Raw genomic sequence first — 144,179 nt, 5'->3', positions numbered from 1 at the left:
CATGTGAGCTGAGTGTGGCCAGGGAGATTTTCCTGCCTGAGGCTTTGCCCACAAAGGCACAAGGACAGTTAGTGATTTTCAAGACTGTCATGTTGGCAGTGGAGCCTAGATTCCAGTGACATACAGGCAAGTGTCTGGTGCAACAGAGCTGCCTCCCTGACCTAGACAACTCAGCTTGGAACTGATATATATGAGAGAAATAAACTTTTATTCATTAAGGCCACTCTAAGTTGGGCTTTTTTTTTTTTTAATTATTATTATAGCAGCTTAGCTTATCCTAGTTACGGTGACTTTAGAATATGGTCACATTCCTTCCATTGACAAGGAGAGTCTATATCTCCTCCTCTCAAATCAGGGCAGGATTGTGAGCACTTAGATCAAGAGACTACAGTGAAAGTGACTCCCAAGGCTAGGTCATGAAAGGCCACACAGCTTTCTCCCTGCTCAGTAGAACACTAGCTCCTGAGCCACCCTGTAAGAAGTCAGACTACCCAGAGGCTGCCACACTGTGAGGAAGCCAAGCCATACAGAGAGGCCATGTATAGGCCCTCTGGACAAGAGTTCTAGCTCAGCCCAGGATTCAAGTCATCCCAGCCAAAGCTCCAAACATGTGAATGAAGAAGCTTCCAGATGATTCCATTACCCTCCCCCTTCACCAGCTTTTCATCTCACTCCTAGTTTGAATTTTCCCAGCTGAGGTCCCAGACATTGTGACGTCATCCCTGCTGTATCCTGTTAGAATTCCTGACCCACAGACTATATGAGCATATTAAAGTGGCAATTGCTTTATTCCACTAAGTTGTATGAATTGCTATACTACAATAGCAAATAGAACACTAAACTAACATGTAATAGATTCTGTGGACTATTATACACCCTTACAAAAAATTCCTCTTTTATTGATTCAGTTAGCCAGATTTGGTTGCTGTTGTTGCAATCAAGAATCTTCATGGTGGACTGGGACAGGGGGAGGTGTGGGCGGTGCACCTGTGTGGCTCAGTCAGTTAAGCATACAACTTCAGCTCAGGTCATAATCTCACAGTTTGTGGGTTCGAGCCCCACATCAGGCTCCACACTATCAGTGCCTGGGGTTCCCTCTCTCCCTCTCTCTCTGCCCCTCCTCACCCCTCTCTCCCTCAAAATAAACAAATAAACAAACAAAAAAAGAACCTTTATTGGTGGATATACAATGAAACACTCCACAAAGCTTAAACTGATGTAGCTCTATGTTAACTGTCCCAGAAAGATGTTCACACTGTAGTTTTAATGAAAATGGTAGGTTCTAAAACAGGTACAGACTAGTTCTATTTTTGTAAAATAAAACTATTTTTGCATAGAATTCTAGGATGCTATGTACTAAAATTATACAGTATTGTGTTTAGGTATTGGAAATACAGGGAGTATTTTCTTGTGCTTATCTGTATATTCTAATTTCTTACTAATGAATATAATTACACAGTTACTTGCATAATTTTTTTAATTAAAAAACATTTTAAAAAATAAAGCCAACATTATAGATCAAGGAATTTGAGAGTGGTTGGCACACCTCTCCACCTCTCGGGATTTTGTACATTTTCCAGTGAGAAACCCAAAAGTACAATCTTTAGGGAGTGTGATAGCCCCTAATAATTCCTCCTCTCCCTATAAACATATGCTGTTTCTCACATCAAGAAGTAGTGTTTGGGCATTTGACTGGCTCAGTAGAGCATGCAACTCTTGAACTCAGAGTCATGAGTTCAAGCCCCATGTTGGGCATAGAGATTACTTAAAAAAAAAAAAAAATAGGGGCACCTGGGTGGCTCAGTCGGTTAAGCATCCAACTTCTGCTCAGGTCATGATCTCTCGGTTGGTGAGTTCAAGCCCCGCATCAGGCTCTGTGCTCCAGAGCCTGGAGCCTGCTTTGGATTCTGTGTCTTCCTCTCTTTCTGCCCCTTACTGCTCACTCTCTCTCTCTCTCTCTCTCTCTCAAAAATACACATTAAAAGATTAAAAAATATATTTTTAAGTAGTGTTTAGTTCCCCTTTTCTTAAGTCTAGGCTGTTCTTGTGACTCCTTTGGCCAATAGAATACAGCATGTTTGAGGATATCTGATCTCAAGCATTAGGAGGACTGGTAGCTTCCGTTTCCTTCCTCTCACATACTTGTTCTTGGGACATTCTCTTAGAACCTAGCCCAAGCCCTGTGGAGGAGAACCAAGACTCTCCTGTTGGTAGCCTCAGCTGAGCCCCTAGCTAATAGCCAGCACCAACTGCCAGCCGTGTGAATGAGTCATTTGGAAATCTAGCCCAACTAAGCCCCAGGTGACTTCAGCTCCAACCAACAACCTATGGGACAGAAGAACCACCCAGCTGAGCCCTGTTAATCCACAGACTCATAAGAGGTACTAAAATGGTGATTGCTTTAAGCCACTGACTTTTGGGGTAATGTAATAGCTAGTTTCCAAGATGGCTCCAATGATCCCCACCCTCTGATATTCACACCCTTGTATAGTCACTTTGTACATTGTACCAGGGCTTGTCTGTGTGACAAACAGAATATAGCAGAAGTGATGTGTGTTATGTTACTTCCAAGATTAGATTATAAAAGATCTTGTTGTTTCTGTCTTAGTCACTCTCTCAGATCACTCTTCATGTTGTGAGCAGCCCCAGGGAAAGAAATCTACATAAGGTGACCAACTTGTCACCAGGTTGCCCAGGACTTTCCTGGTTTTAGACTGAGAGTCTCATTCTGAAACCCCCTCAGTCCTGAGCAAACCAGGATGGTTGGTCACCCTACACTCCTGATAAGGAACTGAGGCCTTTGGACAACAGTGAGCTAGAAACTGAAGTCTCCTACCACAGCTGTATGTGATGTGCCATCTTGGAAACAGATCGTCCAGCCCCAGTCAAGCCATCAAATGACCACAGCCCCAGCTGACCACTTGACCACAACTTTGTAAAAGACCCTGATCCAGAACCACCAGGCAAGTTGATCCCAAATTCCCGATGCCCCAGAAACTGTATAAGATAATAAGTATTTGTTATTTTAAGGTGCTAAATTTGGGGCAATTTGTTAAACACCAATAGATAATTTAAACAGGTGGCCTATTACACCCAAATAGGTAACAGAAACAGGGAGCATGTTCATATTCTCCACCCTGTTTGAAATAGCCATGATAATCTTTCTGTTTGGGGACTTCCTTTACCTTCCTGAAAATCAACCCAAGGGAATTTTGCTTCTAGAGTTCCTGAAGAGCAGTGCTGCACATGGCCCCTGCTTGCTGTTGGGGAGCTCAGTCCAATTCTAATTATCTTCCAAGCTCTAACAATGAATCTCTTGGGCTCCCAAGGTCCTCCCAACTCTCCGTTTCCAAATGCTCTTGAGGCCATCATGATTCCCCAAAAGGCCTGAGATGCTTACCCAGGCTGCTTAAACAGCCTTCTCTGCTGGAAAGTATCCCCTGATCCCTGACAACATGAATGTCTGCATGCAGAAAACAATGCATGGGATGCATATGTCTGCAGAACATGCAGATGGTTTTATGAGGGTCTGGGAGACTTGACCTAAGTTTTTTTCCAACCAGCACCAAGGTATTTGAGATTTTACCTTTTAACTTACTTAGGAAGGCTAGTTTATTCACAAGCACCTTCTTCTGGACGGGTTTTGAAGACATCACGTTAGTCCAGGGGAGCACAACAGGCGGGTGGGCACCTTAAAAGCCTCTCTTGGCTCCTCCTTCAGTCTAGTATGGTTTACACTGACTCTGTCTACAGGCAGGCTTTGGGCTCCGCACATGCAAGGCACCCAGCGCGTCTGGGCAGGCTACTGTGTGCACCCAGAGACCCAAAGACACCTGGAAAATAGATACAGATACAAGAAACACGTGCAAGCCGTTAGTTTCCTGGAGCTGCCATAACAAAGTACCACAAACTGGGTGGCTTAAAATAACAGAAAACTATTCTTTTAGAGTTCTGGAGACAAAAGTCCAAAATTAACGTGTCAGCAGGTTTGCTCCCTTCTGGGGCTGTGAGGGAGAATCTGTTCCATGCCTCTTTTAGATTGTGGTGGTTCGCTGTCCATCTTTGGCATCACCCCAATTTCCTGTTCACATGGCATGCTCCCTGTGTGTCTCTCTGTGTGTCCAAATTTCCCATCCTAATTGACGTCATCTTAACCTCAGCATCTGTAAAAACCCCACTTCCAAATAAGGTCCTATTCACAGGTACTGGGAGTTAGGACTCCATCTTTGGGGAGAACACAGTTCAAACCATAACACCAAGCATTTAATAAAAACAGGAAATATCCATGAAATGCCAGGCACTTGCTATGATAGGCATTTTATACACACTAATCTTAATCCTCACAAAGATTTCCTAATTTTATAGCTATAGGAACAGGATTGGAAAGATAACAGTGCTTATCTTAACTCATATAGCTAGAAAATGTAGGGTTCTGAAATCAGATAGCCTGGCTTCACCACTTACCTGGGAGGGAGGCCTTGGACAAGTTATTTAACCTCTCTGTACCTGTTTCTTTATTTGTTAAGTGAGGGTGATAATAATCATGCCTCCATCTATGCTGAGTTGTTGCAAAATCTTTAAAAGACAATGCACAGAGTCTGACACATAATAATTACTGAACTCACGTAGCTGTTATTATAAGTAGTAGAGTCAAGATTTAAATCCACATCTCCTTAGCTCTGATACCTTCATTCTCTCTCATCTATGATCCAGCATAATGAGGTGCCAGGCACTTTGGCATCCATGATCTCACTGAATCCTCACGATCCCTGGGAAGTCAATATTTCTGGATATATTTTATGGATGAGGGAACTGAAATACAGAGAGGTGAGGTGACCTGACGAAGGTCACCTAGCAAATAAGACACTCTGATCTAGCTCTGCTGACTGTAGTATTTTTCCACTACGTTACCCATCATCCCATTGCACAGATACAAGGTGGTGGAACACTCTCCTCTACCGTAGTTTGCTAATAATCTCTGGGTCTAAGGTAGTCAACCAAGTTGATGAGGTCAGTCAGTGGCCCACCCCAAGGCTGTAACAGTCAGCTCCTGCCAGTTCAGAAAGCTCAGCGCAGAAGGTATGCTATTTTTTCTTGAGAAAATCCTTCAGAAGGAAGAACTCTTTCTCACACACACACAAGCACACACACCTGCACACGCATGCATGCACACACAAACATACAGAATGCTTACACAAGGACGCACCCCTGGAACAAAGTCACTAACAGTTGAAAGGGAATGGGCCATAGAAGAAGATGTCTCAGTTAGAAAGCCTAAAAAGTAAGAACCAGCTGCTAGGCCCAATCCAAAATTCCCTGGCAAACTAGGGTCGAGAAGATTCCAAAAGGCAAAAATAAAATCCAGGGACGCTTGAGTGGTTCAGTTGATTAAGCGTCCAACTTCAGCGCAGGTCATGATCTTGTAGTTTATATGAGTTCAAGCCCCACGTTGGGCTCTGTGTTGACAGCTCAGAGCCTGGAGCTTGCTTCAGATTCTATGTCTCCCTCTCTCTCTCTGCCCTTCCCCTGCTCATGCTCTGTCTCTCTCTGTCTCTCAAAAATAAATGTTAATTTTTTTTTTTTAGTAAAATGAAATAAAAACCAAAAAACCATGCAAACACCTCAGAGATAAACTCCCTCAGACTTCTCTGCCAGGACGGAAAGAGAGACAAAGCAGCTAGGTTCTCTGGCCTGGACTTTCTCAGATCTTTGTACCACCACCTCTGTCCAGCTGCTCTTGCACACCACAGCTCAGCCCTACAAACACCTAAGGAGAGTGGTCATGGAATAATGGCCACCCGTAGGCCTCCTCTGGCCCATAGACAAGTTTTAGTTAGCCTGCACACAGTTTTTAAGTTAGTTGTTAACATTTCGGGTTTTTTTAATGTCTGTTTATTTTTGAGCGAGAGACAGAGCACGAGCAGGGGAGGGGCAGAGAGAGAGGGAGACACAGAATCTGAAGCAGGCTTCAGGCTCCGAGCTGTCAGCACAGAGCCCAATGCAGGGCTTGAACTCATGAGCTGTGAGATCATGACCTGAGCAGAAGTCAGATGCTTAACCAACTAAGCCACCCAGGCACCCCAGTTGTTAATATTTTAAAAGAGAGACATTTCACATAATAATTCTTGGTTTTTGCGCCTTGGGAAAATCAAAAGTTCTGGCCAAGTGGCTCTGTATCTGAGAGGTAACTGTGAGCCAAAGCTGAGTGGTGGCTGCCTCCAGGTTGATTATTTTTATACCTAGACCACTTGACTCATTTATCTTCCTTGCCTGACCCCTCTAGGAATGTAAGTTTTTCACTCAGGCCAACTGAGACCTCCCGTCTGCTAGCAAATAAAATAGCACCTCACCTGCCCTGGCATTCAAAAGTCCTTCAGAGCATGGCTCATTCAGACTTAACACCTGTGACTATACTTCATTCCAAATGTATCTACTCCTTCATGTCCAAAGGAGTCCCTTGTCTTCCCACACTGGTACCTTTGCTAGTGCTTTTTTATTTCCTCTAAGATGCATTTCATTCCAACCTGGCCAGAACTCTCCCACACTCACTGAGGTCCATATGAAGGCCTTCTCAGAAACTCCCAAGTGGATGTGAGCTTTCTTTCATTTGATGCTCCAAAGCACCTTGTCATTTTGAAGTACTAGCTCCGGACTCTCAGGGCTTCACACATTTGCATATTATAATTTTTCTCCCTGTGATTCATTCCCCCTCAGCCAGTAGTTCCAGTGGAGCCCAGCCTTGCGGTCAACTTCACCATAGCATTAGCATGAATAAGGACACTTCAGACCAACCTGGTCACCAGAAGAATACCACTGAACTAATCCCTCAGTTCATGCCACCTGGAACAGAAGAATTGCCTGACTGAGACCTGCACACATCTTTGACTTTTGTGACAATTGTGAGATAGAGCGAAAGGGTTGTTTAAGCCACTAAGTGTTGGGCCAGTTTGTTACACAGCAGTAGGTAACTGAGACAGTTGGGAATCTTGCTATTGATTTTCTTCACATCTTTTTATGAAACTAAAAATATATACATACACACACAACTTAGAGATGGGGAAGAGAACTAGTATTTATGGAGCTCCTAATTTGATTTCTGTCTGACAATTTTACATGCATTATCTCATCTAATACTCAAGACAACCCAGCTTATATTATTATTTATGCTTAAAAAAAAGAAGAGGGGCGCCTGGGTGGCTCAGCCCTTTCAGCGTCTAACTCTTGATTTCGGCTCAGGTCATGATCCCAGGATTGTGGAATCAGGCCCTGTGTTTGGCTCCATGCTGAGCATGGAATCTACTTAGGATTCTCTCTCTTCCTCTGACCCTCTCCCCCACTCACTCTCTAAAAATAAAAAATAAAAAAAATTAAAAAAAATTAAAATTAAAATTAAAAAAAGGAAGAAGAAACCAACCAAAGCCTAGAGAAGTTCAGTAACTTGCAAATGATCACATAAGTCCTGAGTGGGGGAAATGGGAATTGAATGCCTAGTCTGCTCTATCCAGCTACAAAATCCTTGTTTTTGTCACCACCTCACATCTCCACACCACCTCTCTGGGCTCAGATAGTGGTCTACACTCCTCTTAACCTGACACCACATGTGGTCTCTTCATGCTGCCACAAAGCCTTCAGAACCTTCCTCTTAAACGACCATACATTATTCCAATTATAGTTTACATACCATTCCCCTCCTGTGGAGCATTTACATTCCTTCCAAATCTTTTTGCCATTAAAAGAATTCTGACAGTTGCATTCTGCTACAAAGAATAGGAATTCCGAGGGCGGGGTGAGCCTTTCTTGGGTTTCTTTGGTATTACCAGGAATCTCATCAACGTGACTCTTCCAGCCCTCTTCCCACCCACCCTCTGACCCCTGACTGCCTTAGTGAACCCCCTCACGTCAAGCTGTGGCCTAAGGAGAGTGTCCCAGGTGGAGCAGAGGAGGGGAGAAAAACAATCCCCTTGAAACTCGCACCCATTTGGCCCAGAAGAGTTCATCACCTTTTATCAGTGTTATGCAGACCTCATTAATCTTAAATCGCTTTGACGGCTGGAAAAATGAAGACTGTGTCAGGATTCTTGTTGATTTTGAAAAGATTATACACATCCTGTTATTTCAAAAGGGCCAGGTGAAAGATTTTTAAATCCTGTTAAGAATTTTAGCCTATATCCTGAGAGAGTAGGTAGACATTAAATGGTTTTAAATACAGGAGTGATGACATAATCTGATTTTTTTTTTTTTTAACTAGAAAGAACACCCTGGTTTGGAGGACAATGACAGGATTTAGTGATTGAGAGGACAGAGGGTGGAGGCTAAGGGAGGACTCCAGCAAGACCCTAGGATTCTGCCCAGGACAGCTGGGTGGGTAGGATGAGAAGCAGTAAGGGAATAACAGCACAGTAGTCCCCTTTGGGACCAGGTGAGCTAGGGGCGCCTGAGGGCAGCGCCTGGGACAAGCCTACTTCCGCAGGGACCAGGGACACAGGCCTGGGAGAGAGGGCCCCCTAGGCCAGGAGTGAGAGTGATGTGGAGGGCCACCGGCAGGCCCTGCTGGAGAACTGCGCACCCTGGCGAAGGCCCTGAGGCCTCAGCAACCCATGAGGCTGCTAACCCTTTCCTTCCCAGGAATAGAATCCTGAACTACTCCATCTTAAGGGGCTGTTTGAGCCAGTCACCGTGTCCCTGGAGGTTTTCAGGTCAAAGATTCCCACTGATTTTATGCTTAGGAGAAAGCACTACCCCCCAGGAAGTAGCCCCAGGAAGAAAATCCCCTTGTTTCTGACCTCCCAAAGATCTGCAGTCAGCCAGACACAAATGCCAAGGTGACCTGCACAGTCTTGGATCTGTTCTTTAAGAGGAGCAAAGACAGGCTGCTGGGGAGAGGCAGTTTCACCCCACCTGGGCATCTGGGAGCGTGAAGACGGGATGGGTTTTCCTCCAAGCCATAAAAGAACAGGTTGACTTCCTCAGGTGAGTAGGAGGGGATAGAACGCTCTAGGAAGAGGGACCGGCCATGCAAAGATCCAAAGAGGGGGAAATACAGGACAGGCTGGAGCTGAGGGAGCTTTGCATGACTCTTCTTAGATGCAAGGGGATAAAACTGTTTCTACTACTCAGACTCACAAGTCTGTGACATTCTGGGGCAACAATCTAACCATGGCCCCGAAGGCTTCTTCGTCATTAGTGGCTGAGACAGAAATTTCCTGTGACGTCATCTGGGAAAATTGCTAGGAAGCTCAGTCCCTAACTTGCCCTGGCCTGACCTCTAAAAAGCAACTTTCCAGAGCCTGTGGATGTGCATTTTTTGAACTAGCCTCATCTCTCCCTGCCTCTTCCTTTCCTACCTGTACTTTTCCTTTTGCCTTCTTTCTATTTAAACCTTTAGAGGAAGAGATAAGCTATGTAAAAATAAGCCTATAAAACACTGAACCTACCATCTTTCAAAAGAAAGCCAGTGTCCACCAAATCTACAGAGGGGTCAGTGGTGCGGCAGGTCTCATGGGTGGAGCTAGATGGAGGCCAGGTAGGCAGGGTCCAGGGAGGAAGTACAGGAAGGAGCAGGCCTGGGCAGAGGACTCTGGGGACAGCAACTGAAAGCACAGAAAATCCTGGGGGAACCCGGAAGGTTATTAGTCCAGCTACATACTTAGAGTCAGCTTCAACTGAGGCTGGTCAGGCAAACCCAGGTCATTTTGTCCCAAATGTCATATTCAAGAGTTAAGAGAAGAGGGGTGCCTGGGTGGCTCAGTCAGTTGGTTAAGCATCTGACTTTGGCTCAGGTCATGATCTTAACAGTTTCGAGCCCCGCTTCTCTCTTTCTCCCTCTCTCTGCCCCTCGCTCACTTGTGCCCCCTCTCTCTAAGGAAGAAAAAAAAAAAAGATTGAAGAGAGGGGATTTTCAGGCTTCATATTTTCTACCCCCCGTCCCCCCCCCACCACCAATGAGGTTCCCTTTTGTGTGGGGTATCCTGGGAGATGTGAAGGGCCCAGGGATGTGGAAATCGGGTAGGGAGAGTATGACAAGCACTCTTGAACAACTTCAGATTTGCTGCAGTTTGGCGGGGACAGCAGCGGTAGGTTGGGCTCTGAGCTGCTTTGCCATGGGTGTGGGGGCCAAGAGGAGGAAGAGACACCATACCCCTAGGAGTCTTTAATTAACTTGGCCATTTTTGCTGAGAACTTACAGGTGGAATCCTTCTCCGTGGAGCTGTGTTTGGCAGCAGGCTCAATATATAACATGTAATCGTTACATACATTTATAGTTGTTTACAAATACACGACATGGTATTTGCTCCTCCAGGGCCAAGACCCACAGATGCCGGTAAGGAGATTTGCCAGCAACAAGGGAGAAAGCCCCAGGCAGCCTCACAAAAGTTTTCCAGTTTCTAACCTTCCAGCATTCCTCCGAGGCCGGTGGGGAGGGACTATTGGGGTGGCAGATGGCAGAATCATACCATCTAGGACTAAGTCCGTGCAGGAGGTTGGGTCATCATCATCGAATGCTTTCTTCCTCTGTGTAATCATTTGACAGGAGGCTAATCAGTGCTCACCTGAGGAGACCCCTAGCTCAACCTTCAAACCCCGGACGGGGGAGTCCTAGGCCGGAAAGTCCTGCTCTGCTCGCGCTGAGTGGGAGAGGGACTCCCCAGCTCAAAAGACTGAGTGGGACAGCAGGTAGCAGGACAGCAGATGTGCTCGGTCTGTCACTAGGCAGACAGGGTACTTTGTTATGGCTATTTTGATCCAGACATCTTGAAGGCACAGAGAGTTTAGCGTGAGTAAAAACTATATGATCAGGGGCGCCTGGATGGCTCAGTCAGTTAAACATTCAATTCTCGATTTCGGCTCAGGGCATGATCCCAGGGTCGTGAGATCAAGCCTGCTGTTGGGCTCCACACTGAGCATGCTTGGGATTCTCATTCTCTCCCTCTCTCTCTCTCTCTCTCTCTCTCTCTCTTTCCGGCTCATGCTTGTGCTCATGCTCTCGCAAAATAAATAAATAAACATTTTTTTCAAAAACCTACATAATCATATTTGAGAGAAGATGCCAAAATACTAAGTGATTTCATACATAGTAACTGCAAACATGAAGGATGAAACCTTATTTTTAACAGCCAACAAATGTTCAGTGATTGTCTACTCTGGGGATGGCACTCCGTAGGCATAGCACCGAAGACCCAGTAATGAAGAAGAAGCAGGGTCAAAGAGGACAGATAAAAGGAACAGTCAGCAAACACCCCCATATAACTCTAATTCATGATACATGCCTTAGCAATAACATGAGCACTCTTTTTTTTAATGTTTATTTATTTATGACAGAGAGAGACAGAGAGAGACAGAGCACAAGTAGGGGAGGGGCAGAGAAAGAAGGAGACAGAGAATCGGAAGCAGTCTCCAGACTCCGAGCTGTCAGCCCAGAGCCCAACGTGGGGCTTGAACTCACAAACTGTGACCGTGACCTGAGCCGAAGTCAGATGCTTAACCGACTGAAACACCCAGGCTCCCCAACGCGAACACTCTTAGTAACAACAATACCTAACATTCATTGGGCTGACAATTCCAGGCACTGAGCTGAGTGGTCTTCAATTCATCCCATCATACAGTCCTCACACAACTCCACAGGCAGGTGTATTTATCAGCCCCCTTACAGATGAAAACACCTAAGGTGCAGAGAAGTTAAGAGACTCGCTAGGTAGGAAGAGGCGGAGCTGCTACTTGAACCCAGGTCTGACTCCAGAAAGTAGGCCCTTGACCCTGAAGTAAAGAGCAGGAAGAGGAAGTAAAGATCTTGCCTTCAGCACGGGGGAGATCTCTCTGCACTCCCCGTACCCTCACCCTTTCCTTGCCCTTTTTAGCCCAAGTAGGAATGACAATTCCATTGACCTACTGGCCTAGTAACCAGGGCCAGACAATTTCACATCTACTTGTTGGGTCATGAAATAGGATCAGGAACGGAGTTAGGGTCAGAAATAGGATGATCGTGCCTTGCGAACATAATTATATCCCTTGCACTCTGTGATCAAAATGAGTCAGAAGGTTTTGCTTAATGTCAGAGTCACTTGACTGGCTCTCAAAGAGGTCACCCAGGGTAGTTTTACCTTGATGAATTTTCCACAGAGCTGAACCTGCTTCACAGCCAAGTCGGTGCTTTGAGGTTCAGCTGCCTGGAGAAGCCTGACTCCCAGTAATCCAACACATAGGAGGCTGAAGTATATAACCAGATACTCACGTATTCATTAACAGTTGGTATTAGTCCTTCAAGAGCTGGAATGCTCCTCCCTCAACTGGAGCACCCTTTTCTCAATATCAGCAATCAGAAAGCCAAATCACCCATCAGCTGGCTGGTTACTGAGTGTATCCCAAGAGTTGGCCTAGGCAGATTTCTTTCAAATCAGGGTGGGGCTTAGTGAGTCATCTTTACTTCACAGCAGGGCACATCTGTATGAGCTCCAGTTTCATTTGCTCTTTCCTGGACAGTGGTGGATAATAAGTGTCAGCTCTGGCCTCTGGGCTTTACCCTACTTCTTTTTGCTTTCTCTTCTCCAGCCTTCTCTCTCATTCTTGTTTCATGCTTTCTCCATACAGTACAACTGATTAGGTTGCTGACCATTCAACTGTTATCACGTTCCAGCCCTGCCCCCCTGAGATTACATGAGGGAGATGACCTGATGGGTGGGTTGGTTGATCCAAACTCTCCATTTATTTATGGACTTTTTGTGTATATTCTCAGATATATTAGGTTGAACCATATGAGATTGCTATTTGGGTAGGTCAAAAACAAAGAGCAGCAACTTTATGTGGTATAACTAACAACAGACCAGATTTATTAGGGGTGGGCTTACTGAGTCCAACTCCTTTTTGCAAGCCTTGATGGTAAGCGTGTGTGTATATGGAGGATCATACATGGCAGGCTTTTATGTCTCTCTGGAAACAGGCATCTCTGGCTAGCCATTAGCATCTGGGACTTCATTCCTCTTGCTGTCCATTCACCCTCTGACAAGGGCCTTAATGTCAAGGATGAGCCAAGGAGGGACTTGAGGTTGAGGGAGAAAGTCAAACTCTTTGTTATATGTGACAGAGTATGTGTTCTGAAGCCAACCGAGAACAATTTTAAGGAACACTTTTAGATAGTTCATATTTTGTTTATTCCCCTATTCATGTGAAAAAATTAGGGACTACTGGAGACATTTTACATCCTATAAACATCAAACACCTGTGTGAAATAGGCTCATGCCCGACACCATTCCTACCTTCCACGGTTTTCACTGGTTATAGTTGTATGTACATATACCTGCGTGTCTGTTTCTGGTAGCAGATTACCATATGGTAAGCTCTGTGAGGGTAGGGCTTATCTCTGACTTACTGGTCTTTAATTCCTATCATAGGGCCTGGCATACAGTGGGTGCTCATTAAAAAAAAATGTTTTATATAAATTAATGAGCGAGTGAATGAATGAATGAGGTTAAACAACAAACAAATCATGGAAATACCAAGAAGGCATCAAATACCATACCAAACAAAAGGTCTCTGGACCTTTAAAGGTCAGGAACCAGGCTGCCTGCAGAAGTCAGCAAGGCTCCCCAGGGAAAGTAACCTGAAAACGTTTGCTCCCCAACTGGAAAAGGTTGGTGGAACAGCTCAGGCAGTAGCACAGTCTGCCTCACAGATGTGAGAGAGGAAGCCACAAATGAAAAGAAGCCACAAATGAAAAGTTGTTCCCTATTTCCTGGCAAGCTCTTTGGTCAGCATGAGCCGCATTCCTTTGAGCTGAGCATGTGTGGAATTTCCAGTCTAGGTAGCAGAATGGAACTTGGAACAAATAGCTCAGCAAAAAAGAACCCGGGGACAATGGGACCAGACCCAGCTGCCCTTTGCCAACTCTTGAGCTCACAGAATATTGGCTCAGTGGGCCTTGTTGAGGGAGATAAATGATGTCTTTTGGGCTGTACCACTTCAGAGGACTCAGAGAGACATTTCCATGTTCAGACAGCACTAAAATCCTTAGAAGATATGCTAAATATCTAGGAATGGTCTGAGTCCTCACCATGTTCAACTTTCCATCTAGCAAGGACAAATTAAGGTCTGTTTTGCTTTACAGATGGGGAAGGTCTAAATACTGGAAGGTAGAGGAGAAGAAACCTTCATCAAGAGAAAGCTGGAGGATACTTCAAGGTGAGGACAGGTGATGATAAGGGGGTGATGGCAGGATTCAGGGCCCTATGTGATCAATCTGGAGGAAGGAGTCAGGGGAAGTTTAAGAGGAACTGGTGGGAATATATGCTGTCAGTTTCAGGGCAGAGGATTCAAATAGGAAGGGATCAGCTTCTTGGAGGAGACAGTAACTGCAGACAATAACACAAACACAAAGATACTGGTCTCTCTACTGGCCTGACCTGAATTTCTTACATATGATCATGTTCTAGGAGCATGTCATGAATCACACTGAAAAATGTAGTGGGGATTTCTGCTGTGTCAACCCTCAACTGAGGTTCCTTCTCTGCATTTTCCCAAGGCATTAATTCCTTCAAGACACTGATATATTGATGGAGACCTAAGAAAGGAGAGACTGAACTCCAGTTACTCATATCTCGATCTTCTTGATTATAATGGAGTTGAAGGCAGGAATGACGAATTATTCAACCTAGAATAAGCTACGTAACCTTAAATATAGCTAAATAGGTGCTTCATAGATGAGGGAAAAAAGAACGAAAGGAAGGAAGGGAAGAAGGGAAAGGAAGAAAAATGTTACAAAGATGTTAAGGGAGATGGAGTGGGAGCAATACTTAACTTGGCCTGCATCACAGGAAGATAGGTAGTGTCACAGAAGGAAGTTACCTAGGGCCCATCTTGAGGGTGGGGCAGTTAATGTTTGGGGAATAATATGTAAGCTTGCTGTTGCTCAAGGCTAGGTACCTGATTTACTTTGTTGACATATTTTGGACTTAGTTCTTTTAATAAGTAGTGGAAGTGGGGGAGGGAGGGAAGACACCTTTAAATGGCGAAACTATAAAGGAAAAGACAAAGACGCAGCTCCATTTACTGGCTGTGCTGTATCTACCCCATGAAGCTACTAACATAGTCTGAGTCATTTCCTCAGTGGCTGTTCGCTCCTCTGTCCTTAGAAGGAGGAAGTGGAAAGTCTAATACATTACGGTACCTTTTTCTTTTTCTAAAATTTTTTTAAAAGTTTATTTATTTTGAGAGAGTGAGAGTGGGGGAGGGGGTAAGAGAGAGAGACAGAGAGAGACAGAGACAGAGAGAGAATCTTAAGCAGGCTCCACACTCAGTGCAGAACCCAACGCAGGGCTCGATCTCATGACCATGAGATCATGACCTGAGCCAAAATCAAAAGTGGGTGGCTCCACCAACTGAGCCATCCAGGCACCCCTAGGCCACCTTTTTCATATGAAAGGATTCCTGGAACACCTGGGTAGCTCAGTAAGTTAAGCCTTGGACTTTTGATTTCAGCCCAGGTCATGATCTCTGGGATCAAGTCCCACAACAGGCTCTGAGCTGAGCTTGGAACCTGTTTAAAATTCTCTCTCTCCCGGGGTGCCTGGGTGTCTCCATCCAACTTTGGCTCAGGTCATGATCTCACGGTTTGTGAGTTTGAGCCCCGCATTGGGCTCTGTGCAGCCTGCTTCGGATTCTGTGTCTCCCTCTCTCTGTTCCTCCTCCACTCACACTCTCTCTCTTTCTCAAAAATAAAGATTTTTAAAAATTAAAAAAAAAAATTCTCTCCCTCTCTCTGCCCATCCCCTGCTCACATTCTCTCCCTCTCTCTCTCTCTCTGAATAAACTTAAAAAAAAAGAAAAAAAGGATTCCTTTCATTCTCAAGGCCCACAAAGTACTTAACATAAGACCAGGTTTGACATGGGTGTTTTATCCGCACCCTATGACACATCATTCTCCTCCTTTTATCAGATATAAAAGCTAAGGATAAATTGCAGCCATCATCTAGACTCAAGTCAGGGCAGGGGGCACTATTTAAATGTATTAAAAAGTCACATATTTCGCATCCAATGCGTGTTAATGCTGGGAAGGGAACAGGTCCTCTTTTCCCACATAGCTAATACCCCCATTTCACAAATCAGAAGTTTGAGGATCATATTTCCTTAGCTCGATCTTGATGGACGTATCTAGCAGTAGATGGAGTCCAGACAAAAGTCAATCCGTGTCTATCTACCTACTGGCTTATTAAAGATCTTTTCTTACAGAACCTAAACGTCAAGCCCACTATTTTCCTAATAATTATCTCATCACATGAAAATTAAAACTCGTCAGACCAGAAAGAGTGGAAGTATAAAGTAGAGCGGTGGGAGAGGTACCATCTCTCCCACCACTAGTTTAACACAGTACATTTCCGTTTCGCTAAAAGTTCAAGCCACAAGGCCACAGTTCATTAAAGGCGAGCAGACACGCGTGCACCCTACGCATGCGCTCAGCTGGGACCCACCCGCCCCTTTCACCGGACCTCTTCAGCCAAGTCACCAATTAGCCCTCTAAATGCCCGCCCTCAAGGCTAAACCCTCGGCCAATCGGAAGAAAGGAGCCATCAGGCACATCACTTATGTAGCATACACCCTTCTCGCCTCTTCCCAAGGCCCCGCCCCGTCTGAGGCAGGGATTGTCGCCTAAGTGCTTCGTTCTGGCACCTGATTGGCTCCTTTCCCAGCTCCGCCTCTGTCTCCTCCCACAGCCCTCCCCACCGCAGACCGACAGCGGCGGGCGGAGCTAAGTACGCAGGCGCGGGCACTGCCTCTCTTTTCTAGTGGCCCGCCCTCCCTCCTCCCCCTCCCTCCCCTCCCCACCCCCTCTCCCTTCCTCTCCCGGCCTGCGCGCGCGTGTCTTCCTCCTGCACGCGCCGCCGCAAGCCAGGCACTCTCGCCGGAGCCTCTGGCCCGCGCGTTCCTTTTCCCCTCCGGCTGCGGGGCCGACGGGATCCTGCACCGCCGTCGCGGCAGCAGCTGCAGCCCCGGCAGCCTCGAGCGGCGGGAGCAGCGCGCGATCCCCCCAGGCGGACCGTACCACCGCCTGCCAGCTCGTGGGGGGAACTGCCCGCCCTGCCACACACGCCTCGGCGACCCCGCCGGGCTGAGGCGTCGCCGCGCCCGGGAGCGTGAGCGCAGAGCCGGCCTCGACCCCGAGCTCGGAGTCCCGCGGGCCGCGCCCGCCGCTGGCCCCACCCATCCGGGCCGTGGAGGCTGCGGCCATGGCCGAGACGGAGGAGCGAAGCCTAGATAACTTCTTCGCCAAGAGGGACAAGAAGAAGAAGAAGGAGCGGAGCAGCCGGGCGGCGAACGCCGCGGGAGCGGCGGGCGGCGCCGGCGGGAGCAGCGGAGCCGCGGGCGCGGCGAGCGGCGGGGCGGGAGCGGGGGCCCGGCCGGGCGACGGCGGGACCGCAGGCGCGGGGGCCGCGGGCCCCGGGGCCGCCACCAAGGCCGTGACTAAGGTGAGGGGCCGGGATGAGGGGCCGGGCCGCGCGCTTGCGCCCATGTGCCCGCCCCCGCCGGCCGCCCGCCCGCCCGCCCGGGGAAGCGTCCGGGAGGGGCGGCCGGAGGGCGGACGGGCGCGGGGGCTGGCCATGTGACGGGGGCTTCCCACGCCAGGCCGGCTCCCCTCTTCCCGCGGGACTCTCCCCTCGCCCCCAGCCCGCTCTCGCCCTTCCACCTTGTGTCGCTGGCTGGGACCGAGACCCGGACAGCGGCACCCTCGAGGAGAAATGGGTCTGGGGCCGAAGTGCCTGGCCCAGAGCAGCATTTATCGGGTGACGTCTGCTCTGAGACTCTTGAGTAATTTGGTGTTCCGACTTTAGCCCAGTAGTCTGAGCTGAATTTTCTAACAATCGCATTTGTGGCAGCTCGAACTGGCAGGGCTTGGCCTCTAAGCCTGTAACAGAATAAGTCTCATGACTACATTGAGGTAGACATTTAGTTGTGGGGTTACTATTGACTTTTTCGTTCCACTTTTCCTGGTTGTTTTTAAAGTAACCGCTCTCTTGAAGGAACTGGTGGAGGTAAAAGAAATTTGACTGCTTGGGCACGTTTGTCCTCCAGCCTAGTTTGCCCTCCAGTCCTCCCTCCCTCCGATCCCTCCGGCCTCGGGATCAAGTAAGGGCTTTGGCCAGAAAATGAGTCTATACTTTAGGTTCCAGATATTTGATCCCCTTTTCATAGCCTGATATTTGCCTTTGTTGTATTTTAACAAATAGATTTGCTTGATCCAATGGTGTGTGTTTTACAGGATGAAGATGAGTGGAAAGAATTTGAACAAAAAGAGGTTGATTACAGCGGCCTCAGAGTTCAGGCGATGCAAATAAGGTATGGTCTGTTTACTTCTGTGTTTAGATAACCCTTAGGATAGGTGTTGTATGTTTGGTTTTTCTCTAGCCCCAAAGCAGCTAGACACAGTGACCTCATGCTTTAGATACGCTTATTAGGGCTGTAAGGATTGTGTCTTCCTCTCTCTGATGGCGGTCCTTTCTATATGCTGATCAAATCAGCTGCCAGCTCCAAAATCCTGTGAGAGCTTGCCTACTTATTTGAGACAGCTAAAATGAAATGGATTTTGTGGCCTTTAAAATTTTTACTTTTGATATTGGTGGCTTGAACGGCGTGGTTTTCACATCCTGTCCAATAAGCAAGTTCATATATATTTTTGTAGGTGAAGCATACTTAGAAATACGGATTTTAGGTGTTCACACAATGAAACCAGCCTGTGTAATCAACAGCAAGTTCAAGAAACTAAACATTGCTGCTACAGAAGAAACCTAAGTGCTTTGAGTCACTGCCTTCATTCCCAAGAATAACCGCTATCCTAACACTGTAGATCAATTTTCCTGAGGATTTTATAGGAATGGCATTGGATAGTCCAAGCATGTTAAACTTTTTAAAGTTTAAGAAAACAGGACTTTTTTAAAAATTGGGTTGGTTGCCTTAAAGTATTTGAAATTAACATATTAAGTCCAATCTATGGTATTTTGTTTTAGATTCATGTAAAAAAATGTCATATTTTAATGGGCTCATAAGGTAGAAAAAACAAGTGAATATATGGTTCCACCATTTTGAGATAAAAACTCTTTAATCTCAGTTTAAAGAAATAAATGAGATCCTAATGAACTGCCTCCAGTTTAAAGTTTGCAATTTGTAGACACCAGTGACCACATGGCACACTGATGGAAGTAATTTTCCTTAACCAGAATACAGCCTTTTGACTTCTCTAAATGGTGACATTTACGGCTTTGAGTAACTGACTCAAAAACCAGGACTAATATTTTTGACATTTGTTGCATTCCTTCCATAGCCAGGCATTATATCCTAGGTTCTTCACATTGTTTCATGAGCTTAACCAAAGTGAAACCTGACTGATAGTGGGAGACTTTTTAGGAAATGAGGTTTTTCCACTCTTGAAGTTCTTTTGTAGTAATGTTACGTAGACATGATTAGACTACGGTTTTATTCCCAGCCACTTCTTGAATTTGTGTGTTAGATGTCTTTGAAGAGGTGTGGTTTAGAAAATATCCCTGTTTCGGGCACCTGGGTGGCTCCATTGGTTAAGCAACTAACTAACTCTTGATTTCGGCTCAGGTCATGATCTCAGGGTTGGTTTGTGAGATTGAGCCCCTTCGAGAACCCTGCTTGGGATTCTCTCTCTCTTTCTCTGCCACTCCCCATGTGTGCGCTCCCTCACGCTCTCTAAATAAACTTTGTTTTTTTTAAGAAGAGAGAATATCCCTGTTTTCCCCAGGGCTTGCCCTGTAAAAATGAAGAGGAGGTATTGTGAAGTTCTTAATCACTGGGGGGTTGTAGAACTGCCTGTGTATGTGGTTCCTGTTTGGCTGTAGAATAAGGCTCTAGGTCTGCCTTGCCTGACCACAGGCCCTTGACTGCACGTTCTGTAGATTTGAATGGACAGGAAGGATGACAGTAAGTGAACTTACTGAGCAAGAGTAGCGCTTTCTGAGGGAGAAAGGTTTCAAATTCACTGAATGCAAGAAACTGATTTTGTTTTATTATGGAGGATATTACCTGTTTTTCTGTCGTTGACTCTAAATTCCATACCCATATTCAGAGTTATTTTTGGCTACTCCAGAGGTGATGAAATAGTTCTTAAGTCATTTCTTTCACCTTTGCTAGGGGCACAGGTAAATCTCAGCTAGGCTAGTATGAGTGTTTAAGTTCTGCTTGACCTGAAGCAGGCCAGCTTTTATGTTGTTTTTTCATTATTCTTAGCATGTAGTCATTTCTCCTAAGTGGTCCTCCACAGGTTTTCCCCTAACCTTCTAACATTGAAAAACCTACCTTCAGGAAGCTGTTTTTGTGGATCCTCCTGTCATTGTGGAATCTAGAGTCTATATTTCCATTCTCTTCATAAACCATTCAATAAAGAGGAATCTAACAGCCTTCAGGAAAAACTTGAGTGTGAGAAGTCCTGTCATCTGAGGCTTAATAATAATGACTAATATTTTCACTTTATATATTGAAAAACCTTGTAAACTTTGTATTAAATGTTCTTGACACTGAAACTCAATTGGGTTGGGGTCCCCAGGGAAAGACAGTTTGGTTCATAGGAATGGAAGTAGGTTACTCAGTTAAGTGGGGTGGAGATGATAATGTCTCGAAAACATGGGCTTTGGAGATAGACAAACTCGGGTTTGCATTTTAGCCTGCCGCTTATGTGTGACCTTGGGCAAGCTGGTTGGTTGTTGAATGTTGGTTGTGATCTACAAAATTGAGACATGCTAGGATTGTTGTGAGGATTTTTGAGCAGGGTATTTGTAAAATACCCACTTGGTGACATTAATCATCTCTGTTCAGTAGGTAAATTAGGATGATTCATTGTTGAGAATTTCTGTTATTTAACCATGAGGTACCTGGTTTATAATACCAAGATTTGAGGGAAAGGGTAGTGGAGATGCATAAGATTATCATGTCTGATAGACTTTGGTGAGTCAGTTCACAGTGGACTTAATAGGAGAAAATTACATGTTCGGGTTGGCATTAGTATAACCATACAAACAAAAATCCCTCTCTCAAGAGCCTTAAACACTGCTGTCGACTTCCAGTTATTGTCTTCTATAGCTTGGTCTTACTTGTTAGGCAGAAACCCTTAGAAGGGGGCAGAGAAATGAGATCTCTTTTCTCTGAGAAGTTGGGGTGGGTGGTTCTTTATGCCTTTAATCTGTTACCTTTTTCTGTCTGAGAGGCAGCCTTGCCATCTCAGAATGAGATAAGGGAATATGAAACTTTGGAAATTGACATAAAGTATCTTGAGGGGGCACCTGGGTGGCTCAGTCAGTTAAGCATCTGACTTTCAGCTCAGGTCATGATCTCACAGTTTGTGGTTTTGAGCCCTGCGTCGGGCTGTGTGATGACAGCTTGGAGCCTGCTTTGGATTCTGTGTCTCCTTCTCCAACCCTGCTTGTGCTGTGTCTCTCAAAAATGAATAAACGTTAAAAAAAATTTTTTTTTTAAGTAACTTGAAATTTTCAGACTTATAAATTTTTTCATCTAGCTTTTTGCTTTGAAACATTAGAAACCTCAGAAAAGTTGCAAGAATAGTAAAATAAGTGCCCATTTATTTTTTGCTTAGATCTACTGATCATTTTTGCCTTACTTGCTTTATCTTCAGTCCGCTGCAGGTATGGCATATCACCTTAAAGTTCTTGACACTACTCCTCAGGTAGGTTAGCCTTCATGGACCTTTATTGAAGATAAGTGTGCATTTGAGAGAGGAAATTTTTGAGGGGCACCTGGCTGGCTCAGTTGGTGGAGCATACGACTCTTGATCTCATAAGTTCAAGCCCCACGTTGGGTATCAAGACTACTTAAAATCTTTTTTAAAAAGAAGTTTTCAGTAGCAACAAACATATCATACTAACATCCTGTCTCACATTTACCAACTAGCTCAAGATTTAATTACCAAGAGTATTGTAAGAGCTTGGGGCGCCTGGGTGGCTCAGTCGGTTGAGCATCCGACTTCGGCTCAGGTTATGATCTCACAGTCTGTGAGTTTGAGCCCCACATCGGGCTCTGTACTGACTGCTCAGAGCCTGGAGCCTGCTTTGGCTTCTGTGTCTCCCTCTCTCTCTGCCCCTCCCCCACTCATGCTCCTGTCTCTCTCTCTCAAAAATAAACAAACATTTAAAAAAATTTTTAAAGTATTGTAAGAGCTTGTGTCAAATTTTGTGTCTAAGTTAATAGATGTATTCAAGGTCATCGTTTGTAGACAAGTTCTTTGGAGGGGTGCCATTGGGATGGTGATAAAAAAAGGGACCTAATACTGGAGCTTAGATTGTTGGTTGATGGTAGGACCTGTGGCCTCTCCTCTCTTTAAAATGGATTTTTGGGAGAGAGAAGGATTTCATTTAATATTTGAAGTAAATGTTGAGCATTTGTCATCTTTAAATAAAGAATTGAGTTCTTGGAGCCCAGTGGGTGTTTTTAGGAACCTTCTTAAGAGATGTAGACCTTTAAACCCATTAAGTAGAGCTGATTAAGTTGTTCTTTCAAGAAATCATTCCTGCATCCAAGCTGGATTCAATTGTAGCAAATACTAGTGTGACTGAAGTGTGCCAGACATCAGGGTTGTAGAAATAAGTCCTGCTCAGCAGCACTTTCAACAATAGCCAAATTATGGAAAGAGCCTAAATATCCATCAACTGATGAATGGATAAAGAAGTTGTGGTTTATATATATAAAATGGAATACTACTTGGCAATGCGAAAGAATGAAGTATGGCCTTTTGTAGCAACATGGATGGAACTGGAGAGTGTTATGCTAAGTGAAATAAGTCATACAGAGAAAGATACCATATGTTTTCATTCTTATGTGGATTCTGAGAAACTTGACAGAAGACCATGGGGGAGGGGAGAGGGGAGAGTTAGAGAGGGAGGGAGGCAAACCATAAGAGACTTTTAAAGACTGAGAATAAACAGGGTTGCTGGAGGGTGGGGGGGTGGGGGGGAAGTGGGTGATGGGCATTGAGGAGGGCACCTGTTGGGATGAGCACTGGGTGTTGCATGGAAACCAAATTGACAATAAATTTCATATTTAAAAAAACAATAATACAAAAGAAATAAGTCCTGCTCTACTAAACATCAGTAGATCATTTCAGTGATGTGCAGAGTGCTGTGGAACACAGGAGAGAGACCCTTGGTCTGCCGTGAAGAGGTTGAGAAAGTCTTTGGAGGAGGTGCAGTGCCATTTTAGGCTGCCGGCATAGCTCATCGGGCATGTCCGTCTTCATTTTGCTGTTGTCTAACAGTGGTTCGATAATAGGGTCAAACCAATGGAGGTACCTACCATTCTCATAGAAGCACAGCTACTAAAATCCTAGCATTGGGATGCATAAATTCTCATGTAATGTCCCTTGAGATAAAGAGGTAAGAATGTTCCATTTTTATTAATAAACTGCTGCAGGATGTATAATCCTGATCAACCTTCCTGAAAGTGAATTTCTCAACATAGAGAAAATTTCTGTGTCATATATTAGAGCTCTAAAGAGGATAAAATGAAAGAGGCAACATGAAAGAATAAGGGCTTTGGAGACCCAGGGATTGGCTCCCCTACTTTGTAGCTCTGGGGGAGGGACTTAATGTCCCAAGTGTCAGTTTCCTCCCGTGTCAGTGAGCCTCCTGCCTGCTTTGGTGGTATTGAGAGGTTTAACTTTGCAAAGTGGTAGGACACTTCCTGGCCTCTTAGATGCTCTGTAAATACTCCCTTTGCTAGCATCATCATTCCGCCTTACGACCAACAGTGCCTTATGGACTTTTGCATATTTAAGACTGTATACTTTAAGTTGTGATAATATACTTACAAGTAGCAGAGTAGTGTTTGGAAATGTGAATTTTAGCTGATAAGAAGCTATGTATATTTTATTTGGGTCAAACACAATTTTAGCCTATTGACTTCTGTGGGAATAATTCTTTGCAACATTTGTCTTACTACAGTATTTAGAGATTTGACATTTCCTGGAGTGTGTAAATACAGAAAAGTAATCAGATATTTAAATCATTTCTACCCTGCCCTTAGCACTATGGCATTTTGGCAAGGCTGTTAGCATCTCTGGGCCTTAGTTCCCTCTGTTGGATGAAGGGTCCTGACTAGACAGTTTCCAATGTTTCATTTAACTAATACTTCAGAATGTTAAGAAACCAAAATATTAAGTTGTCTTGTGTTTATTATTACAGATATACAATTCTTTGAATTAAACAAATCACTCTTATTTCTTAGGAATAGTTTATAATTTAACGGGATTTTTAGATTAGTGATTCAGTTCTTCACTTGTCTCTGAGGGTGAACAGGTAATAAACACTAGATAGTAAAGGAACCTTCTTTTACAGTGGACCCTCAGTATTCTATCAGACCAAATTGGGGGTTTTATTTAATGTTTTGTTGTGAATTACAAAAACTATACATTAAGGACATTTGAAAAGTATAACAGCATAAAGAAATGTATTAGAATTATCCATAATCCATTCGGCTTAGGGATTATCAGTGTTAGAATTTTTTGGTTTTTAGTTAATTGTTTACTACAAGCTGATAATTCTGGGGTTTAGATGTATTAATCACCAAATATTAAAGCAGTTTAAAGAAAAGTCTGTCTTAAGAGTCCGGTATATGTATTTGAAAAATAGTGGTTCAGCACATTTTGTTGAGTTAACTGTTTCAAAATGTAGATGACCAACTGAAATGAAAGCTAACATACCTTGGGGTATATATGACAATACAAGTGCCATGAATGTTCTTAAATCTTTGTGGGGATCTTCTTGTCTAGCCTGGATTGGGATGCTGCGACATTACTAACAAGTCTGATGTAACTAGGTATATAACACGTATGTTTTTACTCATGAACCAATATTAAAGTGTAACTGCATTGCTGTGGGTTCAGAAGTGAATTTTAAAAAATGGGGGGTGGTGGACAGTACTAATGATTGGATACCACTGTTAGACTCCTAGATAAATTAGGACCTTACTGTCCTTACCTGGTCATTCATTCCACATATAAACTTTAGAAAACAAGGTTATAGTGTTTGGTTTCTATTTTTAAAAATCCATTTAAGGGGTGCCTGAGTGGCTCGGTTGGTTAAGTCTCCAACTCTTGATTTTGGCTCAAGTCATCATCTCATGTCAGAGCCCCATATCAGGCTCTGCACTGACAGTGTGGACCCTGCTTGGGATTCTGTCTCCGCCCCTCCAGCGCACGCTTGTGCGTTCACGCACTCTCTGTCTCTCTCCCTCTCTCAATAAATAAATAAGCTTAAATCCATTTAAAAAGAACATTTTTTTTTAAAAAAAATGTTCATGTTGTGGATTTTAGAAATTTTGAGTTTTGTTCTATCTTAGTTGTTTCTTAATAAGGCAGTGGCATCTGTGCTGCTTGTTTGAAAGCTCAAATGGATATTAAAAAGCAGGTAATAGTAAACACTTAACTGCTTAGTATATGCCAGGCACTGTTCTCAGTGCTTTGTGTCTGTTAACCCACTTAATCTTACTGTTCTCCCCATTTTACACTTGTGGAAACTGAGGCATACAAAAGTTAAGTGCTGTACTCAGTCTCCTGACTAGTAAGTGGCAGAACCAGGCAGTCTGGCTTTAGAATCTGCTCATAACTACGTGCTGCATGAACAAAAATAAAATCACGATTTCTAGTACCCAGCTACTTCTTTAAACATTAAAAAAAAAAAAAATTATTCAGGGGTCCCTGGGTGGCTCAGTCAGTTTGGCATCTAACCCTTGATTTCAGCTCAGATCATGATCTCAGGGTTTATGAGATGGAGTCCCACATCAGGCTCCAAGCTGACAGTGCTGGGCCTGCTTGGGATTCTTTCCCTTTTTCTCTGCCCCTCTGCTGCACACACACTCTCTCAAAATAAAAAATAAAAAATAAATAAATTTAAAATCATTTTTAAAATACCTTCCTATTTAATATTAGGTATATAGATTTTGTTTTAGTAAGTCCTTGGTTTAATTGACATTGAATTGAATATTACTGTCATGTTAGTATAGGCCTAACATTTTAAACAGCAGCACTAGATTCTATTATATATTAACAAAAAGGGAAACTGAAAGGTGGCTTGGCCATATTCTCTGTTCTTTTTTCCTCTTGAACTATAGTCTCAAGTAAAATTGTGCTACAGATGGAGATTGAAGATGCGTCTGTTCCCCTCACCCCTTCCTGATTGCCACCCTAGACCTCTAAATTTGGTGGACATTGTCTTTGAAATTATTTGTGTGTGTGTGTCTTTAAAGGAGACCATTAGTTATTCAAGAAGGTTGTCTTATAGCCAGGACTTCCCTTGAAATGGAAGGGAAGCACACTTAGATGTCCTTTTGCAGAAGCCAAGAGAGGCCATGATGATCCCAAGGTCACATGGTAGGGTGTACATTGTTAACAGCCATGATCACTGATTAGATATCAAAGGGAGACATGTCTTAAACGTGGAAGGCCAGGGACAGCTTTAGGCAACATCCTGTTTTTTCAATAGGAGAGAAGAGGGAGGTTGATAGGCTGAAGTTCTAGGAAAAACCACCATTGTCATAGAACGTGATTCATGGAAGGGTTGGTAGTCAGCCAGAGGTGGCATCAGCAAGGACAAATAGCTGCAGAAAGGAAGTTAGATTTGACAGTTAACTCACGGATTTCTGACTCCAGCCAGTAAAGAATAAAGAAATAAGAAATTGGCATTAAAACCACTGCAGACAGTCTTAGGATGGTGTGTTGCCATGATGTATGTGTCACATTTATAATCACTAGTAAAGCCGAAGACTGAGTTTTTGTATTCTCTTCTTTTTTAAACAGGTGACATATCTGGTGATCGGGACCAGTTCTAGATATATTCCCTGTGTCACACAGTAGAGACTGGCACTAAAAAGTCTGTAGCAGTGGTGTAAATACTGAACGCAGATTTGTTTTCTCTATTGGAATGTGAATTCTAATTTTGAGAGTTTTTTGTGATATGTACTAAACAATTAGCCAATGACACACAACTTCCAAAAATCATTTCATCCCTGAAAATAATGCTTACCATCAGTGCTAAACAAATGGGGGATTGGGGCTCTGAAGAGGTTAAGCGACTTTTCAAGGGTCACACAGATATCAGCATTGATAGAACTAAGGGTTTGGATTGACACTTTTCCTGGCGGTTTTATAATTGAATTTCCTGGGGCACCTGGGTGGCTCAGTCGGTTGAGCGACTGCAGCTCAGGTCATGATCTCACGGTTTATGAGTTCGAGCCCCGCGTTGGGCTCTGTGCTGACCGCTCAGAGCCTGGAGCCTGCTTTGGCTTCTGTGTCTCCCTCTCTCTCTGCCCCTCCCCCACTCATGCTCTGTTTCTCTCTGTCTCAGAAATAAAACATTTAAAAAAAAATTTATAATTGAATTTCCTCATTTGCTTTTCCAATAGTGAAAAGGAAGAAGAAGATAATGAAAAAAGAGAAGATCCAGGTGATAATTGGGAAGAAGGTGGAGGTGGTGGTGGTGGTGTCGAAAAATCTTCCGGCCCCTGGAATAAAACCGCTCCGGTACAGGCACCTCCTGCTGCAGTAATTGGTAATCTTAATGTTTTATTTTCATGAAGACATCTACGTATGGTTTTACATATGGTTAGCTTTCAACTGAATGAATGCTGTGGTAGAATAAGAGGGGTTCCTTTCTGTTCTTGGGGGAGAGGTTTGTATATGTCTGTTTAAAGATTTTTACATCCTTAGGAAAGGAATTTGGAAGTTAAGATATGTGCTTTTCTGTAGGCTTCTTACATTTATATGTAAACTAACTTGCCAAATTTAAATATTTAAGTCATTTGTTTTACTTTTTGACAGTTGGCTAATGGATGATTGAGTACCTGTGTTTCCACCTGTGTTTCTTTTTTTTCTCCCCATTTTACTGTCTTGAAGCATGAATTCTCACACGGGCAGATTGTATCACTCGTTTTTTATACAGAATAATACAAAGAATAACAAATCTTACTGCCCAGAGATCACAGATAACTACTGTGTGTCAACATTTTTGCATCCTTTTGAGTACTTTGCTGTGTTACCTTTTTCCATTCAACTTTGTGTTTATTTTTGAGGGCATGTGAGGGAGGGGCAGGAAGGGGGGTGAGGGGAGGGACAGTTTCCAAAGCAGGTTCTGTGCTAACAGCAGAGCTCTTAACATGTTTTACTGCATCTGTCACTGATCCCTGATGACCTCAGCATTGCTAAACTCCGTTTCCCAGTCTCTGTCCTCATTCGATGTTCCCCATCCTCAACATTTGCTGTAGCTCATCACCACTTTGAAACACACTCTTCTGTTGACTTCCAGGACACCACGGTCTCCTTGCTTCCTCAATGGTTGGCTCTCAGACTCCCTGGCTGGGGTCTCTTCTTCCTCCCTGCCTCTAAGTGATACTCATCCCCAGCGCTCAGCCCTTGCCACTCTCTTCTCTGTGGCCTTACTCCCCTGGCAATCTCCACATGCCAGCGACTCCAGAATTCACATCCACTCAGATCTCCCCTGACCTCCAAACACGTAGATCTTAACCGCGTACCCAGCACCTCAATATTCACATATCCAAAACTGAACCCTTCACATAGAGTTGACCCCGAAACAACATTGTATGAATTACTGCAGTAACCTGTTAAGTGGTCGGCCTGCTTCCCTACGTACACTGTTCCCAGTGCAGCCAGTGGCCAGTGTAGTGATCATTTCAAATGTGACCTGAAAGTGTCTCAGATGTTGACAAGCCTCCAGTGGTGTCCCCTCTAATCAGAATAGAAGCTGAAGTTCTCAGACTTGCAGCACCTTAGATGCCTGTCTTGGGATCTCTTTTTCTGATTTTGTCTTTTAGTCAGGTCCTTGCTCACTCTGCTCCTTGGACATACCAGGCACATTGCTGCTGCAGGCCCTTGTGCATATGTTTTCAGCCTGAATTCTCTCCTTTATATTGGGAGTCTCTAAGTAAGCTTTTTCTGTAAAGGGCCAGATAGTAGGTAATTTAGGTTTTGAGGGCCATACAGAAGACTATTTTAATTACTCAGTTCTGCTGTTACAGCACAAAAGCAGCCGTAGACCATACGTACACCCATTGAGTGTAGCTGTGTTCCAGTAAAACATTTATAAGATCAGTGTCAGACCTGATTTGGCTTGTTTACCAACTCAATATGTTGGCCTCCTTCTTTCAGGCCTTGTTCACTTTTCACTCGTCACTGAGTCCCTACCCATCATGTGTTCCCTGGACAGACCCTTCCCCCACCTTAATTTTTGGTATGGCACCAATTTTTACATATTTGATTTCCTTACTCTGGGATAACACTGTCCAATAGTACTTTTTTGCAGTGATGGAATAGCACTGTTCACTATAGTAGCCACTAGCCATATGCGGCTATTGAGTCCTTAAAATGCGACTGATACAACCAAGGAACTGAATTTTTAAGTCTTTCATTTTAAATAGCTGCATGTGGCTAGTTGCCAGAATATACAGTTCACGAAAGCCGGTCCTTAACATTTGTATGCCCACTACGAACAGTACCTGACACATAGCAGGTGCTTAGTAACTAATGAATGCATGTTATATTATGGCTTTCCCACGCTTAATTAAAAGCCATATGAGACAATAACCCTTTATGCATTATGCATTATGTTGCAGCTAATAAATGATGTAGGCTTTTCTTTGAAAGGAAGTTTTTGATAAATGGAACAACATGTAAAATACTGAATCCATGTTGAGAATGGGGAGAAAAATGATAACATAGCAAAAAGCCAGAAGGCTCTGTCCCCAAAATGTTAGCCATCATGGAAGACTTTGGGCTGTTCAGCGGTTTAGTTTTTTCTTGCTTTTCCTGTGTTTTATAAAATAAGATCCATTGATGATATGACAGTGAAATTAAGGGTATCGAGTATATTTTTTTTACTAGTCTTTTAGAATTAAAAATATATACGCAAGCATTTTAGTAAGTAAATTCTTTATACTGGCATCTTATTTAACCCATCAACCAGGTAAAGAGGTGATTATCCACATTGCCGATATATATACTGAGGGCTGACCTGGTCATACTCTGAAAGGCAGTCCCTCCTGGGCCTGCCTCCCAGGTCCAGCAGATTTCTTTCCCACTTCCAGTAAGTTGAATTCTAGAAAGAAGTCATTTACATAGGTAATTAAAATTGTACATGGGAGAAAAATTAGACTACCCTAGAAAAATAAGAGTATTTTCGCTTTCAGACTCTCAGGTAACTTTCTGTTTTCCAGAGACTGTCATGTAGGTATTGTTTTTTTCTGTAATTATCAAATGATTGGGAATGTGAGAATAGCTTATTAAAATGCCAGGCGTTTGAATGGTTTCTCTAAACTGTTATGAAATGTCAGTTACAGAAACCCCAGAACCAGCGATGACTAGCGGTGTGTATAGGCCCCCTGGAGCCAGGTTAACCACAACAAGGAAAACACCGCAAGGCCCACCAGAAATCTACAGTGACACACAGTTCCCGTCCCTGCAGTCCACTGCCAAGCATGTAGAAAGCCGGAAGTAAGTACTCCAGCTCTCGCCTTTTTATCTTGGCGTGCTCTGTCCCTTGGCCAGGGAGTGGGATGTAGGAGATGGGAGAACCCACCTGGGCTGGGGGAGGGGGGTCGTTCTCTTGTAGGTAAAGCCCAGGCCACAGCTGACAGGCAGCTGAGAATTAGGGTAGGACTTACCTGCCTTAGGGCTGGAAAGGGGGAGGGCTGGAGGGGGCTGTGGGGAAAGAGCACCAAGAGACCAGGTCTCTTTATCCTTGGTTTATATGTTGTTCTGTAGCTATGACAAGTCATGCCTAGTTTAGAATTCTTTCTAACATGGAAACTAGAAATATAAGAGCGGTATTTTCATTGTATTCCCAGTTGATGTGAATAGATGAAAGATGTTGGCATTTATAAATCTAATATTAAAATAATCTTATTTCAGCAGGTACTTTAAATGAATGCTACCTGGAGTTAAATGACCACATTTGGCACATCCACATCTTTTTTAGGGACATGAATTTTTTAAAGTAAATAAAACGGGAAGAAATGTAAAAGACATTAGATGGAAATACTGTTGGGGGGGGGGGGGAAGTAGCTTTTTTAAAGTAAATCCAAGCCTTTTTTGCCTCTGAGAGCCTAATTTAAGCCTCCACTTTATCTGACCCACTCCCATAAGGAAGAAGTGAGGAGAAATCATTGAATGATGAGAACTTTACTTGAATAAGAAAACCATTGCCCTTATGCATAAAGAAAGAGAGGTATTATTTATTGTTTGCTAAAAATAAAAGTGACTCTTAGAAGGAATCACCGTGTCATTAGATAGCCTTTTGACTTTCCAGTTGTCTTCAGGTTGGTCCCAATATAGATTTGCCACCACAGAAAACAACACCATAGAGCCTCAGTACTCATGTTTTCTGTTCCTTTGAAGCCTAGAAAATGATTTGATGATGATTTTATGTGCAACTTTCCCCTGTCAAAAGCAGAGCATTCCTAAGTCAGAATGGCGTAAAGCAGAGAGGATCCCTCACTTTCTGAAAGTTTGCACTACACTTCACTTTTACAGGAAGACCTATGTTAGTGCGCGTTTTCGCTACCTGAAAGAAATCTGGAGAGATGTTCCCTGTTACGGGAAAAGGCTATTGCCATCCTAATGTACGTCTTCTGTAAAAGCAAGTGGTGTAACAGGAACTTTCAGGAAGCACTGTAGGAAGGGAAGCAGTGTAGGAAGGGAAGCAGTGTAGGAAGGGAAACCTGTACCAGTTTCCCTTCCTATTCCTCCCTCAGGATACTTCTAAGGGGTGACTTGTTTTTTGGGGGGTTTTTTTGTTTTGTTTTTTGTTTTGATTGGTTGGTTTTTTTAATTTGAGGAAGAATTTACACAACAACCCAGTGAAAAAGAAATATTTACTGATTACATTTCTTTTCCCTTAGGGATAAAGAAATGGAGAAGAGCTTTGAAGTAGTAAGACACAAAACTAGAGGTAGGGATGAGGTTTCAAAAAACCAGGCCCTTAAACTTCAGCTAGACAACCAGTATGCTGTGCTTGAAAATCAGAAAAGCAGCCACACACAGTACAATTAAGGAATGGTCTTTGCTAACCCTTCTAAGGTAACTAGACCACAGCTAACCACCAGGAACAGCCATTCATCATCTGATCTCTGCTGGACCCACGGCCGATGCAGACCACTCGATATAAGTGACCGTCCCTATTGCACTATGGAAGCATAAGTGTCACACTGCTCTTTGTGTTGTATTGGATGTAGGGGGATTCTCATTGTTCTATAAATGCGTGAACTAGATTCAGCAGTGTTCTTTCATTATTACTCTGCAAGTACAAAAACAAACTGCAGCCAGTGGTCATTTCAAAATCTTTTTATGTTCAGATACTGAGCCTTCGTAAGGGCTGACTACCTCAGGTTTGCTGCACTCGTCGCGGACTTCTTGTGGATCACAACTTCTGGACACGAAGGTTACAGCTAGTAAGTGTCGGTGTGAAGCTTGAAACCAGCTCTCCTGGATTCCTATCAAATCCTGCAGAAAGTCAGCCATCTCGGTTCTGATCTGCTGTAAAAGATGAAGATTTAAGTGACCTTAATTAACCTGTCCTGTGCCCCACCCTTAAGGAATACTCTGTAGTGGGCTGTGTTAGACTTCCTGGAACGTGCCGCTCTCAAAAGAACTCCTGTGTTCAGATAATCTGTGTAGTAGGGCTGTGATTTTATAATTTAAACTTTGAGTTGTATCCTGGGGTAACCATAAGTTAAATTCAACCAAACTTGGGTCCACCCAGTGGGAAAGGGGGTGGGGGGGAGTGATCTTTCTTCTTTTAGTGATTTCTTATTATTTGGGTAGTGCTTTTTCTGTGTTCCACATTAAGGCCTTTTTTTTTTTTTTTTTTTGGAATAAGTTCTTTGACAGAGCATATTGCTTGGTTGAATAAGTAACCTGAAATATGCGTTAGGATTGTGAAACGTCTCGTGAAATTTGCCAATCCCTAGAGTGGAACCAAATAGCCTTTGATGTAAAGGGCAGTGGATGCAGGGGGCTCTCCTTCAGGTGCTGCTAAAGCCTCCTCTGATCAGGTCTAAACTGTACAGTAAACTGCAGTGGAAAGAGTAAGGGCTCTGCTCAGGCCACGTGATTCACTGACCTGTCCTTATAAATCCAGAGCAACGTGAGCAGAACCTTCACCTAAAACCCACTTGGGTTTTCACGGATCTTGCGTGATCTTTGACAAGATTTCCAGATACACTTGTGCCCAAATTGTTAAGGTATTGGACCTTCCGTAGATGCAGTGACTGTGCCAGCTTAGCTCTGTTCTCAACCTTTTGGTATGTCTGTGTTCGTTTGAAGAGTCAGGGGCGAGAGGGACAGGTGATGTAGCACTTCTGTTTTTAATAATTACAGCTTAAACTATCCAGTAATTTTTAGTCCTTAAAGGGACTTCAGGAAGCTACCCAGGATTACTGAGAAGTCTTTCCATCTAATGAGATAGTCTGGTAATTTACTAGTTTTGTATCTGGTTCAATAGAAATACTTCAAAGTGGTATGTGACTGCTTGATGCAGAGTCTGGGTTTCTCTATAATAAATCCCTTTGCCAAATGCAGGAGTTGCAGACTTGCTACTGGCAAGAGTGAAGCAAACGAGCGAGTAGAGTGAGTAGAACTATTCCTGTGTAGGGGCATCTCCTATGGGAGTTTAGTCTGATGAAAGTGTCAGTGCAGGAATCAGCTCCTGGGAGTTGACAGTATCTCCTGACAGGACCTGCCCACCACACCTGGGCCCTAATGGCGTTGTTGGAGGCGGCAGGCAGGATGCCTGGCCTCTGGTGTATTGGGGCGAGTAGCTGAGCCAGCCAAGGAGAGGTTGGATGATTAAGCAAGAAACAAGGGATTCTTGGTTAAACTGAAGACTTCGTTTGGGAACCAAAAATCTTAACAAATAGTCTCTTGGACCTTGAGCCACATATTTCCCCTGAAAAGTATGCATTTTTTTTCCAGCAAAATTTTGTTGGGAGTTACGTTATTGAGGAATGAACTGAGATGAATATGCACAACTTTTATTTAATGGCATACTACGCTAGAAATCTGAAGACCTGCGGGAGATATAAAGTTCCAACTCTTGTTATAACTTTTTAAAAGATTGTGAAATTATAAAAATGCACATGAATCAAGTTTTAATATACTGTATGATGGGTGGGTGAGGCTGTCCATTGTACCATTTCTTTCTTTGAATTCTCAGGCATGGTTTGGCAGTGCAAGAACTCTGTAACATTAACAAATTCAATAAAAGGTAAATATATGGATTCTGGAGTCTGATAGTCTTTATTCCTTTTCCCCCACCTCCCTCATAATTTTTATTCTTAATCTTTAACCTAGTCTCTGTTTTTGAAAATGGCGAATTGATGTCATGCCTCCATTGCTGTGGGAGGATGATAATCTCATCTCGGGTAAAACTCCCATTTGATAAATGTTTGCAGAGTACTCTGAATGTTAAAAAGACATCTGGAATGGAAGCGGTGGATACTCTTCACCAAAGTTAAAGCGTTGAAATGTACTTTTTTTGTTACCATATTACATTTTGTTGTCCCAAACCATGGCAACAGAATCTACAATCTTTACTGTGTGGAATAAAGATCTGGGGCCTTACCCCTTGAAGCTTACAGATTTCTCAAATGAGCCATTTTAAATTTCGGGATTTAGTCTGCATTATAGTCCCCAAATTTCTAAGCTAGAGAGTGTATTTCAAGTCCCTTTTGGTAATGGAGTTTAAATGTTTAGTGGTAACAATTGCTATTTGGTCATTCTGGCTCCTCGATTGAGTGTTTTGACAGCCCTATTTAATGTACGAGACGCGTGGGTGGCTCAGTCTGATGAGCATCAGGCTTTTGATTTCAGCTCAGGTCATGATCCCAGGGTTGGGGCCAGTGTGGAGCCTGCTTGGGCTTCCCTCTCCCTCTGCTCTCTCTTTGAAAACAAACTTTTTTTTTAAGTGTTTATTTTGGAGAGAGGAGGGGCAGAGAGAGAGAGAGAGAGGGAGACAGAATCAGAAGCAGGCTCCAGGCTCCGAGCTGTCAGCACAGCTAGATGCAGGGCTCGAACTCCCGAATCGTGAGCTCGTGAAAGTGCTTTTAAAAAATAACGTACGGGGTCGCCTGGGTGGCTCAGTCGGTTGAGCGTCCGACTTCACCTCAGGTCACGATCTCGCGGTTCACGAGTTCGAGCCCCACGTCAGGCTCTGGGCTGATGGCTCAGAGCCTGGAGCCTGCTTCGGATTCTGTGTCTCCCTCTCTCTCTGCCCCTCCCCCATTCATGCTCTGTCTCTCTGTCTCAAAAATAAATAAACATTAAAAAAAAAAATTTAAAAAAAACGTACAAAACACCATCCCTGCTTTCAGTTACTCCATAGTGTTTTGTGGGGTTTTTTTTCCTGAGTCGCCTTTTCAAAGTGTACACTTAGTAGTTTTTAGTGCATTCTCAAAAGTTGTGCAACCATCGCCACTATGAATTCTGGAACATACTCCTCCATCTCCCCAAAAAATTCCATACCCATTAGCAATCCTTTACCATTTCCCCAAGAACCCTGCCTTAGGCAACAAATACTCTGTCTCTAGATTTCTCTCTCTGGGCATTTCCTCTAAACAGCGCTATCCGACATGTAGTCTTGACTGGCTTCTTTAACTTGGTGGGTTCTGAGGTTTGTCCCTGTTGCAGTGTGCATCTTGCTTCATTCCTGTTTATTGCCAAACAGTTGGGTACATCACGTTCGTTCATTTCGTCAGTTGAACATTTAGGTTATTTCCACTTCATTCTTACCAATAATGCTGCTATGAGCTTTCGTGTACAAGTTGGATCAACATGTTTTCAATTCTTGGGTATTTATCTGGGGTGGAATTGCTGGGTCACAGAACTTTTTGAGTACCAAATTTGCAAAGTGGCTGCACCACGTTACATTCCCACTAGCCATATCGGAGGATTCAAATTTCTCCACATCTTCATAACTACAGATAGTTAACCTGACTTTTTAATTCTAGTTATCCTAGTTGGTGTGAACTGATATCTTGTAGTTTTGATTTATCTGCATTTCTGTAATGACCAATGATGCTAAACATCTGTGTGCTTATTGGCCATTTGTATATCTCGAGAAAGATCTATTCAAATCCTTTGCTAATTTTTTTAATTCACTTTTATTATTGAGTCATAAGAGTTCTTTATATATTCTGGATACTTGCCTCTCATTATCATAATTTGCAAATATTTTTCTCCCATCTTAGTGTCTTCTGAAGCACGAGTTTTTGTTTTTGTTAAGATTTACTTATTTAAGTAATATCTACACCCAATGTGGGGCTTGAACTCACGACCCCAAGATCAAGGTCGCATGCTTTTCCAACTGACCCAGCTAGAGGACTGGAAGCGGGCTCTGCACTGACAGCAGAAAGTACAATGGGGGGCTCAAATCTACAAACTGAGATCACAACCTGAGCCGAAGTCAGACGCTTAAATGCCCGAAGCCACCCAGATGGCCCCAGCACAAAAATTTTTAATTTTGATGAAGCCCAATGTATCTTTTTCAGTTGTTTGTGCCTTGGGTGTGTCTCAGAATCGACCTAACCAAGATCACAAAGATTTATGCTTATTCTAAGCTTTACAGTTTTAGCTCTTTAATTTAGATTTTTGATCCATTTTGAGTTAATTTTTGAGTATGGTGTGAGGAACGAGTCCAACTTCATTCTTTTACGTGTAGATACCCAGTTATCCAGCATCATTTGTTGAAGACTTTTCCACTATTTGGCACCCTAAATATTTTACTTGTTTATCTGCCTCTACTAGAATGTGAAACTGGTTTGCAGTAGAAACGTAGGAAGGGATGTCGAGTTGGGGAGTGTGGGACAGGAATTGGGAAGAAAAGCCAGGCTGAGTCTGCTGACGAAGCACAGGGGTCAGAATCTGTACAGGCATTCCTCCATGTTACAGGTTCCCATTCCCGCGCACCACAATAAAGCAAATATTGCAATGAAGTGAGTCAAATGAATTTTTTGGTTTCCCAGTGTGTATAAAAGTTATGTTTACACTGTAGTCTAATAAGTGTACAATAGCGTTATTCTAAAAAAACAATTTACATAATTAAAAATATCTTGCTGCTGGGGCATCTGGGTGGCTCAGTCAGTTGAGTGTCTGACTCTTGATTTTGGCTCAGGTTCATGAGATCGAGCCCCGTGTCAGCCTGGACGCTGACAGTGTGGAGACTGCCTGGGATTCTTTCTCTCTCTCTCGGCCCCTCCCCTACTCATTCTCTCTCTCTCTCTCTCTCTCTCAAAATAAATAAACCCTAAAAAATATAAAAATCTCTTATTGCTATCAAATGCTAACCATCATCACAACTTTCTCAGCAAGTTGTAATCTTGCTGGTGGAGGATCATGCCTCTGTCGGTGGCTGCTGACTGACTAGGGTAGTGGTTGCTGAAAGTGAGGTTGACTGGGGCAATTTCTTAAAAAGTGAAGTTTGTCACATCGACTGACTCTTCCTTTCATAAATGACTTCTGTATACCATGTGATACTGTTTGATAGTATTTTACCCACAGCAGAACTTTTTTCAAAAGTGCAGTCAATCCGGGTGCCTGGGTGGCTCGGTCGGTTGAGCATCCGACTTGGGCTCAGGTCATGGTCTCTCAGTCGGTGAGTTCGAGCCTCGCGTCGGGCTCTGTGCTGACAGCTCAGAGCCTGGAGCCTGCTTCGGATTCTGTGTTTCCCTCTCTCTCTGCCCCCCTCCACCACTTGCACTCTGTCTCTCTCTCTCTCTCTCTCTCAAAAATAAACATGAAAAAAAATTTTTTTAAGTGGAGTCTGTCCCCTCAAACCCTGCCGCTGTTTTATCAACTAAGTTTCTGTGATTTTCCAAATCCTTTGTTTTCATTTCAGCAGTCTTCCCGGCATCACCAGGAATAGATTCCGTCTCAAGAAAACACTTTCTTTGCTCATCCATAAGAAGCAAGTCCTCATCCGTTCAAGTTTTATCCTGAGCGCAGCAAGTCAGTCCCATCTTCAGGCTCCACTTCCAGTTCTCTCGCTGTTTGCACCACATCAGCAGTTCCCTCCTCCACTGAAGTCTTGAACCCCTCAACGTCATGCATGAGTGCTGGAACCAACCTCCAAACTCCTCGCTAATACTTACGTTTTGACCTCTTCCCATGAATCACGAAATGTTCTTGATGGCATCTTGGATGGTGAATCCTGCCAGAAGGTTTTCAGTCTACTTTTCTCAGATCCGTCAGAGGAATCTGTGGCAACTAGAGCTTTACCAAATGTATTTCTTAAATAATAAGACTTGGAAGTCAAAAGTATTCCTTGATCCGTGGGCTGCAGAATGAATGTTAGCAGGCATGCAAACATGACTTTTGTCAATCTCCATCAGAGCCCTTGGATGACCAGGTGCCTTGCCAATGAGCAATAATACTTTGCCTTCTCTGAGCAGGTGTCAACAATAGCCTTAAAATATTCAGTAAACTCTGTTGTGAACAGATGTGCTATCATCCAGGCTTTGTTGTTCCATTTACAGAGCACAGGCAGAAGATTTAGCATAATTCTTCAGGATCCTAGGATTTTTGGAATGGTAAATGAGCGCTGGCTTCAACTTAAAGTCACTAGTTGCACTGGTCCCTAACCGACTCCGCCTGTCTTTTGGAGCTCTGAAGCCAGGCATTGACTTCTGTCTATAAAGTCCTAGATGGCCTCGTCTTCCAACATAAAGCTGTTTTGCCTACATTCGAAATCTGTTGCTTAGTGCAGCCACCTTCATTCACGGTCTCAGCCATACCTTCTGGGTTACTGGCTGCAGCTGCTCCATGGGCACCTGCTGCTTCACCTTGTTATGGAGACGGCCGCTTCCTTAAACCTCATGAACCAACCAACCTCTGCTAGTTTCAGACTTTTTTCTTCTGCAGCTTCCTCACCTCTTAGCCCTCATAGAACTAAAGAGCGTCAGGGCCTTGCTCTGGACTAGGCTTTGGGTTAAGGGAATGTTGTGACTGGTTTGATCGCTCCAGATCCTGCAAACCTTCTTTGTATTGGCAATTAGACTGGTTTTTTTTTGTTTGTTTGTTTGTTTGTTTGTTTTTGCTTTCTTATCACTTGTGTGTTGTTTACTGTGGTAGCACTTTTAATTTCCTTCAAGAACTTCTCCTTTGCATTCACTACTTGGCTACCTGGCACAAGAGGTCTCCTTCTGGCCTCCCTAAGCTTTTGACATGTCTTCCTCCCTAAGCTTAATCATTTCTAGCTTTTGATTTTTTTTTTTTTTTTTAATTTTAGAGAGTGAGACCACAAATGGGGGAAAGGGGCAAGAGGAGAGAGAGAGAGAATCCCACGCAGGCTTCATGCTCAGCACAGAGCCTAACGTCGGCTTGACCCCACAACCCTGGGATCATGAGCTAAGCCGAAATGGAATCAGATGTTCAACCAACCGAACCACCCAGGCGCCCCTCGAGCTTTTGATTTAAAATGAGAGACATGTGACTCTTCCTTTCACATGAACACATATGGTTCTACTTTTTTTTATTTAAAAAAAAATTTTTAAGCTTATTTATTTTGAGAAAGACAGAGACAGTGTGAGTAGGGGAGGGGCAGAGAGACAGGGAGAGAGAGAGAGAATCCCAAGCAGTTTCCGCACTGCCAGTGCAGAGCCTGACACAGGGCTCGAACCCACAAAACTGCAAGATCATGACCTGAGCCGAAACCGAGAGTCAGACGCTTCACTGACTGACCCACCCACACACCCCCACATATGATTCGTAATTGCCCTAATTTCAATATTGTTGTGTCTCAGGGAATAGGGAGGCCCAAGGAGGAGAGAGACAGGGAGATGGCCAGTCAGTGGAACAGCAAGAACACACACACCTTTGCTGATTAAGCTCAGTGTCACATAGACACAGTTTGTGATGCCCCAAAACAATTATAGTGACCTCAACTGACTACAGATCATCGTAACATATACAACAATGAAAAGGCTTGAAATATTTCAAAGAATTACTAAAATGCGGCATGGAAACATGAAGTGAGCAAATGCTGTTGGAGAACTGGCGCCAATAGACTTGCTCGATGCAGGGCAGCCACAAACCTGCAGTTTGTAAAAAACACAGAATCTGCAAAGGGCAATAAAGCAGCATGCATAACATGAGGTATGCCTTTATTTACGAAGTGGAGACAGAAGTTAATGCGGTAATCAGCTAGGCAGGAGAGTCAAAATAGAGAATCATAAACAGATACTCTGCTAACTAATCTCCTGATACTGCAGGTTTGTGATATACATATCCTAAATCCTTGATGTGGACATAATTTTGATGTGGACATAAAATTTGACACTGTAGCCCAATGAGACTGGAATTCTAAATGATCATTGGATGTGTAGTAACACAGAAGCTGGGTTGAACTTAAGTTGTCAACTCATTTCATGTGGGAATACCCTCCTCCAGCTGTACTTTCCAGGGATCCTGTCAGAGCATGCAGCAGGACACTTTTGTGAGGGTAAGCTCCTTTGTCTCCAAACATGATGGAAAACGATGTGTTAAGTAGGAAGGACGCAGCACCCAGCACCCGGCCCTGTAGTCTAACTGTTGCTAGGCTGGAGCAGATAGCTTTAGTATCAGGTGAGATGTTGGGTTAACAACCAAGTAGGAGGCAGCCATTTTCTCACCTGAAGAGGTAGTAAATTTAACAGGGAATAACTTTAAAAAGTTTCTTGCAGGGGCACGTGAGTGGCTCAGTCAGTTAAGCATCTGACCTCATGATCTCATGGTCATGATCTCATGGCTTGTGAGTTTAAGCCCCACTTTGGGCTCTATGTTGGCATCGCAGAGTCTGGAGTCTGCTTCGGATTCTGTGTCTCCCTTCTCTCTGCCCCTTCCCCACTTGCACTCTGTCTCTCTTTCTCTCTCTCTCTCAAAAATAAATAAACATTTAAAAAAAGTTTCTTGCAAATACTTAGTGTAATGTTGTATATTTTGCAGTGACATTTTAGGAAATCTGGTCTTCTGTTTTTGTTTTTCATTAAAAACCTGAGCAGTTTTTGACCCCAAGATCTGAAGGTTTAAATCTTAAACCAATGTATTTTGCCTTTTCTTACCTTATTAGGACAAAGTGGCAATAACTTTCTTTGTTTTTTTATTTTTTTAACTTTACTTATTTTGAGAGAGAGAGAGCAGGGGAGGAGCAGAGACAGGGAAGGAGAGAGAGAATCCCAAGCAGGCTCCACACTGTCAGTACCGAGCCTGATGCAGAGCTCAAACTCACAAAACGTGAGGTCATGACCTGAACTGAAACCAAGAGTCGGACACTTAGCTGGCTGAGCCCCCCAGGTGCCCCACAATAATTTTCTATATGGTCTCTTAACACCTATCGGGTGATTTTTACCTTATTCCCAGGAAAACTCAAACTTTGGTTTCTTAATCTTTTTGTGTAGGATGGCAACACATACAAAATAAACTAATAATTATTTTGAATGTTAGCATATGGAAACACAAAACGTTACCTCAGGACAGAGTCTCTGTTCTTCCATTTTAACTTAAGGGGTGCTTGGGTGGTTCAGTCAGTTGAGTGTCTGACTTGGGCTCACGGTCCTGATCTCACAGTTCATGAGTTCGAGCCCCGTGTCAGGCTTTGTGCTGACAGCTCAGAGCCTGGAGCCTGCTTTGAATTTTCTGTCTTCCTCTCTCTCTGCCCCTCCCCCACTTATTCTCTCTCTCTCTCTCTCTCTCTCTCTCTCTTTCTCTCTCTCTCAAAAAGCAAACTTTTTTTAAAAAATAAAAATAAGAAAAAATATATATATATTTTTAAAGTACTGATGATGCCTGGCTCCCACCTCCACCCTCCACCTGGCATTCTGGTTTACTAGGTATGTGGTGCGATTTGCCCATAGGGAATTTTTGTTTTTTTTAAGTTCCCCAGTAAATTCCAACGTGCAGCAAAGTTTGGGACCCACTGGGTTACTTCAAAATAAGGGACAAATGATCTCTCTGTGACTGAGTTGGAAAAGTCACAGAGCTAGATAGAGAAATGTAGAAAAATATTTTCAGTTGGTTCTTAGCCCAGAAGGATTATCATATTTATAAATGCACTTTTGGATACTGTGAAATGGAGGTAAATTGATACTGAAGTGAGGTGGCAGGAGACTTGTAAGCTGAAATACTAAGCTCTTGATTTTTATGTATACCTTTTCATAGTTCATAACTGTCAACACAAATACCCTTTTTAGTGTTTCCCATCATTTCTTAGAAAATGACCTCCCCATTAATAGGATTACTGTAGCTACTTTGCTTTCCTTCTCTATACAGTGATCTGACTCTGTTGGGCGGTGTCTTGGCAGTAAGTCCAACCAGGTCAGAATTCTCTCACTGCAAATGCTAATCTGCCCTCCATACTTGTGGCCACTTTTAATTTGCCCATCCATTAGGTTGCCCAGTTACAACACCTTTGGGGTTCAGGGCTTTCTTTAGAATTGTGCAGTTCTCCCTGATGACTGTGGAACAAACCCTAATTAACTTTGCAAGAGATAAGCATCAGCAACTGCAGAATCCGGGAGCTCACCTACTTAGGAATTAGAACCTCAGATGCTTCGACAACCCACGCTCTTGGCCTGAGGTTTACTTCACTCACCAGCTCCTTCCTTTTAAGGGTCAGGTGGGCTGCACTTTGGCATCTGTTTTAATGGTGTGTAGGCACAGAGAGGCGTTCTCCTAGGCTTGTTTTTTACTTTAACCTGCTCGGATGATTGTGGTTTTCTTCCTGGGTTTCTCTGATTTTACTGTTCAAATTTTATGCTTTTCATTAGAACCCGGATTAAAGTTAGAAATCAGGAATTCCCATCCTCAACGGCACCATAGTAATGGGGGTAAAGGGAAGTGACAAGTTTCCATTATATTTCTTTGTTCTTCCCTGACATTCCCTCCTTCCTTCTCTCTCGTTTTTTTTTAAACTTAGTTCCAGTGGGCAAGAGTGTTAAGTAGCAAATCATTCATTGGGATTTTTTTAAAGTACTCATATAGTATTTAACCTTGGGCCAGGCACCCTTCTAACCAGGAACAAGTGCTGCTCATTTAATCCCTGGCAGTCCCTTCAAGATGGGGAAATAGGTTCTGCGAGTTAAGTAGCTTGCCTAAATCACAAGGCTAGTAAAGAAGGAGCCAGGATCCCGCCCCAGGTGTTTTGCCTCCAGCATGTTCTTAACCATGAGGCTCTGCTCCCACTGCTCTAGCCAGACTTCAGGCTGGAGAAAGGAGAGGGGAAAGAAATGCTTCTTCGAATTTGACTTGAGAGCCCCTTTTGCCCTATTCCTGTCCCAAGGTCAGCATGGGCGCACTAGAGCCTGGCTTCTTCACTCTCTCTCTCTCAGAACAGCAGAATATAGACCTCCTAATGTTGAGGTGAGTTGTACTATCCCTTATTTAATTGCTGGGGATGGGATTTTATTTTTCTTAGGATATTTTATGATGAAAAATTTCAAATACATGCGTACAGAGAGTAATGTAATGGATGTCCTTGAACCTATAACCCACCTTCCATGATTATCAATTTGCATCCATTCTTCTTTCACTTGTGAACACCCTTCCCATTCCCTGGATCTTTTTTTTTTTTTTTAATGTTTATTTATTTTTGAAAGGGAGAGCACTAGCAGGGAAGGAGCAAAGAGAGGGGGAGACAGAGGATCTGAAGTAGGCTCTGTGCTGACAGCAGAGAGCCCAATGTGAGGCTCAAACCCATGAACCATGAGATCATTACCTGAGCAGAAGTCAGATGCTTAGTCGACTGAGCCACTAGGCACCACCACCCCCCCCCACCCCTGCCCAGATCGTTTTTAAGCTAAACCCAGACCTACTTCATCCATAAATATGTCACCTAGGGATAAAGACTCTTAACTATAATACCATCGTCACACCTAAAAAAAAGCTAACATTTTCTTAATATCAAATATCTTGTTGGTGTTCACATTCTCTATGATTTTGCATGGTTCTTTACAGTTGGTTTGTTTGAAACAGAATACAGGCAAGGATGACCTATTTAGTTTTCTAAGCTTCCCAGAATTTCCCCATTTTAGTCTTACCATTCAGTTATTGAAAAAACCTGGTCATTTGGCTTGAAGAATTTTCCACATTCTGAATTCAGTAGGTTGCTTTCCTAGATTTTCTTATGAATGAGTTGAGTGGTGTGCCCGTTACTAATTTATGGCCTCTGTCTTCCAGAGCTGCCCTTCTTTGCCCCGTGTTGTGAGTCAGGAACTCTGTGCCCTGCACATATCTCACCTGTGCCAAATGGCTTTGCCAACAGAGGCTGCTAGAGGAACAGTGTAGAGTGGGCAAGAGCGAAGGCCTTGCTTTTGGTCCTCAGGGCAGCTGGCAGATCAGCAACCCTCAGGGATCAGCCACAACTCACTCCCCGCTCCAGCAAGTTTCTGTGCCCCTGGCAGGCTGGGTGCTGCACTGCGACCATGTCTCTGCTCGTGGCTTTGAGCCTCAGCGTTGAGCAGGACCCCACCTTTAAGTTTCTAATTTCCTTCGGTGTTCACCCCTCCTCAACTGTAGGGGTAGTGCCTGCCTTCTCTGCTTGCTGCTGCTGTACCCCATGTACTCTCTTACCCTTCTTAGTAGTTAACCAAACTTTTTACTAGTTAATCATTCTTTGCATTACATTTTTTCCTATTAAAATTACTGGCTTAATTTGCTTCTTGACTAAATATTGGCTAATGAAATGGTACCAGGAATGGTCTCAGGAGACAAATCTTCAAAGTTTGGTTCTTGGGATTAGTTTGCTGGTGCCTTTGGACTCCAGTGAAATGATAAGGTCCCTGCCGGTGAGAAATGGGGTACTCCTAATCCGTGACACACAGTGGCAATACAATGAGGCTGCCGCCTCTTCTTGTGATGAAGCAAGTGCCGTGGGAGCTGCTAGGACCTGGGTTGCACTTGACCTTCACAGCAGTAATGATATCTGCAAGGACCTGTGAGGGGCTAGTTCTGCATCCACTGTGATCCTATGAGAATAAGTGGCAAGGAGGCTCAGGTCCTTAAGCTCTCAGCTTAAGCCACAGTCCAAGGACCAGAATACCTCCAAGCCAGACCTAATAGAATCATTTCATATAGGTGGGGGACTGATGGATGTTCCTGAAAACCAAACAAAATTGTCCAGATTGCAGAATTACAACATCAGTTGAATTCTCAGCCTTGTCTTCTTGCGTGACATTTAGGATATTGATCAGGAAAGATGGCACCTGACACTTGAAATGGCAACATGGGGTCGGACTCAGAAAATCTTAAAACTTCAAGTCTCAAGGTGCCTGGCTGGTTCAGTCAGTAGAGCATGTGACCCTTAATCTTGGGGTTGTAAGTTCAAGCCCCACGTTGGGCATAGAGCTTACTTTAAAAAAACAAAAAACAAAACAAAACAAAAAAAAAACTGGATAAATAAACCGGACTTAATAAAACTTAAAAAATTAAAAAAAACGCAAAACAAGAAATCTCTCTGAGCTTGCCTTGCCGCTGGACATAGTTTGCCCTTCTGTGCTAAGCTGAGAAGGCTAACCTTTTCTTGAAAATCCTGAGATTCCACACTTGGTACAGATTGCCTTGCAAAGACACGCTCATTTCTCAAGAACTTCTTCGTGGCCACTACACCCATAGCTAGAGTGAGCAAAAAGAAAGAGACTTGCCTAACACGTTATTGTCAGAAATCTGGGGAAAATGCGCAGGAGTGTGTTTGAAGGGAGAGAGCCAGGAGAACAGGATGTAACACTAGATGGAGCTGAATTCATTGATATGGGTGCACTTACTAGAGATTCTGGATTTAAATAGCTCTTAAGACTAACAGCTTGTTTGGTTGGTCACCAAAACTTGGACACAGTGGTAGCCTATGTTGTCTGTTTTTGTTTATATTGATGTCTAATTTACATATCACTTATTAGTTTCAGGCATACAACGTAATTTGATATTTTGTATATATTACAAAATGATCACTACAATAAGTCTAGTTATTATCTGTTAACATAGTTACAAATTTTTTTTCTTGTGATGGGGGCTTTTAAGATTCATTCTCTTAGCATCTTTCAAATACGCAATATAGTATTGACATACTCCCCATGCTGTACATTACATCCCCAGGACATATTTATTTTTAACTGGAAGTCTGCACCTTTCGACCCCCTTCACTCATTTCTCCTACTCCACGCCCCACTGCTGGTAAACACCTATCTGTTGTCTGTATCTATGAGTATGGATTGTTGTTGTTTTTTTGTTTTTTTGTTTAGATTCCACATATAAGTGAGATCATCTGGTATTTGTGTTCCTCTGTCAGACTAATTTCCCTTAGCATAATGTCCTCAAGGTCCATCTAGGTTACCACAAATGGTAAGATTTCCTCCTTTTTTATGGCTGAACAATATTCCTGTGGGGTGTGGGTGTGTATATACATCAGTTTCTTCATCCATTCATCCATCAGTGAACACTTAGGCTGTTTCCTTGTCTTGGCAGTTATAAATAATGCTGCAATGAACATGGGGTACAGATATCTCTTCAAGATACTGATTTCATTCCCTTTGGACAGATACCCACAAGTAAGATTGATGGATCATATAGTAGTAGATCATATAGTATCCTATCATACAGTAGTTCTTTTTTTAGGAACCCCCATACTATTCTCCATAATTGCTGTGCCAATTTACATTCCCACCAACAGTGCACAAGGGGCCCTTTTTTTCCCATGTGCTTGCCAACACTCACTTGTTATTTCTTGTCTTTTTGATTTCAGCCATCCTGACAGGGGTGAAGTGATATCTCATTGTAGTTTTGATTTGCATTTCCCTGATGATTAGCGATGTTGAGCAACTTTTCACATATCTGTGGGCCATCTGTAGGTCTTCTTCATGTCTATGCAGATCCTCTGCCCATTTTTAAATTAGATTGATTTTTTTTTTTTTTGCTTTTGAGTTGTATGGATATTAACACCTTATCAGATAGATGATTTACAAATATTTTCTCCCTTTCTTAGGTTGCCTTTTCCTTTTGTTGATGGTGTCCTTTGCTCTGCAGAAGCTCTTTAGGCTGATGTAGTCCCACTTGTTTATTTTTGCTTTTTGTGTCAAATCCAAAAACTCATTACCAAGACCAATGTCAAAATACTTGCCACCTATGTTTTCTTCTAGGAGTTTTATAGTTTCAGACCTTATGTTCAAATCATTAATTCAATTTCAATTAATTTTTGTGTGTGCTATAAGATAGTGGTCCAGCTTCATTCTTTTGCATGTGGCTGTCCAGTTTTCCCAGCACCATTTATTGAAGAGGCTGTACTTTCCCTATTGTATATTCTTGTCTCCTCTGTCATAAACTAATTGACCATATGTGTGTGGGTTTCTGGGTTCTCTGTTCTGTTCCATTGATCTGTGTGTCTTTTTTTATGCTCACACCATACTGTTTGATTGTTACAGCTTTGTAATATAGTTGGAACATAGAGAGGATGATGTTTCCAGCTTTGTTTTTCTTTCTTGTTTCTTCTTTGTCTAAGCAGTCTTAAGAAAGAAGAAAACAAAGCTACAAGCATCACAATCCCAGATTTCAAGATATGCTTCAAAGCCATAGTAATCAAGTAGACATTTGATTACACATTTTTCCAAAGAAGACCTAAAGAGGGCCAACAGACACATGAAAGGATGCTCAAAATCACTAATTATCAGGGAACTACAAATCAAAACCACAATGAGCTATCACCTCACACCTGTCAGAATAACTAGTATGAAAAAGAAAAGAAATAACAAGTTTTGGTAAAGTTGTGAGAAAAAGGAACCCTTATGTAATGTTGGTGGGAACGTAAATTGTTACAGCCATCATGGAAATCAATATGAAGGTTCCTCAAAAAATTAAAAATAAAAATCTTACCCAGGGTTATGTGGCTGGCTCAGCTGATAGAGTAGCTCCTAAGATTGTGAGTTCAAGCCCCAAACTGGGTGTAAAAATCACTTAAAAATCTTTCAGAAATACCTTCTCCAAGAATTCCACTATTGGGTACTTACCCAAAGAAATGAAAACACTAATTCAAAAAGATATATGCACTCCTATATTTGTTGCAGTATTATTTACAATATCCAAGATATAAAAGCAACACAAGTGTCCATCAATATATGAATGGATAAAGAAGATGTGGTGCATACACACACACACACACACACACACACACACACACACACTGGAATATTATACAGCCATAAAAAAGAATGAAATTTCTGCTATTTGAAACATCATGATTGGACCTAGGGTATATTATGTTAAGCAAAATAAGTCAGAGAAAGACAAATGCCATATGATTTAACTCGTATGTGGAACCTAAAAAACAAAGAAAAAGCAGAAGCAGACCTATAAATACAGAGAACAAACTGATGTTCGCCAGAGGGAAGTGGGGGGAGGGATGAACAAAATGGGTGAAAGAGAGTGAGAGATAGAGTTTTCCAGTTACGGAATGAGTAAGTCACAGGAATAAAAGGCTCAGCATATGGCGTATATTCAATTATACTTTGATAGCATTGTATAATGACAGATGGTAGCTACACTTGTGAACATAGGGTAACATATAAAGAAGCTGAATTGCTATGTTGTGTACCTGAAACTAATATAACATTGTGTGTCAACTATACACAAATAAAAGAAAAAAAATTTTTAAAGATTGTTTTGGCTATTCAGGGTCTCTGTGGCTGCATACAAATTTTAGGATTGTTTGTTGGATTTCTGTGAAAAATGCCGGTGGGATTTGGTAAAGATTACATTGAATCTGTAGATCGCTTTGGGTTTTAACATTTAAGAATGTTAAATTTTTTTTAATGTCTACTTATTTTTGAGAAAGCGTGAGCATGTGCCCGACTGAGGGAGGTTCAAAGAGAGAGAGAGGATCTGAAGCAGACTCTGTGGTAACAGTGCAGAGGCAGGGCTCAAACCCATGAACCTTGAGATCATGATCTAAGCTGAAGTCAGAGGCTTAACCGACAGCCATCCAGGGGCCCCTACCAATGTTAATTCTTGTCTTAACAATGCTAATTCTCCCAATCCGTGAGCGCAGAATATCTTTCCATATATTCCTGTCATCCTCAATTTCTTTTATCATGTCTTCTAGTTTTCAATATACAGGACTTTCATCTCCTTGGTTAAGTTTATTCCTAGATATTTCATTCTTCTGATGCAATCGTAAATGGAATTGTTTCCTTAATTTCTCTTTCTGATAGTTCATTATTAGTGCATAAAAACACAACTGATCGGGCACCTGGGTAGCTCAGTCGGTTGAGCTTGAGCATCTGACTCTTGACTTTAGCTCAAGTCATGATCTAACAGTTTGTGGAATTGAGCCCCATGTCGGGCTCTGGGCTGACAGCAGTGCAGAGCCAGCTTCATATTCCCTGTACCCCCTCTCTCTCTGCCCATCTCCTGCTTGTGCTTCCTCTCAAAAATAAATAAAACTTGAAAAATAAAAATAAAATAAATAAAATAAAATAAAACACAATTGATCTTTGCCTATTGATTTTTGTATCCTGCAACTTTACTGAATTCATTTATTAGTTCTAATAGTTTTTTGGTGGAGGCTTTAGAGTTTTTTATGTATAATATCAGGTCATCTGCAAATAGCAACAGTTTTACTTCTTTCTTACTGATTTAGATGCCTTTTATTTATTTTTCATGTATAATTGCTGTGGCCAGGACTTGTAGCACTCTGTTGAATGAGTGTCGAGAGAGGACATTTCTGTCTTGTTCCTGATGTTAGAGGGAAAGTTATCTGCTTTTCACCATTGAGTATGGTGTAAACTGTGGGTTTGTAACATATGGCCTTTATTATGTTGAGGTATATTCCCTTAATACCTGCTTCGATGAGAGTTTTTACCATGGATGAATGTTGAATTTTGTCCAATGCTTTTTCTGCATTTATTGAAAAGATTATATGAATTTTATCATGCATTCTGTTAATGTGGATGTATCATGTTGATTGATTTACGGATATCGAGTCATCCTTGTATTTTGGGACTAAATCCTACTTGATTATGGTAAATGATCATTCTAATGTATTGTTGAATTCAGTTTGCTAATATGTTGTTGAGGATTTTTTTGTTTATGTTCATCAGGGATATTGGTCTGTAATTTTATTGTAGTGTCTTTGGTTTTTAACACCTCATAGAATGAATTTGGAAGCATTCCTTCCACTGCTATTTTTTTGGAATAGTTTAAGAAGGATCAGTATTAACTCTTGCTTAAATATTTGGTAGAATTCAGCTGTGAAGCCAACTGGTCCTAGACTTTTGTTTATGAGATTTTTGAATTATTATTACTGAATTCAATTTCATTACTAGTAATCTGTTCAACTTGTCTGTTTCTTCCTGACTCAGTCTTAGAAGATTGTATGTTTCTAGGAATTTATTTACTTCTAGGCTGTCCAATTTTTTGGCCCATAATTTTCATAGTATTCTCTTATAATTCTTTATATTACTATGGTGTTAGTCGTGTCTTTGCTTTTATTTTATTCTGGTTTTATTTGAGCCCTCTCTCTTTGGTACTTGATTCATCTGGCCAACGTTTTATCAATTATGTTTATATTTTCAAAGAACCAGCTCATAATTTCATCTTTTTCACTGATTATTTTAGTCTTTATTTTACTTATTTCTACTCTGATCTTTCTTTCTTTCTTTCTTTCTTTCTTTCTTTCTTTCTTTCTACTAACTTTGGGCTTTGTTTGTTGTTGTTCTAGTTCCTTTAAATGTAAAATTAGATTCTTTGAGATGTTTTATTTGTTGAGGTAGAACTGTATTGCTATAAAGTTGCCTTTTAGAACTACTTTCACAGTGTCCCAAAGATTTTTGAAGTCTTCTGTTTCCATTTTCATTTGCTTCAAGGTATTATTTTTTTTCTTTCTTCATTGACTCTTTGGTGTTTTAGTAAAATGTTATTTAGCTTTCATATGTGTGTTTGTGTTTTGTTTTGTTTTTCAGTTTTTAAAAAATGTTTTCTTTTGAGAGAAAGAGAGTGCACACACATGAGCGGGGGGGGCGGGGGTTGGGCAGAGAGAAAGAGAGGGAGGGAGGGAGAATCCCAAGCAGGCTCTGCGCTGTTAGCACAGAGCCCAATGTGGGGCTCCATCTCATGAATTGCAAGATCATGACCTGAGCCAAAATCAAGAGTCGGATGCTTAACCTACTGAACCACCCAGGAACCCCTTTTCAGTTTTTTCTTGTAATTTGATTTCTAGTTTCATAGTCTTGTGGTTGGGAAAGATGCTTAATGTGATTTCAGTCTTCTTAAATGTATTGAGACTTGTTTTATTTCTTAACATGTGATTTGTCCTGTAAAGTGTTGCATGTGCATTTGAAAATAATGCGTATTCTTCTATTGTGGATGAAGTATTCTGTATGTATCTGTTAAGCCCCATCAGCTAATGCACTGTTGCAACACAGTTTCCTTATTGATTTTTCTGTTTGGATGATCCACTGGTGTAAGTGGGATGTTAAATTCCACAACTGTTGTATTATTGTTAATTTCTGCCTTTGTCTCTTAATGTTTGCTGCATAAAAATTGTTTTTTGCTTTATATATTTACATGGCTCCTATGTTGGGTGCGTACATATTTATAATTGTTATATCCTCTTGTTGGACTGATCCCTTTATCATCATGAAATGCCCTTCTTTGTCTCTTGTCACAGTCTTTGTTTTACTGTCTATTTTGAAAAAATACCTATTTTGTCTGATTTAAGTATTGCTATCTCAGCTTTTTTTTTTTTCTTCCATTTGCATGGAATATTCTTTTCCATCCCTTCTCTTTCAGTCTGTGTGTGTCTTTAGGTCTGAAGTCTTTTGTAGGCAGTATATAGATAAGTCTTGAGTTGTTGCTTTTATCCATTCAGCCACCCCATTTAGTCATGTTATACAAGTAATTATTGACGGGTATGGACTTATTGCCATTTTGTTCATTGTTTTCTCATTGTCTTTGTATTTCAACTTTGTTCTTGTTGTTCTCTTCCCTTGTGAATTGAAGAGTTTCTTTAGTGCTATGTTTGGATTCTTTTTACTTTTTGTGTATCTATTATAGGTTTTTGATTTGTGGTTACCATGAGGTTCATATCAAACATCCTATGTATAGAACAGTCTTTTTTAAGTTGATGGCCATTTTAAGTTCAAACATTCTAAAAGCACTACATTTTTACTGCCCATCCTCAAATCAACATTTTATATACAAGACATTATATTTTACATCCTTTTATTTTGTGTATTCCTTAAATTATTGTATATATAATTGATTTTACTACTTTTGTCTTTTAACTTTCATACTAGCTTTTTAAGTGATTATTTTACCTTTAGTATCTGTTTTAACCAGTAAATTTTTTTTCCTCTCAAAACTTTCTTCTATTTATAGCCTTTTCTTTTCCACTTAAAAAAAAAGTCCTTTTAGTATTTCTTATAAGGCTGTTTAGTTGTGATGAGCTTTAACTTTTGTATCTGGGAAACTCTATTTTTCCTTCAATTCCAAATAATAACCTTGTTGGGTAAAGTATTCTTGATTGTAGGCTTTTTTTTTTCCCTTTTAGCACATTGAATATATCCTGTCCCTCCTTTCTGGACTGCAAAGTTTCTTTTGAAAAATTAGCTGATAGCTTTGCAGGGGTTTTCTTGTATATAACTCATTGCTTTTCTCTTGCTGCTTTTAAGACTCCCTTTTTCTTTAATTTTTTAAAGAAATTCTTTGATTTTTAATTTTTAATATTTTAATTACTATGTATCTTGTTTTGGACCTCCATAGGTTTATCTTGTTTGGAGCTTTCTAGGCCTCCTGGACCTGAATGTCCATTTCCTTTCCCAGGTTAGGCCATTTTCAGCTATTCTTTCTTTCTTTTTCTTTTTTTAAGTCATGTCATATATATTTATTTATTTTTTATTCTAGTGTTATATTTGTTTAAGATGTACAATATAGTGATTCAACCATTCCATACATCACCCTGTGCTTGTCATGACAAGTGCACTCCTGAATCCCCATCACCTATTTCACCCATCCTCCCACCCCTGCTCCCCTCAGGTGACCATCAGATTATTCTCTATAGTTAAGAGTCTGTTTCTTGGTTTGTCTCTCTCTCCCTCGCTCTCCTTTGCCTGTTTGTTTTGTTTCTTAAATTCCACATATGAGTGAAATCATACAGTATCTGTATTTCTCTGACTTATTCAATTTACCATTTATGCTTTCTAGCTCTATCCATGTTGTTGCAAATGGCAAGGTGTTATTTATTATGGCTGAATACTGTTCCATTGTGTATATACACCATATTTGCTTTATCCATTCATCTACTGATGAACTGGTTCCATAATTTGGCCATGGTAAATAATGCTGCCATAAACGTAGGGGTGCATGTATCCCTTTGAATTAGTGTTTTTTTGTATTCTGGGGGTAAATACCCAGTAGTACAATTACTGGATTATAAGATTTTTTTCTTAATGTTCATTTATTTTTGAGAGAGACAGACAGAGCAAGCGGGGGAGGTACAGAAAGAGGGGAAGACACAGAATCTGAAGCAGGCTCCAGGCTCAGAGCTTTCAGCACAGAGCCCAATGCGGGGCTCCAACTCATGAATTACAAGATCATGATCTGAGTCAGAGTCAGATGACTCTGACTGAGCCACCCAGCCACCCCAAGGATAGTTCTATTCCAGCCTTGCTTTGCTTTTCAAAATTGCTTTGGCTCTTTGGGGTCTTTTGTGGTTCCATATAAATTCTAGGAATGCTTGTTCTAGTTCTGTAAAAAATGCTGTTGGTGTTTTGTTAGGGATTGCATTAAATATATAGATTACTTTGAGTAGCATAGACATTTTAACAATACTCTTCCAATCCATGAACATGGAATGAATTTACATTTCCTTTTTTTTTTTTTAAGTTCATTTTATTTGTTTTGAGAGAGAGCAAGCAAGCATGAGTGGGGAAAGAGCAGAGAGAGAAGGAGAGAGAGAATCCAAGCAAGCTCCATGCTGTTAACACAGAGGTTGATGCAGGGCTTGATCTCACAAACCATGAGATCATGATCTGAGCTGAAATCAAGAGTCAGCTGCTTCACTGACTGAGCCACCCCTGTCTTTCCATTTCTCTGTGTTGTCTTCAATTTCTTTCATCAATGTTTTATAGTTTTCAGAATACAGATCTTTCACCTCTTTGATTAGGTTTATCCTAGGTATCTTATTATTTTTGGTGTATTTGTAAATGGGATTAATTTCTCTTTCTGGTGCGACATTATTAGTGTATAGAAATGCAACAGATTTCTGCTCATTGATTTTTGTATCCTGCAACTTTACTAAATTCATTCAGGAGTTTTAGTAGGTTTTTGATGAAGTCTTTAGGGTTTTCTAGATAAACTATCATGTCATCTGCAAATAGTGAAAGTTTCACTTCTTCCTTACCACTTTGGATGCTTTTTCTTTGTTTTTTGTTGTCTGATTACTGTGGTTAGGACTTTCAGTACTATGTTGAATAAAAGTGGTGAGAGTGGACATCCTAGTCTTGTTCCTGACCTTAGGGGAAAAGCTCTCAGTTTTTCCCCATTAAGTGTGATGTTTGCTGTGGATTTTTCATATAAAGCCTTCATTATTTTGAAGATTTTTTATCATGAATGGATGATGTACTTTGTCAAATGGTTTTTTCTGTGTCTATTGAAATGATCATATGGTTTTCATCCTTTCTCCTATTAGGGTGTTGTATCATGTTGATTGATTTGCAAATATTGAACCACACTTGCATCCCAGGAATAAATCCCACTTGGATGATTTTTTAAACGTATTGTTGGATTTGGTTTGCTATTATTTTGTTGAAGATTTTTACATCTGTGTTCATCAGAGATAATGGCCTGTAGTTCTCTTTTTTAGTGGTGTCTTTTTCTGGTTTTGGTATCAGGGTAATGATGGCATCATAGAATGAATTCGGATGGTTTCCTTCCTTTTTATTGTTTGGAATGGTTTGAGAAGAATAGGTATTATCTCTTTAAAATGTTTGGTAGAATTCACCTGTAAAGTCATCTGATCCTAGACTTTATTTGGGAATTTTTTGATTACTGATTGAATCCTCTTGTTGGTAATTTGTTTGTTCAAATTTTCTATTTCTTCCTGTTTCAGTTTTGGTAGGTTAAATTTTTTAGGAATTTATCTATTTCTTCTAGATTGTCAAATGTTTTGGCATATAGTTTTTCATAATCTCTTAAAATTGTACTTCTGTGGTATTGGTTGTTTCACCTCTTTCATTTGTGATTTTTTTTTTTTTTTTTTTTTTTTTTTTTTTTTTTTTTTAGTCCTTTGTCTCTGTCTGTCTCTCTTTTTTTCTTTGAGAGAGAGAGAGAGTGCAAGCTGAGGCAGGGGGCAGGGGGAGCAGAGAGAGAATGAATGAATCTTAAGCAGGTTCCATGCTCAGTGCAGAGCCCAATGTGGGGCTCAATCCCATGACCCAGGCATCATGACCTGAGCTGAAATCAAGAGTCAGACGTTCAACTGACTAAGCCACCCAGGCACCCCTCTCTCTTTTTCACAGATCCGGTTAAAAAGGTTTATCAATTTTGTTGATCCTTTCAGAGAACCAGCTCCTGGCTTCATTGATCTGTTCTATTGTTTTTCATAGTTTCTATATCCTTTCTTTCTGCTCTAATCTTTATTATTTCCTTCCTTCCACTGGTTTTGTTTGTTCTTTTTCTGGCTTTAGGTGTAATGTTAGGAGGTTTATTTGAGATTTTTCTTGTTTCTTGAGGTAAGTCTGTATTGCTATAAACTTCCCTCTTAGAACAGCTTTTGCTGCATCTCAAAGGTTTTGGACTGTTTTCATTTTCATTTGTTTCCATGTAGTTTTCTATTTTTTCTTTGATTTCTTGTTTGACTCATTCATTGCTTAGTAACATGTTTTTTAACCTCCATGTATTTGTGGTCTTTCCAGACTTTTTTCTTGTGGTTGATTTCTAGCTTCGTGGCATTGTGGTCAGAAAGGATACATGGTACAACTTTGATTGTTTTGAATTTGTGGATGCTTGTTTTGTGGCCTGATATGTGATCTATTTTGGAGAATGTTCCATGTTCACTTGAAAAGAAGGTGTATTCTACTGTTTTGGATGGCATGTTCTGAATATATCTGTTGAATCCATCTGGTCCAGTGTGTCATTCAAAGCCACTGTTTCCTCAGTGATACTCTGTTAGGATGATCTGTCCATTAATGTAAGTGGTGTGTTAAGGTCCCCTACTATTATTGTTTTACTATCAATTAGTTCCTTTATGTTTGTTATTACCTGTATTATGTATTTGGGCACTTCCATGTTGACATAAACATTTACAATGGCTATATCTTCTTGTTGGAGTATCCCCTTCATTATTATTATTTTATTTATATCTTTCTTTCTTCCCTTCCCTTCTCCCTTTCTTCCTTTTCTTTCCTTTCTTTCCTTTCTTTCTTTTCTTTCCTTCCTCTCCTTCCTTCCTTTCTCTTTCTTTCTATTTTATTTTTAAGTAATCACTACATCCAACATAGGGTTTAAACACATAATAACCCTGAGACTGAAAGTTGCATGCTCCACTGACTGAGTCAGCCAGGTGCTCCACTACTTAGTTTTCTTTTGACGCCCATTTGCATGATAAATATTTCTGCATACCCTCACTTTCAATCTGCAGGTGCCTTTAGGTCTGAAATGAGTCTCTTCTAGGCAGCATATAGACGGATCTTGTTTTTTTCATCCACTCTGTCACTCTGTGTCTTTGGCTTGGAGCATTTGGTCCATTTACATTCAAACTAATAATTTTTTGTTTTTCGTTTTTTTTAATGTTTGTTTATTTTGAGAGAGGGCGTGTGTGCATGTGAGAAGGGGGAAGGACAGAGAGGGAGAGAGAGAATCCCAAGCAGGCTTTATGCTGCCAGTGCAGTGCCCGATGCAGGGATTGATCTCATGAACTGTGAGATCATGACCTGAGCTGAAATCAAAAGCTGGACGCTTAACCAAATGAGCCACCCAGGTGCCCCAAAACTAATTATTGGTAGATATGTATTTGTTCTCATTTTGTTACTTTTGTGGGTTTTGTAGCTTTTCTCTGATCCTTTCTTCTTTTTTTCTCTTTGATGATTTGCTGGTTTTCTTTAGTGATATACTTGGATTCTTTGTTCTTTATTTTTTGCACATCTATTACTGTTTTTTGATTTGTGGTTACCATTTGGTTTATATATAATATCTGCATATAGCAGTACATTAAACTGATGGTCACTTCATTTTGAACTCATTCTATACTCTCCTCCAGGTTTCAATATTTGGTATCATATTTTACATTGTGTTCCTCTCGACTGATTTTTATAGATATACTTAATTTTTTGCTTTTGTGCTTCCTATTCTTACTCTCATGATTTTTGCTTTCCACTCAGAGTTCCCCTTAATATTTCTTATAGGGTTCATTTAGTGATTATGAATTCCTTCAGTTTTTGCTTACCTGGGAAACTATCCTTCCTTCTATTGAATGATAGCCATGAATGATGGCCTTAAATGATAGCCTTACTGGATAGAGTATTTTTGGCTGCAGATTTTTCTCCTTCAGCACTTTGAATACATCATGACACTCCCTTCTGCCCTGCAAAATTTCTGCTGAAATATTAACTGATATCTTTATAGGGTTTCCTTAGTACATAACTGTCTTCTTTTCTCTTGCAACCTTTAAAATTTTTTCATTGTCACCATTTTTTACCGTTTTAATTGCTATGTGTCTTGGAATGGACCTCCTTGGGTTGCATTTGTTGGGGGAAGCTGTAAGCTTCCTGAAAGGGGGTCTGTGTTTCCCTCCCGAGATTTGGGAGGTTTTTATATATTATTTCTTCAAATACATTTTCTTCCCCCCTTTCTCTTTTCTACTTCTGGGACCCCTGTAATAGAATGTTAGTATATTTTATGTTGTCACAGAGGTCCCTTAACCTATCTTCACTTATTTATTTTTTTCTTTAAAAAAATTAACATTTATTCATTTCTGAGAGACAGAGGGTGAGCAGGGGAGGGGCAGAGTGAGAGGGAGACACAATCTGAAGCAGGCTCCAGGCTCTGAGCTGTCAGCACAAAGCTCGATGCAGGGCTCAAACTCATGGACAGCGAGATCATGACCTAAGCTGAAGTCAGAAGCTTAACCGACTGAGCCACCCAGGCACCCCATCCTCATTTTTTAAAAATCTTATATGTATGCTTTTTAAGTAGACTCCATGCCCAGCATGGAGTACAACACAGGGCTTGAACTCACGATCCTGAGACTGAGACCTCAGCTGAGATCAAAAGTCAGACACTGAACCAAGTGGGCCACTCAAGTGCCCGATAACCTATCCTTATTTTTATTGTTTTGTTTTGTTTTAATGTGTATTTTTATTTTTGAGAAAGACAGAGACAGAGCGTGAGCAGGGGAGGGGCAGAGAGAGAGGGAGACACAGAATCTAAAGTGGGCTCCGGGTTCTGAGCTGTCAGCACAGAAGAGCCTGACGCAGGGCTCGAACTCACGAACCACGAGATCGTGACCTGAGCCAAAGTCAGATGCTTACCTATCCTCATTTTTAAAACATTTTTCTTTTTGCTGTTTAATTTGATTGCTTTCTACTACCCTGTTTTCCAGATCACTGATTCATGATGCTGCATCCTTTAATCTATTGTTGACTCCCTCTAGTGTATTTTTCATTTTACTTACTGTATTCAGCTCTGATTGGTTCTTTTTACATTTTTTTATTTCTTTGTTGAAGTTCTCACTGAGTTCATCTACTCTTACTCTTCTCGCAAGTCTGATAAGCAAGCATCTTTATGACCCTTAATTTTGAAAAGTCTTTACCAGGTGGATTGGTTATCGTGGTTTTGTTTTGTTCCCTTTTGAGGTTTTGTCTTTTAATTTGGAACATGGAATGTTCCTCTGTCTCTTCACTTTGACACTTTGTGTTTGTTTCTGTGTATTAGGTAGGCCAGTTACAGTCCTGGTTTTGAAGGTAGTGCCCTTATATAGAACCAGGCTAGAACCAGGCCCTCCAGGTCTTCCCACGTGTGGACTGTGTGTGTCCTCCTGTTGTGACTTGACTGCAACTGGTGCAGACGTGCTGGTGGGTAGGGCTGGCCTCCAGCACAGTTGGCTGAGAGGCCCTGCTGCAGCTGCTGTCCTGTTGGGTGAGGTTAGTCCCCAGAACAGCTCACTGAGAGTCCTTGCCGCAATTCTTGCTGACGTGCCGGTGGGCAAGGCTGCCTCCCCCTCCCTGCTGGTTCTGGCAAGGGCTGTCCAACGTGTCAGGGCAGTAGTCACTTGGGGAGAATGCTGGTCCCATCCAAGGCTGTCAGTTGGGTGTGGCTGGGCAGGAGCTCCTTTGGAGGAGCACCTGCTGGGGTAGGTGGTGTGGGTCTGAAGGGAAATGCTGGGGTAGGGTGAGTGATGCTAACCATTACATGGAGAGTGTCCAAACTGGCTCTCATCAGCATTGGGGCAGTTAGGTTGAAGGAGGGCAAGAAAAATGATATGTGCCAGCACTTCTATCCTGGAGAAAGTTCTTACACATTCTTGCCCCTCTGACACATGCCCTACAGTCCATCAATTTCTTACACATGAAACCCAGGTGCTTTTGAGACTGCTGCCTCTGTGATGGGTCTTGGAGTGAGTGATACTGTGTTTGCCCTTTAAGAGTGGAGTCTCTGTTTTCTGTATCCCTCTGGGTCTCCCAGAATTAAGCCCTGCTGATTTTAAAAGCCAGAAATTATGGGGGCTTGTCTTCCCAGGGCAGTGTGTGTTGGATGTGGGGCTTGATCCCCTCATTCCTCAGGGAGGATCTTTGTACTGTGATAACCCTTGGGTGTGTGGTTCCCTACCTGTGGTTCACCACACTGGGAGTTTTGTTCCGAACCACATCTCTGGCCTCCTTCCTTCTCAATATGGCTTTCTCTTTATGACTTTAGCTGTGGAAGAGCTGTTCTGCCAATCTTCATGTCACTTACAGAGTGAGCTGCACTATATTTAGCTGCAGGCTTGATGTGTCTGTGGGAGGAAATGAGTTCAGGATCCTCTTACTCTGCCATCTTTTTAAGCTCCCCTTGTTGTCTCTAACTTTTGACACTTTAATTATAACATGTCTTGGTGAGGGTCTCTTTGGATTCCTTTTTATTTGGAACTCTATGGGCTTCCTTGGTCTAGATGCCTATTTCCTCCCCCAAATTAGAGAAGTTTTTGACCATTATTTCTTCATACATTTTCTGCCCTCCTCTCTTCTCCTTCTGAGAGCCCTGTAATGCATATAGTGATTTTCTTGATGATGTCCTGTAAGTCCCTTAAGCTATATTCACTTGTTTTCATCTTTTTTCTTTTTGCTGTTCTGATTCATTGATTTCCACAGCCCTGTCTTTGAGTTCACTGATCCTTTCTTTTGCTTCATCTAGCCTCCTTTTGTTTTCGTGTGTGTGTGTGTTTTTAATGCTTATTTTTGAGAGAGAGAAACAGAGAAAAAGAGAGCAAGAAAAAGAGAGAGAGAGAAAGCATGAGTGGGTGAGGGGCCAAGAGAGAGAGGGAGGCACAGAATCTGAAGCAGGCTCCAGGCTGGGAGCTGTCATCACAGAGCTCGATGCAGGGCTCAAACTCAAGAATGGTGAGATCATGACCTGAGCCGAAGTCAGACGCTTCAGTCCGACTGAGCCACCCAGGTGCCCCTATCTAGCTTCCTTTAGTTCAGCTATTGTATTCTTCAGCTCTGTGACTTCTGTTTGGTACTTTGTGATATTTCCTCTCTGTTGAAATTTTTACTTCGTTCATTCATTATTTTGAGTTTGGTGAGCATCTTTCTGACCATTATCTTGAACTCTTTATAAGGTAAATCACTTATCTCCATTTCACTATGATCTTATTTTGAGGTGTTTATTTTTTTAAGTTTTTATTTCTTTATTTTGAGAGAGAGAGAGAAGTGGGAGGGGCAGTGAGAGAGAGTCCCAAGCAGGCTCCGCACTCTCAGTGCGGAGCTGGATGCGGGGCTCGAACTCTCGAACCGCGAGATCACAACCTGAACCGAAGTCAAGAGTCATATGCTTAATGGACCGAGCCACCCAGGTGCCCCTTATTCTGAGGCTTTTATTCTTTCTTTTCCTCTCTGTTGGTTTCTGTGTATTAGAGACAGAGCCACCCCTTTCAATTTTGAAGGAGTGGGCTGGTGTAGGAGACCATCCTTACTGTTCAACCCTGCCCTAGCTCTTGAGTGTCTCATCAACCTTTGTGATTGTACAAGCAGCTTACTTTATTGTTACTGATTTCTGGTAGTTGAAAGTGTGCCAAGACCTGTCCATGTCCCAAAGGGGAGGATCTCAGTCAGTACCCAGATGCAGGCTGGTTGGAAGCCAGACCCTCACACAGAAGCTTTTAAAGTATGCAAATACACCTTTTTCAGGGGAAGAGTGGGAAATGAGCATTTCTGTCTGCCCCCTCTGCACTGAGCCCTGGGGTGATTGCCAGTTAAGAAATGTTTCTTTATTTGCTACTGTCCCATTGAACCTTGAACAGAAGCCCCACCAACCACCAGAGCCAGGCTATCAAGGAACCTTTTGGGTGGTTATAAATGCTGGGGTACCAGATGGTGTTGGGGCACTACATTCCTTTCCCAAAGGCACCAATGACCTGGGTGGGACAGAGGGAGAATGAGAATATGGTGCCCAATGGACCCCCTTCCTGGTCTCTGCAAAAGATGGTAGTTGGCCTCCAGATGTGTATTCAATTAGAAGCCAGCCTCTCAGACCACAGCTATGAGGCTAATCAGCCTCTCACACACCTCCAGGCTCTCTGTTTCAGTCTGCTGGCCCCTGGCGGTGGTAGCCACTTATGAACTGTTTCTTGGACTATCAAGGCCCCGTGGGACCCATGAACATAAGACCTGCTGGCCACCAGACCCAGGTGCTCAAGGGGTGTCTCCTAGGCAGTAGTTGCAAAAAGTGGGGCACCAAATGTGTGCACAAGCTCCTTTTTAGGAGATACTGGTGACCTGGAGCAAGGCAGAGGGAATTTGAGGATAGCATCGCACTCAGGTCTCTGGAGAGAATTGTACTGGCCCTTAGATACATGTTTTAATTAGAAGCCAGCCCCTCAGGCCACATCCATAAAGCTAAGCTGACAGAGCTCTCACAGAAAGACTCTCACAGAAAGTGTGTTTCAGTGGCTGTCCCCAGGCTGTGCCCCAGGAGGCAGCCAGTGAAGCACTCTTTCTGCATTTGTTAAAATACGGGACCTGTGAACTTAAGCCCTGCTGGCCACCAGAGCCAGGTGACCAGGGGTGTTCTCTATACAGAAGCCACACAAACCTGGGCACCAGATATGTGCACCAGCTCCTCCCTGGGAAATGCCAGTGACCCGGAGTGAGGCCGGAGGAGGGGGCAGAAACCGTGCCCTCAGGCCTCTAGATGTGTGACATCTGAAGCCTGCCCTTCAGGCTGAAGGTTAAGATAAGCAACATGGCCTCCTTCACACAAAGTCTGGGCTACGTTTCGATGGCTGGCTCCACACTGTGCCCTGGGAGGCGGTAGCCAGTTAAGAACTGTTGCTGCATTTGTTAGTCCCATGGAACCCACAAATGTAAGCTGCTTGTGCCGGGTGATCAAGAGGTGTCCCCTGGGTGGCAGCTGCTGCAAAAACTGGGGCATCAGACATAAAATCAGAGCACCACATGGGTGCATGAGCTCCTTTCCTAGTGTGTGTGGGGGTGGGGGTTGGGGGGAGGATAGTGGGGGGGGGTGCAGAGGGAGAGGGCAAGGTGGCGCCTGCCAGGTATCAGACTTTGGAGAGTATTTCAGTAGGGCCTATGCGTTTTAAATTGGGTGCCTGACCCTCAGGCTGGAGCTTTAAGATAAGCAACTAGGCCTCTTGTACAAAACGGGCACTTTCTGGTCAGCTGCCTCTGCTCTGGGCCCTGGAGTCCACACCAGTCCTTTAAGAGCTGTTTCTCGGATTGCTGCAGCCTTGTGGGTCTCCTGGATACAAGTCCCTTTGGCTTTCAAAGCTAGTCGTTCTGGGGTCTCATCTCTCAGATGTGGCTCTTAAAAGTTGGGAGTGCCAGATGTGGGATTCAAGCCGTTCAGTTGGGGAGTTCGCTAGGGGTCGTGAGGTCCCTCCTGACTGGGTTGCGAACCAGAAGCGAGGTTTATGCTGAGATTGCAGAAAAACAAAGAGCTGCGTGCTTTGCTTTGTTGACAGATCTAGATTAAAAGTATTTTTAGGATTATAGAGTGGGAGTCAGTGTTCTGTGGTCCACTGCCTATTTTTGTGTAGCTGTGATTTTTTTATGGTTTTAAAAGGTCGGGGAGAAAATGTCACAAAGATCCAGCCCACAAAGCTTAAAATGTTTACTAACTGGACTTCTATAGAAAAGTTTGGCAACCCCTGATAAAGAGCAATGTGTATTAAAGCACCTCTGGGTGAGAGGTGTACCTGTGAAACAGGTTTAGATTAATTACAACAGTGGTTTGTCTATTTCGAGTGGGAAATTATAGATGTGAGTTCTAAAACTAGGAGCTCTGCCCTAAAAGTGTACATATACCAAATTGTTCCTGTGTCCATTCCAGCCATTATGGCCCCCAGGTTAAGAATCTTTGCACTCTAGGGGCACCTGGGTGGCTCAGTCGGTTGAGTGACTTCGAGTCAGGTCATGATCTCACAGTTCATGAGTTCGAGCCCCACGTTGGGCTTTGCATTGACAGTGCACAGCCCGCTTCAGATCCTCTGTCTCCCATCTCTCTGCCCCTCCCCTGCTCATGCTCTCTCAAAAATAAACATTAAGATCTTGTCTAACCTAATTACCTCCTTAAAAGCCCTATCTCCAAGCAGTCACTTTGGGGGTTAGGCTTCAACTTCTGAATTTGAATTGTTTCACACACACAGTCTGTAATACAGATCCTGCCTCTTTAATCTCTGTGAGCAGGCATGCTTTCTAGATGGTTTGCTCCTGAATCCCACATACTACTTACATTCTAAGGAATATTTGGATTAATGAATGCTGGACACCAGGCAGATGTACAAGAAAATGCATGGAGGAATACGAAATGCTAATTTAAGTGTCACATTAAAAATGCGCTTGCAATTCTTTGGAGAAACTAAGAATAACCAAGGAAAGCTTTTGTTTTTCTTCTTAAATGAGAGAATTTCCTGTTTGGCATTATTTGCATGCAAGAAGGCCTATGAAGCAAAGACAAAGCCAAAATTGTTGATATAGAGATTCTGGAGAATCGGGAAGAGTTGACATCTGGACTCTTTATAAACTATGTGTTTTAAGAACTGACTGGCGAAACCGTTCATAATCTTGGCAGAAAAGAATATGGTACATTATATAATTTTATGTGGGATAGAGAGAAATAGGATCTTTTACTGCCAGTGAAAATTCAGATCACACAAAATGGCTGATAAAAAACAGGCCAGTGTGGTTTCTATGTGGGGAGGGTGAAGTTTACATTCGCAGGCTATTTGTATAGGAATTTTTGTCCTAAGCTGTGAATTAGCTCAAAGCTGAAAACTTTGAAAGGCCAATTGTGAGGGCTGTGATAACCCATTATTTCCCTCCATTCAGAGGAAGATCTGATAAAAACTTGAGAGGTTTTGTTCCAGGTTAAGAACTTGGACCCATCACCATTTGAGTTTGCCTTTCAGAAAATCATTAGGAATGGGACCATTTACATAAAAACCATGGTTCTAATTCTGGTTTGTCCCTTCAACAAAATGAGGTAGCTTTACCTGTAGAGGACTGTGGTAACACATGTAGTACTTGGGGTTCAGATTAGATTAATAAAGGCTAATGTAATTGTATAGTTCCAACAAAAGGGTTTTTTTTAAACCCAGTTAATACAGTATTCTAAATAAATGAGAAATAGAGCAATTTGCTTAAGCTAAATTTTACACATCATTTATTGTTTCAACAAGAGAAATGCTTTGCATTTAAAAACTTAATTGAATGGGGGGCACCTGGCCAGCACAGTAGGTAGGTAGAGCGTGTGATGTGATCTCAGGGTCATGAGTCTGAGTCCCATGTTGGGTGTAGAGATTACTTAAACTCAAACTAGTTGCCCAGATAGGTTTTCTTTGGTTTTCTTTCTTTTTTATTCTTTATTTTCCAAGTTTTAGCACCCAAACTTGGCAAATATCATGGAGATTTGTACAAACATGCATGTACATATATATATATATATATACACACTCACACATTTTAGTTTAAAGCCTTGGTTCCTCATTAAACCTTGTGCTCAGGCTCCTGTTAAAAAGCAGGAAAGTAGTGAGGAGAATCAGGGGAAACGTGAATAAATCCCAATTGATAACTTCCTTGTTATGAATTAATGCAGGCATTTTAAGGTAAAATCCATCACCTTGCTAAAACTTCCACTAAACTACAGCCTCAGCTATTTACAAGAAAATAAATAAGTCCCTTACACACTTCAACGTGGTTTAATGACAAGCTAGAGGAGGATTTGTATTTTGTTGTTATTTCAAGTAAGACAGTTAATGGTGCAGTGATTAAAATTTCAGGTGTTAAAAACTAATTTCAAGCAAGGTCATTATTATACGCTGAACCTGAATTCTTCAGACACTTGTCTTTAAATCACTATGCAAATCCATGACCGTAGCATTCAGGTTTTGTAATTTAAAAAGATCAGGTTTGGTCACTAAAGAGTAAACACGATTAGTTTACTCTAGGTCGTTTGAGTTTCTTTTTCTCTGTAGGAGCTTTCCTCTTCTGTGATGATCCAGGCCCAGGTTCCTTATTCTGAAGAAATGAAATAGTTTCTGATAGACAGTAGTTTTCTACTTGAGGAGGGGATTCCTATAAAAGCGGGGAAAAAAAACATTGTTCATTTTTTTTTCAGATTTCGAAGTGTTATTAGGTAATTCTTTACCCAAAATAATTTTGTCTTTTAAGGTGCTACCTAGCCCTTGTCACATTTAGGGAACAGACTGTGTGTGACAAAATCTCACCTTTTATCAGAAAAATTCATAGCTTGGATCTTGATAACGGTTTGATTTGTAAAGTAGGGTTAAGAAGTGACACCTTATACTTAGTGTCAGTTTTTGAAAATCTTTTTTACTTATTTTACAGATAAGATAAAGGTTAAATAATATTATAGAACTAGCAGGTGGCAAAGTCAAAATTCATATACTCTGCTCTACCTGCCTCAAAAACCTTTGCAATTCTCTTATAACCATATCCTGACTGAAAAGGACCTTTCCTCCCTATTACAAGTGTGATAAAACTTGGTTTTCTAGCAAGATGGCATACTGGATAACATGAAAATGAATCTTTTGATTGGACTCTTCCCCTGGATGACAACTTGTGACCCAAATATATTAAAAGCACCTAACACAAGACACAGGAGAGGAAACGAGATCAGGCAAATACTAGAAGGGGTTGACACTTGGGTCAGGGGTGAATTTCTCTTTTTGTCATTTGTTTGTTTTTGGTCTGAGGAGAAGCCCCAGTCTGTGTCATGTGGTCTGGCTAAACCTCAACAGAAAACATGCAGCATTAACGGCCTGAAACCACAGCCACTGGAAAATGAGGTGGGAAATCTCAGGAAGGAGCAGGGAAAGTCCCAAAATCTGTTGTGAACTCTGCCCAAATCTTTCACTTCTCCCCATGGATGTACAGAGGTGGCTCAACGTAAGGCTAAAGATTTAAGCCCCCACGTATTGCAGAAGGTGCCTGCTAAGCAAACAGAATGGCATTCTCCTGAGGAACACAACAGAATCTAGAGTTTCTACAACTTATAATGTCCAGATATATCCAAAATTACTCCACATCTGAAGAACATGACCCATTCTCAAGAAAAAACAATTAGAATCCAAAAGCCCAAAAAAGAAATAGATATAAAACCTAAAACATATACTGAAATTTACAAAATGTTGATGAAAGAAATCAAAGACGACCTAAGTAGACATGCTGTGTTCATGGACCAAAAGGCTTAATATAGTAAAGATGTCAATTTACTCATAGTCTTAATGTGATTCCTATCAAAATGGTAGCAAAATGTTTTCGTAGGCATGTAAATAAGCTTATTTGAAAACTTACACAGAAAGGTGCAGGCCCTAGAACAGCTGAGACTGTCTTGAAAAAGAAGAGTAAAGAGGACTGCTTCACATCAGGGCTTACTACATGTATAATAGGACGCTATTGCAGAGGTAAAGACACCTAGATGAGTAGGAAGGAAAACCCAGAAATAGCCCCCACAACATGCCCAAGTGAATTCTGGCAAAGGTTCAAAGCAACTAAATGGAGGATGGTTTTGATGGTGGAGCAACTGGGCATTCTAAGACCATTTTTTACCTAAATTTCATACCTACATGAACCTCACACCTCATAGGACCTTTATGAAGAGGACAAAAGCATATCACAGTCACTCTGATGAGCCATTATAGAAATACACATTAAAGCCACAGCGAGAGATTACCTACACATCAACTGAATGGCTAAAATAAAAGAGACAGATGCTGATAAGGATATAGAAAAACAACACTGGTAGGAATTTAAAATATGACCACTCTGAAAACACACTCTCAATCATTTATCCCAGTGTAATGAAATCTTTTCTCACAAATGTTGATGGCAGTTTTTTTTTTTTTTAATGTTTGAGAGAACACATGGGAGTTGGGGAGGGGTAGAGAGGGGGTGGAGAGAGAGAATCCCAAGCAAGCTCCACACTCAGTGCAGAGCCCAAAGCAGGGCTCAATCCCATGACTGGGAGATCATGACCTGAGCTGGAATCAAGAGTTGGTTGCTCAAGTGTCTGAGCCACCCAGGTGCCCCAGAGCAGCTTTATTCATAACAGCCCCAAACTAGAAATAACCCAGATATCCTTCAATAGGTTAATGGTTAAAGCTGTAGTACATCTGAACTATTCAGCAAGAAAGATAAAATTGATACAAGTAACAACCTGATTAAAAAAAAAGCCAAAGATTACATACTAATTCCATTTAAGATTTTAAATGACACAATTACAGAAACCGACAATGGATTAGTGGTTGCCAGAAGTAAGACAGCTCAGAGAAGAGAATGAAGGGAAGGAGGTGGGTGTGAGTAAGAAAAGGCAAAATGAAGGATGGCTCTAGTGACAGAGTGTTCTGTATCTTGACTGTGGTGGCAGACACATAAGGAGAAGTGGGGGTACTGGAATACACATAAACTGCATCATGTTAATGCCCTAGCCGTAAAATTTTACTACATTTTTGCAAGACCTTATCTACTGGGGGACACTGCATTATTTCTTTTAACTGCATTTTTAAATCTACACTTAACTCAAAATAAATTGAACATCTTGTCATGACCCAGATGTTGGAGATAGTAAACAGTGATACCAAAGCAGCTATTACACTTGAGTGAAATGAAAAAGCAGAACTAGAAGCCATAGAGATTCCAGATACAAAAAAACTTAACATCACGGTGCCTGAGTGGCCCAGTTGGTTATGTGTTCCATCTCTTGATCTCAGGGTTGTGAGTTCAAGCCCTGCCTTGGGCTCTGTGCTGGGTGTGAAGCCTATTTAAATAAAACAAAATTTAGTATTGAAAAAAAAAAATCTCCTGGAATAGGCTTAAGAGCAGAATGAAAATAACAAAAAAATCAGTAAAGTTGTAGGCAGATAAAGAGGTATTAGTCAATCAGAAAAACACAGAAAAATGACTGCAAGTAAACTAAACACAGCTTTAGGGACCTGTGGAACTATATCAAAAGGTATGAGTGACTAAATTCCTAATGGAGCAGAAATAAGGGCCAAAATTTCTCAAATCTGGTGAAAGTTCCAGACTAACACAGCTCCACAGAAACCAAGCACGATTAATATAAAGAAACACCATCTGGAAATATCATAAATGGTGAAAACCAAAGATGAAAATTGTGAACAGTCAGGAAAAAAAAAAATGACATACTGCATTGCATACAGAAGAATTCAAATTACCACTGACTTCTTATCAGAAACCATGGAGGCCACAAGAAAGTGGAATCTTTAAAGTAGCAGAAGAAGAAAAAAAATATCAACCCCAAATCCTATATCCTACAAAAAGACCCTTCAAGAATAAAGGTAAAATAGACACTTTCAAAAACAGGAAAAAAAAAAAAAACCCACTAGAATTGGTCCCATCAGACTTACACTACAAACCAAAATTTTTCAGGCTGAAGGAAAACTGATACCAGAAAGTTTGCTGGCCCCTGCTTTACATTAAAGAACTAGACATTAAATATTTTAGGCTGTGTAGGACAGATGGTCTCTGTTGCAACTACTCAAGCCGGCTGTAGGAGTGCAAAAGAAGAACAGAGAATATGCAAATGAGTGAATGCAGCTGTGTTCCAGTAAAACTTTATAAAAAAGGCAGGGGATAGGATCTGGCCTGTGAGCTACAGTTTACTGTCCCTGAATTTAAAGGACAGGGGAAGCAAAGGAACCCATATGATTCCAAGTTTTCTGCCTTCTGTGTGAAGTGGCACATGATTCTACCTAGACTATGAAAGGTTAAGGAAGTATATTGTAATCTGTCGAGCAAAACACACCCTGCCACCAAGCAAAAAAAAAAACGCAAGAAAGGAAGAACACAAGAACAAAGGAGAGAAAATGAAAACAAATTGCAAAAAACCATAAACCCAGTCATATCGATAACTACACTAAAGAATTAACAAGCAAGACCCAAAGATACCCTGTTTAAAAGATGACAAGTAAATAGATATCTGTGCTCAAGAACTGGAAGAATTAACATTGTTAAAATGTCCACACTACCCAAAGAAATCTACATATTCAATGCAATCCCTATCAAAATTCCAATGGCATATTTTTACCAGAGATAGGACAAACCTAAAATTTGTATGGCTCACAAAGACTCCAAATAGCCAAAACAATCTTGAGAAAGAACAAAGCTGGAGGCATCATGCTCCCTGATTTTAAACTATATTACAATGCTATGGCAATCAAAACAGTATGGTACTGGCATCCAAAGAGATCAATAGAACAGAATAGAAAACTCAGAATTAAACCCAGGGATTTGTGGTCAATTACAAAAGAGCCAAGAATATCTAATGGGAAGAGGATAGTTTCTTCAATAAATGGTGTTGGAAAAACTAGACAGCCACATGTAAAAGAATGAAATGGGACCGTGATCTTACATCATACTCAAAAATAAACTCAAGATGGATTAAAGATTTGGATGAAAGACCCAAGACATAAAACCATAAAACTAAAAGAAATCTGTAAGGAGCTCCTTAAAAAAAATTTTTTTTTAATTTTTATTTTTGAGAGAGAGAAAGAGAGGTCATGAGCAGGAGAGGGGCAGAGACAGGGAGACACAGAATCCAAAGCAGGCTTCAGGCTCTGAGCTGTCAGCACAGAGCCAAACGTGGAGCTCAAACCCACGAACTATGAGACCATGACCTGAGAGGAAGCTGGACGCTTCACTGACTGAGCTACTCAGGTGCCCCTGTAATGAGTGAGTTCCTTTGACATTTCTCTTGGTAAAAATTTTTTGGACTTCACACCAAAAACAAAGGCAACACAAGCAAAAATTAACAAGTGGGATGACATCAGACTAAAAAGCTTCTGCACAGCAAAGGAAACCATCAACAAAAAGAAAGGCAACTTAACAAAGGGAGAAAATTATTTGCAAATCATGTATCTGATAGGGGTTAATATCCAAAACAATCTGATTAAAAATGTGAAGATCTGAACATTTTCCCAAAGACATATAGACAGTCAACAGGTACATGAAAAGGTGTTCAACGTCACTTATCATCAAAGAAATGCAAATCAAAACCATAACAAAATATTACCAAACACATTAGAATTAAAAAGTGTTGGTGAGGATATGGAGAAGAGAGAACTCTTTGTACTCTTAGTGGGGTATAAATTGGTGCAGCCATTATTTTTTTCCTCAAAAAATTAAAACTTGAACTACCTTAGAGTATACTTCTCTTGATAAGCACTGAACCATGTACAGAATTGTTGAATCATTATATTGTACACCTGAAGCTAATACAACACTGTATATTTCAATTTAAAAAAATGAAAAATAGAACTACCTATGACTCAGCAATTTGACTTGTATGTATTTATCCAAAATGAAAAGAATTTGAAAAGATTTCTGCACCCCTATGTTCATTACAGTATTATTTTCTTTTAAAAAATTTTTTAACGTTTATTTATTTTTGAGATAAAGAGACAGAGTGTGAGGGGGAGAGGAAAGGAGACACAGAATTGGAAGCAGGCTCCAGGCTCTGAGCTGTCAGCACAGAGCCTGACGTGCGTCTCAAACTCATGAACCGTGAGATCATGACTTGAGGTGAAGTCGTACGCTCAACTGACTGAGCCACCCAGGCGCCCCTACAGCATTATTTTCAATAGCCAAGATATGAAAACAACCTGAGTACCTGCCGACAGATGAATAAAAACGTAATATACACACAACAATGGATTAATCAGCCATAAAAAATATTTCAGCCAAGGAACCCTGCCAACTGCAGCAAAATGGATGGACTTTGATGGCCTTAATGCTAAGTGAAATAAGTCGGATAAAAGACAAAATACCAGATGATCTCACTTGTAAGTGGAATCTAAAACAAAAACCAAAATAAAACCCACAAATCCCCCCAAATGTGATAGACACACAGAAGCAAACAGAGGCTGCCAGATGCAGGGCTGGAGGGCTTAGGGAAATGGATAAGGATGACCAAGACGTACAAACTTCCAGTCATAAAATAAGTAAGTCCCGAGGATGTAATGTACAATATGGTGACCACAGTTAATATTGTATGGTATATTTGAAAGTTGCTAAGAGACTCAATCTTGGGAGTTCTCACAAGAAAGAAAACTTGTCAATGTGTGGTGATGGATATTAACTAGACTTATGGTGATCATTTTGTATATATATATTCATTAACACACGCAATTGTTATGTTGGACATCTGAAATTAATGTTATGTCAATTGCATCTCAGGTAAAACAAAAGGTGGCCAGACTCCTCCTTGAGGCAGATTGCAAGACTCCTCGTTGTTTTTCTTCATGTCAATTGTTTATTTAAATTCTACTTAACACGTACGGTAAACTGGTTTCATGTGTATAATTTACATATAACACCCAATGCTCATCATAACAAGTGCCCTCCTTGGTATGCATCACCCATCTAGCCCATCCCCCTACCCACTTCCCTCCATCAACCCTGTTTGTTTTCTGTATTTAAGAATCTTTTATGGTTTGTCTACCTGTTTTTATCTTATTTTTGCTTCCCTTCCCTTATGTTTATCTGGTTTGTATCTTAAATTCCACATATGAGTGAAATCACAGGCTATTTGACTGACTTATTTCACTTAGCATAATACACTCTATCTCCATCCACAGGAAGACTCCTTTTTGAATCAACTGAAACAATTCAAGAAGTACATGAAAGTATGAACCTAGAAGAGAGTCCCCAATAACTAGACCACCCAGACTACTGCATTCAGATCAAAGCTGCCAAGACTTGTGCACTCGGTATTTCCAATCAGCTTTTAATCCTCTACTCTTAACCATGAACAGAAAGCCAAGAATTACCAAATGTCTGATAAATTCCTCTAACGTGGAAGATAAAGACCCAAAGAGGTGAATGCAGCTTAGTGGATGTGGAGAGTATGCAGAAATAAGAGAAGTTTGAAAAATAAACCAGTAAATCCTGACATCTAGTAGAAGGTATCACATCTATGAAGCAAAAAAAGATGTTATTAAAATACTAAAATGTAAATTCAAAAAAACTAAAAAAAGGTCTTGCTTATTAAAAACATGATACCCAAGTGAAGAGCTAACAAAAGGAGAAGAATGAACTGAGGGAACCTCTCAAAAAGTGAAGATTAAAAATACTTGAGAAATAAGAAAATCCAATATGTAAGTAGCAGAAGTACTAGAAGGAATGAACAGAAAATGGAGAGGGAAAATAAAAATCATCACTGAAATAATTCAACATTTCCCAGAACTGAAAGATACAAGTTACCAGACCAGAAGAGGCTTATCATGTATGGCATTAAATAAACAGACCCACATGATAACCTATCATTTTGAAATTTTAGAAAACTAGGGATAAAAAGAGCTTCCTACTAGATTCGTTACATAGATTATGAATCAGGAAGGCTTTAACTACCCAACAGCAATACTAAGAGCAAGGAGACAAGCAATCAAAAGTCCAAGGAGAAAACAGCTTGGGTGGGCGTCAAAGGCTGGGTTGGAACTCATCTATCAGTCAAGTGTGAGCACAGAAGAAAGAACTTTCACACATAGAAAATCTCTGTTTATCTCTCATGTGCTTTCTCAAGTAATTACTATAAGATGACCCTCAACAAAAGGAGAGATCAGGATGACATGGGATTCAGAAACAGGAGATCTGACAAAGAGAAAGGATAGTGAATGGAGGTCCTGGGAGGACAGCAGTGCACAGAAGTAGAGGGTGACCGTCCAGATTGGAGCGACGTGGCTAAAGACAAGCTAAAAGCTATCGTCACCAAGATCCCTGTGGCTACTGCACCCACCTTTATTTTTTTTAATTCATTCATTCGTTCATTCCCCCCAATGCACCTAGCTTTTAACCTGAGGTCAGAACACTGTGGTGAGCCTATCTGAGTTGTACTTGTACCTGGCTTATCTCGACCATGAACTTCAACATGAAGTCGCCACTCCCCCCTCCCTATTCTGCTGCTTTGCTCCATGCAAGTGTTCTGTTTTGAGCTACTTCTGAGAGCTAGGTAGGCAGTGGTGAGCTGAGACACAGAAATACAGAGCACCCTACTACTCCCCCACTGCATTCCTCCAGACATCTAGTACCCAACTCCCAACACAGCCCCAAGAGAGGCAGGGAAAGAAAAAGCTCGATTTTTTAAAAAGTTATTTAGGTGTTTCTAGGAGTTAGTATTGCCTTACTAATTCCTCTTCGGTACACCTCACTGCTTTATGATAAAGGCTTTTAAAAAAAAAAATGTAAGAAAAAAAACGTAAAAAAACATAAATGTGTTTTAGCCATTTTTTCTATAAATCCCGAGCCAACTCCCAAACACAAACAGCAAAACCTACACAGCAAGCTGTTTTGGATTACCTTTATGTAAAGAGCAGTTTTAAAGCTTTTAGAGGTACCTAGATTTTTATACCTGCCTCATTTAACTCCAAGCTCAATGTTTACATATGTGTTATTATAAAAAACAGAATGAAACTGAAAGGAACTGCATAGAGGAGAATAACAGGAGACGAATATTCTATTAATAAATAAGCTAACAAGGGTTTTGTTGTGCGGTCCCCTCCCTATGCATATAAGCCTGTCTCTGGGGATGAGGAGGGCAAGGACAAACTCGTACAAACCTGCGTCAGATAATCAGCAATGTACTCTGTTTTCAGGCAGTACACATTCTGGGCAGCAGCCTCTGCTATGTTAACTCCTGAGTCATCTTGTTTCAGTTTACTGAAGTCAGAGAAGAGATGTGTGGCCTCTTTAAATAAAGGTACAGAATGACCAGGTAGCACCTGAAGAAGAAATAAGCATTACAATCTATCATTGTCCCAAAGTAGTTCAACTGTATAATTTGTGCTTGAGGATTACCATCTCATAAAGTACAGAAAATCATCTGATCACAGCAATCATGGTTAGAAAATAACTTGTGTAAAAAATTTAGTAAGTTGACTCAATACAAACCTTCGCTCCTCCTGACTGAAGAAGGCGTTTGAATCCTGCTTCTCGGGACTGGTCAAGATGTAAGATGACCTTCCACCCACTAAATGCCCCCTACAAATGAAAAAATATCAGTGTTGAAATTATTTGGGAAATAAAATACAAATACATTATTTTATCTGTAAATTTAGTTTTATGTCAACAAATAACCTTTACTTCTGCCACAAGTGGTAACTGTCTTTGGTCAGAATACTTTGAAACACACAGCCAGGGTGTTAGGCACACAGTAGGCCATCAATAAATACTTGAAGATGAAGGAAAATGCTTTACTGATTAGCTAACATGAAAACAAAGCAAATTGACCTTTTTTTAGTCTTTTTTCTTATAATTAATCCAGGGTAGAATTTCATGCACAGCTTCTTTAAAGAAGCTTCCATTATATTTCTCTTGAAAATGTTTGCAAATTGGAAATACAAAATATTTAGCTAGGGAATAACAATCAACAGAAGCCAATGGAATTACCCTAAAGAAGGGAAATTAAGGCTAACAAGGGCTTGGATAAAGGAGAGAACTCAGAATACAACACAAAAGATTATCTAACTTGGGTTCCTAACCTTTTCGTAAGCCAGGACCTCTTTGACAGTTGGGTGAAACCTATGGACCTGTTCTTTAAATAATGATTTTAAAGTAACAGCTTTATTGAAATGTAATTTCCATGCCACATGAACAATGTTTTAAAATAGGGCTCAGTCGGTTAAGCATCCGACTTCAGCTCAGGTCACGATCTCGCGGTCCGTGAGTTCGAGCCCCGTGTCGGGCTCTGGGCTGATGGCTCAGAGCCTGGAGCCTGCTTCTGATTCTGTGTCTCCCTCTCTCTCTGCCCCTCCCCCGTTCATGCTCTGTCTCTGTCTCAAAAATAAATAAACATTAAAAAAAAAAATTTTTTTTTAAAAATTAAAAAAAAAATATTGTTTTGTTTTGTTTTTTTAAAGATTTTTAAAAAATGTTTTGAGAGAGAGGGAGGGAATATATCCCAAGCAGGTTCTGTGCTGTAAGTGCAGAACCTGACATAGGACTCTATCTCACAAACTGAGATCATGACCTGAACAGAAATCAAGAGTCGGATGATTCACCGACTGAGACACACAGGCGCCCCTAAAATATTTTTAATATATAAAGGAATACAAAAAAACCCCACATCTTTTAAAAAATTATCCAAATATTTACAAATTTATAACATAATAGATGTGCTTCTGCACAAAAGACCTAGTGATGGCTGAATAACTACTAAAATTTTAGAGCAGTAAAGACAGATGGTAGCTATACTTGGTGAGCATAGCATAATGTATAGTTGTCTAATCCCTATGTTGCATACCTGAAACTAATGTAATACTGTGCATCAACTACATTTCAATTAAAAAAAACAATCTCACAGTTCGTGGGTTCGAGCCCCATGTCGGGCTCTGTGCTGACAGCTCAGAGCCTGGAGTCTGCTTTGGATTCTGTGTCTCCCTCTGCCCCTCCCCCACTTACATGCTGTCTCTCTCCCTGTCAAAAATAAACATTAACCTAAAAAAAAGTGATGAACACAAACAGTATTTTAAGATACTTGCAATATAATGCAAAGCAAAAATATCTTGATTTTTGTTGGGGTAAAGTCACTGGTACTGTTAATAGCGTTGGGATTTGTTACCCAGACTTCTATAATGAAAGGAAATGCTTTCAATTAGATGTTAATAGAAATAAAGATGTATTCTTCCGCCCCATCCAGAGTGTGTATACAGGCTTCCTGAATTCAATCTACAATTCCTTTGGGAGAGTCTGTGGACCCCATGTGAAGAGATCCTAAAAGTAGAGGGTGAAGATTTCTTTGGAAGAAATACAGTGTGTGTCACATTTTACATATATATTTTTAAAAGAGCCATCCACATTCTATCTTCCTGTCAATCATAATTAGAAGAATTAGAAGTTAATATTAAGCTCAATTTAATGCCCAAACTAAGTATATCAACCAAGGCATAAAAGACAACTAGAATTCCTTTTTCTTTTTTTTTTTTTTCTCTTAAAGTAGGCTCTGTGCCCAACATGGGGCTTGAACTCACGATCCCAAAACTAGTAAGAGTCGCATGCTCTACTGACTAGGCCAACCAGGAGACTCATAACTAGAATCATTATTTTGTTAAGCATATTCTCTTAAATTTAAAATCTGTAAAGTCATAATACTGAATGCCATTCAAATAACCTACATAACTATATATATGTTAATACCTCAACAATGCCCGATTCTTGTCTTTGCTGGATTTTTTTTCTCCATCTCATTGCTGCAAGTGCTAGTCTTCGTTGCTGTACAGTGATTCCAGTCAAAACGTCAAGTATGGAACTACTTCCCCATTCGTAGTCTTCTTCCTAGACAATCAGTACAAGACACTTTGGAGTTGTCCTACAGTATGTCCTTAAGGAGTCCATGATCTAGTAAGAGTTAAAAGCTATACACTCAATTGTTATAAATATAGAGCACAAAATAAGCATCAGTTTTTGAACAGAGAGAAGGAAATGTACATGAATTTCGATTCATATACCGGGATTTTAATTAGAAATCAGAAAAATACTGCATACGTTTCTAAGAGACACAGATAACTATACCTTAGTAACTGATAAACATACATTATTTGGTTTCATCTACTGTAAGATGAACCTCACAGAAGGACATGTTCTCAGTGGACACCTGTATTAACAGCTTGATTACCTGTCGACAGAAATCAGATCCCTAAGGGATGTTGATTGAAAACCTCAAAAAACTACATGGTAGGTATTACTGTGATGGTTAGTTAGGAACCAAAATATCTCACACAATTTAGTATTTAATGGACTGGCAGTAAAGATAAAAGCTTATAACGAGATAATCTTGAAATTTTCTAATGTTGTTCCAATAAGAAAAAAAAAAGGCCCACTTCTGAATTAAAATTGATATCACTAAGAATCTGGGTTTGTGATCTCTATACATTTTTTTGTTTTGTTACTGTGGGCCTTATAAAATTGGTATAATCTAATTTGTCACATTTAGTTATTTCAATTATATGAATGGCCAGTGGAAGTACCGGAATCAACTGTTAAGAAATTTACTTTTAAAGAAACATGATTCTTCACGTTAATTTGAATACACACCGGCACGAAGTGCCCAGCAGTCCGGGATGCTTCCAGGTAGGAGCGATGAAGCACCCACTTCCCAGCTGCCAATGAAGCTAAATACTTCTCGTTTCGAAGTGGATGTCCCACAATAATGTGTGTACAACTGGGATCAAAGCACTGCTTCTCTATTACTAGTCCACCTAAAGTAGAGAAAAATGGATACTTTATTGGAATTCTTAACTTTTCCTAGGAAAAAAACATGTCAACTCTGCACAGAATTTACAAAATGCACCAAATAAAAAAAAACCTTGACTGAAAATTATTTCATTTCACATACATTTTTATAAAGTAATATTTTTTATGAAACTTTAAAATATGAAAGCAAAACAGTAAAATGAACACTCACACACTGGCCACCTGGCTTCTAAAATTATCAAAATCCTGCTATGCCACTTCAGTCTACCTCCTTTCCGGCTTAACTATTTTAAAGTAAATTCCAGACATTGTGTTACCCTATCCCTGTCCAGTCAGTATGCATTTCTAAAGTACATGGCAATTTTCAGGGGTGCCTGGGTGGCTCAGTAAGCGTCAGACCCTGGCTCAGGTCATCATCTCATGGTTCGTGGGTTCGAGCCCCACATTGGACTCTGTACAGACAGCTCAGAGCCTGGAGTCTGCTTCGGATTCTGTGTCTCCCCCTCTGCCCCTCCCCTACACCCACTCACGTGCTCGCTTGCTCTCAAAAATAAACATTAAAAAAAATTTAAAGTACATGGTAATTTTCTTATACAGCCACAATGCCATTATCAGATATAATACAATTAACAAAAGTTCTTTGCTATCTCAATACATTTTCTTGTTCAAACTTTCCAGTTTGTCCACACTTGGTTACAATTAAGATATAAAAAGAAACAGAATATAAACAGAGGCCATATACTACTGCTGGTATCTCAAGTCTCAACCACTTTTGCAGTTTTCAAGCACTGAATATGCATAACCAGGGAGACAGAAGTCAAAAAGGGGCTTCTACAGACTAAAAGCAGAAGAAAATTTTCTGTGAGTGGAAATAAGGTCAGTAGCCCAACCACATAGAAGCTTGGGAGGAAAACACACACAATAGGTAAACAGAGATGAAGCAGCAGGTGGGGGCTGACCCTCTTCTCATACAAATGTATGAAGCCTGACTTAGAGGAAAGAAGGTGGCGTAAGCATATGTAAAGCATGGCTTTTGATTTATACTTCAGAAGTGAGATTACTGGTTAGGCAGAGTTGTTTTAAGGACTTCGTGAGAATTCAACAAAACATTCAAATTCTACTCATGCTTTACAGAGGAGTCTAATAATGGCAGCAATACTGTTTGAGCACTTATTATATGCCAGGGACTATTCAGAGTGCTCCAGATTATTAACTCCTTTAATTCCCACAACTCTATGAAGGTAGGTGACTATTGTTATCTGCAATCTACCCATGATGACACAGACACACAGTAACTCACCCACTATCAGAGTGACAAAAGAACAGTAAGGTGAAAATTCCATATTGTAACAGGATCTAATCCTATATAACAAATTCATGCTGTAACCCAGACAACACAATATACTGACTCATGTGTATCAGCTGGCCATGCTTCATTTATAATATAGTCTCTCTGCATTCTAGTATCAAAAACTTTCTATTCAGACTCAATTCCAGCACAGTCTGTCCTCATCTGCCTCTTTTCTCTGCCCTTTTCTAGAAAATGCTCTGCTAGTTGATACTACTCTTGTCCACAGTTTACAGAGATGGAACAAAATACAGGAGATGGACACCTGAAACAGCTTCTTTCATTTTGGGACCTCTATGTAAAGCTTAACAATTGTGACTTACAACTCTACCTGATTTAGCAGGTAACTGAGAAACTGTTCCACATGAGTCCAGTTTCTAAGAAATACAGCTTTGCAACTGTATGACTGTATTTGACAGAAATTTTAAAAAAAATTTTTAATGTTTATTTTTCAAAGTGGGGGGGAGGGGCAGAGAGATGGGGACAGACGATCCGAAGCGGGCTCTTAGCTGACAGCAGCAGGCCTGATGTGGAGCTTAAATTCACAAATGGTGAGATCCTGACCTGAGCCAAAGTCAGACACTCAACTGACTGGGCCACCCAAGTGCCCCAGTATTTGACAGAAACCTTAAAAAAATCATGGTTTTCCACATTCTCAAAAGGATAGCACTAAATAACATTTAATATTTTCTTGATAACTCAGGGCCATTACTAAAACAACCATTTCTTCTTTTTAAAATTTTTTTTTAATGTTTGTTTATTTTTGAGAGAAGAGAGAAAGAGCAGGAGTGGGGGAGGGGTGGAGAGAGAGGGAGACACAGAATCTGAAGCAGGCTCCAGGCTCTGAGCTATCAGCAGAGCCCGACACAGGGCTCAAACTCCCTAACCACGGTATCATGACCTGAGCTAAGGTTGGATGCCTAACCAACTGAGCCACCCAGGTGCCCCTAAAACAACCATTATATCTTAATGTTTTCTCAATACCAAGCTGTCAGATTAAGTTCTCTTCCTATACTTTCCCTAACCCTGTACAGCTGCTTTGTCCAACACAGTAGGCACCAGCCACATGTGGTTATCAAACACTTGAAGCACAGCCGGTCCAAATTGAGAGGTGCTAGAAGTGTAAAATATACCTCAGATTTCAAGAACTTAGTAAGGCAGATATCATTGGTATTTTATATTGATTATGTATTGAATATAAGATTTTGAGTTCACTAGGTTAAATAAAATATATGTTTAAAATTAATTTCACTTGTTTTTTACTTTTTAAAATGTGGCTACTGGAAAGTTTAAAATTACATATGTGGCTTATGTTCTCTTTAGGTTGGACAGTACTGCTAAAGAGCACCAGGTTACCTTCCTAGTATGCTGCTTCCAGAATGACATCAGGTGGACAGCCTGACATATATAGTAGAATGTTACAGAAGAGGTTGTTCCTCTCTGGGTATTACTCTACCTTCAACCTCAATTAAATGCAGTGTTATTTTAAACCTACAATTGCAATGATTTCACCAATGAACAAAAAGCTCAAAGCAGCACACTCTTAAATCATTTTGATGGTTGGTTTCGATCTAAATAAACTTTAAATATTTACATGCTATAACCCAGTGACTTCAGATTTATTTAGACCTTTATAAAATCAAAGTTCTAATGCTGACTCAATACATACAGCCTTAGACAAGTTACCCATCTTTTTAAATTTTATTTTGCAAGTAGGATCCACACCCAATATGGGGCTTGAACTCACAACCCCGAGATCAAGACTTGTATGCTCTACTGACTGAGCCATCCAGGCACCCCCGCTCCAATGTTTTTAATCTCAATTTCTACACCTTACAAATGATATCAACTACACTAGTTTCCAAATAAGGTTGCGTTTTTTACTTAAGTAAAATACTTGTACCTAGTTTTTCAATCAGATGACAATAATCAATACGTTCTTGAGGATTCAGAGATGACAACTGAAATATGTACTGTTTTTTTAAGTCTTCATGAGTTTCCTCTATTGTTATAGTCTGAAATGGAAGAGTTTTATTTTAGAAAAAAATTAACACTAAAAAGGTTATCATCAGCTATATGATTCTTTTTCAGTGACATTTTACTTAGTCTTCCGGTTTATCAAATACAGAAATAATAATACACTGCAAAGAAATGCAGTTTTCAACATCTGTGAACTCCTGATACTGTTATCAATAAATTTTTAATGCAACACAATAGCAATATCAAAAGGGCATATCATCATACTTAGGATAAACTAACCTTTTCTCTAGGGTGTGGAGCCACCGGTGGGTTGGCCAGGGGGAAGGCAATACTGGGGGCTTGAGGTGTAGGGATCAGGTGGCTGTCTTTAATTGGTGTTTCCAGTTCCTCAGAGATTGGGTGTTTTGGGGCTTCAGTTACACACATGTTTCCGGAATCACAGACAGCTGAGGGCAATAAAATGCTGCAGTGTGATGTTACCCAAATATGACTAAGAACAAATTCAGCCAAATAGTCTCATCTGTCTTAACCAAGATGAAATTAAACACAAACTCTGGAATATACATGTAAAAGTAGCCTACCTCTAGAGCTTATAAATAAGTGCAATTAATTAGCTTTTTAAAAAGGCAAATAGGTTATCTATGGGACTCTCCCAACCCTTTCTTTAAATACCAAGCTTTCATCAGTAAAATGGAACCCAAATTTGTAAAATGACAGCAAAAGCTACAATTGGAGAAAATCTATTTAGTGTAGAGATAGAATCATGTGATATGAGAAAAAGGGGGAGAAAAAATGACCAAAAATGAAAGATAGGAATCATTTTGTCTTCAAGGTGGAGCCCAAGGGAAAAAATAGGAGAATTCAGAAAGAAACACATACAAATTCAAAGAACAGATGTAGGTACCTGCTGGCTCAATTTAGAAGATTTAAATGAAAATAAAGTAACTGGGCAAAGTCCAAACTTTAATGACACAAATGTACAAAGGATGAGAAGGAGAGAAAGAACAATACTGAAAAATTATGTCTGGAAAACACTGCCCAATCTTCAATTTCCAAATTTAAGAACCAAAATATGTTATTCAATTTACTGATAAATTATCTCAATTTATAATTATTTTTTGTCTCTTACTAAAATAAAAAATATCTAGTAAGTTTTTTGTTTGCATGTGTCATTCAGAGAACCACAATGTGCTTATCTATTTTTAAGAAGTCAATGTGTACTTCATGCAAACAAATGAATAGATTTCCTCTCATTACCCTGTTCAGCAGTTTCTGCGTCATGTAAAGGCTCCTGGAAAGGAGAATCCTCCAATTTTTTAATGTCAACCTGAAGCTCAGAATACTGTGTGGGACAACTAGGCCACTGCAGATTGCTGGCAAGCCGTGCTCTCTCCTCCCTGGCTGTTGGGTCATCCCAAATGATCTGTTCATTCTGGGAGGGCTCCGTGTTGACATCAGGTACTGTTTGACGAGACTGCCTAAGGAGTAAAAGTGACAATTTTCATAAACAGATAGGCACGACAAAATCTACACTCAAATTCCGTAAGACTGCAAATTTGAGGCTCACCTTTGTATGCCCACCATCTAGCACACAGTAAGCACCTGAAAATATGGAATAAATGAACTTTGGGAAATTTTTTCTTTTAAAAATATTTCTTTCTAAAACTTACTGTTTTAGTTAGAAAAGAAAATATCTATTTTGACTGAATGTCCATATATTTAAAACTTTAAAAGGGAAAGTTTACTGTCAAGAAATTGTTTTCAAAATTCTAAAATGATCACTACATTTGAAAATGGAATTTTTCTTAATTATACAGGCTTAGGGAAACACGGTAATGTTTAGAAAACCAGTTACTTTGCTTACCAGCAGTTGTATTTTTATCACTTGAAATAATAAGAACTATAATTACACAGGAAAGACCCTATAAAAGCTGCCTTAAAAGAAGGTGCTTTTGGCTCTTGGTAACCGAACCTCCCAGAGTCTTAGATCAGTCATATACTGAACTAGAGTGAAGCATGTTTTATGTCATAATTATAATAATTCCACTAGACGGTAAATATAATTCCAACTGTTTTCCTTCTAAATATCAAATCTTTCAATGTATGTAAATGGAATCTTAACAAAAATAATTTAGCCCAGAGAGTTCATTTGCCTCAAATACAAGGCAGATAGCCTTATTCTGAGTATACTTATTTACTCTGACTTGGCACAAGATTTAGGCTCTCTGTAATGACAAAACATCATCTGAAGTATATTAGACAAAAAGTCACGTTTACTCAGTATGCAGATATAGAAATGGCCTCATGAAATATACAGGTAGCTTAAGACAGATGCATAGTTCAATCAATCAAGTCAAGACAGAAGTCCCCTAACAGTCATCCTACAATTAGAGATCCTTCTATCAGGAAAAAGATGAAGTTATGCAACTGAACTTGTCATATCACACTGAGATCTGTAATCACCTTTTCTAGAAGGTAAATTTGTAAAGAGAATACAAAATGCATGTGGTTCTAAAAGAATTTAAATTTCTCTCTATATATTACAATGTTTAGAACGATTATTATTTAATACTAACATGACAGAACAGAATTATCCACTGAATCCATTTCAAATGAGGCTTTTTGAGAGAGAGAGAGAGAGAGACAGAGAGAGAGAGAGAGAGACAGAGAGAGCGAGCCACAGAGTGCAAGCAGGGGAGGGGTAGAGAGAAGGAGACACAGAATCCAAAGAAGGCTCCAGGCTCTGAGCTGTCAGCACAGAGCCTGATGCAGGGCTTGAACTCATGAGCCGTGAGATCAGGACCTGAGCCAAAGTTGGATGCTTAACTGACTGAGCCACCAGGAGCCCTGGTAATAAAAAATATTAATCATGCCTCAATGTGAAGCAGTTGCTTGGTGTGGAACAAACCTTTGTCTACCTCTTACCCCAAAGTAAGAATTCTACAACTGCTTGGAACAAGAGAGGGAAGGAGGAAAAGCTAGGAAGTAATGGAAGAGAGAAAAGTCTATAACCAGTATAGTATCTGCATATAATATATGTATATAGATTGGGCTAAGTAAGGCCCAGTACTATAACCCTTTTTCCTGTTCTGTTCTTGTTATTCTAAACTTCTGCTTTGCTGGGAAAAAAAAAATGCAGAATGAGGCTTAACTTATGGAACTGAGCAAGTAGGAACCCAAATAAGGAGCTACCTTTCTGTTGAGTCACCTAGTTGCTCCTGTCTGCCACCAGTGACAGGTACATACCTCAGTGCCTCCAGGACTCTACTTCGCCCACTGCGGGCAGAGCGACTGCTATCAGGGGTTGAAGAAGTGCTGTTACAACCACTTCTTGAAAGGGAAGCCCTCTGCCCTTGGGGTTTCACTATTGACGTCGCAGACATGATCTCCTGCAGTTGCTTCTGAAAGTTCTCTCTCATCTCCAATGTCTGTGTCAGAGCTTGAAACACATGCAAATACACCAATTAAGGTAAGTTTCTCTTTTTTATCACATCTCATTCACATTAACTATTTTGTTTATATTTGAACACAGATTTATTAACTTGACATTTATTGCTTACTACAGGCGACAGTAATGAACAAGACTATGAATACTGCAGAACCTTAGGCCGTCCTTACCAGAAGGACCGTATATGAAAAAATCAAAAAAGCCCTTCCAAGACATCCTGCTAAGACCTGCAGTGATTCTCCCTTTTGTAGAGCTCCCTGTCTGCTTCTGACCCTCTTGTGTTATGTACTATGCTCTGAGGTGCATCCATAATTAATGTATGTGATTTCTACCCCTTGGTCCTTAAAAACAGACCACAATATATATATATATATATATATATATATATATATATATATATATATATATATATATATATCTTTGGTTTCCTTGTAAACACAGAAATAGATCCTAAATAAACATTTTTGGAATGAACTGAGTGGGACTAACTAAATAACTAAATAGGTAAGTCATAAGGAAAGCTCCAGTAGGGTAAGATCAGTAAGGAAAATAGAAAATATTAATCCATTAAAAAGAGGACATCTACAGATAGTTATTTGCTGCTGTACTCTTTGTAATAGCAAGAAATTAGAAATAGCCTGCATGCCCATAAAAGGGACTGACTAAATGGTCATTCATATAAATGTGAAAGAAGATTCAAAATGGAAGCATTGCTAAGAGAGTCACTCAAAATAAAGTCAAAGGACAAAGGAAGTAAGGCTATGCAAAGTCTCCTGTTTCAATTCTCAGGAACACTATGAGCTTTTAACTTCTGTCAATTGCAGCTTGTCAACCACAGACTCCACCACCTCTTAGAACATATCCTTCTATTTTGGACTGAAATAAAGGTTATTATCTGTTAGCTAAATAACAATCTTGTATTAGATAGTCAATTTAAACTCTGACAGCCCCAATCATATTTCTTCCAAAGCAAGTTATATAACCTTGCTGTTTCTGCCTTTATAAGCCTGTACTCCCTGCTTGCAATGACGAGTTTCAATGGACTCTATCTCCTGGACTGCAATCCTGAAAATCCCAAATAATTGCTTTTGGTTGCTTTGTAGCCTCTTCTTGGTCAACACAATCAATACTCTACAGTTACAAAAAAAGAAAAAGATACAGAGAGAGACCAAAGAAGCTCCTTATGTACTAATATGAAACACTCCAAAAGTTGAACTATTAAGCAAAAAGATAAAGATGAATGTATAAAATAGCATATATAGTATGTCCACCATTTATACACTTTTTTAAAAGTGCAGAAGGAGTGGGGCACCTGAGTGGCTTATAGTCAGTTGAGTGTCCGACTTTGGCTCAGGTCATGATCTTGCGGTTTGTGAGTTGGAGCCCCACATCGGGATTGCTGCTGTCAGCTTATCAGCACAGAGCCCGCTTTGGATCCTCTGTCCCCCTCTCTCTGCCCCTCCTCCACTTATGCTCTCCCAAAAATTAATATTAAGAAAAAAGTGCAGGAGACAACATATGTATTTATGATTGTATATGCATAACACAGCTCTAGGATACATAAGAAACCAAAAACACTGTGGAAGGCAGGGAGAAACTTCATGCCTCCTTCCATACCTTTAAACCATATGAATATATTAAAATATACCACATATACAATAAAGCTTTTTGGAAGTTACTGAAAACTGAAGAATAAATTTTTACAAAACCACCAATTCCACCTACCTTTGACAGAATAGGGCTGTATCACACTAACTCTAAAATAACTTGTTCCACAGATTTCACAAGTTTGGACACGTATAAATCACTTAAAGCTTTGCAAATTATTACTTAATTATTGGCATATAACCTCAAATCAATCCTCAAACATATGCTTTGCTTGTATTTAGCAACACAGAAAACAAAGGAAGCATTCTGTATGAAAGATAGAGATTTGTTAAAAAATGTTTTTTGTAACTTAAAATATTTTACCTCCTTTAGAGTCATTCCTTCCATCTCCATTTGATGTTACTAATTCTTTATTACTGGTGGTCATATTGTCTATGTCATTTTCTTCTACAGGCAAATGATCTGGCTATTCAAGGAGAAGAATTATAATTTCTCAAAACAAGTCATTAAATTTGGTTTCACAGCACTATAAGATTATGCATTCAGCTTAAGGAGGGGGTAAATGCATCATCCATATCATCTACCTCATCATCCTTTGTTGCTGAATCAGCTGCGAGTAGTTGACTATTACAGAGTCTGCCATCTTGCACTGTACTGATATCCAAGCTCATTTTGGGATTATAAGTATGTGGATAAAGAGATTCAGGAAGATGCTTATACTCTTGGGCACACTGCAATACAATGGCAGGCTTTAAAACAGGGCTGAAAAACATCTTAATGAATAAATAATGTTAAGCAGAATAAGGACAACCAATCCATTATGTTCTAAGATGGCAAAAGTTTACAGAATTAAAGTTTTGAAAAGTAGGTGACACTGAAACATTCCACCATACAAACGAAAAATTATTCTCACCGTTTAATGTCATATACACTAAAGAACAAAACATATTTCATTCCTGTGCTTTTGCCAAAGTATCAATCCTATTCCTGGGAATACCCAGAAACAGAGAAAAATTCTAGAAAACACAGTTCTAAACTGCACTGGTGTGCCAAATTAATTCGCCTTAAATTTTTAGAACATTTTATTTCACATCATTTTTATTAGCGACAAGATTCAGAGAAGTCAGAAAGAGTATCCATTAAAGACTTGTTAAGTATGGGGTCGCCTTGTGGCTCAGTTGGTTAAGCATCTGACTTCACCTCAGTTCACGGGTTCGAGTCCTCCCACATCGGGCTCTGTGCTGACGGCTCAGAGTCTGGAGCCTGCTTCAGATTCTGTGTCTCCCCCTCTTTCTGCCCCTCCCCCGCTCATGCTCTCTCTCAAAAATAAATAAATGCTAAAAAAAAAAAAAAAAAAAAAAAAAAAAAAACTTGTTAAAGTATTTAGGGACCAAAGATCTTAAGTTTTTAATGCCAAAGAAATGAAATGTGCACTGTTAACTAAGGTTATCAAACTTGTTTACATACGTGGAAACTAGCTTATGTCTGGAAATGTTTATATACATTCTCATTTAATAGAAAAGGAAAAAAAAGTATTGCTTACTTCTAAAAGCCAGTGCTCTGAAACAATGTGTACTCCTTTTTCTTTTACAGATTTATATTCTCGGTTAGTGTCATTTGGTCGGCCTTGATAAATGAAATGAGTCACTGTTTCATCAAAACTCCATCTGAAACAACCAAATTTTAACAAATAACTAAAAGAAATATCTAAATTTAAGACGATCATTACTCTCTATGAATATATTTACCTTCAAAAAACTTCTAAGATCTGGAGTAAACATGGACATTAAATGACAGGCGTTTTTTGGGGGGGGGAGGGTCAAATTTTACACACACCAGGTATGTAAATACAGAGAGATACCAGGAAAGATAGTCTTTAAAAGTATTACTTCCTTCTTTATACTTTTCTGAATTGTTTAAATTTTCTTTTTACAATGAGTATCACTTTATAGTAACAATAAAGGTATTTTCAAATCAATAAAATAGGCAAAACATCCAATCTGTCCTCTGGTTGTTGGAGGTCACTGGTCACTGTACATTTGCTCTATGCCCTGTAATAAACTATGTACTTGAAACAACATTATCTCAGCCATTCCTCACAACAATCCTAACACGCTGGTATTATTATATATTATTATATTAAAACTGTACAGATAAGAAAACTAAAGGACACAATTAAGTAACATGTTTTAGGATATTCAGTAAGTGGTAGTTTTGACTTCAAAACCCATATTAACTAATACATAATGCTACAATCTCCTGACTCTTCCCAGGTAACAATTTCCTGATCTAGGAAAGTAATCTAAAAATTGTAAAATACGTGCCACCCTTCAAAAGATCAAGTAAAAGCCAAAGAGAAAGTAAAATTATATTTCTGCATAAAATCACCAAAGTTAAATAGAGTTTTCTCTTTATGGACACTTAACATACTTTCCATTTCCTAACTAAGAAATATCCCTGGTTAAGCATCTGACTCTTGATTTTGGCCCAGGTCATGATCCCACAGTTGTGACAGCTCCATGAACATGCAGCCTGCTTGGGATTCTCGGTCTCTCCCTCCCCTGCTTGCGCCACACTCTCTCTCATGTGCATGCCCTCTCCCAAAGTAAGCAAACATTTAAAAAAAATATATCTTTAGGGTTTTTAAATAGTCAAATTAATTAAGGCATATTTCCTTCTAAATTATATTATAAACATCTCTATTTCTTACTCTATTGTGTTTCCTTAAAAATAATAGTAAAGAACACCTTGCCTAATTTAGTTGTTAGTCTTTCTTTTTTTAAGTAGGCTTTATGCCCAGTGAGAGGCAGAGAGAAAAGAGAGGGAGAGAGAATCCCAAGCAGGCTGTGTGCTGTCAGTGAGATAAAGACCTGAGCTGAGATCAAGAGTTGGGACAATTAACTGACTGAGCCACCCAGGCACTGCGAGTTGTTAGTCTTTCTAATGGTTGTTCCTATTTCTGATGTTAGGGAAAATAATACAAATGTAAATAAATCATAAAAATAATTTTAAAAATAGAAGAATGTTTTTGCCTGATTCATCTTGCTTCATTACTCACTGTGATAATAGAGAAACTATGGGTTATAGTCCTCAGAGATCCTTCAAGGACAGACTCTCAATGGTTATAAATGGTTTAGACCAGCGATTAGAAAACTTTCTTTTCTTTTTTTTTTTTTTTAAAGTAGGCTTAACACCCAGCATGGAGCCCAACACGGGGCTTCAACTCACAACCCTGAGATCAAGACCAGAGCTGAGATCAAGAGTCAGACACAACAGACTGAGCCACCGAGGTGCCCCAAAAAGTTTTTCTTAAAAGGCCAGATGATAATTATTTTAGGCTTTGCAGCGAAAATCTCTTTTTCCAACTACTCAACTCTTGCCTTGTATGAAAGCAGCCACAAATAATAGGTAAACTAATAGGCATGCTGTGATCCACCCTCTGGTCTAGATCAGTGCTTTCAGCAAAATTGTTACTTTACAAGCTATTGTGTAGATTTGTAGGAGTGATTTTGGTTGTTACAATAATGTGTTTATATGATGGAGGGTGCTACTGGCATTCAGTAAAGTCGAGGGATGCTAGAAATCCTGAAGTATAGTTATATATACAATTATCCCATGTCTTACATGATTTTCTAATGTCTTGACACAAATTCACAGATGTAAAAAAAAAAAAAAAGTTTGTTTATAATTAGATGAGTCTAGAAGCCTGTTTTACTTACAAGCCCAAGTGTTTTTTTTTTTGTTTTTGCATTTTTAATATACACTAATATACCAAACATCCAACTAAGTAATTGATGGAGGACTGTACTTTGCTTAATTTGTAACTTTGCCAAACTGTGAACAACTCTTGGTAAAGTCCTGTTACCAACAGAAATGCTGCTCATGGTATCAGAGTCTCTACATCGGTTTCAGCCTTGTGGCTACAGCGTTTGAAGTGATTTTACATATGTATGCAAACATAAGAATACTCTGTTTTCTTCTAGTGTCATCAGGCACAGGCATTTACATATTAAATATATATCCTATGATTACGTGCCTTCTGATGACTTTTAGTTTTTAAAATTACAAAAGTAGTTGGGGCACCTGGCGCTCAGTTGGTTAAGTGTCTGACTTTGGCTCAGGTCATGATCTCACAGTTTGTGGGTTTGAGCCCCATGTTGGGCTCTGTGCTAACAGTTCAGAACCTGGAGCCTGCTTCGGATTCTGTCTCCCTCTCTCTGTGCTCCTCCCCTGTTCACGCTCTATCTCTCTCTCTCAAAAAATAAACATAAAAAAATAAAATTACAAAAGTAGTTAAGTTATATTTGTGAAATCCATTTAGTAGAGGTAATGCTATGACATGCTGAGGAGATCTGGTCTAGACCTACAGTGGTAGGCTGTGTCATGATCTCTTCAGGATGTTCTGTTCTAGCTTATGGATGGGAACTTCTAGGACAGTTTTATTTGAGAATGGATTAAGTATTGTAAACTCTACATGTTAAAGTGTTCTTCCCTCTCTTTTATCACCAAGTCTGAGAAATCTTTCAGGAATAGATTTAATGCAAACTTTAAATCAGTTATATCTTTTTTAGGAATTTCAGAATAGATTCTATTTTTCACACTGAGAGGACTGGCATTTTAAGTCTTATTAAAACACAAGTCCTATAGGTTCCTTTTACATCTTATATCAAGTCCACATCCAAAGAGAATAAAGAAAGCATTCAATTTTGACAAATATATACACCCTCATAGGACTTTTGTGAGAATGAAATGAGACAAAGCTTGGCTCATGCTAAGAACTCAGCAACTGGTAAAAGGGAAGACGAATACTGTAACATGTAATTATACAGTCGATAAGATTATATAGTAACATATGAAACAGGTAATACAAATAATAACAAGTAAAAAGCTTTTCTTTTCTACAACAGATACATTAAATACATTAAGATGCTTATAACTATCCCAGATACTTTTTATTTTTATATTCTCCCAATCTAATCTATCAGAAAACTAAAACAAGACTTACCAAAGGGAAGATGAAGCCAAACATATTTCTCCAACTGTCTATTACTTGAAGAGCCAATCATTATGCTGCCACAAATGGTTGGATACAAGCGATCAAGAAAGCTAGCACTGCAGACAGTGGAGTACGATCAACCCAGGACTGCCTGGCATAGGCCAGGGCCTCTCGATCCCTGACACACGCACCATCTGTGCTAGAGACCTGTCTCTAGCCTGGCTGTCAGGAGGAGGGGCAGATCTGATAACCCAGGTCTCCAAAGTAGTAACAATGAATAGAAATCAAAACATCCTTAAAAAAAGACCACTTTAATTCAGGAGCGTAGCAATACTTTAGCACTACTCACAGGGCTCTACTCTGAAAATCACTACTAAAAATATGCTTAATCTCAGACCTCATCTCATTAACTGTATTATTAGATTATAAACTCCTTAAAGACAAGGATTCTTCTAGACTGTATTCATAATTCATGGAACCCAAGTTTCCAGCATAGTGAGTGGCACAAAATAGGTTCTCAAATATTTGTGCATTACACCCTATGAAATACACATATCAAAGTGAATTGATATGGAAGAGGGTATTTTTCAAGGATGTAGTAAATTAAAAATTAATTGGAGACTGTAGACAATACAATACAGGAAAAGGAAAAATAAATGTTCCTTTGTGGATGCTCACAATAACTTTAGGTTTTCCTATAAGTTCAGACAATAACAGTACCAAACAGAAAGTTGTGTCAACTACCTGTAATCTGCTCCTAGAGAGGCTGCAATCCCATTCAGCTCACTCTGCTTCTTACTGAGTTTCTTACTAACACATACCACTACCTTGTGAAGTGGCTTTGGAGCTTCTTCCTGTTCCTGGAAAGAAAATAAAAGAAACTGATCAACTATTATTATTTGAAATATTTTACATACAACTTGCTTTTACTAAGAAATCTAATTCTACCTTCTTGGATTGGGCATCCTTCAGCTGAGGGCTGGCAGAAAGAGCAACAGCATTTCGGGAGCTGTTTGCCAAAGCAAGTTTCAAGTTTCTGACAATGACTTCTGAAAGTGGTGTACTCAGTTTCCTTTTCTGTTGGCTGGGACCTCCTGGAGTTTCCAAGGCTGCAAGTGCATCCTAGATGTATGGTGAGGGAGACGGAAAGAAAGGTTAAGAGGAAGAGGAGATAAGGAGACAAGGGAAGAGATAAAAGAAGAGGAACGTAAACAGTACAGGGAAAGGGAAACAGGAGAGGTAAAGAGAGGAGAGAGAGGAGAATCCTCAAAATTAACTGGATTACAGCTTTAGCCTCCTCCAGTTTTCCTCCAAACAACAAAAAAAATGAAATATTATCTGCATCTGAACACAATAAAGAAAAATAATTTTGTACTGTCCAACAAATGGGTTCAAAGAGACAAACACATTTTCAGCTGTGCTACCCATGTTCGGCCAAATCTTAGACTAGGAGGTGCAGTTAAAATTAAGGACACCCAAAACCAAAATGAACAAACAAAAAACAGGGAAGGGAACAGATAAACAAAGATGGATATAACCAACATGTGAACTATAAGGTTAATAAGTCAGACTGAGCTGAGAATTGTGAAAAATCCTCAAAGGAACAAAATATATTCCTGTTCCCAAGCCACCCACAGTTCCCTCATGGGAAGGGGCCCATGCTGCTGCCCCTCTTTCCCATCTGTATAGTATTCCATGCAGACAGCTGACTGACTGTATTTAGCACTGCTCTCCTGATGAATATTTAGATTAACAATCTTTTGCCAGTATAATGATGCAATGAACAACCTTGCACACACACCATTTTTCCCATGTAAGAGTAAAGGGAAACATTTAAGCAAAACTTATATAACAATGTTGACATTCTCATGAGCCTTGAAGCATGTTTCCCAACATGCTTGACAGCACAGTGGGTAATCAGATTTTTCTTTTTTGCCCATCTGACAGGTTAAAAAAATTTAATTTCCCACCCTATTATACCAAATGATATTAAACATCTTTATGCATGTATAATATTTCTATTGAAGTTTTTTGTGACAGCTATCTCTTCCTAGCTCTTGCCCATTTTTCCTATTGGTTTGTCTTTTTTTTTTTATTCTCTTGCCTAAATATTTGCATAAATTTATATGTATACATACCCACTGAGATATACATATATTTGTTTCCAATTTGTTGTCAAATTTTTGCCATGGAGAATTTTGAAATACTTTTATTGCACATTTGTAAAATCTGCAGTTGAATGTGGAGAATTTCTTTTAATGCTGTCAGATTCACATGAATTCTTTACTTTAAAAAGAAATTTTTTTTTTTACATTTACGTATTTCTGAGAGACAGAGAGAGACAGAGCACAAGTGGAGGAGGGGCAGAGAGAGGAGACACAGAATCCAAACCAGGCTCCAGTCTCTGAGCTGTCAGCACAGAGCCCCACGTGGGGCTCGAACTCACAAACCGTGAGATCATGACCTCAGCTGAAGTCGGACACTTAACCAAATGAGCCACCCCAGAATCCTTTACTTTCTTAAGGGTATATGTTATAGTTAGAAAAGACTTCCTAATGGTGGGATTACTGAAAAACAAACTGACTCTCTCAAGGTCTGTTCTATAATTTTTATGCCTTCATTTTGTGTATGTAAATAATATCTAATCCTCTGAAATTTATTCTGATATAAGGGGTAAGGGTTAAGTTCTCATCCCAAGTGTATTCTCAGATGTTAACCAGTTGCCTGATTTGAATGCCCCCTTTATCATATAATACATTCTCCTAACTATGGGTGTAATCCTGTGTATTGAGTACTCATGTGATAACACACTCCTTAAATTGCTGCAACTTCATACGATGTATGAATAACTATTAGGGCTAGTGCTTACCCTCAGTTATTCTTTAGATTCTTAATACTCTTTTTGCTTGCATTTTTAATAGGATTTATATTATCTTTATAGATCTTTACAATGTTTAATCTTTTTTGTGAGAACATGGTAAGGCTTTCTATTTGCTAAAAATTTTTAAAGGTTTCTATATAGCATTCAAAGGATTTTTCATAAAAAAAAAAAAAAATCAGAACCTCCCATACCACATCTACCTTCTTTCTGCACCTGTGCCATTAACACTGCTTGCTTTCTGGTACTTCCTAGCACGCACCAGCTCAGAGATGTGGCTTTCGCAATTCTCCCGTTTTGTCTGCATCAACAACTGGATCTACTAGATTGGCCATATTGGCACACAGTTATTTTTTCGATCTTGCAAACAAAACAACCTTCTTTTAACTCTACTCTGCCCTACAGCAACCACCCCATTTCTTGGTTCCCCTTTACAGGGTGAGATTCCCCAAATGCATAGTTTATATCCAATGTCTCCAAACTTCTGCATTCCTGTATGAATCTACACTGGCTTGCACTTATACCACGTCATCAAAACTCTTCCTGTTAAGATCACCACTGACCTCCATAATGCTAAATCCAATGGCCAATTTTTGATTCTTACCTCTCTTGACTTTCAGCAGCATCTGAATAGTTAACCCCTACTTCCTCAAATACTTTCTTATGTGACCTCTAAGACAATCTCCAGGCTTTCTCTCCCCTCACTGGTGGCTCCTTCTCCAGTCGCCCCTGCTGTTTCATCCTCTAAATGTGAACCCCTGAGAGTATTCCTGGACTTTTTTTCTTCTCCTGCTCTCTTGGCATCTAAATTTTATATGGCTTTAAATATTACCTACAAACCTCAACTCCCAAATTTCTTTCTCTAGTCCAGATCATTACCCAAACTTCAAGCTCTACATGTAACTGCCTATTTGACAACAGTACTTGGATATCTAACAGGCATCTCTAACATTATGTGTCCAAAATACAAACTCTTGATCTGATCCCAATCCATTCCATTCAACTCAGCTGACTGGCATCTCCATTCTTCTTATCTCTCAGACCAAACATTTGGAGAAGGATCCAAATTCCAAACATTTAAAAACCTGCTATGTTCTAGGGAAAACTGATGGAGAATGATCAGTATTCTAGACATATCCTTGTAAAAGAAAACTCCACATGGCCTTCAGGCACAAAAGATGGAATAACTTACAAAAAAATGTAGACTGGCATCAGAATTTTCAAAAACAATATACACAAAGAAAAGCAGCAGAGCAGCATTTTCAGGAAACTCACGAAAACAAAAATGCAAACCAAGAACACTACAACCTGTCGAATAATCAAAGCCTTGGTAAAGGTTCTGAATGTGCACAACTCAGGAACTACTACACACATGTGACCTTCCTGAGTATTCTATTAGAGGATGAATTTCATCTTACCAAAAGATGACAGAAAGCCTTTCACGTATTTGATTGTAGGGTTAAGATTAAAACAAGGGTGAGGGCCATGGGTTGAAAAACTATATAAACATTTTATTTCCTCACAAAGTAGAAAAACATAACTAAAAACAGTGGAAGAGAGAAAATGGAGAAACAGAATAAGATCATTGACTGCAACAGATGCAATAAGTAGGGGTCAAAACATAATTTAAAACTGACAAAAGGTTAAGTAAGAAGGGGGCTTAAGGGCCCCATAAGAATAAAACTAACAAATCCTTTCCTAAATATGAAAAGAAAAAAAAAAAAATCCCAAAACAGAGGACACAATATGTGAAGAAACACACAGTATACACACATACGTGATATAAAATAATTACAACATATGACAGAATTGAGACCAAATATAAATCATATTAAATGTGAAAGGGCTTAGGTCCCTCAGTTGAAAGAGAATAATTTTCAAAATGGCTCATAAAGCAAAACTCAGTTCTATGCTTAATTCTACATTTAAAACACAGCAATCCAAAGAGGCCAAAATAAAGGAACGCACAGATTTATAAGGCAAAGAAAATAAAACAGCGGGGACTGAAATCCTGATACCAAAGTAGACTTCACAAGCCAAAAAGTGTTAAATGAGACAAAGGACACATTCCAAGTTACACCAACAGTTACAAATATCTATGTACTAATTAACATAGCAATCACCTATCTAAAACAAAACCACATGTGATGCAAGAAAAAAAAAGAAACACGCCATATTAGGAAACCTGAAAATACCACTTATGAGATGGGTTAAATGAAAAAATTTAGGAGAGACTATAAAGGATCTAACTAAACAACATAATCAGTAAAGTCTGATCTTCAGGGGTGTGTGTTTGTGTATATGTGTGTGTGTGTGTGTGTGTATATATGTATGTGTGTGTATACGTGTATACGTGTGTGTGTGTGTGTGTGTGTGTGTGTAGCAAAAACTATCCCTGATAGAGAATATATCTTCTCACAAAATGTTCTCAAAAATCAAGAAATGTTATTATATACTGATATGACAGGGAATACACATAAAAAATCAGTAAGTTCTATGAAACAGAAATAAACACTCTGATCACAATGTAATAAGAAATTAAAAACAAAGTCTTTCCATTTGGAAAGTAATGAAAACTCCATTTCTGAACAATTGGTATATGAGTATTCCTTCTAGTATTTTCATTTTGCAACTTTTTGTAAGTTAGAAATTATTTCCAAGTGAAAAGTTAGAAAAACCTCAACTTATAATTCCTCGCTGGCAAGGATGGGGAATGCTGGGTGCTTCAAACATTACTAGTAGGAGTATAAACTGGTATACCACTTTGACAGTTTGTCAGTCTCCCCTCAAGTTGAAATATGACCCAGCAATTTCACTTTTAGGCATATATCAAAAAGAAATGCATGCACACATATTCCAAGAGACATGCACAAGAATGTCCACATTATGTAACACCAAAAATCTAGCAGCCACCTAAATGCTCACCAACAGTGGAATGGATATGTAAATTGTGGCATGTCCATATAATGGAATGTTACACACCTATGAAATCAATGAAATGCAGTTACAGGGAAATGGACACAGCTTTCAAGTGAAGGCTCAAGGAAAAAAATTATTCAAAAGAATACATATTATAATTCGACATATTTAAGAGTCAAAAACAAGCATAACAAAGCTACAGTGTTAGAAGTAAGGAGAAAACAGTAAGGAGGAGCAGCATGAGGAAGGCTCTATGGCATTGGCAGTGATCTCTTTCTGAACATATACAGTGGCCTCCCAGCTGTTAACTCTGACTTCGTTTAGCAGCACATTTGTTGTACTTTTCTGATGTATATCAATTAAAAGTTAAGTTTATATAGGAGATTTTTAAAATGTGAGGCCTAACATATGTTCAATTTTGTAATTATTCCATGGGCTCTTCTGTTTTCAGAGCAACAATTTCAATATACCATGTTACGTCAATGTGAAGAACCACTGATTTTAAGATGAAGCACTATTTTATCACCAAAAACCACCAAACCTCCCCCCCGCCCCAAAAAAGAGAAAAACATTGCTAAGTAAACTATGACTCTAAACAATAAAACCTTTGAGTGTGTTTTGTACCTTTCTGAAAGGTATCTAAAGAAGAATCGTCTCAATGACTGGGAATATTTCTTCTATTGTCTTGCCTACTAATAACATTTCATTTACTATTCAAAGAATCTGTGAGCTATAAGACCTGAGAGACCATCTAAATATACCTCATGATTTTATAGATGGGGATGATGGAGCCTAAAGAGGCTGAAAGAAGTAGGAAACAAAGCAGAGGCCTGATTCTAGATCTCAGATATCAAACCAGTGGTTTTCCTCTATTTCTTAAGGCATAACAAGCAGTGCTAATCACAGTACAAAATGTTACTTTAGAAGAGATCTCAGCAAAGGTTTTGCTTGGTGAAAATTGTCCAAATATCAATGCATATTTATTTTCTGAAGATGAACAACCTGTAAACTTTATAAGCCTACTCCAAAACGCACCAGTAAAAATTATTAGAATGTTGTTTCTTAATACCCTATCAGCAAACTCTAATATATGAGTAATAACTATACTTGTGCAAAGGTTCATAGATAAAAAGTAAAAAATCATAAACAACGATTGGAATAGCCACTTGAAAGGCCAACAGCTGTTAAAGGAATAACAAAGAAAATCATCTTTGGGGAATAAAAGGAAACCAATTATTGTCAAATGAGCTCTTGATTTGTGCATGAATTTTTTTTAGAAAGGGTGTCATACTCCAAGTGCTCAGGAGATCAAACCAAGAAGCAGATTTAACTCATCTTTTCAAGGGAAAGGACTGCAAAATAAGGTGGTAATAGACACATTCTCAGAAAGCAAGCACCAAGTGCACTGCTAGAATTGAAACATAAGTAGCAATGTGTTTATAGGATTTATAAAATTATTTCATCACACCATTTCATTTGATCCTATGATAAATCTGTGAGTTTTCAGGGCAAGTGATATTCTCTTTGTACAAAAGAAAAAAACCTATGCTTGGATATGCCAAATGATCTGTCTAGAGTCACACTGTTCATGACAGATCTAGGACTTGAACCCAGTCCTGATTTCACACCATTTTACCTCCAGTTGTTATCTCAACCCTGAGTATACGGTGGGACTCAATAACATGAATCTACCTTCCAATATCTCTACAAAACTTACTACTACAAACTTTAGAGGTGATGCAGAATTTGGAGCTTTAACTTTATACACTATGAAATTGTTAACTCCAGGACCATTTTCTATGAACGTTACCTTCACATCAAAGGAAGGCTTGAAGAGTTTGTCTTTGGACAGAAATTTTGATGGTGTATCCAGATGCAAGGAGGGCTCCTTCTGAAGTGGCTGTCCTACTGGTGGGGACACAGACACTTGTTTGGTGTGTTGGGAGATCACGGCATGGAAAGCTTTACTCTGAAAGCTGTTCATATCTAAAGGTGTAACGGCTGTTTTCCTGTGAGTGTCCAGGTGTGTGACAGGATGCTCTGCAGTATCTGGGCTTACGTTCACCCTGTTTGTTATTTCAGTTTCCAAACCTTGTTCTAGAGATTTAAAACGAAAAGAAACAAATGTAAGCCACTAATGTCATCACCTGTCTCTAAAGAGACACACCTGAAGTGATCTTTTATACCTTGTTAGTTTTCACATGAATTCTCAAGTATACTTTAAACCACAAAGTTATATATACCCACTTTTTAAACGTTTATTTTTAGAGAAAAATAAAGTGTGGGGGGGGGGAAGGGGCAGAGAGACAGGGAGAGAGGGAGGGGCAGAGAGTGCTGAGCCCGACATGGGGCTTGAATGCGCAAACTGTGCGATCATGGCCTGAGCTGAAGCTGGACGCTTAACAGACTGAACCATCCAAGTGACCCCATATGCCCACTTTTCAAAAACAAAACAAAACAAAACAAAATGATGTATTAAAATCTATGTTGAATTAGACAAAGCACATCAGCTGAAACAATTAATGAAATTTTCTATTTCATCTTGTTTAACTTGAAATATTCTCAATAAAGCTCACAATTTGCCAAAAATTATCTAAGTGTCATCTTAAGTCAATGGCAGAGTTAAAAAAAAAAAAAATCCCAATTATGTGTACTCTGAGTTAACAAATAAAGTGGAGTTTTTGGAAAGTCCTTAGTGAAATCTTAATATGTCCTAAACATCACTTTGCCTCAGTTGTAAAATTTCCAGTCTGTATGGGTAAGTAATGGCTCTGAGAGCTAATCCCAAGATACTGATTTGACCCTGAAGTTTGCACAGAGATGCCATCACCTTAGAAGAGAAGCTACTGTGTCTTTCCATCCGCTTATCTTTTTTCAATATTTAACAAAAACAATTAGATGGCTAGGCCATGCCAGCCCAGTGCTAGCCAAGGAAAAATATATAATGCACAAGACATGCATATTTTTTGCCCTTTCAGAGCTTATAATGAGTGGGAAGACACAAAAGCAAACTAGAATTAGGATATTGGGATAAGAAGTATAAAAGGCATAATGAAGGGAGTTTTGGCCAAAGGCTGTACTTGGTGGATTAAGGGAAGTTTCCCAGGGAAAGTGACATTCCAGCTGAGAACTGAAAGATAAGGATGAAGAGGTAAGCACGAAGTAGGCTAGAGAAAAGATGTAAAAGTCCGAAGAGGAGAGGAAGAGAGAGCACATGAATTATAGTCAGTGTGAGCCACAGAAGGAACAGTAAATGGGATCCGAGCCCACATCTTAAGGCTTCAAATGTTGAGACCCTAGATCGCTAGAAGGTTGTTTTGTATCTTCCAGCTTTCAGAAAGTACCTACAGTGGAGAGCAGATACAAATTAAACATCTGTGCTATGAACATGTTTATTTTGCCAACCGATAAGGAATGTTCAACATCATATGCACTACACGCGATGTGAAAAGCAAAACTCAATGAACTTTCCTAAAAACAAGCTTTGGCACATTCATATTCCAGGAACCATCAAATTGTAAAAATACATACAAAAGAACAAAAGTACTAACCTTCTTTAGTTGACTTTTCAATCAGAAAATGGCTTTCACTTGCTCTCTTTCCCGTTCTAGCAGTCTCCAATAGCCATGATATGTTGACTGCCGGTAAATTCCACTTCTTGGCAGCTTCATATTTAGAACCACCTGGTTCCTTCAATACAAGATGTGTACTGGCAAACATGCCTTTCTTTGCATTGGATTTGCGAACAAAGTATTCTTGAACGCTGAAAAGTATATTTAAATAAAAGCAAATGGTCATATATACAACTAGTGTGCAAACTAAGAAGAAAGTTTCTAATACAACTGTTGTTACCGTTCTAAGATCATACTTGCTGATAAAAATTTGATACACTTAAGAATCCTCTTACAAATGCTTACTCTAAGGTAAAAATGCATTGCTACAATAAAACTTTTTATAATAACATTAGCAAATTAAACTAGACTTTCAAGAACTAACCAGGAAAATTACCTCCTTAGTCTCACCTACCCACCTTGGCCTTTCTTCCCAAAAGGAGGCATGGAACTAGGGAGCATAGAAAGGTTATGAATAACAGTTGGATGCTTAACTGACTGCTCATCTTTCTAGCTCACTATGTCTTCCCAAAGCATCTTCACACATAATCTCATTTGATACCCTTTTAAAAAAATGTTTATTTATTTTTGGGCGGGATAGGGCAGAGAGAGAGAGAGGTAAAGAGAGAATCCCAAGCAGGCTCCATGCCCAGCACAGAGACCAATGTGTGCTCACAACTTTTCTGCTTCTAACCTTTTCTAATGAAATTAAGAATGCTTGCTTATTGCCCTCCCTAAAAACTTTGGATGGCACTTTTACTGGGATGTTAAATTTATATATCAATGTAGGGGAAATAGAAACTTTATAATCTTCTTTCCAAGAACATGTGTATCTTTTCTATTGTTCCCTTAATAGAGTTTTCTAAGCTTCTATAAGTCTTCCAAGTTTCATGTTAAATCTGTTGGTATTTTATCTCTCATTGTAACCTTAGCTTTCATTAGCTTTTCTAACTGGTTGTATGAATGTCAATGGTTTCTGTGTATTAGTTTCCTACATAGCCATTTTACTGCATTTTTCTCTGAGTATTGCTTTGGTCTACCCCATGGAGTCTGATCTCATTCTTTTGCTATTGTTACTTTCTAGATTTTCTACAACTTCAGGGTTTTGTTTTTAGTATTTATGCATTTTTGAGAGAGAGAGAGAGAGAGAGAGCGCGTGCACGCGCACAAGTGGAGGAGTGGCAGAGAAAGGAAGACAAAGAATCCAAAGCAGGCTCCAGGTTCATGGCTCTCAGCACAGAGCCCGACGTGGGGCTCGAACCCAGGCACCGTGAGATCATGACCTGAGCCGAAGTTGGATGCTTAACTGACTGAGCCTCCTACGCACCCCATGCAACTTCAGGGTTTTTTTAAACGTTTTTTATTGTTTAGTATAATTCAAATGCAGGACACAACAAAAAAGGAAATATATAATTTAGAGCATTATTATAAGGTGAAAACCCTTGTATCTACCACCTACATCAGATGACAGAATCTTACCAGCCACTCCAGAACCTTTCCAACATGTCCCTTACTCAATTACAACCCCACCATCCCTCCCTTCTTAATAACAGTAGCCACTATTTGGATATTTATGGTAATCACTCTTTACCTTCTAGGTTTTATCACAGAGTGCATCCTTAAACACTACATCTATATAAGTAAAGTTTATTTTTGAGAGAGAGAGGGAGAGAGAGCGAGCGAGTGCGCAAGCAGAGGAGGGGCAGAGAGAGAGAGAATGAGAATCCCAAGCAGGCTCCACACTGTCAGCACAGAGCCCAACATGGGGCTTGACCTCATGAACTGTGAGATCATGACCTGAGCTGAAATCAAAGAGTCTTAATGCTAAATTGACTGAGCCACGCAGGCACCCTACATGTTTGTTTGCTTGTTTTGGTCTTTTAGCTTATAGGATTCGTCCTTTTCCCTATCCTCTTAATGTATATTTGTGAAGACACTGTATTATTTATAACATAAGGTTATCTCCAAGTCTGATTTTGCTGACTGCATTCTATGCTCTAGTTTAACATACTACTCTCCTACTTCCTATGAATCAGTAGTTGAATCTAGAGGCTTCATCAGACTGACGTCACATCACTGTGGTAAGGCCACTTCAAGGTGGCACTATGCTCTACATTAAGAGACATATAATGTCTGTTTTCCTCTTTATTATGTGATTACTGATTTTCAAGGCTCGATGCTATCATATATATCATATATGATATTATGAGTTATAACCCTACCCTTCATTTATTTGTTGGAATACCTCTGAAAGGGAAACTCTCTTATCCGTTATTATGGTACTCTAGATACCGATTACATAGGAAAGACTGGATAAATACTTGATCCTTTCTCTTTATCTAACACTTTCAAAATAATGAGCTGGTCCTGCTTCAGGTGAGCCCAAGCCCCACATCGAGTAACCCTCATTTCTCTCTCTCTCACAAAAAAAAAAGAAAGAAAGAAAGAAAGAAAGAAAGAAAGAAAGAAAGAAAGAAAGAAAGAAAGAAAAAAGAGCTGGTTTCCTAGCATCTTTCAACATGACCAATTAGCTTTCTTTGGTGTCATTATAAAGTCTTCATTTAATATTATTTGAAGTGTTTGCATCCACTGCCATTATGATCTCTGGTGACACATAAATTTTCCTGTCTTTGGCTAGTGGAGGTCCTTTGCACACAACTTCCTTAGTAGTCTTTGCTATCTGGTCTGACCATATTCCAGACTTACTGGCACCTTTTGTGAACTTAATCATTTCTTTACATTTTAATTTCTTTTAGTGGGAAATGGTATTTTTAACATCACAATCTAGGCACTGGAATTACTTATTACCATTCGATTGATAATGATTTCTAGGTATATAAATGGTTTTGAATTCCTCTTGGAACCAAGAGTTATGAAAAACAGTTCTAAAATGTCCAGTTAATAAGATCTTTTCATTTTCTATTTCTACTACTCATTTCTAATCTTTTTGCACTGTGATTAGAGAATATGGTCTGTGCTCTTTCTAGTTTAGGAAATTTACTGAGGTTTTCTTTGTGGCCAATTTCACAGACAATGTTTATAAGTGTTCACAGGCACTGGAAAAGGTATATTCACTTTTTCAGGATAGGGGACTATGCTACTGAAATCTAGATCTTTCCCTGTTTTCTATTTGACCTGTCATGAAGTAAAAGATGAGAGTTAAAGTCTCCTACAAGTCATGTATTCCTGTTGATTCCACCTCCTATCTCCTAAGTTTTGTCTTATGCATGACAGTCATGTTCTTTGTGGTGTGTGTGTGTGTGTGTGTGTGTGTGTGTGTGTGTGTGTAAATAAAACCTTCAGTGTAAATAGCTCTTTACTTACGGTGCTATTCTTTTTCTTATTTAACACCTTTTTAATTGAACCCAAACTTGTCTGACATTAGAACTGCAACCCCTTCTTTCTGTTTGCATTTCTTTGACATACCTTTGCCCATCTTTTTTTTTTTTTCTGAGATGTTCTCAAATCAATTTGTTTTAGGTATGTCTCCTGTTTAAAATCATTTTAAGTGTTGCTTCAAGATCTAACCTAAAAGAACTTTTTTTAAAAAATTTCTTTTTGTTTTTGAGAGACAAAAGAACTTTTAATATAAAAGTTTAGTCCATTTACATTTACCATATATATAACAGTTTGGTACTTCCTTTTAAAACAGCCACCACTTAAAGTTCACTTAGGGGTTGGGCTCATATGGATTTTGGAAGTAACTTTTAAGTTTTTTTTTTTTCCCTTCCTAAGAATTACTGAAAAAGAATCAATCATCCATATGGTACATGGAAGGGAATAATGCTTAGATGTGTAATATTCAATAATGGCCCTTGTATCAGCTTTAGATTTTCCCTTTCCTGGTAGGTAAGCATTAATGCCCGTGATCTTAACATCTGCCAGGAATCCATCTAGTAACCCTGAACCATCACGCAGGTACACTACATAATTCCCATAAATATTATAAAGACACTCAGCCTAATTCCAATTTGAATATTCACCAATTAAGTCAAAAGCATAAAAGGTACACCATGATAGTAGGTGCGTGAAAAATACCTCATACCTTGCTCCAAGGCGTTTTGCTAAGAATATCAACGAATCTTTTTCTGCTCCTGCACACTGGCTGAATGAAATAACACAATCCTCTAAAGGAGTCATTCCTGCCATTACTGAGACTGGCACAAAGAGAGGATTTGACTTCGGATCAATTAAAGTCTGATAGTCTATGCAAGTTACCTTTTAAAAACAAGAGAAACAATAACAGCAACCTGAAATGAGCAACCAGTGGTTAATACTGGGTTAGTTACAGCAGTAATTTTAGTTTAGATGAAAAGCCCTTTTACTTTAATATAACCTTGTGTATGCTCATTCTCAATATATTCCAAATTATAATTAAAAAAAATCAAATTATATAGGATATTAAGATCAGTCAGGTTTATCATCAAAATTAGGAAATATTGCTTTAAATTTAATGTCTTCCGAAGTATTAGTTTATAAATTTTTTAAATTCTTGTAAACTTAAAAAAAATTGGTGAAGTTACCAGTGTTCAGCCAGTAACAAGCAACAATACAAAAGTGCCTGTCATGCTTTGGTTGTGAGAAAACAGGGAAGACTGAACCAGTACAAGATGACCTGGAATAACTTTCTTAGAAGGAAAGCTGCTCTTGTGGCCCCAAGGAAACAATAAGCTCTACTGTACCAGGACCAGGACCAAGAAGCTTGCACATTTTCAGATCTTAGAATTTCTTTTGCTAAAAGCAAAATCTAAACTGTTCAAACATAAATACCAATATACCTAAACTGCACTGCACTGCCTAGGAAATACACATGAACACTTCCGGCATCTGACATCCTTCGCATCTGACATCCTTCCACACATTTCAACTACTCCAGGGTTTTCTTACCAGCCACGTATTTGTAACGACTTCTCCTACAGTTGCTTCTACTTCACACCCCAGCAGAGGAACCACAGCATAATCAGCAACAATTCTGCTCTGAAGGGAGACAATTTTTCCAGCATTTTCTCTTATGACGTTTGCAATATTAGATTCATTTTCACTACTAAAACCCACAACAAGGAAACTCTTTTGGCTAAATAAACCTTCCTCAGTAATTGTAGAAGTGTCAGGATGGCAATGAGTGACAGAAGACTGGTTTTCTTCTTGCAGGGAAATATGAGTAGAGTCATTAAAGGGCTCAACTTCAGACTTGGCAGCTTCAACTGAAAGAGACAAAGAAATGTATTCTACCAGATATAAAGGTAACAGGGAGCCTGAGAATTGTGACCACACTTCAAAAATTAAGGCTTGGTAAGTACACAATGAAGAAAAGATATGAACCCATCCTCTTGGTTACCAAGAGTATTGTCACTATTTCCACCTTCGGAATGATAACAGCAATCATGTTACTGTTCTAAATGTTCCTACTATACTAGAAACTCCCAATTAGTTGAAAATTTTGAAGCTCCAGTAACTGGGCCTATCTCAGTTCCAAAACTTGTTTTAATAATTCACAACAGAATTGAGAAAATATCATTAAGGAAAAAACAGAAGTAAACTCCTAAAATTTCCATATTAAAATTGCAGCTACTTAGCTACTATATGGATTTAAGAGAACTGATTAAGAACCCAAGCAAATGGTCTCAACTATTTCATTTTAGAGTCAAGTTTGCTTATAGATGGGTAGGAAAAAAAACAACAGGTGTATAAAAACATAAATGTCAGAAACTAAAATATGTAATACCTAATACACAATAAACATTGTCAAATCAAGGCTAAAAGTTTATTTTTATTTTTATTTTTTTTTAATTTTTTTTTTCAACGTTTCTTATTTATTTTTGGGACAGAGAGAGACAGAGCATGAACGGGGGAGGGGCAGAGAGAGAGGGAGACACAGAATCGGAAACAGGCTCCAGGCTCCGAGCCATCAGCCCAGAGCCTGACGCGGGGCTCGAACTCACGGACCGCGAGATCGTGACCTGGCTGAAGTCGGACGCTTAACCGACTGCGCCACCCAGGCGCCCCAAGGCTAAAAGTTTAAAAGGGCAAAACTCGGTAAGGTGTTTAGAAACCCTAGTGGTGCTATGTACAGGGATTGGCAAACTACAGGTTAGGGGTCAAACTGGGCTCACAGCCTGTGAGTTAAAAATGGTTTTTAGGGGCACCTGGGTGGCTCAGGCGGTTAAGCATCTGACTTCGGCTCAGGTAATGATCTCACGGTTCGCAGGTTCAAGCCCCGTGTCAGGCTCTGTGCCGACAGCTCAGAGCCTGGAAACTGCTTCAAATTCTGTGTCTCCCTCTCTCTCTGCCCTTTCCCTGCTCATGCTCTCTCTCTCTCTCAAAAATAAACATTAAAAAAAAAAAAAGAATGGTTTTTGCATTTTTAAATGGTTGTAAAAACATAATCAAAACAAAATAAAATACATACAGAGACAGAATGTGACTGACAAAGCCTATAGTATTTACCATCCTGTCCTTTACAAGACAAGCTTGCCACTGCTTTATGGGATCTCAACAAGCCTGGAAGCTATTCACGGATTCTTCATTTATTCATGTACATGTAAAGCACATACATGTTATTAGTGCTCGTGACACTATGAGGTTGATAATACTAGTATATCTATAGCCTTTCTTCAAGAGGAATCTCAGGATTAAAGAAGTTAAGTAATTTGCCTAAAGTCATACAGTTAACTGCAGAAATGATATATAAATCAAAGGCTGTCTGACTTCAGAACCCATAACACTGTTACAGTGCCACCTTCTCATTTCTATCCTCATCTCCAACATTAACACTGTAATTTTTAAACTATTGCCATATAAAATAAAACTTAATAAAATTTTCCTACTTCATACAAGTATTTAATTACTCTTATTCATACTCTGAAGAAGCACAGTTTTATCTAGAACATTTACTGATCAATACATCAGGAGACTCTTTGAACTTCAGATTCATTATATAAAGAAAAAGGGTTAATAGTGTATTTATAATTTTAGAGATAGGTGAGGATGAATAAGCTTAGAAGGAAACAAAGGTGATATGATACACAAAGGCAATATGAAAATAGAAAATATCCTGGAAAGTAATGTTTAAAATAGCTATTCTTTTTACTTTTTTAATTTAAATTCTAGTTAGTTAATATATAGCATAGTATTCATTTCAGGAATAGAATTTAGTGCTTCATCACTTACATATAACACCTAGTGTTCATCTGAACAAGTGCCCTCCTTAATGCCTGTCAACCATTTAGCCCATCCCTCCACACACCTCCCTCCATCAACTCTCAGTTTGTTCTATTTAGAGTCTCTTACGGTTTGCCTCCCTGTTTTAAAATAGCTATTCTTAATATAAAAAGACTTTTTTTTGCATTTATAATTATTTTATAATCACATCTAGAAGGGAAAAGAAACAACGTTGTTTGATATCTATATCCTGCTGGTGAAATGGAAGATGGAAACCATGTGGAATTTTATTTTATTATTTTTAATTTACATCCAAGTTAGTTAGCATATAGAGCAACAATGATTTCAGGAGTACATTCCTTAAAGCCCCTCAGCCATTTAGCCCATCCCCCCTCCCACAACCCCTCCAGTAACCCTCTGTTTCAGCCATTTAGCCCATCCCCCCTCCCACAACCCCTCCAGTAACCCTCTGTTTGTTCTCCATATTTAAGAGTTTCTTATGTTTTGTCCCCCTCCCTGTGTTTATGTTATTTTGCTTTCCTTCCCTTGTGTTCATCTGTTCTGTGTCTTAAAGTCCTCACAGGAGTGAAGTCATATGGTATTTGTCTTTCTCTGACTAATTTCGCTTAGCATAATACCCTCTAGTTCCATCCACGTAGTTGCACCATGTGGAATTTTAAATACATAAAAACAAACTGGCAATACTAAGTTCTTAGAAGCTGCAAGTAAAACCCTCAAGTTATGAAGAGACTCAGAATAAATTAGCATGTTCTACAGCGGTCCTTTCCATTTATTGGAACAGAATCCTTCTTTCCATCAGATCTTGTTTAGGAGCCCAATAAACACATCTTGATAAACCTAATACTGAGTAAGCACTCTCAAAATTAATTTTGCTTTAAGAACTATAAAGAACTTGATTACATTCTAAGGAGCTTGGGGATTCTGTCAGGTTCACTATCATTAAACCCTTCCAAAGTAGGTAGACCACTAACTGCCAGAGAAAGGAAGATTTGAGAAACTAATCACTTGATTCCACCACGTACCCTTGGCTGAAGGATAATGCATAAAACTGCTGAGTCAGTTTGCGGCTTTTTTATGCCAAAACATCCCAGAAAATTGAGGATCTCCTGACATAACGTACTACTAAAGCATAAGCAAATAGTCTGACAAAAACCAATTTTTCAATATACCATTAACAGAAATAGTGTGGGGGAAAAAAAAACTGGACTGGTAACGAGGAAAGAAATTAAATGAGTAATTAAAAAACTCCCAACAAACAAAAGCCCAAGATGAGATAGCTTCACAGGTGAGTTCTACTAAATATTTAAAGAAGAGAGAATACCTATTCTTCTTAAACTATGCCAAAAAATAGAAAAGGAAGGACAACTTCGGAATTCATTCTATGAGCCAGCATTATCCTGATACCAAAACCACCTAAAGACACCACTAAAAAAAAACAAAAAAAAACAAAAACCATAAGCCAAATAACCCTGTTAAGTATTGATGCAAAATCTTCAATAAAATATCAGCAAACCAAATTCAACAATACATTCAAAAAATCTTTCACCATAATCAAGTGGGATTTATTCCTGGCATGCAAGGATGGTTCAATATTCGCAAATCAACCAACATATCACATCAACAAGAGAAAGGATGAAAACCATATGATCATTTCAATAGACACAGAAAAATTCGACAAAGTACAACCACCAATGATGGAAAAAACTCTCAACAAAGTACGTCTAGAGGGAACATACCTCAACATAATAAAGGCCATATACGAACAACACTCAGCTAACGTCATCCTTAATGGGGAAAAACTAAGAACTTTCCCCCAAAGGTCAGGAACAAGACAAGGGTGTCAACTCTCATCACTTTCATTCAACACAGTACTGGAAGTCCTAGTCACAGCAATCAGATGATAAAAAGGAATAAAAGGCATCCAAATCAGTAAAGAAGTAGTAAAACTTTTACTGTCTGCCAATGACACGATACTATATATAGAAAACCTGAAAGAATCCACCAAAAAATACTAGAACTGAGAAACAGATTCAGTAAAGTTGCAGGACACAAAATCAGCATACAGAAATCTGTTGCATTTCTATACACCAGTAACAAAGCAGCACAAAGAGAAATTAAGAAAACAGTACTATTTAATAAGATATCTAGGAAGAAGTAATAATAATAGAGGAATAAATCTAACCAAAAAGGTGCAAGACCTGTACTCCAAAAACTATAAAACACTCATTAAAGAAACTGAAGACAACACAAAGAAATGGAAAGACATTCCACCCTGATGGACTAAAAGAACATTGTTAAAATGTCTATACTACCCAAAGCAATCTACACATTTAATGCAATTCCCATCAAAATACCAACAGCATTTTTCACACAACTAGAACAAACAACTCTAAACCACAAAAGACCCCAAAAAGCCAACACAATCCTGAAAAAGAAAAGCAAAAGCTGGAGGTATCACAATTCTAGTCTTCAAGTTATATTACAAAGCTATAGTCATCAAGACAGTATGGCACTGGCATAAAAACAGACACACAGGTCAGTGGAACAGAATAGAAAATCCAGAAATAAACCCATGATTACGTGGTTAATTAATCTTTGACAAAGCAGGAAGTAATATCCAATGGGAAAAAGACAGTCTCTTCAACAAATGGTGTGGGAAAACTTGACGGCAATGTGCAAAAGAATGAAATTGGACCACTTTCTTACATCATACACAAAAATGGATTAAAGACCTAAATGTGAGACCTGAAACGATAAAATTCCTAGAAAAGAACACAGACGGTAACCTCTCTGACACTGGCCATAGCAACTTCTTTCTAGATAGGTCTCCTGAGGCAAGAGAAACAAAAGCAAAAATAAACTATTGGAATATTACATCAAAATAAAAAGCTTCTGCAGAGAAGAAAACAATCAACAAAACTAAAAGGCAGCCTACAAAATGGGAGGATATTTGCAAATACCTTTCCAGTAAAGGGTTAGTATCCAAAATATATAAAGAACTTCTACAATTCAACACCCAAAAAGCAAGAAATCCAATTAAAAAATGGGCAGACGATATGAACAGTCATTTCTTTAAAGAAAGCATCCAGATGGCCAAAAGACACATGAAGAGATGCTCACTATCACTCATCATCAGGGAAATGCAAATCAAAACTGCAATGTGCTATCACCTCACATGTCAGAAAGGCTAAAATCAAAAACACTAGAAACAAATGTCAGTGAGGATGTGGAGAAAAGGGAACCCTCATGCACTGTTGGTGGGAATGCAAACTGGTGGAGCCATTGTAGAAAACAGTAGGGAGTTTCCTCAAAAAGTTAAAAATAGAACTACCCTATGATCAGCAATCGCACTAGGTATTTACCCAAAGGATATAAGAGCACTAATTCAAAGGGATACCAGAGCCCCTATGTTGATAGCAGCATTATTTACAACAGACAAGATATGGAAGCAGCCCAAGTGTCCAGTGAATGATGAATGGATAAAGAAGATGTAGCGTGTTCATGTGTGTGCATGTGCGTGCACACGCACATGCACGCACACACACACACACGCACACAATGGAGTATTATCCAGCTATCAAAAAGAAGGAAATCTTGCCACTTGCAATGACATGGATGAAGCTACAGAATATAATGCTAAGCAAAATAAGTCACTGGCAAATACCATATAATTTCACTCATATGTGGAATTTAAGAAAGAAAACAAACAGACAAAAAGAAAAAAAATAAGAGATGGGGCGCCTGGGTGGCTCAGTCGGTTAAGGCTCCAACTCTTGATTTGGTTCAGGTCATGATCTGTGAGTTTGAGCCCTGGGTCAGGCTCTGCGCTAGTGGTGCAGAGCCTGCTTGGGATTCTCTCCCTCTTCCTCTCTCTGCCCCTCCCCTCCCTGTTCGTGCTCTCTCAAAATAAATAAACTTAAAAAAAAATAAGACAAATCAAGAAACAGATTCTTAATTATAGAGAACTGGTGTTTACGAGAGGGGTGGTGAATCAGCAGGATGGGTTAAACAGGTGACTGGGATTAAGGAGTGCACCAGGTGATATACGGACTTGTCCAATCACTATACTGCATACATGAAACTAGTATAACACTGTATGTTAACTCACTGGAATTAAAGCTAAAAAAGAAAAAGATAAAATGCTGCAAATTCCCTTCTAGAAATATGATAGGCTAGACATGCAAAACCCTCTCATTAAAAGCACTTGAAAATATAGAATAAAATATTAAAGGCATCAGTACAAATGCAGAGCTGAATTTGCAAGAAAGCAAGAAATCAAGGACTGAAAATGAAGTAGTATCATGAATCCAGAGCACTGAGTGGTTACTAAAACTAATGGTTACCCTGAATCTATTTTTCCAGAAACTTAGATTCTCAGAATTCAGGAACATCACGTGGAGGGAAACAACTTAAGCCTTTGGTCTCACACAAATTAGAGGTGGGGTGGAGTACACAATGAGTAAACAAACCCAGAAACCCTAAAGGGAAATGTCTAGTTACAATGCAGACCAAAATCAATCAAACAACAACAAAAAATCTACCCTGCAAAGGAGATGACAAATACACTTGATTTTGGCTTTGGGTCAAGGGGGAAAAAGATCTCTCCTGAGAATTTGTTATCATAGGCTGGGTCCTCAAAGTAGGTGAAGAGTACAAATTCACACTAGCCTGGTGGTCCAAAAAACATCCAGCCAGTAAACTGAGATGTGTCCTGAGTTGGAAAACCCTTAGACTTCTGGCAGATTTAAATATGAACCCTTTCTAGAGGAACAAACCCTCACCTTCAAGCTTCTTAGAATTTCCAGAGGCCTAATGAGTTTGTAATATCACAAAGACATGAAGAAACTAGGCAGCATGAACAATACAGAGAACTACTTCTCCCCTCCATTCATAATACTGCAGTATTGTTTAATGTGTTTCAAGAAATAATTAATAAGACATGAATACAGAATAAGATTATTAACAGAACTTCTAGGAACTGAAAAAAATAATTATTGAAATAAAAAATTTAATGGATGGGTTAAACACATTAGGCAATAGCTAAACAGAAACAGTGATGTGAAAGGAAATGCTGAATAAATTACACATAATAAATCACAGAAAGACAAAAAGATGAAATCAGAAGGGCAGGTTAAGCGATCCATACACAGAGTAATGGCAGTTAGAAAATATAGAGTGGTGAAGAAGCAATATTCAAAGTGATAATAGATGAAAAATGTTTTACAATGAAGTAAAAAGACAAAAACCCCCCACTAATCCTTAATTTAGAAAGCACAATGAATTGCAAGTAGGACAAGTACATGGTAAAACTCTAGGATACAAGAAATAAAAGGAGATATTAAAAAAGGCCAGAAAAAAAGAAAAAGACTTCCTACAAAAGAATAACAATTAGACTGAATGACTTCTTATCCACCAGCCACAGAAAGAGGACAATGAAATAACATCTCCCAAGAGCTCAAAGTAACTGTCTAGGACTGTATTCAGAGAAGAACTATTTTTTAAGGCAAAGGCAAAATAAAGACATTAACAGAAACTGAAGGAATTTCTAAAGGATATATTTTATAGGAGGAAAGAAAATGATTCCAGAGGAGAGGTCTCAGATGCCAACAAGGAATGGGAAGCAAAGAAATCGCTAAATATGTTGATAAATCAAAACAAATATGGGCCACATGAAACAATAAGTATCTAATTGTGAGATTAAAAAAGACAATGAAAATACTAGCCCAAATCACATAAATTGAGTGTACTAGTGAGTGTGTGTAGAGGGGTGTGATTAGCAAGATGTTGAAGATAGTGTTATAAAGTTTTTGTACTTAAGATGAAGATCAGGGGCGCCTGGGTGGCTCAGTCAGTTAAGCGTCCAACTTCAGCTCAGGTCATGATCTCACGGTTCGTGAGTTGGAGCCCCGCGTTGGGCTGTGTGCTGACAGCTTGGAGCTTGGAGCTTGGAGCTTGGAGCTTGGAGCTTGGAGCTTGGAGCTTGGAGCTTGGAGCTTGGAGCTTGGAGCCTGGAGCCTGGAGCCTGGAGCCTGGAGCCTGGAGCCTGGAGCCTGGAGCCTGGAGCCTGCTTCTGACTCTGTGTCTCCCTCTCTCTGCCCCTCCCCTGCTCCTGCTCTGTCTCTCTCTCTCTCTCCCAAAAATAAATAAAAACATTAAAAAAAAAAAGATGAAGATCAAAATTCTGATTAACTTTAGATTTCAAGTTATGATGCACCTTTAAGTTCCAAGGGTAATCACTGAAAATAAAAACAGATCTAACTTCTACATTAGAAGAAGGAAGACAGAGAGTTGGGAGACTGAGGTAAGAGGGGGCAAGCTCAAGCTACCCAAAAGGCAAAAATTTTAAACAAAGAAGCATAGAAAAATGAGACAAACAAAAAGCACAAAATAAGATGGCATAAAATAATAAAAATAGATCACAAGTAACAATAAAAGAAAACTGACCAAATTTGCAGTTAAGAAAACAAGTCAGTCACACTAAATGAATACTCACACGAGGCACAGATAGTTGTATTAATATCAGATAAAACAGATTTTAAGGAAAAAAATTAGGAAACTGAGAATCATCATGTAATAAAACATCAAGATATATTAAAAAATTAAATCTGACAGAACTACATGGAGAAACTGTCAAAGCCACCATTATGGTAGTGGAGTTTAACATCTCTATTTCATTAATTCAGATAGAGCAGACAAAACATGGTATCATATGCATGTATAGAAACCTCCACGCAATCACAGAGGCATGGTTAAGAACAATCTCAGCCGTACTGTTTGTACTGGCAAAAAAAAGACACAATATAAATGTCTATAGGTGGGAAAATGGATACAATGTGGTGTATTCACAACCAGTTACTTGGATTAGATAAATCTCTCTCATGGTTGGAGGAGAATAGCAAAAAAGTACTTACCATATGTCATTTATATAAGTTAAAATACACACAAATTAAAGAGTATATACATTGCAAACAGATATATACACATGTAAACTATAAGGAAAATGGGGAGACTTACAGGAGGCTTTTGGTATAGTGGAATATTCTATTTTTTTTTATACCTAGGTAGTAGCATATGGTTACGCATCACATTATTCTTCATATCTTTCTCAATGTACTAAATATTTCACAGTAACTTTTTACATTTTTTTTTTTTTGCATTTATTTATTTTTGAGAGACAAAGAGTACAGTGGGGGAGGGGCAGAGAGAGAGGGAGACACAGAATCCGAAGCAGGCTCCAGGCTCTGAGCTGTCAGCACAGAGCCCGGCATGGGGCTCAAACTCACAAACTGTGAGATCATGACCTGAGCTGAAGTCGGACACTCAACCGACTGAGCCACCCAGGCGAGCCCCTCACAGTAACTTTTTCTTAAAAAAGAAGAAATGCTGCTCACAACTCTTCACTGGCAGTTTTCCTTCCCATTCTGAGAAGATTACATACAGAGGTCACAGTTCACAGTGCAGCACTGTATGCATTAAAGATCACAATAACCAAGTAAGAGGTAATTAATTACAAGGTTAAAATAAAAATTCATGCTGTTACAAACTCACACAAAGTGATGCTGGTATATAAAACAGATCAAAGTGGAGATAGTTGAAGAGAGGAGGAGGTCAGAGGGTTCAGCACCCCTTGGCCTTGCCTGCTTACAAAAAGTAACAAACATAAAACATTAAGAAAAAGGTTTAACTTAAAATCTAGAAAACCTGGTAGAAATCACATATGTATGCATTCCTGTTCTAAATTTATGACTGTAAATACTAATCAACTATTTCTTACCCGCTGTTGTGTTATTATTTACATACTGAGAGAGGAGATCTTCATCAGCTTGCTCATGTTTTCCATCAGGAGTAGAGTCCTTCGTGGAGGAGCTGTTGTTCTTTTTTAAAGGGGCTGTTTGACTTTCAGGTTTATCCGAAACTGGAATTTCCACTGGTTGGTAGTTAGCATGGATATATGGCTCTTCAGGAAGTATATAACCTTTACTAAAACACTCTAGCAACCATTTTGCTCCCACTACATGAGGCCTACAAAAATAGTACATAATTATATATTAGTTCAAACTATAAAGACCATCATCCCACTTGCCATGCTGTTTCCAAAACCACATGGATATGCAATTTTAAGAAAAATCATTACAGAGTAGAAAATTCTTTGATATAAAAACTGACAAAACCTGTGAGCCGATTTATCCCAAAACTGCTTCAATTCATCATCATAATCTCCCACAATAACATGAGTTACATCTTCATTGAGCTGATTAAAACGAACTCCACCTCCACTGTTAATAAGTCTTCTCAGTTTATCTAGCTTTCTGCCACTAAAACCGCAAAGATATATCTGCAAAGAAAGAAAATATCTACTTTAGATTAATGCATTGAAGATGGCTTATTTCTCTCAACAGAAAAAGAATTATTAAAAAAATATATATCTAAATCCATTGTGTATAAATAAGACAACTCGTGTACATTTAAAATACATTAAGAATGGAATGTATTCTGAAACTTGGATTTTTTTTTAACAATTCTGAAATTTTTACTATTACTTCTTCACAGTTCTATAGCATCATCATCCTTCACAGTAGACACCTGATATGTATTTTAAGGCTTTAATAAAATAGAAGCTAGAATTCAATTATCTTCTGAATATTAGTGCACAGCAATGTCTAAAATGCCGGTAGCTTCTTAAATATTGAATATCTTACTATTTGTAAATTTTAGATTATAGAAATAAACTGGAGTTTATATGTCTGAGTTCAGGAAACCTGGGTTTAAATTTTGGCTCAGCTGTCAATAATTAATTACATGACCACGGTAAGTTACTCAGGCTCTTTAAATCAATTTTCTTACCCGTAAATTAAGATACCTTTTACACAGAGTTGATTACACAAGATAATTTAAGTCAAGCTGAGGATCGTGCTTTGACAATAATACATATGCAAAAATTTATTTTTAACTATCAGTATGTATGTATTGAAACCAATTTAATAAATATAAAAATCGTTTTCATCTCTATTTTACATGTGTCTTTAAAAAAATTTCTTAAATGACAAATCTATTCCTAACTGCATTTATATCCCAAATTAAATAACCTCCATTAGAATATATTTGAACAAAAATGAGGAATCATGATTTCTGTCACATAAGTTTCCTATAAGAATAATTAAAAGTCATATCCAGAATTGGCAGGGTCTAGGATAAAAAAGAGTATACAAGATACTCTCTGTTCTGCTAATACGTTGGTAAGTTTTTATTAGTTTTTTTTTTTTAATTTTTTTTTTTTAACGTTTATTTATTTTTGAGACAGAGAGAGACACAGCATGAACGGGGGAGGGGCAGAGAGAGAGGGAGACACAGAATCGGAAGCAAGCTCCAGGCTCTGAGCCATCAGCCCAGAGCCCGACGCGGGGCTCAAACTCGCGGACCGCGAGATCGTGACCTGAGCTGAAGTCGGACGCTTAACTGCCTGAGCCACCCAGGCGCCCCTAGTTTTTTAATGTTTATTCATTTTTGAGAGACAGAGACAGACCATGAGAGGGGGAGGGCAGAAGGAGAGAGGGAGACAGAGAATCCAAAGCAGACTCTAGGCTCTGAGCTGTCAGCACAGAGCCCGACATGGGGCTCGAACTCACAAGCTGTGCGATCATGACCTGAGCTGAAGTTGGACGCTTAACCAACTGAGCCACCCAGGAGCCCCATAAATTGGTAAGTTTTATAAGTTTAGAAGGATAAGGTAATCTGCCCAATTTCCTCTCTTAACAATAAAACAGGGTTACATCTTTGCTATTGAGAATTAATGTATAGCCTATTCATTCTACAAGTAGAAAAATTATATATATGCATTTTTTAAAGTTTATTTATTTTTAGAGTGCACATGCGAGTGGGGAAGGGGCAGAAAGAGAGAAGGAGAAAGACAAAACCATGCTGACAGCATGGAGCCTGAGGCAGGGCTGGATCCCATGAACTGTGAGATCATAACCTGAGCCCAAATAAAGAGGTTGACACTTAACCGACTGAGCCACCCAAGCACCCCTACATAGAAATATATTAAATAAGTATTCAGCTCTAGGAGATAAATAGCATAGGATGTTTTCATCAAGGCACTTATAAAACAATTATTCATACATTAAAAAATTAAGTAGCCCAAGGGACACTAAACAAAGCAGTGGGTCTAATGGAATATAGGACCCTGGAATAAAGCCTAGGAATATAGGCTTTGGAGTAGATGTCTGTCTACTTAATGTCTGTGTGATTCTGAACAAGAATTTTAATCTGCTAAGCCTCAGTCTCAGGGTAATACTCATTTTAGATTTGTGGGAATTAAATGAGATTATATATAACATATTAACAACATGCACAGTCTAACATGTTAGAAACACTTATTAAGTGACAGTTATAAATAAAAATCCATTAAGTGGTTCAAAAACTAAGTGGTCTCAAAACAGAGTAGAAAGATTACTGGTAAGGATGGTTCAGAATTGAAAATAATAAAAACTTTGAAAGCTACAAATGAAGGCACATCCCAGGCAGAGGGACCCTGACAGCTAAAGGACAGGTATGGCCTAATGTTTGCCTCTGCTTAGCTAGGGTGAAGGTTTACGTAGACAAAGAGCAAGCCCAACTCTGAGGTGTCTTCAAAGTTAGGCTAGGTAGCACTGATGTATATTATCACTGCATGTATTACATGATAAAGACATACCCGACAACCATCTAGTAAATCTTCAGGTGCTTGAAATGCACTGACATCCAGATTTTCTAGATTTTCAAGTGTAGGCTCCACTTTGCTATTAAGAACTGAATTATATATCGATTCATTTATGCAACTTGCATTGATGTTGGAAATATGGCTGACATCCGAAAGAGTACGACCTACATATCAAACAAAGATGTAGAAATTTATGGAGATAAAAATGTGATTACCTACTTCCCTATAGAATAACTTTTCTTATACACAAAGGGCTGTGAACAATTTTCAAAGTAAGAATCAAATGTTTTTACTGAAGTCTTGGTGGCCAAGTGAGAAGGGAAAATGAAACTAACTTTCACATCTTTTTCAAATAAAAATAAATTTAATATATTTTAATAGTGGCTTGCTTCCATTAAAAATCTGAAGTTGCTGGCTGTAGGGTCCAGGAAAGAAGAAAGCATAACACCTGATAAATTGCCAACATGGCACCTATAAGATAGAAATGATTTTAAATTTTACATGAATACAGATGGTCTATAACAACTGCAGTAAACTAATAAAAATGTATTACTATTTGAACATCAGTCAAGTTCTGAAAAATCTTTTAAGTCTTTATTAGTATTCTTGATTTCTTTAATCATCTTTTGCATTCAATCAGAAAAATAAAGAAAATACATTCATTATAAAAAGAAATACCAGGAGTTCTGGACTAATTTTCATACAATTTAGTTATTATACAACTATGCCTGGGAGCATACCAAGAAAGAATGACATTCCTTACTATATCTAACTGATTCTATTTACAAATCAATTCTTACATAGAAAACTGTTAAAAATGACTGTTTACTTTAATCCCACTGAGACTTACTATCAACTGTGTTGATCTGGCCAGTAGGAGTTGAAGTATCAGGTACAGTCTTTGTTTCCGGTCGAGGCTCTGTCTTGTATATGGATTCATCCTGACAAAAACCTTTGTCAACACTGTCAAAAAACCACTGTGTGGTCACACAGTGTACATTCCATTTCTTGGCACATTCATATTTTTGACCTATTATGTTTATTAAGAAACAGAAAGAGAAATGTAACCATTAAAATCTATCTCTGTAGAAATATTCATAGTATTACAGGTTATGGGGAAAAACTCACCTGAAACAAAATTAAAGTTACCACTTCTTACTTTCAAACAGTATGCTATACAGTATATTAAAAAATAATATTTTAAGTTATTACTCAACTATATTTTCCATGTGTTGTGTAAATACACATGCCATATAAGGGGGTTTAATCTCTTAAAATTGAGTAATTTATGGGGTGCCTGGGTGGCTCAGTCAGTTGAGAGTCTGACTCCAGATTTAGGCTCAGGTCATAATCTCAGTTTGTGGGTTTGAGCCCCATGCTGGGTTCTGTGCTAACAGCACAGAGCCTGCTTGGGATTCTCTCCCTCTCCCACTCCACTGCTCATGCTCTCTCTTGCTCTCTCTCTCAAAATAACATTTAAAAAAAAATAAAATAAAACTGAGGAATAAATGTGGGGTAACTGAAATGGTAATGCATTTTCTTCTTTTAACTGCCTCATGTGCTGCAAGGTATATCTGCAGGTTACAACTTGTAGTTCATCTAATAAAGCTGATTTGTTCAATTAAAAACTAAGCCAAGCCTTTTGTCATTAGAAAGAAATGTAATTTAGCTACATTAGCCTTTTTTTATTCATCCAAATTTCTTGTCCTGTAAGTTTTTTTAATGATCTGAATAAACCTGGATAGTCATGTAATTTTTCTACAGATTGTGAACCAAACTCTCTTTGTAAGATTTCAGGGGAAAAAAATATACCAGATTTGTAACATATCAGAAGGAAAAGCTATTCTGTAAACATCTTCAAATGTTAAATACTAGGGAAAATTCTGTACTTTTTTGCATATAGTTTTACCTTTCGGTTCTTGCACAATGAGGTGTGTACATTCATTCATTTTCAGTTGTCCCATGTATTGACCTCCATGCTTAACTGTGAGTTGCTGAATTGCCTTTCTTTCTGAGCCACACAAGCCAGTCACACAGATTGTGCAACCAAGAAAAATAGGACACTTGAAGTCTTCCATGTTTATATCAGTATATCTGGCTATTTTTCTGGGGAAAGTAAGTAACAAGGAAAAAATAAACATTTTAATATACTAGTTTAAAATTTACCAGAATAATAATGACAACAGAAATCATTAAGGCTTTCCTCATTTTTTTAGGATTTTAATCATTTTTAAGGGAAACTGACAAACACGCAAAATTACACTAATTGCTCATCTAGCTCAACACTATGTCACTAATGAAAAGTAATACTTCAGATAGAGTTTCTCAAATAAAACTGTTCTGAGGGAAAATATATTTCATTAACTCTTTAAATCCATGCCAAAGTGGTGTGTTTTCCAAAATTTTAGGTCTGAAATACCTACAAACTCAAAACGATCTTGGTTGCCTACCAGAAAAGGAGACTTTTTTTCCTTCCCTTATACCATATGGATAATATGCAAGGATTTTTAGTTTAATACCAACAAAAATATCATTACCATTTTGTTTCCATGCAAGACAGACATGCTGGGAATGCAGGTTCTGATGCAGAGACATGTTTAGGATGTGTTGGACAGTGCTGAGAGGAAGACTGGAAAAATGCCTATTCCTAAGGTCTATGAAGGCAAGCATGTATCCTGCTTTGCTCACTATGTATATCTAACGCCTAGCTCAGGCCAGGTACGTAAAGTGAGCTTGATTAACATTTGCTGAAGGACCACAACTTAGTCAATGGCTTACATATGTTTACATTCAACTTTACACAGACCGACATCTTTGGGAGGGAATACAATTGCCAAAATGGTAATTCACTCTCCATCTTAATATATGGGCAGAGTAGTGGAAGGGTAATGCAACTTAAGAGTGACAATTGCTACAGTGATCATCTCAACTATTTTACAAGCATTTACTGCTGCTAACAACTTTATCATCAAAGCATTTACCTTGAAGCTAGTATTAAATCAATAGCCTATTCTACCTATTAACTAATACCTTGACAATAAGAGCCTGCAGATTCTGCTCTCTTGTTTTCACTGAAGGGTAAGAACCCCATTTTTTGTCCCTGAATAACAAATCCCGAAAGAACAACATAAAACCTCCCCTATAAAAACCCACAATAGGCCAAAATGATCGCATGTATCATTTTTTTAAATCTAGAACACATCTAAATGTCTTTCTTACTTCTCTTGTGACTTCTCCCAAAGTGTTTCAATCCAAGAAGGAAGCAAAATAGGTTTCTTTAGGTTTGCAGCAACTAAATATTTTTTGCTGCCAACTTCTCCTGCAATAAGGTGAGTTACTGATATATTAAGATCTCTGTATACGCGTCCACCCATCATTTGTACATATTTATGAACTTCTTCCTGTAAACCCAAAAGAAAATATGTTAATATTAAAGCAAACAGTATCTCTGCCATTTTTAATACAAAGACTCATAAATATCTTTTGTTGTTGTTAGCTTTAAGGCACAAATGTTTCTCACCACTATAAAGTTAAATAATCAAATTACTTTTTGTATAAAGATAAATATGAAATATAAATTCAAAAATAATTACCTTCACACATTATTTTCCTATATTTGTTTCTTTCAACTCCATGAGTTTATTTCTTTTAAATATAAATTTTATACATTACATATAAAAATACATATTTTTATCTCTTAGAAAGCATTATCAAAGCATTTCTTACCTTGGAGCTAATGCTAAACCCATAGCCCGTTCTACCTGTCAACATTTTTTTAGAAGATCGACCATCTACAGTGGAAAAAATATGACTCAAACTCTAACTCATCAACTGCAGAAAGGAAAAAGGGAGTTTTCTTTCAAGTAGTCAGTTTTCAATTAAACAGATGCTACTGTATTCGTTAAAATAGAAAAGACTGTACACTGTTGTATACTGACTTTGTGTAAGCCATGAACACCAACTACAAAGTCTTTCAAAGTGTCTCCTACACAGTGGAAGATTAAGTGTGGAGATATATATATATATTGGTCATGATTTTCCTCAACACTTACCCTTTTGTCTTTTTCCAGGCTTGTACAAGATACAGTTACATCAGACATAACCATATTAAAAACTGGATGTTCGGCTCTTGGGACACATCGCTGGTGGTGCACACAAAATATGACTACTTGAGGGCCAACAATTCTGCAGCCAAGCTATAAAAAGAGGGAGAAAGTTTAGTATGTAGGAAAAGACGTCCTGTATTATGAAATTACATTTTGTAATATTTACCAATTATTTACAGAAGGTGATGACCACTGCAGAAAAATCCCCAAATTGTTATAAGAAAAATTATTTAATTTCTTAGGGACACAACACACTAAATAAACACACATGCAAATCAAACAATGCAGTCTATCAAAAGAAATAAGCTTCAAGAGCCACATCAGTCAAAGTTGTCACCAAATTTTAATCTCTAAAACAAACACAGCCTTAATGATAGGGTGTATGAGTAACAGTCTTATGCTATAATAATTAGGAAATATCCATTATATACTTTTTAAATGAAGTACCCAGCCAACCAAGCAGTTTAAAATAATAAGAGCCTCACTGATCCCCTTCTAAAATACCTACACTGTCACACACACAAAAAATAATCCTAGGCAGTTTCTACATCTGCGTTTAAACACTTTGTCTTCAACTCAATGTCTTTCCAAGATGCACAAAGACTTCTCTATGGTATTACAGATTGCTAAAAAAGTGACCTTTCATTTTCATTGATAACTAAGTTAACAAAAGTGACAGTCTTGCTCAACATCAGCACATTCAAGCCAGAACTAAAAAGTCTGTGGGTGATTTAAATCATGACTGATTTAAAGATCTAAAAGGCAAATGATTACTGCTATCTTTTTGTTCAGCCATAGGAAAAGTGAATTTTTAATGCTATTGATTCTATCTGACAAGGAATGTTATTTCCAAAAGGAGGGTAAGACCAACAATGCTTTTGGCAAAGGTGGGCACAGACCTTCCATAAATTGTGCAGATACTGCATCTACCTACTCTTCTATGTTTTCTTCTCCTTCAAACAAGAATCACTTCTTTGTTATCTGCATGGAATTACAGCCAGTTTACTTTTATTTCAATGCTTCTCTCTTGTCCAGACACCAAAAAAGTAATGAGTCAGTAGACTCTGGAAATCAACAAAAAGAAATAAGATGGCTCATTGGTATATTGCAATACTCATCTCCAAAATGCTTCTTTCTTAGCATATAATGTTTCAGACCCTGCACAAGGTACAGATACTAAAATTCTGTGTGTAAGAGCACAAAGGAAAGACAGTAAGTAACCAAGAGTTACGTTGAGATCTCTTCCTATCTTTACTGAAAATTTTGCAATCAAACTGAGTTTAAGTACAGAACTCCATCACTAAAATGTTTCATTACTATAGAGTTCACTTAAACTAAATGAAGTTAAATCTTCTAAAATACAAAAGCCTATTGTAACATTATTAGCCTTTAAAAGTATTATTCTGGTCTCCTAAAACCAAAGGATTCCTCTATATTCATAATCTGCATAATATTTCATGGTCGATAAAGAATTTATATCCACTGAAGCAAAAACAAAACGAAAATCAGACTACGGAAGGAACACACTAAAAGTTGGCAAACCTTTTTGAGGTGATCAAAAACATTGCCACTAAATGGGTCACAGATATAAAGTGACCTATCATTCTCCTTCATGTTTAATGCCTCTTCTTCTGTAATAATCTGAAGATATTCTTCTGATTGGAACTCTTTTATTGACTGAAAGAAAAAATGAAAGAATGCACCTGAAATTTTTCTCCTGTATTTAAGTCCTATAAATTTTACCTTCAAAATCCATCTCCAATCCAATCTTTTTCCCTTTGAAAGCTACCATCATCTCTCCCCTCGACCTCTGCAGAAGTTTCCAAAGTGGTTCCTTCTCTCTTCCTTGCCCTAAATCTATTCACCAGATAGCAGCTAGTAATCTCTTTCACAATACAAATCAGGTGATGAGTCTGGGCCCCTGCCTATCTCCCCATTATTACCTTCTACCTCTCATCTCTCTTGCTTACTCTTCTCTAGCCTCCTGCTTTCTTGCTGAGCCTGGAACAAGCTAAGCATGACCTCATTAGAGGTCTTGCTCTTGTTCCCACTACCTGGAATATTCTTCTTCCAGGTCTTTACCTGACTTGATCCGTCACTTCAATCAGATATGCTCAAATGAAAAAGTAAAAGTCTTTACAATGGCCCTCAAGGCCTTTTACATGACCTCTTTACTCTTACTCTCTAAAGCACCCCTTAATATTCTTCCCCCATCCCTTGTTCACTACACTTTAGCCACATTAATGTTGGACAGACACTCCCAAGTACTTTCTCAGGGGCCTGTGTATAGTTGTTCTCCCTGCCTGAAAGCTTCACCCCAGACATACATATGGTTAACTATCTCAACTCCTTCAACTGCACTCAATTATCATCTTCTCCATAAAGCCTTCACTGATCATACTCTACTTAAAATTGTAACTTCCCTCCTCCCCCAGCAAACATCCTCTAGAACCCCTTAACCTGTTTTACTCTTTTCTCTTCCCATAGCACTTAGCACCTTGTAACATATAGAGTTTACTCATTTATCCTAACTGATTTATGTCTAGTTCCTCCTGCTAAAATAGAATGTAAGCTCTGAGAGAGCATGGACCTTTGCCTGTTGTGATCACTGATGTATCCCAAGTACTAGAACAGTCCTTAACAGGTCATGACACTCAGTAATTATTTGCTGAATGAACTTGAGAGAAAAACCTGCTACAATAATGCTTCTTAAACTTTAATATACACAGTAATCACACTGAAGATCTTGTTAAAATGCAGGTGCTAACTGGGAAGTCTCAGTTGGGCCCAATGTTCTGCATTTCCAACTCTACTAATGCTACTGGGGTCTGTGAGTATCAAGGCTCTACAAAACCCCCTACATCTTCCCATATTACACTGTACACAATGAAACATACTTTTAACGCCAAAAAATTAAGTGTAACCAGTACACAACAGATTCATATTTCTTCAACACACAAAGGTCTACTCTGATTAGTACACATAGAAAGAAATGTAATTTCCAAGAATAGCAGGTGTGTTACTTTCAATAAAAATGTCATAATAGACTTATGCTCTCCAAAATACACAATGTTTACATCAACCCCAAAATATGTATCACATCTATATTAATATAGACTACAGTAAAACTTCAAAAATAACTAAGACATAAGAAGCCCAATAAATCAAAAACACTAAAAAGGAGGAAATGAATTCATAGCATCAAACAAGGCGTTTTCAAGCACCCTTACCTCAAGAGCTTTAAAAAAACATTCGGTATTGTCTGAAGACTTTAAAAACTTCACAAGAAACGGTTCTTTGTCATTTCTGGACATTTTTGAACTGTCAAAATAAGGGAGCCATTAACAAGGACAAAAACACATCCTGTATGAAGTTAAACGTTAAGAGCAGCTATTTTTCTGTGCCGACAACAACTCCCAAGGATAGAGATGCTGGCTTTGCCCAGGAATTCGTTTATTAGTTTCTAGGAAACGCTAGAATGTGGGTAAAGTCGAGAAAAAAAAGTGACAACAATCCATGCAAATCAGAAGACGACATTAATGTCCCTAAATTGACTACACTCAGGGCTTTTGTTATGGGGCTCTAAGACCCCTAAGCCCATGGGGCATTCAGTTGCGCTTAGCTTAAAGATACACAGAACGAAACTGTCCACGACCCTCGAGGTTTGTTCACTCCTCAGTAAACGGACTTCAATATATAAACGGAAAACCGGTTAGCAAGGTCATGCCCCTAGAGGGCCGAATGCTCTTGCTCGCCAGCTCCCAGAGAAAGGCCCGACTCTAGGTTCAACCGCAGTCACGTCCTCTCCGGCGTCAAAGCCTCACCCGCCGGTCCATGGGCCATTTACACGGACGGGGGAAACGAGGGCCCTAAGGCCAGGGGAAGTGTAGCGACCCCCCAATTAGGGTGAGGAAGGAGCTGGGTCCTCTCTCCGTGCCTCCCTCACCTCTGTGAAGCCTGGGGGTCTTCGGGCGGCGAGTTAGGGTGAGCGTGGCCCGCAAGACGGTGGCTGGGGTCGGGCGCCACCCCGGCGCACACCCGCCGCAGCCGGCGGCGCCCCCGACCCGAAGCAAACGTAAAACCCGGAAATTGCTGAGGCCGCGAACCGACTTTCGCGCCAACCGCGCGGAGGCGCCCGCCTCTTCCGGCGGAAGTGAGCCCATCCGCAGTTGCGGGAGGAGGGCGGAGATGTCAAAAGTCGCTGTGGCGGCGGGTTTAGTGCTATTGCAAGCTGGCTTAGGGGTTACGAGGGCTTTGGGTGGGGTGGGTGCGTGGGCAGGGGGAAGGGGCGCTAAGCTCCCCCTGGGAGTTGGCAAGCTGCTCACGGGAAGACCTGGCACATCGAAAAATAAAGCCCTGGGGAAAAAAGAGTTTCCTTAATCAGTATTTTACACCTGCCGTATGCCAGGCAGTGCGCGTAAAACCATATAGTATGGTTCAAAACAACTCTATGAGGCAAATAGTGGTATCTCCGTTTTACAGATGTGAAAACTGAAGCTTAGCTAAGTTAAATGATGTAAGGTCACACAGTAAGTGGTAGAATTAAAACTGCAGCCAAGTCTTTTTGATCCCACAGATAGGGTCCTTTTCTCTCCAATATTGGTGGAATATAAGCACCACCTACCACAGCCAAATGACCTGAAGGGAAGAAAGATGTCAGGATGACTTAAACTACACACCTAGTGCGAAGGGATATGCACCCCTCCCCTCTGCCCCCCTTCAATTAATGTCTCACTTTTTCTGTAACTCCCTGAGTGTTGGGGGTACTCTGGGGTGGGCCCTAATGTTCAAATGGCAAAGGTCAGGGGGAGAGTAGTAAAATGGGATTGCAGAATCTTGGCTTGTTGATAACAACAAACAAACAAACAAAAACTGCTAAATTTTATTCTTCACTTTTGAGATTGAGAAGCTTATAACTTTGAATTGAGTAATATGAGAGTTTAACACCATGTATCTGATTTTCTTTCTTTTTTTTATTTGAAAAAAAGAGTGAGGGGGGGGGAGAGAGAGAGAGAGAGAGAGAGAGAGAGAGAGAATCTTAAGCATGTGCCATGCCCAGCACAGAATCTGATGTGAGTCTAAATCTCACCAACCATGAGATTATGACCTGAGTGGAATACAAGAGCCAGCACCTAACGGACTGAGCCACCCAGTCGCCCCTTTCTTTTTCTTTTTAGTGCCTAATGTTGGCAATAAGCATCTTGGGTCTAGTTGTGTGAATAAACCTGTGGAAGGTGAGTCAGAATCAGTAACACTGGGGCTCAAAGATAAAGGCCATTGTTGGGGGAGAGGGTGGGGAAAGTCTTAAAAATAAACCAAAGTTATTAGAGTTGTAAGAAAATAAGGATGATGAGGAGGAGAAGCCGCCAGTACCACAGCTTATTGTTAAGGAGCAAATCCGTCACGAAGCTCTAGCAATAATTACCGTTTGTAGGGTATGTTACAGTCAACAAAGGACTTCTGCCTGCACTATTCTCCTTTAGCCTTCTCAGCGGTCCTCTAGGATGTGGGCATCATTATCCCGTGTTTTGTAGATGGGGAAAGTGAGGCTCAGGGCTGCACAGCCAGGGAGTGCCTGCACCTGGGCTCGAGAAGAGGTAGTGTGACTGGAATCCCCTTGCCCTTCCCGACACACCACCCCGCTCCTTGTCACATGCTGCCTGCCCATCTCTGCGCCAGGAGGCAGGAGCCTGTTCCAGGCACTTCCGGGCCAAGTGGAGGCCTCACGAGAGGAGGGGAGTCATACCTGCTCTAATGAAGAGGAGGAGGAAGATGAGCTCAACCCTTGAGCTTTTGGCCAGCTGATTTTAATAGCAGAGGAGCTGATCTCATCTTTAGAGTAGACCAGGTGACAAGTTCTCCCATCTGCCTCCACATGGGCGGAGAGGGTCTGTATCTGTCCCTGAAGTACTTACTCTCAGAAAATGGAGCAGTGTTTCTTAATCTAGTATAGCACCTGGACCAGCTGTATCAGCATCAACCAGGAATTTGTTGGAAATGAAAATTCTTAGGCCTGACCTCAGACCCGCTGAGTCAGGAACTCTGCCTGTGGGTTCTAGCATTCCATTTTAACAAGTCCTCCTGCTGATTCTGATGCACCCTAAAGTCGGCCTGAACAGCATCTCTGAGGCAAGGATGAAAGTGGTGATATGGATTGTGGTTCATGAAGGTTTTGGTGAAAACGGGGAACAGAAGAGATGTGCCCGCAGGCAGCTGCCTCAGAAGATGGGGCTCAGAATTACCTTTCCCCTCACTTCTCTGGCATTCAGCGTCACCTTCCTGTTTCTTTGGCACTTCTGTCACCTAGAGTCAGACACTCTAAGCCCTGCTTGGAATAAGATTAAAGGGAACTTGATATTTAACTGTTTGTAGAATGAAAAAAAACTACAAGAAACAAATATGACAAAATAGTGACTTTGAAAATATGGATGGAGGTAATATGAGTATTTCTTGTTACATTTTGCTACATTTATAAGACTTCTGAAGATTAAAAACTAAAAATACGTATTTTTTGAGTGATAGGGTTTCATATTTAAGTTTCTAATGCTGTAAACGGATAAATTTAGGTATAACTTAAAAATGAGATTAATAAATGATTTTTATTGCTGCAGAAATCACCTTTGCAGTGGCAGAACATTTGTTTATACTGTTGTATTCAATAACCTAGAAAGTAGAGCATAAGCATACTGAGTCTGCTGAGGTGCAGGGACGAAAAGGTAAAATAGAATGTTAGTAGCATATGTTGCTACTGGCTGCATTTAATTAGGTACTATAAGAAAGAGACAAACTCAGAGAATTGGCTTGTTTGCATGCAAAACATAAAAGGGAATTTAAAAATCCCCAAATGTGGGGTTGTGCAAGGTTGGAAAAGCTGACAACATCCAGGCCCTAAAAACAAGAGATGAACTTGAGAGGTTTTGCACAACAAATGTCCCTTTCAGCTTGTCCATATGGGAAAGGTCTAGTTGAGAGGATGGTCATCCCACTGAACCTGGGTAGGTACCGTCAGCTGAGAGAGAAAGAGGTGTGGGCCAAGATAGGTATCAGGCTGGAAAATTAGTCTAGGACAGAACTGTGTGTGTGGCTGCTACTGTAGGCTGACAGCTCTGCCATGACTTCCTGGAAACCTTGCGTGTACCCATATAGGGAAGAGGTTGGAATTGCAGCATATCTGAGGCTCATCCAAACACCTCATGATCCTGCTGGAACATGAGAAGACAGCTAAGGAGCTGCTAGCTCAGAGGCCACCTTCCACCTGTCTTCCTGCCTCTCCTAGCAGGCTGTAATCAGGTAGTTTCTCACGGCCTCCCAGATTTCTGATGATGTATGGGGCTTTCTGGGCACCCCACCCCCCAAGAACAGAACCACTTGGCTGCTGTCTAGATTTGGCTCCTCGGTGGTGGGGTTCCCACAATGCAGGTTGCAGTCCTCAGCCCTTTTGTTTCAGAGTCATCCCTTTTGGTGTATAGGACAAGGACCCGGAGAGCTGGCACCTTGCCTTCTTCTCCTCTTTTACTATCTGTGGAAGTAATCAATGAGCTAAAAGTGTCTCATGGATCTTTACCAGGCTAATCAGTCAGACCTTCCCCTTGCCCTGTATGCGTGAGGTTGATGACTAACACATGAAACTGATTGGAAGCAAATATGAAGGATACTAAGGTTTTGAGATAATTGCTCTGTGAAGGCAGCCAGAAATCTGGAGGACTCAAACTTTGACACAATCTTCAAGCTTGCACAATAGGAAATGGACGGAAAGTCATATAGCCCCTGAGGAGCACAAACTCCCTAATACCCCATCCAGATGTGGCTAGAGAGGATAATGGAGAAGGAAGACCCTCTCAGAGGGAGATGCCATGGAGGCATCCATGGAAGGCAATGAACAACAACAAAAAAAATACTTTCAAGGAGCAAAATCTGAATCTAATCAGTCAGAGGAACCACCCAATACCTGCCCAGTAAGACTTCAAAGTTGACACTGACCAGCAACAGCTATGGAGCTCTACTCCTCTACTTTCTGAAAGGGAGTTTTATTGTAGTTACTCTGGTCCTGCTCCACCATCATATATCAGGTATGTGATTGGGCAGGGGTGCAGAGGGGAAACAATCTGTCTTTTCAGTCCATATGTCATTGGACCATAAGGTAGATTCTTGCAGAGACTGTAGCAGACCTTTAGTGTTCCAGACACATCCCTTCAATGCCTAAGCACACTGGCAAACTTCCAGCTGCCGGCCTCTGTGTTTCTTTGCATGAAGGCATTCTCCTGATGCCAGGAGTCTGCTATGCCACCTACACAGGCCACAGGACAAGATTATGACCCATGGAAAGAATCTCAAACAATGACTCAAACTTTTCCCTGTCCCACTTTCTCATCCTCTCACCTGTGTTTCTTTACTTACCAAATATAACTTTTGAAAAGTCTTATTTAAGAGTCTGTTTTCTGGAGGAAGTCAAACTAAGACAAAAGACCGAAGACTCCAGTTTCCCTTTCAAAGTATGTGTAGTTGCGGGGAAGAAGTTGCCCAGCCAGGGATTGCAGTTCCCATCCTCTTTGCATCTGGGGGGGTGGGGGAGGGCATGTGACTGAGTTATGGCCAACAGAATATCGGTAGAAGTCCACGAAAACCTCTCGTACTGTCTTCCACACTCCTAACTCTGCAAGTCAATACACAGGGCAGTCTTGGGAGCTACATGTTGAAAATGGCAGAGCCTGTCTCAGCCTCCACCTCTGAATGACTCACTAGAGCTGTGCAGGTAAACTCCCTACCCCTACCTCTCTGACAAATCACCACCACGGCTGCCAATTGGGCTTTATTCTGTTAGGGTAAACCATTGAGATTTGGAACTTCATCTTTTATGGCAACTAGCACCAACCCGACCTAATCAATTCTAAACTTGGCAAAGTTTAAATTGTCTTTATTACCACAAAGGTCCTTGGGAAGAGGGAAGAGGAAAATCAGTCCAAAGACAAATGCCAGAGGCCACGTGGGGAAGAGCATGGACTATGGAAGCGGGCTGTGGAATGCTGGCTCTGACATGTACTCTTGTCTGACCTTGGGCAAGTTACTTAACCTCTCTGTGCTTTCACTTTCTTCCTGTATGAAATAGGGACAGTAATAGCATCTGCCTCATAGGGTTACTATAAATTAATATATGAAAAGCACTTATCTCAGTGCCTGGTATACAGTTAATGATAAATTTACAAATTCCTAGTTTTCCAAAGACTGTCATGAAGTCTTTAAATTGTTTCCCACAATATAATTTTCTAACCTTCTGCTCTGCTGCTGTGACAGGTTGTGCCAAAGCAAGGGAGACAACTTTTAGCACTCTGGATGTTCTTCCTTGGCAGTATGACTTTGCCCCTGTACATAGGAACTTTTCAGAGTTTGCTCCACCCAGAGGTCAGAGGGTACCTTGGCCCTATTGGATCTGGGCTGTGTTAGCTTTGGGTAGATCATTAACCTTAAGAGAAATATTCATGCCTTGACCCTATTTGGTTTTTGTCCACAGGTCTGCAGAGATTGCTCAACCCGCTTTTGAGACAAACATTTATGTGCATTTATTCATCTATTTGGTAATTTTTTGAGCCCTATATAATACCAGGCATTATTTTCCAACCTTAGGATTTGTATGTTGAACAAGAAAAATGTGATGTCTATCCTTATAGGTCCTATTTCCTTTCAAAGGTATGAATAAATGAAGGAAGAGCTAGAACATTTATAAATGAGTACAATAACCCATAAAACTCATTAATCCGTAGTAATATACTAGAGTCTTAAAAAATAAAGATTAAAAATTAGTAGCTAACGTAGTCCTCACTTTTGCCTCTTTCATGATGAAGTAGCTTATGTAGGAATTGTGCTCTTGTTGAATACATCTAAAAGATGTGGATAAAGCACCATAAAACATCTATTTAAGAGCATTAGAGACTTAGAGGTAAAAAATTTCCAGAAAAGGGAGGGGATAACAAAGAGGTGAGATGACATTCTACAACCACATTTCCTTGGGGGAATTTGCCACTTCTCGGCACAAGACAAGAGGTATCTGGGTTTGCCTGAGCAAAGGGCCACTGCCAGCAGAACTTACAGCAGTCTCAGGGCTGGAGAAACAGAAATAGAGGCAACATCTCAATGAGAAGGGAGGTACAGAGGCTAGGTCTGACAAGTCACCAGTTTCCCCCTTAAGATGTTTGGCATATTTTGAAGCTCCATGGAACAGGAGGTAAAGAAGATAGTCCCACGCCTTAGAGTAGGTGTGTTAAATTTCCTATTGCTGCTGTAACCATTCCTACAAATTTAGTGGCTTAAAACAACACACATTTATTATCTCATTGTTCTGTAGTCAGAAGTTTGAAGTGGGTCTCACTGGGCTAAACCCAAGGTGTCAGCAGGGCTAGGCTCCTTTCTGAAGGCTTGACAGGAGAATCCATTTTCTTGCCTTTTCCAGCTGTAGAACTGCTTACATGCCTTGGCTCATGACCCAATGCCCTTCCATTTTCAAAGCCAGCACAATGGCAGTCTTTCTTACATCACAGCACTCAGATACTAACTCTTCTCCTTCCCTCTTCCACATTTAAAGGACATTGTGAATACAATTGGCCCACCCAGGTAGATAATCCAGGATAATTACTTTATCCTGAGGTTGTCTGATTAGCAATTCTAATTCTATCTGCAACTTTAATCTTCCCTTGCTGTGTAACATAACATAGTCACCATTTATGGGGTTAGGACATGGATATATTTGGGGGGCCATTTTTCTCCTTACCACACCAGGCTTTCAATTGGAAGCTATGGGAGCCTACCAAAACTACAATCCAGTCTTGATTCAGCCCAACCTTGACTGATTGAAAGAGATCAGCTCCCACTCCATCTTCTTAGCAGAATAAAGCAACAAACCCACTTTGGAAATGATGGTGTATCATCTGGAGCCTCCAAAAAAATTTGTAAGCATGTCCATTTGTTCAAGCGAAAATTAGGGGTGCCTGGGTGGCTCAGTTGGTTAAGTGTCCGACTTCAGCTCAGGTCATGAACTCCCAGCTCATGGATTCAAGCCCTGCCTCGGGCTCTGTGCTGACAGCTCAGAGCCTGGAGCCTGTTTCAGATTCTGTGTCTCCCTCTCTCTGTGTCCCTCCCCCATTCATGCTCTGTGTCTCAACAAATGAATAAAGGTTAAAAATTAAAAAAAAAAAAAAAATTAAAGGCATGCCAAGAGAACTAGATGTCCAGAAACTAACAGAAAAACATACAAAATAAATACATCTACAAATAGCCCAGATATTATAGTTAGCAGACAGACCCAGACCTTTAAAAACTATGTTCAATAGGGCCAAGAATATAGAGAAAAATGTGATGACAGCAGAGGAAAAGATGGTGAAAATAGCGGAAAAGATGGGGAATTTCATTGGAGAACTGAAATCTAGGAAGAAAAAATCAAGTGAAAATTCTAGAAGCAAGACAGGCAGTAGTAATTCCACTATGATTGCAATAAAAAGTGTCCTTGTACTTTTGGTTTGTGATCGTGGCAGCAGCCAAGATTGCATGGCAGAACACAAGAATCACAAAAATAAGGAAAGAAAAATTTTGCAATTCAGAAATAATCTTGTGAATGGCAAAAAGACTCTTTTACTCCAAAAAGCAATCTATGTGATTTTACACGTGAGGTTATATGAAAAGGTAATAATTGATGGTAATTTCTCACCATATGGATTTAACAGTACAATAGATACACAGAAGAGAGGATCAGTAAACTGGAAGGCAGGTCAATAGAAAATATCCAGCTGAAGCACAGTGAGAAAAAAAAAGAATGTAGATTCAGAAAAAAAAGCATGATACAAGTGTGCAGTTTTAAAACATTACTACATGTACAATTATGTAAGTATAAAAGTAGAGTCAACAGAATAGGCAGGAGGAATATTTAAACAAATAATGAGAATTTCCAAAAATGATGAAAAACAGCCCACAGATAGGGTAAAATCACAATTAAGCACACCATGGTTAAGTCAAAGAACATAAAGAAGATAGACTATTTTTAAAAGCAGCCAGAGAAAAAGACACATAACCTTCAGAGGAACAACAGTTGACTTCAGTTGACTTCTCAACAGAAATTATGGGTAAAAGAAAACAGTAGAATGACATTATTAAATTTGTGGAAGACATGGCTAACAGTGAAATATACTCAGTGGGGAAAAATCCTACAAAGCTGTTAGTTACCAACACTTACAACCCTGAGAAAATTCTTTGCCAGATTTGTACTAAGGGAAAGAAATTCTTTAGACAGAATAAAAATGATCTCAGATGGAAACACAAAAATTGAGGCTGTAGTGAAGAGCAATGAAGAGAGGAAATACGCAGTTAAATATAAGTAAGTACTGGCTTAATATTTATAAATATTGACTTAATGATTTTATGACATTCTAAACTATAAATGTAATTAAAAGTACACAACAATAGCATAACAGACAAAAGGGACTAAATGAACTTAAAATGTTATAAACCCCCTAGCATTAGCAAGGAAGTTGTAGAAGGAGCATTAGTTCCTTTCAGTATAGTAAATTAAGGGTGTGTGTTATAATCTATTGGGGAACCACAAAAGAATAGGAAAAGAGTACGTAACTAATAAGTGAATAGAAAGGAAAGGATGGAGTAATTAAAAGATCGATTTCTCTAAAATAAGGCAAGAAAAAAGAGAAAAGGGAACATAAAACAGGTTAGCCAAATAGAAAACAAATAGTAAGGTGGTAGATAACACCCAAATATATTAGTAATTACATTAAATATCAACAAATTATATATGCCAATTAGAGTCTAAGATTGTCAGACAGAATTTTCAAAATATATGCTGCTTATGAAAGACACACTTTTTTGTTTCAAATTTTTATTTAAATTTGAATTAGTTAACATATAGCATAATATTGATTTCAGGAGTAGAATTTAGTGATTTATCAGTTACATACAACACCCAGTGCTCATAACAAGTACCGTCCTAATACCCATCACCCATCTAGCCCATCCCCCACCCACCTCCCTCCATCAACCCTCAGTTTGTTCTCTGTCTTTAAGAGTCTCTTATGGTTAGTTTCCCTCTCTCCTTCCACCCCGCCATTATGTTCATCTGTTTTGTTTCTTAAATTATACATTTGAGTGAAATCATATGGTATTTGTCTTTCTCTGACTGACTTCTTTTGCTTAGTGTAATACACTCTAGCCTCATTCACATCATTGCAAATGGCAAGATTGCATTTTTTCTGATGGCTGAGTAATATTTCACTGTGTGTGTGTGTGTGTGTGTGTGTGTGTGAACATGCGCACATGCGCACGCACACACACACACATCTTCTTTATCCATTGATCAGTCATTGGACATTTGAACTCTTTTGATACTTTGGCTATTGTTGATTGTGCTGCTATGAACATCAGGATGCATGTACCCCTTTGAATCTGTATTTTTGGTTCTTTGAGTAAATACATAGCAGTGTGATTGCTGGGTTTTAGGGTAGTTCTATTTTTAACTTTTTGAGGATGCTCTATACTGTTTTCCAGAGTGGCTGCACTAGTCTGCATTCCCAACAGTGCAAGAGAGTTCCTCTTTCTCCACATCCTTGCCAACACCTCTTGTTTGTTGTGTTGTTAATTTTAGCCATTCTGACAAGTGTGAGGTGGTATTTTATCATGGTTTTGATTTGTATTTCCCTGGTGATGAGTGATGTTGAGATTGTTTCATAAAGACACACTTTAAATATAAGGACACACACACTGAACACAAAAGGATTAAAACATATATCATGTATACAATAACCAAAAGAAAGCTAGTATAACTATACCAATATTAGACAAGACTTTAAAGCAAGAAACATTACTGGAGATAAAAAGGCTTTTCATAATGATCATAATTACAAAGGGACTAACCCACCAGTAAGATATCACAGTCCCAAATAGGTACGCACTCAAAAATATAGTTTAAAATATATAAAGCAAAAGTTGACAGAAATAAAAAATTAAATAGACAAATCCACAATCATAGTAGGAAACTTTGACACACCTTTCTCGAGTACTAATAGAAAAATCAGATTAAAAAAATCAAAGATAAAACAACACAATTTTCACGTATATACATATATACACACATAGATATATATTTATATATTTTATTTACAGGTAATACATATTATATATAAATAAATGTTTGTGTATATAATATATATACAAATAAAACGCTTTGTCCAACAACTATAGAATGCTCATTATTTTAAAATGCACACTAAACAACAAAAAGTGATCTTATGCTGGGCCACCAAACAATCTTCAACACATTTCAACTCATTCAGAGCATCTTATTCTCCCATAATGGAATTACACTAGACGTAAACAGCACGAGACAGCTTGGAAATTACAAACACTATAAATCAACCAATACCCTTCTCAATAAACTATGAGTCCATAAGAGACATAATGAAAATTAGAATATATTTTGAATTAGAATATATATTAAAATATTTAGGATAATCATACAGATATATCAAGAGAAAGAGTGCTTATAGGGAAATTTATAGCCTTCAATACATACATTAGAGTGGAAGAGAGCCTGAAAATCAATGACTTCAACTTCCTTTTACAAAGACTAGAAAAAGAACAAAACTGAAAAAAAGTCAAGAGAACAGAAATCAACACAATAATAAATGAATTTTCAGTGGAGAAAATCAACAAAAGCAAAAGTTTTCTGTTTATGATTAACAAAATAGATAGAACCCTGTCACTTCTAATCAACAAAAAGGAGAAAACATGAATTACCAATATCGTCAATGAAAAAGAGGATCATGGCAAAAATTCCCACATATTAAAAATGTTTAAAAGCCTTCAGATTGGTGAATGCATCCACATGCTGGGAAGGTGGTGCATTCCAGTTTTTCAAGGACAGAAGTTTCTGTGCTTGAGACCCTTCCAGACCTCACCTATGAGCCTCTTCATCTGGCTGTTTATCCATACACTTTATAATATCCTTTGTAGGGGCGCCTGGGTGGCTCAGTAAATTAAGTGTCTGACTTGGGCTCAGGTCATAATCTCATGGTTTATGAGTCTGATCCCCATGTAGGGCTCTGTGCTGACAGCTCAGGGCCTGGAGTCTGCTTCAGATTCTGTATCTCCCTCTCTGTCTGCCCCTTCCCCACTCACACTCTGTCTTTCTCTCTCTCTCAAAAATAAATAAACATAAAAAAAGTTTTACAAAATATAGTATCCTTTGTAATAAACTGTTAAACATAAAAAAACACATAAAGATAACATTGACAAAAACTTTACATCAGTTAAGTTTGAAATTTAGATGAAATGGACAAATTTCTTGAAAAACAAAACTTACCAATACGTGAAGAAACTTGAAGAATCAGAAAATCTGAACATTTTTCTAGGCATTAAAGAAATTTTCTCTGGGGCACCTGGGTGGCTCAGTTGGCTAGGCATCCAACCTCGGCTCAGGTCATGATCTCACCGTTTTTGAGTTCAAGCCCGTGTCAGGCTCCGTGCTGACAGTTCAGAGTCTGGAGCCTGCTTCGAATTCTGTGTCTCCCTCTCTCTCTGCCCCTCCCTTAGTCTCTCTCTCTCTCTCTCTCTCTCTCTCTCAAAAATAAATAAACATTAAAAAAAAAGAAATTTTATCTGAAATTGAAAAATTTCCACTAATAAAACTCTAGATATGAGTGGCTTTCACTGGTGAAATGTTCCAGAGCTAAGAAAAAAAATAACACTACTTTTATACAACATACACCAAAGAATAAGAAAAGAGACATTTCTGAATTTATTTTATGAGCTAACATTAACTTTAAAACCAAACTTATGGGGACGTTAAAATAAAGGAAAAACTGAAGAATAATTTCTCTCCTGAAAAAAGATGAGATAGATGCAAAATATCCTAAACAAAATGTTGGAAATTCAAGTTCCACTGTATATTAAAATCATTATACCTAACAACCAAGTGGGTTTATTCCAGGAATATAATAGTGGCTTAACATTTAAAAGTCAATTAGAAGAGTTCACCACATCAACAGAAAAAGCAGAAGAAATCATATGATTATCTCAATAGGTACAGAAAAACACCTGATAAAAATTCAGCATTCATTCATTATTTAAAGAAAAAATTAGTCAAGCCAGGAAGGAAGGGAGCTTCTTTAATCTAGTAAATAATATCTAAGACAAAACAAAGCACCAGCAAACATTTTACCCAATGGTGAATTATTGAAAACGTTCCTCCTCTATCAGTACTTCTATGTAGTGATGTGCTGGAAGTTCTACTCAGTGCAATAGATCAAGAAAAAGAAATAAAATTACAAGAATTGAAAAAGAAGAAACAAAACAAACACTGTTACAAAGACACAAAGATATGCACAGAAAATCCAAAAGAAACTATTATAATTAATAAAATAACTTAGTAAGGTCATTGAATTCAAGGTCAATATACAAAAACCAACTGTTTTTTTTCAAATAGCAGCAACAAAGAAACGGGAAATGAATTAAAATCATGATCCCATTTATAATAGCACCAAAAACCAGTTGATATCTAGGAACAAATCTAGGAAGGATGTTCGAGACCTATAAAGTGAACACTACAAAATATTATCAAGAGAAGAGCCAGTAAGGAAGGCCTTCATGAGTGCAGGGATATACCATATTTATGAATTGCAAGGGTTAATATTGTGGAGATGTCAAATCCCTCCAAATTGATCTATATTTCTGTATAGTTCCAATCAAATCTCTGCAGGTATTTTTTCTGGAAATCGACATGTCAATTACAGAATGTACGTGGAACTGCAAAAACCAAAACAATAACAACAAACATACCCAAGTCCATCTTGAAGAAGAACAAACCAAGAACTCACAAGTCCATCTTAAAGAAGAACAAACCAAGAACTCACATTATGAGATATCAAGAGTCACAATAAAGCTGTAGGAATTGAGACAGTGAGATATACAGATCAGTAGAACAGAATGGAGAGCCCTGTAGCACATATTTGATTGCCTGATTTTTAACAAAGGTTGTACTAAAGTGCAGTGAGGAAAGAAAAATCTTTCCAGGAATGGTGCTGGGTCCATTGGACATATACATAGGAGAAAACATGAACACAGGCTCCTGTCTCACCATTCACAAACATCAATTCCAAAAATCTAGGCCACATGGTTTAGCTTTGTCTTCCATGACATTATACTAGCTCACCAAGTTATTCAGTTTATAATTATAGTTATATAGCATGAATTAAAGGACTTATAAATCCTTTGTTAAATTTGAGAAGACCTAATGAGTGAATATTTGGGACAAAAAAAAAATGTCACAATAAGAGAAGTCATCTGCTTCTTTTAACTTAATTTCACTTCAAAATGAATGGAAAATAAATCTATGTATTAAAAAAAATCAGTTCCAGGGGTATCTGAGTGGCTCAGTCTGTTAAGCGTCTGATTTTGGCTCAGGTCATGATCTCACAGCTTGTGAGTTCAAGCCCCGTGTCAGCTTTGTGCTGACAGCTCAGAGACTAGAGCCTGCTTTGAATTCTGTGTCTCCCTCTCTCTCTGCCCCTCCCCTGCTCATGCTCTCAAAAATAAATAAACATAAAAAAAATTTTTTTTAAATCAGTTCCAGATGGATTCTAGATCTAAATGTAAGAGGAAAAACTATGAAGCTTTCAGAAGGAAACAATATTTTCACGAACTTGGTACAGGCAAAGATTTTTTAAGCATACAAAAGGTGCTACCCATAAATAAATCTGTTGAAATTGACTCAGAAATATTTTAAATTTCTGTATATGAAAAGACACCATTGAGACAGAAATGCAAACCACAAAATGTAAGAAAATATTTGAAATACATACATCCAACAAAGTTCTCATAGCTACAATATATAAAGAACTCCTACAACTCAATAAGAAAATAAGCAAATAATCCAATAGAAAATTGGGCACATCACAAAAGAAGATACGTAATTTTCCAATAAACATGAGAAAGTATTCAACTTTATTACTTATCAGGGAAATTAATATTAAAACTATAATGAACTGCATCAAGTGCTCCAGAATAACTAAAATTAAAAGAAAACTTAAATTTATATTTCATCCCAAACCAAGTATTTTTAAAAATTTATTTGAGAGAGAGAGAGTGCAAATAGGGGAGGGGCAGAGAGAGAGGGGGACAGAAAATCCGAAGCAGGCTCTGCATTGACAGCAGTGAGCCCATGTGGGGCTTGAATTCACCAACCACCAGATCATGACCTGAGCTGAAGTCGGACACTCAACCAACAGAGCCACCCACGCACCCACCCAAACCAAGTATTAATACTTGGTACGGGGCAACCCACATACTGTTGGAAGTGAAATGAGATTGGAAACTGTACAACCATGTTAAAAAATTGTTTGGCAGTTATTAAAGCAGAATATAGGTGCACCCTGTGATCCAGCAATTGCACCCTGTTTACAGAAATGCATACACATGTTCACCAGCAGACATGTATGAGAACTTTCACAGCACTATTGCTTCGTGATGGCCTTAAATTAAAAAAAAAAAAAAAGACAACCAAATTTCCATTAATACTCATTGATATATTCACCATTGGAATACCACAGAGCAATAAGAATGAACAAATTACAATAAAGACACACCTCATTTGATTGCACTTTGCTTTACTGTGTTTCGCAGATACTGTGTATTATATTTCACAGATTGAAGGTATGTGGCAACCCTGTGTCGAGTAAGTCTAGGGGTGCCATTTTTTCCAACAGCATTTGCTTGCAGGGTGTCTCTGTGTCTCATTTTGGTAATTCCGACAATATTTCAAACTTTTTCATTATTATCATATTTGTTATGGTCATCTGGGATCAGTGATTATGACTTCCTGAAAGCTCAGACTGGTTAGCATTTTTTAGCAATATTTTTAATTAAGGTATGTACATGTTTATAGACATAATGCCATTGCACACTTAATAGACTGCAGAATGATGTAAGCATAAGTTTTATATGCTCTGGGAAACCAAAAATTCATTTGAATCCCTTCACTGGGATATCTGCTTTGTTTTGGGGATATGGAACCAAACCTGCACTATCTCTGAGGTATGCCTCAGAATACATATGAAACAGCAGAGTTGACTCTCTCAAATATCAGGTTTAGACAAAGAAGCTAGACAGAGAACAGTGCTTACTTTCTGATTTCATTTATATGAAATAAAAAGCAGGTGAAACTCAACTATGGTGTTCAAAATCAGAATAATGATTACCTTTGATCATTGGTGACTATAAGGCAGATGAGGGGCTTCCAGGGTGCTGGTAACATACTCTTTCTCTATCTTCTGAATACTGGCTACTCGGGGTGTGCTCATGTTGCGCCAATCTGGGCTGCACACTTACAATGTGTACATTTTCTATGTGTATGTTTAAATTCAACGAAAGGTTTGCATTAAAACTATATACATTCCCTTTCCTCTAGATTAGACAAAGGAAGGCACTCCTATTCTCACTTTCAGAAATTCTATGGTCAAAGGATTCCTTGACTCCAAGCAGCTGCAGAAGTAGATGATCCCCTTCTTGGAAACTCTGCCCTTGAGTGTCTTTGGCATGGGGTGGATGTAGCAGGTGGCTTTCAGGACTGTGTGTTCTCGTCATAGCAGGTTTAGAATAAGGGTTTACCTCTTAGCAATCCTTGGGGCAAATCCCAGGCTAGGGACATCCTGATAAGTGTCTCAACAAAGAGAGGACTTGTTCATTGTTTTCTCTGGGATGCTCTTTAGCAGGGATCACTCTTTAATCTCTGATGAGAAAGATGTAACTATTTCCAGCTTAAGCGCAGATGGGCTGTGGTCAGCCTGACAGCCTCTTTGCAAAGCACAGACCCTGTGTGTGCTTTGTACAGAGGCTTGTATGCTTTTCTCAGTGGACTCTAGCTGGTCTTTGCTCCAAAGCCCAAAGAGTCACCAGATGTGAGAGGTCCTCCCCTCACTCCGCCCTGTCCCTAGTCATGTGGCACATAGAGAGAGACAGTGTACATTTATTTAAGTTTATTTATTTTTGAGAGAGAAAGAGAGACAGAGAGAGAGAGCGCGCACAAGCAAGGGAGGGCTGAGAAAGAGGGGGACACAGAATCTGAAGCAGGCTCCAGACTCCGAGCTGTCAGCGCAGAAATGGATGCAAGGCTTGAACCCCCAAACTGTGAGATCATGACCTGAACCAAAGTCGGACACTTAACCAACCGAGCACCCAGGTGCCCCTACATTTCTTAAATTGAAAGCTTAGTTGGCCAGAGGTGGTGTGAAAGGGGAGATGAATTGGGACAATATCCCATTGGGTTGTCTAAGGATGCTGATGTCTGTAAGGTGCAGAAGGAAGAGGACAAGCTGTTTACTTTGAGGTGTGTGTGTGCATGTGTGTATATTACAGAGAAAGAGAGGAGAGCCCAGGTTTGTATATCAAGGTGTCTTGCCCTTGACTTGGTGAATTCTGTGATTTACAATCTCTTATAACTACTTCAGCACTGTCTCTGGCTCAGTGGATGGCAGGGTTAATCTCTGCCAGAGAGAAGAATTTTTCACAATCTTAACTGGGGCCGAAAAAAAAAAAAAGTTACTTAGCAAAGATTCATCCTTTGCACATGAGAAGAGGATGCAGAATAAAGAGTTATGATGGGCTAAAATAATATAACACAGTCTTACATTCTTAAGGCCCAAATCTGAGGATACTTTACTAGACAAGCCTCGGTTTTGTAGTTTGAATAATTGTATTGCCAGTCCCAAAACTTAATTCAACAGAAAGGCTATTTAAAATGTATTCAATGTTGGAGTACTACGTGGCAATAAGAATGAAATATGGCCCTTTGTAGCAACGTGGTGGAACTGGAGAGTGTGATGCTAAGTGAAATAAGTCATACAGAGAAAGACAGATACCATATGGTTTCACTTTTACGTGGATCCTGAGAAACTTAACAGAAACCCATGGGGGAGGGGAAGGAAAAAAAAAAAAAGAGGTTAGAGTGGGAGAGAGCCAAAGCATAAGAGACTCTTAAAAACTGAGAACAAACTGAGGGTTGATGGAAGGTGGGAGGGAGGGGAGGGTGGGTGATGGGTATTGAAGAGGGCAGTTTTTGGGATGAGCACTGGATGTTGTATGGAAACCAATCTGACAATAAATTTCATTAAAAAAAATAAATAAAATGTATTCAGTGCAAAAGACTTGAAACAATGCTTTATATGAGATGGCACCCAAATAGCCAATATGCACATAAAATGATGCTCAACTTCATTAGTCATCAGAGAAACTCAAAATTACAGTGCAAAACTAGTTATACTCCCATCAAAATAGTAAAAGATGTGGAGCAACCAAACTCTCATACCCTTAAGTTGGGAGTATAAATTGGTTCAGCCGCTTTGGAAAACTGTTCGGCAGTATGTATTAAAGTTAGACATACCTTCTACTTTAAGACCAAGAAATTACAC

The 144,179-nt window shown here is 39.5% G+C and overlaps 2 protein-coding genes across 16 annotated transcripts; one reads left to right on the top strand and one right to left on the bottom strand.

Moving 5' to 3' along the window:
- The first annotated feature begins 13,988 nt into the window (after positions 1-13,988).
- On the top strand, positions 13,989-34,290 carry CDV3 (CDV3 homolog). Of its 12 annotated transcripts, none has more exons than XR_006222211.1 (7): positions 16,791-17,453; positions 18,245-18,321; positions 27,409-27,554; positions 30,349-30,508; positions 31,915-31,964; positions 32,368-32,463; positions 34,227-34,290. XR_006222211.1 is itself a non-coding variant. In XM_042999176.1 (6 exons), the coding sequence occupies exons 1-6, from the start codon at positions 17,214-17,216 to the stop codon at positions 32,382-32,384; spliced, it is 690 nt and encodes a 229-aa protein (XP_042855110.1). In that variant the 5' UTR covers positions 16,791-17,213; the 3' UTR covers positions 32,385-34,290. The 12 variants fall into 12 exon arrangements, 9 of the variants coding, with proteins under 9 accessions (XP_042855115.1, XP_042855109.1, XP_042855108.1 ...); XR_006222210.1 differs by having other exon boundaries at positions 33,986-34,290; XR_006222212.1 differs by adding an exon at positions 31,160-31,241 and having other exon boundaries at positions 32,368-34,290.
- Positions 34,291-64,877: 30,587 nt separating this feature from the next.
- TOPBP1 (DNA topoisomerase II binding protein 1) lies at positions 64,878-126,779 on the bottom strand. 4 transcript variants are annotated; one of them, XM_007087395.3, is made up of 28 exons: positions 126,677-126,779; positions 125,961-126,051; positions 124,273-124,407; positions 122,677-122,820; positions 121,844-122,025; positions 120,534-120,730; positions 119,475-119,654; positions 118,619-118,788; positions 116,097-116,260; positions 115,700-115,947; positions 105,631-105,947; positions 104,789-104,961; positions 100,684-100,895; positions 98,943-99,229; positions 92,284-92,457; positions 92,080-92,195; positions 87,883-88,006; positions 86,924-87,070; positions 86,703-86,805; positions 84,530-84,722; positions 82,541-82,761; positions 81,563-81,729; positions 81,207-81,318; positions 77,797-77,960; positions 76,900-77,037; positions 74,656-74,745; positions 74,325-74,486; positions 64,878-65,805 (listed from the first exon to the last, which is right to left on the bottom strand). In XM_007087395.3, the coding sequence occupies exons 2-28, from the start codon at positions 126,042-126,044 to the stop codon at positions 65,665-65,667; spliced, it is 4,545 nt and encodes a 1,514-aa protein (XP_007087457.1). In that variant the 5' UTR covers positions 126,045-126,051; positions 126,677-126,779; the 3' UTR covers positions 64,878-65,664. The 4 variants fall into 4 exon arrangements, with proteins under 4 accessions (XP_007087457.1, XP_042855064.1, XP_015395409.1 ...); XM_042999130.1 differs by lacking the exon at positions 125,961-126,051 and having other exon boundaries at positions 126,677-126,774; XM_015539923.2 differs by lacking the exons at positions 125,961-126,051; positions 126,677-126,779 and adding an exon at positions 123,630-123,794 and having other exon boundaries at positions 124,273-124,361.
- Between the last annotated feature and the right edge of the window lie 17,400 nt (positions 126,780-144,179).

Source organism: Panthera tigris, chromosome C2 (genome assembly GCF_018350195.1).
Source record: "Panthera tigris isolate Pti1 chromosome C2, P.tigris_Pti1_mat1.1, whole genome shotgun sequence".
NCBI classification, from domain to species: Eukaryota; Metazoa; Chordata; class Mammalia; order Carnivora; family Felidae; genus Panthera; species Panthera tigris.
Note: the sequence above shows the minus strand (reverse complement) of the source record. Positions and strands in the feature narration are given on the sequence as shown.

What these genes read in the sequence shown, in the direction of transcription:
- CDV3 (XM_042999174.1), top strand. Translation starts at nt 17,214, where the DNA reads ATGGCCGAGACGGAGGAGCGAAGCCTAGATAACTTCTTCGCCAAGAGG. An exon ending in GTTCAGGCGATGCAAATAAG is followed by an intron (nt 18,322 to 27,408) that starts GTATGGTCTGTT and finishes CTTTTCCAATAG; the next exon opens with TGAAAAGGAAGAAGAAGATA. An exon ending in ACCTCCTGCTGCAGTAATTG is followed by an intron (nt 27,555 to 30,348) that starts GTAATCTTAATG and finishes ATGAAATGTCAG; the next exon opens with TTACAGAAACCCCAGAACCA.
- TOPBP1 (XM_007087395.3), bottom strand. Translation starts at nt 126,044, where the DNA reads ATGTCCAGAAATGACAAAGAACCGTTTCTTGTGAAGTTTTTAAAGTCT. An exon ending in AAATAATAACACAACAGCGG is followed by an intron (nt 105,948 to 115,699) that starts GTAAGAAATAGT and finishes TGTCTCTTTCAG; the next exon opens with TTGAAGCTGCCAAGTCTGAA. An exon ending in GCAAAACGCCTTGGAGCAAG is followed by an intron (nt 100,896 to 104,788) that starts GTATGAGGTATT and finishes TATACTTTTCAG; the next exon opens with CGTTCAAGAATACTTTGTTC.